At 36.1% G+C, this 109,474-nt stretch overlaps 6 protein-coding genes and 2 pseudogenes across 12 annotated transcripts; 2 read left to right on the forward strand and 6 right to left on the reverse strand.

The window, feature by feature from the left end:
• The first annotated feature begins 4,495 nt into the window (after positions 1–4,495).
• LOC121755598 lies at positions 4,496–15,686 on the forward strand. 3 transcript variants are annotated; one of them, XR_006040829.1, is made up of 17 exons: positions 4,496–4,637; positions 4,769–4,846; positions 5,288–5,371; positions 5,455–5,628; positions 6,530–6,598; positions 6,703–6,829; positions 7,661–7,733; positions 7,842–7,958; positions 8,448–8,567; positions 8,675–8,693; positions 10,449–10,530; positions 10,666–10,946; positions 11,931–12,046; positions 12,150–12,243; positions 13,098–13,278; positions 15,226–15,317; positions 15,408–15,686. XR_006040829.1 is itself a non-coding variant. In XM_042150919.1 (15 exons), exons 1-15 carry the CDS (start codon positions 4,548–4,550, stop codon positions 13,164–13,166), a joined length of 1,593 nt encoding a protein of 530 aa, XP_042006853.1. In that variant the 5' UTR covers positions 4,496–4,547; the 3' UTR covers positions 13,167–13,446. The 3 variants fall into 3 exon arrangements, 1 of the variants encoding a protein (XP_042006853.1); XR_006040820.1 differs by lacking the exon at positions 15,408–15,686 and having other exon boundaries at positions 15,226–15,389; XM_042150919.1 differs by lacking the exons at positions 15,226–15,317; positions 15,408–15,686 and having other exon boundaries at positions 13,098–13,446.
• A 1,446-nt stretch (positions 15,687–17,132) lies between these two features.
• Positions 17,133–20,514, reverse strand: LOC121802021 (protein indeterminate-domain 12-like). Its single transcript, XM_042201553.1, has 3 exons — positions 19,944–20,514; positions 19,241–19,637; positions 17,133–17,786 (listed from the first exon to the last, which is right to left on the reverse strand). The coding sequence occupies exons 1-3, from the start codon at positions 20,113–20,115 to the stop codon at positions 17,294–17,296; spliced, it is 1,062 nt and encodes a 353-aa protein (XP_042057487.1). The 5' UTR covers positions 20,116–20,514; the 3' UTR covers positions 17,133–17,293.
• An 8,079-nt stretch (positions 20,515–28,593) lies between these two features.
• Positions 28,594–31,076, reverse strand: LOC121792638 (annotated as a pseudogene).
• A 9,184-nt stretch (positions 31,077–40,260) lies between these two features.
• On the reverse strand, positions 40,261–42,061 carry LOC121802029 (heat stress transcription factor A-7a-like). The gene is made up of 2 exons (XM_042201566.1): positions 41,636–42,061; positions 40,261–41,275 (listed from the first exon to the last, which is right to left on the reverse strand). The coding sequence occupies exons 1-2, from the start codon at positions 41,891–41,893 to the stop codon at positions 40,589–40,591; spliced, it is 945 nt and encodes a 314-aa protein (XP_042057500.1). The 5' UTR covers positions 41,894–42,061; the 3' UTR covers positions 40,261–40,588.
• Positions 42,062–44,224: 2,163 nt separating this feature from the next.
• Positions 44,225–64,402, forward strand: LOC121792643 (annotated as a pseudogene).
• An 86-nt stretch (positions 64,403–64,488) lies between these two features.
• Positions 64,489–68,509, reverse strand: LOC121755611 (protein TIFY 4B-like). 2 transcript variants are annotated; one of them, XM_042150929.1, is made up of 9 exons: positions 68,206–68,509; positions 67,972–68,138; positions 67,681–67,829; positions 67,370–67,460; positions 67,107–67,266; positions 66,728–66,793; positions 65,723–65,783; positions 65,434–65,633; positions 64,489–64,716 (listed from the first exon to the last, which is right to left on the reverse strand). In XM_042150929.1, the coding sequence occupies exons 1-9, from the start codon at positions 68,339–68,341 to the stop codon at positions 64,709–64,711; spliced, it is 1,038 nt and encodes a 345-aa protein (XP_042006863.1). In that variant the 5' UTR covers positions 68,342–68,509; the 3' UTR covers positions 64,489–64,708. The 2 variants fall into 2 exon arrangements, with proteins under 2 accessions (XP_042006863.1, XP_042006870.1); XM_042150936.1 differs by lacking the exon at positions 64,489–64,716 and having other exon boundaries at positions 65,502–65,639.
• A 1,042-nt stretch (positions 68,510–69,551) lies between these two features.
• Positions 69,552–73,089, reverse strand: LOC121802037 (VAN3-binding protein-like). Its single transcript, XM_042201578.1, has 7 exons — positions 72,665–73,089; positions 72,464–72,583; positions 70,742–71,186; positions 70,421–70,660; positions 70,102–70,151; positions 69,959–70,016; positions 69,552–69,877 (listed from the first exon to the last, which is right to left on the reverse strand). The coding sequence occupies exons 1-7, from the start codon at positions 72,974–72,976 to the stop codon at positions 69,663–69,665; spliced, it is 1,440 nt and encodes a 479-aa protein (XP_042057512.1). The 5' UTR covers positions 72,977–73,089; the 3' UTR covers positions 69,552–69,662.
• Positions 73,090–79,064: 5,975 nt separating this feature from the next.
• Positions 79,065–83,864, reverse strand: LOC121755624 (serine/threonine-protein kinase Nek4-like). Of its 4 annotated transcripts, none has more exons than XM_042150968.1 (16): positions 83,513–83,864; positions 82,782–82,842; positions 82,372–82,514; positions 82,211–82,277; positions 82,026–82,091; positions 81,733–81,779; positions 81,594–81,639; positions 81,421–81,501; positions 81,291–81,333; positions 81,149–81,198; positions 80,987–81,068; positions 80,846–80,895; positions 80,610–80,683; positions 80,457–80,508; positions 79,919–80,374; positions 79,065–79,845 (listed from the first exon to the last, which is right to left on the reverse strand). In XM_042150968.1, exons 3-16 carry the CDS (start codon positions 82,455–82,457, stop codon positions 79,234–79,236), a joined length of 1,812 nt encoding a protein of 603 aa, XP_042006902.1. In that variant the 5' UTR covers positions 82,458–82,514; positions 82,782–82,842; positions 83,513–83,864; the 3' UTR covers positions 79,065–79,233. The 4 variants fall into 4 exon arrangements, with proteins under 4 accessions (XP_042006902.1, XP_042006881.1, XP_042006895.1 ...); XM_042150947.1 differs by lacking the exon at positions 83,513–83,864 and adding an exon at positions 83,241–83,485; XM_042150961.1 differs by lacking the exon at positions 82,782–82,842 and having other exon boundaries at positions 83,513–83,863.
• Positions 83,865–109,474: the final 25,610 nt, after the last annotated feature.

Below are 109,474 nucleotides of genomic sequence, written 5' to 3' on the forward strand. Positions count from 1 at the left end.
ACGGGACTCAGTTCACCGACAAGACGTTCAAGAATTGGTGCCAAGAGCTGAATATTCAACAGCGGTTCACTTCGGTCTCTCATCCACAAGCAAACGGACAAACGGAGGTAACAAATCGTATCCTGGTGAAAGGGTTAAAAGCTCGGTTAGAACAAGCCAAAGGACAATGGGTAGAAAATCTCCCTCAAGTCCTATGGTCCTACCGAACTACACCCACAACCTCCAACGGTGAAACTCCGTACAGTCTTGTGTACGGCACTGAAGCCGTGATTCTGGTGGAGATCGGCATACCCAGTCCCCGAACTCTAAATTTCTCAGCAGAAATGAATGACGACGGACTGAGAGCCGAGCTAGATCTTGCCGAAGAAAGAAGAGAATTGGCATGCATAAAAGCAGCCAAGTACAAGGAGCAAGTAGCCCGGTATTACAACCAAAGGGTGAAGAAGCTGCAATTTCAAGTGGGAGATCTCGTCTTGAGAAACAACGAAGTAAGCCGAGCAGAAAAGCTGGGCAAGCTCGAACCCACATGGGAAGGTCCGTATCGGGTGTCAGAAGTCCTCGGCAAAGGGTCTTACAAATTGGCTCACATGTCAGGAGAACAGGTACCCCGAACATGGCACATTTCCAACCTCAAGAAGTTCCATTTGTAAGAGACAGTCCGGTCAGTCAGTCTTGAGTCCTGTTCGGTCAATGTGCTTTATTTGGTTTGCTTGGTCTTTGTTTGTCTCTGTGCGTTTTGTCTGTGTGTTTTGTCTGTCTCTGTGCGTGTCGTCTCTTACAAATGTTACTGAGGTATCTTGTTCTTCGAAGGCTGATCCCCTTCTTAGAACATATACAAGCCAACGATTGTGAGTCAAAGCTTCTAAAGAGGATACAAGACCACAATTCAGCTTAAACAAGCAGTTCGTCTGAAACGAACTGCAATAAGCCAACGATTGTGAAGTCCAAGCTTCTAAAGAGGATACAAGACCACAATTCAGCTTAAGAATCAAGCACTTCGTCTGAAACGAACTGCAACAAAAGTCCGATTCACGCGATAAAACTTGCCTGAATTAGGACAAGGGAAAGTCCGATCCACGCGATAAAACTCGCCGAATTAGGACAAGGGAAAGTCCGATCCCCAAATTAGGACAACGGAAAGTCCGATCCGAGCGATAAAGCTCGCCAAATTAGGACACAAACCAAGTCCGGTCAAAGAAGAGTTTACTTCATAAGACCGAGGACAAACATCAACTTACCCCGTACCTTTATCCAGAATGCCGAAGTGATTCACTTCACTTTTCGGGGGGGGTAGTGATGGAGTACGTACTAAACAAGCCCAACAGCAGTAAAGCCCAAGAAAGAGTATCAGTTCGGCATGACTAAAGAGTATCAGTCCGGCATGACTAAAGAGTTCAGTTCGGCACAACCAAAGAGTTCGGCCCCAGCCTACAGCTCGGTAAAAGCCAACCAATCAAACTCTGCTCTCAGGTCGGCATCAAGCTCTACTCTCAGATCGGCAAAAGCTGCTCGGCAATAATTCAGCAGTTCGGTCTCAGTATTCGACCGAACTAGGAGATAGTGGACTCATGCAGGATTTCCACCTCCACTACACCCACGATCTATTTAGTGGTGTCAAGCAGTCATTAACTCATGCAGGATAGTGGACCCATGCAAGATCGCCACGATCTCCACGACATCCACTGCCTAGTAAATGGTGCTGCATGCCACGATCTTGGTTCAATGTATAAATAGAACTTAGATCAGATAGAAAAAGGTTAAGTTCAAAAGAAGCTCTCTAGAGATAAAAGATCATATAGCAAGTCTGTATTGTAAGCTGTAGAAAACAGATCAAGCAATACAACTCTGCCCTCTTTTCTTCCCGTGGACGTAGATTTACCTCAGTAAATCGAACCACGTAAATTCTTTGTGTCGTAGTCTTTATTCTCTACCGGCATTTACTAACATCAAAAATTCGCGGATTCATCAGTGCTTACATAGTAAAGTTTATTTTTGTGTATGAAGGTCATATTTAATTTAATGTTACAAATTTACAAGGTCGTAATCTTATAAGTTTATGGCTAAAACATCAAACTCCAGGGACATTCCCATTACATGCATAGAAGCATTTTTAAGCAAATCAAATTTTTACTCAACTTGCCATTAAAACACTGTTGAGGTTTCCAAACAATTTCAACTGACATAAATTTCAACACAAAGGTTTTTTTCCCGATATGTGCAATAGATGCACCAAAATGCTCAAACCCCCAGCGAGAGGTGAGCAGAGAGCAAAGGTTTCAACGTTAGAAAAAATGAAAATACACTGTCTATGTAGTTGTAAATATTAGTATTATTATTATATTTTAAATTTTAATAATAAGTGTAATTCGTAATTTTAAAATCACGCAAATGTTTTTAATAATTATTGATTTATAACATAGTAATTAAATAATATTAATGTTAATTTTCAGGTACTACAGTAGTATAAATAATTAAAATAATTAATATCCAAATATGTATAACTTACAAAATTGGAAAATTCTTTTCATATTATGACAAACTATGAAATAAAAAAAATGAAAATCAAATTACTTTGGGAGATAAAATCTTAGCAAACAAATAGTAGTAGTATGTCGTATGATTTATTTACCTTTGATAGAATATTATCTCCACTAAGCAATATCTACTAAATATCTTATTAAAAAAACAATAGGGTTTGTTTAAAAAGAAATAGCCTCAAAAGTCAATCGATGTCCATATATACAACGCACAACCAAGATTGATAACGTAATAAAATGAGCATGAATCCAAGGCTCCACTTAGGAAGAAGTTTCCTTTTAATAATGTTGGGAATAAACAAATCTAAAATATGGTGTGATCAAGTCAATTTAATACACTCATGAAGAAATAGTCTTATTCTAACCAAAACCTAGAACAATATAGTCAATTTGATTTGTGGCACACATTTTCGTTTTTGCAATTATTAAATCGAGCGTCACAACAAAATTTAGGCCTACCCAATTAAATTGACAAAATGTCATTCAATCAATAAATTAGAGGTTACTAAATAAATAAGAAATCGTTATTTATATTTTATTTATTTTAGAAAAAAAGGCCATAGGCCCATAGTTATTAAACTTAATTGTTCAATGCAAAAAAAACTTATCCCACATTTTTATAAACTCTCGTCAAACGAAGATTATAGATCGATGAGAGTACAAAGTCAGTGTGATCTATTTAATATATGTCATGTGATATTATTATTATTATTATTATAATAATAATAATAATTATTATTATTATTTAATTGGAGCTGGATTAGATCTTAGATCCAAAGATTCCAATCGATTACAATATTTGTGCAAACTTAGTATTAATACAGAATTAGTCGTAATTATTTTATGCGAAAATGCGTGCCACAATTATGTTGATTGTTGACTCTAACAACGTGTGATATGGTCATATAAGGAAATTCGCTGTTTAATGTTTCATTATCAAACAAATGATAATAATTCTTACCGAGTACTACAGTAGTATTTTCTTTTGGAATTAGTAACATGAACATTTCCAATTTGATAAATTATTACCCTTTTATAGTTCACTAATTCTACTGCTTTGATAAATGATTGTTTAACTAATTAGTCTATACAAATTTTAATACTCCCTCAATTTTCTAAAATTAAAAACTGTTTTACATTTTGGACCGTTTTCTTAAAAATTGAAATAGGAAAGAAACTTCATTCTCTTTAAGAGGTGAGACACATTTTTCATTAATCACAATTTTCTATACCTCATATGGAGTATTTTATTAATTTTATATTAAACTTGTACCATTTAAAGTTTCTATCTATAGGAAATGGAGAAAGTAGACTCTATGCATCAATAGAAAATGAAAGTCAACAAGATCGATCCCAACGAGTATTACATGAGAGTACCAAACGTGCACCCCTTCCAGGAGGTGACCTCGGGGAATAGAGCGCCTGATCATAATATTACCTGCGAATTGGCAAGGTTGAGCCACATATTTGGCACGAGAGTTCCCACCTAATATGCCATCACCCACTACTACCATGATACATATGGCCAGGATCCTCGTGCACCATACGTCGGACATGGAGATATGGCTCCGGTTGGGATGCCTCCGACAACAATGTGCCACTTCAATCATCCTAGTTTGCCGCAACATCGATACAAAATGGAAAAATGAAGATAGATAAAAAAATGGAGCATAATACTGACTAGAAACATTCTCTTAACTCAATTTTAACGTAGGATTAAATTTTATGCCATGTTCAAACTTAATTTCACTCAATTTTAATGCAGGATTAAATTTTATGCCATGTTCAAACTTAATTTCCACCATCTTGATAGTTATAATATGTGGAATACTAGTATTTAATTATGAAATAGTAAATAGTTTTATGGAGTAATTAATTTAATCTCAATTACTACTACTACTTTTGTTAATTTAATATTAGTATTTTTAAAAAAATTAAAGTTGTTTTGGGGAAAAAGCAGAAAATAAAAGCTTTGTCATCACTCTCTGCTTCAGCTACAGGCCAGCATAAATGGAGGAGTCTCTGCAAATTCGCCGAATTAACGAAATTCCCTCGCCGGAGGAATTCGCCTCTCAGATTGAACAGAAGAATGTCCCTGCAGTAATTACTTAATTCTTCTCGCACTGAGTTCATGCGCGCGCACACGCAACTACAAATTGATACCTCCTATTTCTAGGGATCTTTATTCTTTCCTAGTTTGCGTTTTTGACGATAGTGTTTTGAATTGGAAGGTCTTCAGTGGATGCGCCAAGGAGTGGAAAGCATTTTCGAAATGGAATGTGTCGAATGGCGGCCTCGACTACTTGCAGGTAAGCGTATGGATGAGCTTGAAGCGCAACGTGAGTTGAAATGCACGAACAACGTGACTGTGATAAGAATTACTTGAATTTGAATAATGGAGCACTGTTCCGATTATATGATGATATCGAGACTGATAGGAATGGAATCGGATTTTACTAAAAATGTTTGCTAATAATAATGATAGTAAATTGGAAGAAGGTAATGTTAGTGAAACTCTCACTGATTACTTGAATGACACTTTTTCTGTTGTTTGTGAGCTCAGAGTGTGTCCTCTGTGTGGAGTGTTTTCACAAACGTGTTAGGATATGAATGACCGTGATAACATGAGAGTTTTCTAGATTTTAGTTTCAGAACTCTAACTCTACACTGCTGATTGCTGAATGCTTTGTGCTCTCGACATTATTTTCTTCTAATGTTTAATCTCAGACAACTCTTGACACTGAAAATAGGAATTGGTGGGATCGTCCATTGTGGAAGCTATGCTATCCAGATCTGCACCTGTATTTTATGGAGATATCCGAGCCCATGAAAGGGTAAAAACCCGATCTACTAATTAAAGGTCTATGTGAAACTAGGTGATACGGTTGAGTTGATGGAAGAGTTCTGTTCTCAATAGGTTCCTTTGCCGTTTTCTACCTTTATTGGTTACTGCAAAGATCTTCTACAATGTGAGGATGATGGCGAAGACCCCATTTCTCAATTAAGAAAGCATGAACCAACGGAAGTTGCTACCCACCAAGGTGATTTTGCAACGGGAGAAGAATCTCCAAAGCAAATCTATTTAGCACAGGTTTGCATAATAGTTCAATATGTTATGCCAATGATTGTTAATTAACTGGGTTGAAACTTGATTGCCAAGGAACTTGGCTGAAATAAACTTGAGAATATGCAAGATAGATGTCATAGATTAAGAGAATGATATCAAAATCACCCATAAATGTGGCAGCTGACTTATACAATGTATATATTTTAGTCCTAATATGTATTGGCACTTGTTAGGGAATTGAAGGTATGGAATAAGGACATATTAATTAATATTGGCTCAAAATGTTTGGTGGGATTAATTTCATTAACTGGATTGAAAAAAAGCTTGTGTGAAGAAACCTCAGGTCTTGGCGACTTTTCTCTAGCCTTCTATGATTCTATCAGTAATGTAGGGACATAATTAGACAAGCTCGGCCCTTTTGATACCCCTGCTAAAGATGTGATTCAGGTTCTTCCTCTGTGGTTAGTTTTGATTCTCAAACATGACATGGAAAATTTAATGACTAGTGGACTAACAAAGGAACATCTCAATTTATTAAATTTTGTTGAGTAGAAAACATAATCGTGAAATGATAACTTGGATTGGGCTTTTAGCATACAACCTATATGATTATGTTTCATGATTACTATTATATGGTTTTAGTGAACTGATAGGTGTTTCTGATGGAACTTTGTATATCTTGTCTGTAAAATTCAAATTTCCAACACACTCTATACTAATACCTTTCATGCACAAACTGCCGTTAGATACGGTAAGTAAGTAGTATATCCTGAAGCCTTTGTAACAAGAACATTTTTCCTTATAAGTTTGGTGTTTGTGCATTCTTAGTGCTCCAGCTTGGATAAGCGTCCCTTTGTTTTGTTATATTTTCAACCCTAAAGATTTAAATATTGGGAGTCATAATATCACTCTTCTCATGATTCAGGTTTCCATCGTAAATACTGAAAATGAGGAAAAGAGTCAGCTGGAATGCCTTAGAGATGACATTGAAACGGTATGCATGTCGCGTCTCCGAATTTCTGTGCTCAGTATGAATCTCATGTTCGTGTATAACTTTTCAAGGATTGGATGTTAACTGTAAATGCCCTATCTCAACAGCCTGCATTTCTGGAAAACAAAATTCTGGCTTCTATCAATTTGTGGATGAACAATGCCAAGAGTAGATCTAGTACTCACTATGATCCGCACCATAATCTTCTATGCATAATTTCAGGATGTAAACAAGGTATGGAAGTCTAGAAGCAAATTTATCAGTGTCATTAAACATGCCTGCTACTTTATGAAAAATGACTGCTGGTGGTATTGACCTTTTAAGGCTAAAAGCTATCATTCATCATGGAGTGAACATTGTAGCAATATTGAGCTTCTATTGATTGTACTACTGACTATCACTGAGGCTGTTAGTACTTTTCTTCCCATCTTTTATTTTTGTCCTTATATGGGATCGATGGGCTGTATATTAATGATTTTTTTGGTGACCATCTTTGTGTTCTTAATTTATGTTTGATGTATTTCCATTGTTTTTCTGCCATCTAGGGTTGTAAAATATCAGATAGCCAATTGCAAACATGAGGTGATATCTTTTAGAGGTCCATGATATCAAATTGTTTCTAATGGTCCTTGTTTCTACTGGTAAAGAAAAGATTAACATTGACCTAAGGAATTGCATAATACAAGGCAACTAGTGAGTTGGCTTAAGGTACAATTTAGTCCTTAACTGTCTTGTGCCTCTTGTGTGTTAATATATCATTTTGGTTTTTCTGTTGTTTGGGGAATGTGGGCATTGGGAGGGTACTAGGAAAAATTGGCCATGGTTGTTTGGTGGAGACTTTATATCCAGCGTCAGTGCTTTGTATTGTAATCACACACTTGTACATACTTTTGTACCCTGCAGTTGAGTATAAAAATGAACTACTGTATATTTTCTGCCACTTATTCATTGAAAATTTGTCGTAACTGTTTGTTCGGTATTCATTAGCATGTTTTTTCTTGAGAGATTATGTATTTTGAGCTCTCTTTTGTGAAGAAGGTGACCTGTTCACAATATGTTTATCAGTTGTTTTATGGCCCCCTTCCGCATGCCCCTTCTTATATCCGTTGCCTGTGTATGGAGAATCATCAAACCACAGGTATTAAATTTCATTTAAGAGATTATTTTCTGTCAAATTATTGATAAGCTATCTCCTTATAATGTTTCCCTGTAAATTAGTTTCAGCTAACAATTTTAAATTTGCCAGTGCCATTCCATTGGAAAACACCAATTTTAGCCTCTATCCAAGGGCAAAGTCAATTGTTGAGTACTCTCGGAAGGTTACCCTTCATGCAGGGGATGCATTGTTCATTCCTGAAGGATGGTATATTTTACTCTGTAGCTAAGTTTTCTCTGAAATTTGGATTTAGAGACCGCCATCTTATAATTTTTGTCTCCTGAAAAAAAGTGTTTCTCTTGAAACTTGAGCTTGCTGACATGGAGTGAGTCCATCTTGGGTGCATACCAAGGTCTTAATAAGACTTAATTGTAGGTTGAGGAAGTACTTAGTATGTTGGTTGACATATTCCCAATTGGGTTGAATTAATGAATCGTAAAAAGGTTAACAATAGTGTATAAAATTCAAAATAGCAAGTTAAATGGAGCATTTGTGGTTGATTTCTGTGGGGAAATATCGATTTGTAAGCAAATTAGTTGTACAATAAGTTATTGAACTGGATTTTCTTATCTTCACATGTCGTACGTGTCTCAGTTACGTATAACCAGGTAAGTAGTGCTTGGAATCATGTGCCAACATATGGATGAATAATTACTTTACTGGAAATTCAAAGGTGCTTTTTAATTCACATTCTAGGTTCCACCAAGTGGACAGTGAAGATTTAACTATAGCTGTCAATTTCTGGTGGCAGTCTGACATGATGTCTAGCATGCCAGAACACATGGATGCTTACTATCTACGTAGAATATTAAAAAGGTATGATGTCTTGTCCACATATGTTTTGGTTGCGCTTCCATTTATCAGAAACAAGCTTACTTTTCTCTCCTTTCCATGCTTGGCTGCTATTGAATCTTAATTCCAAGATTAACTGACAAAGAAATGGTAAGCAGCACTTCATCCTGATCTGTTGCTCGTGAAGTATATATTGATATTCGTATATATTTTCTACTATACCGCATAAGAGATTGTTTTGTGTTAGAATGCAATCTCTCTGTGTGCTGGCTGTTTAAGGTTCTTACATCTGTGAAAATATCCGGCTCTCTTTTTTGGGTTAGTATATATTCATATAGAAATTAGAAAATAATTTCAAACATCACCAAACTTCTAATGAGTTTGTATCAAACATCAAATGCATAATTTCTGAGGCACATTACTTGATGGGAGTATTTGTTATAACAAGACTCTTTGTAAGTGAAATGCTACTAAAACAGAAGAACTACCAACTCCTGTATATAGATAGCATAGGCTGAATAAATGTCACATGGGGAGAGGAGAGTCTGGTGAACATATCTTAAAGTTTTAGAAATATTGCAAGTTAGGTTGAGATATCACCATATAGCGTTTCTAAAACACTCAATTCAAGGCCATTTGTACAACATTTGAGAAATGTATGGGCATTGTCATGGGAATTCACTTGTCCTAGGCAGTGTCTTTTTTTCTGCTGGTAAACATGGCTGGAGCAGAATAAAATATTTTAGCAACAAAAGGAATTCTCGGAGAATGTTTAGGGAACACTGGAAAGTGCAGTTTTTTTATGATGAGAATTTATGAAAATTTTGTTAATGGCATCTTTTGAGGTTCAAATCTTATCTTATAGATGAACTTAATTCTTGCAAAGAGAATTGATCCTCTACGTACCTGTTTGGTAGCCGGTAGCCCAGATAAGAAGAATTGAACTTTCTTCTATTTTTTTTCCCATTTTGGTAGCCAAGAGTTGCATACATTCATCCCATATCAAACTCATAGCCTACCACTAAATACCTGTTCCTATGGGAAATGGAATCTGGCCTAAGAGGTATTATCTAATTTCCAGAGTTCGATTGTAATAAAATTTAAAAACTTTCATGGAACATCGCCCTTCTTGTTTTTGACATAGTTCTGATGCAGTTACAAACCCCCACTTTGGACGTCTTAGTTACTTCAAAGACAAAACATAAATTATTAATCTTTAAAACATCAAGTTCCAATAATGTAGCCCACTAGAAAAATCCTCAATTTGTTATCTTGGAACGGAAAACGGATAAATTCTAAAACATTAATCTCCATTGTCTACTTTGAGCTTCAATCCATACATTATGCTGTGATTCTTCAACTACTTCAAACATTCTCATATATTCCACCAAAAGGACCAACAAAATGTGTGAAGAATGACCATCCACGTTATCTGCACATTTTGCTAATGCCTTTACTTAATCTAGAGAATATACATTTCCTTGTGAACTTGGAATATCACAGGAAAGGTCTAGAGATATGTAAAGAATCATGTAGAGAATCTAGAGATATGTCTAGCATAACTGATAGCAATTGTTGGTCTTTCTCCGCTTTGGATCTTGTAAGATGAATTTTACCTAGAGATCACATGTTATCACAAGTATATTTATTATCTCATGTAACTAAGTTAAGTCTGATTTTCCAAAATCATATCTAGCCATATGATGATCACTACTTGGAATTTAGATGCCGAACTCGAATCTCAATTCACTTCCTTGATTACTGCCATTCTATTAGGGGGAAAGAAATGCCACATTAAATATCTTCTTTACCAATTCCCCCGAGTTCAGTTGTGCTTCCTACGCAATTGAAGGATTTGGCATGAAGTAGTACCCTAATTTGTATTTTCAATTTTGATAAGGACAGGATCGAATGCTCTCTATGCCTTCAACTTCCAAGGTGAACCATGTGATTGGTGCAAGTGGCCAGTCTAGTAATGAAAATGCAGGTTAGAATTGTAGTTCTTCTTACTCCTTACAGTTTGTGATCTCATTTTTATTTCTGTTATTTTAACTTGAAGAGCAAATTTAGATACATACGGGTTACTTATTTTGGGAACAAATTGTGAAAATCCGCGATGCAGATTTGAATTTGAACCATCAAGAAGTAGGTGGAGAAGAAAAGCTGGAGCCAGGGTTTTCATTGCGGGAACTGGAACCACATGAACTTCGATCTCTTCATGAGCTCATTTCCTTAGTCCATGAACAAATCAACTGCCAGCCAGCAGACCAGTCTGCCTGTAGAGAGGATGTGGTGAAGAAATTGGATAAAGCAAATTTACATAACTTAGAAGATGATCCAATTGCTAATACCGTTTGGAACCTAGAACCACATGTCTTTCAAATTGTCTTTCTCACCATGGCAGTAAGTTTCTATTCCAATTCAAATTGTACATTCCTCCTTCTAGAGGTATAACAAACTAAAGGAAATGAGTACTCATTGCCCCGATAAGATTTTCTTTACTATATCTGCTTTCCCACTTCTTTATTTCCAATGAGATTGGAGATGCATTTGAATTTTACTCATGCCTCAACATCAAATGCTTAACAGTGGAAACTTAATTGAAATAAATAAATAAATAATGTGGGTTTTGCATTGAAACCAACCAATTGTGTCCACGGATAATTTTTTGGAGTTGTTTAAATCATTGTCATCATAAGTTAAATGACAGCGATAGCTTGGGATATGTTCTCTAAGATGATGATATCCCAGGTAATGATACTGGATGACTCATGTGTCTGGTGGTGATGTGAGGATTGTGGCTTTCAGAAACAGCAGTCAATATCAAATTTTCATTAGCTGGAACCTTTTCTTTGGCAATATATGCCATTGAGTAAAAATCTACCTCCACTCTTGAGGCAATTAAGTGCTTCATTTCAGGATTGTTAGGCAAAACTGGATGTGTTGGCTCTTTTGTTTTCTTCTGTTCTGTATTTATTATTCTCACTTTTTGGCCCAGAACCATTTTGTTTGCTTGTCAAGAGTTGCTGTTTTATTGAGCATTTATATGTAAGCTGTTGTATGGGTTGCTCTCTGTCGTTTTTTACGCAGAATTTGTCACCAATCACCATATTATATTCATTCTTTTTGCTGTATTGATGCTGTATTTGTCAATTTTAGTTTTGTCCCAGAACCATTTTGTTTGTTTGTTTGTTTGTTCACTCTTGCTGTATTTACTGGACATTTACTTTTGTTGGTATAATGTTTGCGTTGCTCACGCTCTTTCCACTTCAGAAATGTTCTGCTTCCTAACCAGCTATAGTCATTCTTTTGCCGATCAATACCTTATTCTCTTTCTTTTTCCCCCTTCATCTTTCTTGTTCTGAACTACCAACTTTGCATTTTCAGCACAATTTTCCAAGGACATTGGAGGCTTTTGTATTGCATGCGCTCTCCCCTGTAGGAGTTGAAGTCCTTACCAGGAAATTCGAGCAGATGGATCAAAGGATTGTTCCGGATGAGCGGTGCATATTGATCTCTTTTCTTAATTCTTATGGTGGCTCTTGTGCTCCATGAAAACTAGGATATCTAATCGAGTCTTAATTATTTAAATTTTTATAATTTCAGGAGTCAGTTTTACCAAAAGTTCTATAGCGTGTTTGATAACCAGTTCTCTGCCATGGATGCTCTCTTGAATGGGAAAGAGTCTTTTGCATGCCAGGTACCTTATTAATCTTTAAGTTTGTGTAATAGTTACTCTGTTACCATCTTTGATGGGGTTGAACCATTGAAGAAGTTTAAGTTCATTTTTCATTATATATATGTATATCCCATCACTCTTCGTCCTTCTAAAGCTTTCCTAAGTCATGTAAAGATTGAACTAGCAGTTTCCTAAGTTCAACCTCTTCCGAAAAAGAACTCAGATAACAATTATTTTTTGCCTCGAAGGAAGCTATTCTACTTCTGTCACTACATGATGTCTTGCTTCATGCATAATAACAATTTATGTTGCTCTCATGTATCAAGGCGAGATCACTTATTGGATGAATTGACTACTCTGTAAGATCATGTTTTATTTTGTCTCAAAATGCTGATCACTGATTTAATGAAGAAAATTTATATTGGATGCTTGCAAATTTGTTATGCCAAATGCAATGAAGGAGTTTCTGGCAGTGGTCCCTATAATGTTTATGATGATAGAATCTTAAAATGCCACCATTGAGGATAAGCTTTCATATTCTAATTTGTCTTATATATGATATCATGGTCCATGTGACCTAAGGCCTTAAAATTTTAATCCTTGCTTTGATTTATAATTTTGGGCACACATATTTCACTCAGATCAAATGTCTCATTCAGGCACCTTATCTTGCATACCTTTTCCCCCCTACCGCCTTTCACTTTTTTGCTTACATTGATGCATAAGCACGCCGATATAGCAAAAATACTTGCATGTTCACATATTTAGCTGCAAATGTTAATTATTTATTCTTTAAAGGACATTTAGTCCGAGTAAAGTATTTCTGTAAGTGGTTGCATCAGACACTGCCCTTATTGGGTTCTTTCTTCTAACAGGCATTCAATAATGTGCTGGTCCAATATCTGGGAGTTAACCTTGATGGGCCAAAACCATCGCTGCAGTAGGAATGACTGACCGATAATGTTCAGACACTGTTGATTATTTATAGTCTTGGGCTTGCGAAACATGCCAAATTGGAAAGACGAAAGAGTGCCATCTTGGTTTCAGATTATACATGTGAGTCAATTTACACCATGTTATACCTATTAGTATATTCAGCTGAGCCTATGTAATGATAGCTAATATAATATTCGGTGCAATGAGTTATTTGTAGAACAAATTAGCATGTCCTGTCTAAGAAAATTCACATGTATGTACTGTGGTTCTAACTTATATTTTCTTGCACTCACCAAGTGACACCTCAATTTCTTTGACCAAGTAATGAGATTATCTGTGAAGACAAAAAAAAGTCAAGTGGACTCCATAATTAAAAGCTATCAATAACGATCAATGACATACTATAAAGACTAAAGCATGAAGTGGGAGTAAAACGCTAAAGAGGGTTTAAAGATTAACTCATAATTAGGTCAATAATGTCTTCACTGTAGTAAAAATAGACAACTGCACTTATTTCTGAAAGTTGTGATGATTGCAGTTGTGTTTGCATTTGAATGTTATTACCCACCGCCGTTAACTATGCCTATTACCTCAGACCGACCTCTTAAGGCCGATTCACATCTTATTGACATGTCCATTTAGTATTCATGTGCTAAGTATTTTATACACTAGGTTCGATAGGTGCTAGCTACTTTTAGTTCTCTTGGGAATTTGCTAGCTAGGTGATCACTTCATTATCTGCACATTATTTTCAGCCTATTAGCTCAAGAATCGTTCGCTTTACACTTTATCGACTTATGTGAATCCTGAAAGCTATGAGAATATGAATATCTTGAAACCGTTATGTGTGGAGCCAAAAACTGATAGTAACATAATTTTGAAGTTGGGCTGAGATATATATTTGTCTTACTCTTTATTCATTGCCGCGGTGACACTCAAATGTTGTGTGGAGGACTACTATTATTCTGCATGGGGATTTGCAGTAGATGGGAAAAGATAATAAAACCAAATAAAAGAAGGTTTAGTAATTATTTGCTTTGGAAGAAAGAAGAAAAGGAATAAAAGGTAGGCCTGTTGAGATGAGATTCCCTTATGAAACATGACATATGCAACTTTTAGAAAGAGAATAGAATAGAAGCTTTAGTTTTTGTCCTGTTCTGCTGCATAACATAGCATAGCATAGCATAGCATAGCAAAATAGTAAGAGGATGTGTCCTTTCTCTACTGAGGCAAATGATATGTATTGGTACCTTAACCTGCAACTTATTTCACCCTACTCTCTAAAAGCTTTGGATATACCAAAGTAGCTTAGTATATCTTTGATACACACACACACACACATATATATATATTCTTTGGGTCCATTCCATATGCTTATTGCTCATCTTTTCTTAATCACTTTGTATATTCCTCTTAAAGCTGAAGGAATTATTGTTACTGTGCACTTTTACTTAAATTCCTCATCTTTTTCTCAACACTTGGGTTTTGAATATACCTCTCTAAAGCTCATGTCCTTATCCTTGCCCAAAACATGACACCTTGAGCTTTCTTTGTGAGAAAAGTTTATTCTTATGGTATGCCCTCAAATTACCCTAATAAACGATGCATGTTTATTCTATTTTATCATTTACTTTATTTCTGATTACTCTAGCTTCTCAAAATAGTGATGAAAGATAGAGTGAACTTCAAAATTAGTCTCTGGAAAATGAAAATATCGCCACAAGTATTGGAAAATGAAAAATACTATCAAAATAAGTCCTTATTTTCCAATTTTGCACCTGAGCCCCTAGAAAGGGCAAAAGCGACCAAGTCTTTCTCTCCTATGTGCACATGCACTTTGGCTCATGACCTTTCAAATTACTTTCATATCTGTGTACCAAAATACGGAAGCAATTTGAAATGTCCCGTGTCAGAGTGCGTGTGAGATGTGCACATGAGGGAGAAAGAAATACTAAAATAAGTGAAATGATGTCAAAAAACTGTCTTGTTAGTTTGACATTAAAACTGTCTATTGAATTGCATTGTAATTTTATGCTATTATCTTTTCTTTTATATCATTTTCAACAGGAGAGGGAAAAGAAGATGCATAAGCACAGAAACAGAGGGAAAAGAGATAATCCAAAGTTTAAAAATTGATGAATGAATGATGTATCTTTTTGGTAAGCGTTGACATTGGTGAATGAATGATGTTATCTTTTTTAATTTATGTGGCTTTTGGGATCACTACCTAATTGCCGGACCACCACTAGAGCCCAGCACAGAAACACATACACCACCACCAGCATCAACATAGTTGCTTTTTTGCCTTCACGCTTACACCAGGTTTTACTACTGCCTCTTCTTTAAAAATACTTTTCCTGCTTTTTTTTTACTTCATGCTCTCTAACACTTTTCTACATCTTTAAATTCTTATTTAAATTTTAATTTGTTTTTTTCAATCAATTTTAATTTTGTTCTATGGTGTATTTTTGTTCATGGATGTTAATGGTGAGTGATTTCAAAATAATGTTATCTCCGTCCACAACTAATAGCTCTGTTATTTTTATTCATTTTAGTCTATCCATAAAAGCCAGTCTCTTTCTATTTTTGGTAAGTTTATGTTCTCTTTTAATAATACTCCAACCATTTTATTCTCTATTTCTTCCAACTTTACAAATTGTGATGGAGGGGATATCAAGTTAAGAGGTGAATATGGGAATAAAGGAGGCTAATTAAGTGATTTTAAATAATATGTTTTCCATCCATGATTAATAATTATATTTTTTCATTCTGGCATATCCATACAAACTAATTTTATTTTTCCTAAGTTTGTATTCTCTATTATCAATGCTCTTAACTATTTGTTTCTAACATTACTAATTAAAATCCATATGATAGAGAGTATCATGCAAGAGATAATCTTAGAATAAAAGGTGGTTAATGATAAGTGATTTGAAACAATTTATTCCTTCCGTTTACAAAGTTTTATTTTTTTTTCTTTTCATTTTAGTCTATCCAAAATAAGTAATCTCATTTTATCTTTTTGTAAGTTCCTATTTCTCTTTAATATTCTTTAATTAATTTCTTTCTTACTCTACTAATCAAAACCCGTGCGATTAAGGGAGTATCACGTCAAGACGTGGATATTCGTATCCATAGGAACTGTTTTCCACAATATTTGGATATTACTCATCAAAGTCATATACCAATAGTACATTGAAATTGAAGCTTACTATATTACTCACACAAGAGGAAGCTACTCATAGTAAATTAGTGATCCCCTTGTACTAAGTTAGTTGAGATAATTCTTTTGGATATGAAAAATTAAGAAATTGAGGTATTAAAGATTAAAGAAGAGAGGGTAAAGTAATAGAGAATAAAGAACTCCCTCCGTCCCAAGATAAGTGAATCATTTTTTTTTGGCACATGATTTAAGGATTGATATTTAAAGAGTTAAAGTAGAGAGAAAAAATAGGAGAGATGAAGAGAGAATAAAGTAGATGGAGAATAAAGTAAGAAAGATTATTTTTTTACTAAAAAGAGAAATGACCCACTTATAGTGGGACATCCTAAAAAGAATACGACTTGCTTATCTTGGGACGGAGAGATTAAAAGAAAAGAAGAGAAAGTAAAATATGCGAAAAAATAGATTTATCAACAACGGTAGTTCGGTTTATCAACAACGGTAAAATTCAAATTACAAAAAATGTTTTACTAATGAAACATCTCAAAAGTGGGATACAAAATCTCAAGTGCAGTTACGTGCAACATACGTGTCCTTAATTAATTAGTGAATTCTAAAGTCCCACTAACATCTATAGGAGTACTATTACATGTCTTAACTTAAACCAAAATTAAAATTGTTAATACCTCTATGTGTAAGTAAACCACACAAAAATAAATAAAATAGCAGTACTCCTACTACTCTAGTGTGTGTTTTCACATCAAACAATCTCAACTTTCAAAATAGGAGTAAGAAAGGAATCAACTTATTAAACCCGCATATAATTCATTATTCTCACTAATAGATCACCCAAAAACGTCGTCCAAGCAAAAAACAAAAACGAAATAAAACATAAATAAAAAACCATTAGTTTCTTTTGCCTCGCTCTTTATTGTGTTGGGAATACTAAATAAAGCAATTTCCCCTCTCACTCTAGCAATTTCCCCACCCACCGAACCCAAAGCCATGCTGCCTCATCACATAGCTGTGATCCCTCTCAAACGCCGACAGCTTCACCAGCGGCAGCAGCTCCTCCCTACCTCCGCCGCCCGTGAGGCCGAGGAAGTCCCTGGTCAGCACGTCGCTGCCGCCGCCGCCCCTCTGCCACACCATGCTGGAGGAGGGCCCCACCGCGGCCGCCGCCACACTCCTCATGCCTTGGTAGAGTTGGGGTGCTAGGTGTTGCTCAGCATGGGAGAGATTCATGGGGTTGGGGTTTTGGTGGGGCTGAGGCCCCCACGGCTGCCCGAAATGGCGGTGGTGGCCCGGGGTGAAGAGGTATGGCTGGGTGGCGGCAGGGCCGGGGGCCGGGGGCGGGGGGAAATCAGGGTTTGGAGCCAAGATTGAGTTTGTGACAGCAGAGAGCCTTGCACTTTCTTCAGCCAATGCATCACAAAATGCCCTGTGGGTGATGAAGCTATCCTTCCTATACCAAAGTAAAATATATATATATATATATATATTAGGGGAGATGATCAAAATAAGTATGTGTTTAAATCCAGAAATGCAGACCAAATCTTGGCCCTAGGATTAGATGATCTAATGGTCAATAATTAACCAAAAACACGGAAGGTCATAATTAAACAATTTTAGGTCATATTATAATATTTGGGTTTAATGTCATGCTAAGATCGTTTTAGGTCATGCTTTGTTAGCATGACCTAAAAATTATCTAATTATGACCTAAAAGTGCCCTAATTATGATATTGTTCTGCGTTTCTGTATTTAAATCTAGTTTTGCATAGATCAAAACCCTATATATTAGTATATAATTTTAGTAAAAAAAGAAATAGTATGGCATGATCATTAATTTGTTTCATATACATCCAATTACTTGCACAAACAAGAAAGTAATGAAATAATTGATTAAACACAAAACAAGGCCAAAATATCATATACTATAAAATGAAATTAAACATGTGAAATATGGGGGTGAGTGTAGAAAGGCACAAACCTCTTTAATAATGACTATGTGGGGCCAATTGGTCTTGTGGGACATTACAAACTTTCAAAACAAAAGCATACAAGAAAATGAAGATGGTTTTTTCTGAGCTTGAGCCCCAAAGTGAGTGTGTGAGAGAGATGGATTTTGCATGCACTAAAGGTTCTTCAAAATAGAGCTTGTTCATGCACAAACACACACATACACACTAGCCAGTGCATTTCATGTGCAACTCATAAAATTTCGAAAACAAAACAACACAAGGTATTTTATGAAATTATTTCAGCATTTGTCAGTAAATAGTGAGAAATCTTGCAGGGATTGTATCAACAAAAGTATTCAATCTCCCTGAGACACTCATCATTGTTTTTTAGACTCCTTTTTATAGTACACACAATTAACAAAAGTTGAGAAAGAAGAGACAGACATTTGCATGCAAATGCAGGTTTGCCACTGTCCCACATTTCAAAACTCCCCAAAACAATTTTTTTGCAAATTAACATCGATTTATTTAGAACACAATCATACACATTGGCCATCATTTGCTTATAGTATAACTAAAACAACTAAAACCCACTTTAAAAATTGAATCTTTCAAAGAAATGAAACATAGGATTAATAATCATTTTGGGGAAAAAAATTTATCGGAAAAACCATTAAATATGATTAAATTCTGGTCTATCACAATTTTAAAAATCAATAAAAAAATCATGAAGTTTAGATCTATCCGTCTAGATCCGATGATGATTTTCACCAAATGAAACAGTTTTTTTTATAAATAGTCAACCTCATTTAATTCAGTGACAGTAACGCTACTATGATTTTAAATTCTACCAATTTTTTTTTTGCATGAGGAAATAAAAACGGCACAGATTTGCACAAATAACAAGAATTTAATCAAACTTCATGATTTTTCCAGCAGAGACGAATGAATTTACCTGGAGAAAAGGGTTCCACAGTCGCATCGATACTCTCGGGTCCCGCAGGTCTTGGAGTGAGCTTTCCAATCCGACTGCACGGCGTAGATCTTCGAGCACTTCTCGCATTTCCATTTCTTCTCGCCGTGCTTCCGGCAGTAGTGCTTCTTGATCCCCGTGAGGTCCCCCAGCGCACGGGACGGGTGGTGGTGGAGGCACGAAGGCTCCGGGCAGACATACGCCCTCTTGCGAGCCTCCTTCGTGCTCCGCTGCTTCAGCTTCCACGGCAGATTGTGGCCCCTCCTGTGCAGCTGAAGGTTCTGATCCCTCTGGAAACCCTTGTTGCAGATCTCGCACACGAACCTGTTCGCCGTCATTAGGGTTTTGGGCGACAGCGCGATCACCTCCGCGTCCGGATCTACACTCAAGGGCGTTCAGTTCATTAGATAAGATCGGAGGCGGACGCAAAAAATAATATTGGTAGGTTTAGTTAAAAGTATATTTTTAAATAATTTAGATTATTAATAGGGGCGTTACATAGTAATTTATGTTAAATTCGCACGAATATAAAAAATTTATAAAAGAAAAACACTAAAAAGAAATAGTTTTAGAAAATAATTTATGCGATAAGCTAAAATAGTAAACATGACAATTGAACGGCCGATTATTCAAAAATTGGAAAAACACACATATACACATGTGTGTGTGCGTGCGAGTTACTTACCGGGGTTTCCGGGTAGGTTTCTCTTCTTCTTGGGCTTGACCTGAGGGGGGGTGGGGGCGGGAGCGGCGATGGTGGTGGAATTCGGCAGCATTGAATTTAAGGTGCCGATATCGTGATTAACCCTAGTACGACTGCCGTTTTCGATTGAATTCGGAATCGCCATCGGAAACATTGTTATTTCTAATTTTGGGGGCGGAGGGAGACGAATAATTTAGTTGAATTGTGACAAAAAAAAAGCAAAATATTGAGATTTAAAGAATTTTTTTTTTGTATTTTGTGAGTGAAGAGAAGCTCCTCTAACAAACCCTCATTAAAGCCCTACACATGAAATAGCTAAATCCTACCTGGAAATTTAATGCAGCTGAGGAGTCATATAATATCGATGAATTCACATAAATAATTTGTTAAATATGGAAATAAGACAAAAACAAAATTGAAAACAAAAACTAATACTAGTAGAATCTAACTCTCTAAATCACTGTCTTAAACTATCTAATTTTGTTTCCTTCTTCTCCTAGTATTTTTCTGCTGCACAATTCAAATATCTGTCTATCTCTCTCTTGAAACTGAATCAATTGATCTCTCCTCTCTTTGGAAGGTATCGAAGAATATATATATATAAGTGATAAAGTAAGCTTGTATAATAGTAGTACTAGTATTTTGTAAAGTTGTCAGTAGGTAGAAAGTGTATACAAGAATGTGTGTTTTATTATTACAGTGGCAGATTTGGACAATAGAAAAACGGCCAACTAAAAAATAAATTTATAACACAAATCCCAGATAATTAATGGCACAAAAAACCAGAAAAGGCAAGAATTCTGCAAAGTAAAGTATGTGTGTGTATTTGAGAGAGTGACAGTGGTGAATATGAATATTATTGAATCAACAAATTAATATTCTTTTTAATTAATTGTTTTACATAAAATTAGAGGACTGACATGGGTACTTTTTTGTCACTCTTCCCTGTTATAAAACACCCAAACTCCTAAAAGTTTTATTGAAATGAAATTCAATGTATTAAAAGGAAGGATTATTTATAAGAAAGAAAATTGAGAAGCTTATAAAGATAAGTATTATGGAAAATGGTGGCAAAGCGAAAAGGCTAAAGCTTAAAGGCTAAAGGGAAAGTGTAATAGTTGATATATATATGCCCACTTTTTTGTAGCATATGGCTATGCTTTCATTATTAAGTTATCATAAGCTCATTTTTTTTATGATTTACACACACTCACATTTATGTATCATGGAGTAGTTTATAAGTGTATGTCAATGGGAGGCAGAAAGCTCTTGTAATATATCAAAGGATATAACATTGATGTGTAATTATTAATTCTTACTCTTAAAGTTGTAATTGTGATATGTTTTCCAATTTCCATTATTAGTCTTGTTGGGATAAAAGCTAGAATGATTTGGTCATAATTGTGTGGACTTTAATTGTGTGATTATATTATTAACTAGACTTTTCCTAGTAATAATTTCAATTAGTCTTCTATGTAGGAAAGTTGATTCATTATTGTACATAAAGAAATATATGTAAATTGTATGGAGCCCAATTCACCATATTCATATATACTCCCTTAGTCCCACTAGAAATGAAATATTTGCTTTTAAGTATTGGATTTTATGTAGTCTTGATGGGTTGTTTTGTCACATTAGATTATATAATCTAATGTGACAAAGAATAAAATAGAATAATATAGACTATTAAACAACCAACCATAATACTATATAATTAACTAAAATTTGAAAATAACAACATAAAAAGTTAATGTTCATCCTATTATAAATCCTTATAATTGGTATATAGATAATTCTAGTAATTTAAATCTCAAACTTTTGACTTTATTGAAAATTAGACTTGATATAAGCGTTTCAATAATTAATGTCTCAAATTAGAAAATTTTAAAAGTTTTGACATTATTGAAACACTTAATTAGAAAAAGTGAATCTAATTGCGACAAGTTCCAATTTTTGGGATTTAACGTGTAATTGATCTCATTTATAAATGTAAAATAAAACTATTTGAAGAAAAAAAATTGAAAAATACTCCAAATAACAGTGGTTAAATGCTGAGTTTCTGCACATAGACCTAAATTTATGTTGAATATCTGATTTAATATGTTTTGCCATTTCTGTTTTCCATGAAAATTGAATTTATTGTGGTGATATCTTTAATCTTCTTATCTCAATTAATTAATTATATGCTTATCTCTATTTCTTTTTTTCTTCTTATCCCATCCCTGGAGTGCACTATTTAATTTCTCAAATTCAAAACCCCACCAAAAGGAATTTAGAAGTCTCTTTATTTTCCTCCCAAATGTCTTTTGCAACTTTTTCATATTCCAAACCTGTATCCAAAGCCATAGTATGTTGGAGTATTAATTTGCCAAACTCGTCAATAATAAAAGTTATTAAATTCTTGATATTAATCATTTCACAAGTTTCAAAAATATTATCATTATAGTCGCAGAAAAGCATGCAAATTAGACAACTTGTCACCAAAACCATCTCACAATAATTCATGAATATTTTCTTTAATAAATATACTACTATATGACTTCTAAAATTATCATATACACACAATTTTACCCTTTAAAATTTAAATTTTAAAAATAAATAAAAATTGCAACAAGCAACATGGGAGTGTTAATTGAGCTTTGCAATGTACTAATAATAGGACCCATGATGTGTGCTTATATCAAGATTCTTGAAATTGATTAAACACTGGTGAGAATCCTATGTTTTCTAGGATCATGCATGTGTTTATCTTTGATTAGAGATTCATTTCTTCTTCTTTTTTGCTTCTTCCCTTTTCATGAGATAAGATTAGGATTTTGTACTTCACTTCACATACATATCCAACTTTTGAAACCCTAATGAAAATATTGTTGTTGTACGCCATTGACATCTAAACTAATACTCCACTAATTTATCATGTAACTTTAGTCAATTACTACTATTAATTTTCCCATTTTTAATTTTTATTCATGTTTCCAAGAATCCAATGTTTTTTTTGTAGATGGCAAATAAGAACTTAAAATCTAGTGAAAATGGGCAGTTTGGATATATACATGTGATTAAACTAAATTTTGGTAATTAGTTATACGTAGTAAATTTTGGGTGGAATTAATTGATTTATTTATTTAGAAAATGTAGCAATAATGTTTGGATGTGAATGGTGATGAGTAGAGAGAAGGGAATATTTGATAATTAGTGGGAAAGAATAAGCAAAAGAAGAGTCGTGCAATGAATGATGCTTCTTCTACTCTAAGATTCTTTCATGCAATTCAGACTAAGTACTCTACATTTGTTTATTTTTAAAAGTTATTTTAAATGACTATTATTGTGAATAAATTACAATTGTTATTATTATGAAGAAAAGTGAAAGTTTTACACAATAAAAATTAAAATGTAGTATCATAATAGAAGATGACCGTTTTTCATGATTAAAAATGATTATTGCTCTTAATAAATATTACTAGCATTTTAATGAGTACAAATTATAAATACTTAAAGATTTGAATAATATTGAATTGGGTCGAATTCGGATTGAGTCAAGTTTGTCCCGCATGGGAGTGAGGCTCTAAAGTTAATCATAAATAAATAAGAAAGATGCAAATTAAATTCCAATTCTCTATGCTATTGGGCCAAGGCTAACTGGCTAAGTATATACTACAAGTAATTTTTATAGAAAAGCTAGTTAAGAGATACTTAAAATTTAAACTCTATTTCTTTATGTGATAGTTGAGTATTGGCCTACATGGATTGATGAGGGATCAATAATATGGGCTCAACAGAAGAAGGCCCATTCTGAAATATCCATGATTCAAAATTCTAACAATTAATTATTTTAAAACCTGACCATAGTTGGGTTGTGCCAAAAAATAAAATAAAGCCATTCTCAGTTTTACTAGCAAGACATTCCGGGCCCATAGGTGAACGGTGAAATTCGATCCCTAATTTTTTTTGTTCACTCGCATATTGTTTGACATCTCAAAAATTAGTGCAATTTTTTTGGCACTTTTATAAGAATTCATGCTCATAAGAGAATCATCTCATCATATACTAAAAATTGGGAATTCGAACCTAACATGGTTGGCATGGTGATTCAACACTTTATCCTATGACTATGTGAATGGAGCAAACCATTTGGTCAATCTCTATCGTTCAGTGTGCTAGCTGATCGTTGGAACCAGAGGCGGAGCCAGTCCTTTAGCAGGTGGGGATTTGCCCCTCCTCACCTCTTCCCCTCCATTCTATATTTATGTACAAATTTTCATATATATATATATATATATATAGGGTAGTGATCAATATATAACTAATCTTAAGTGTATAACTAGAGAACAAATCTCAGCCACACATCTCAATGCTCCAAATTAATCTCATGGCTTAGCTATTTTTACATGTTTTAAATAAAAAGTAATTAACAAGGGTATTTTGGGAAATCATATTCAACTCCAACCATCTCCTTCAATTTTCCAACTCCAATTCACACTCCATTATTTCCGGCGGAGTACGGGGAGCTGGCAGACACGGCGGTGCATGGGGTGGTGGTGATTGGGAGGAGTGTGTTCTCCTACTGGGGCTTTTTTGGGTGCTGAAGCTGCTCTCGGGGCTGGGGATTAGCCGGGAGAGTAGAGCGGCGCTGGAGCGGCTGATTGGGAGATGCTCGATCAGGCGAAGCTGGACCTTCTGGTGTCCGGCGGAGGAGTAGGGGTGTATGATGTGAATTTGGTGGTGAGGCTGATTAGATTGTGTGTGTATCACTCAATTTTCCAGCTCCAATTCAATTTGGAAACTATATTTGGAGTTTCCGAAAGATTAGGATAATTTCTATATACATCTATTTAATTTTTTTAATTACCTAATTTATTTTTTGTTTTTTTACAATTAATTGTGTTGATTATTCATATGAAATTAATTGTGGTAATAATTATTCAACAAATCTAAGTACAAATGCATTCGAAGTCCACCCAACACAAACAGTGGGAATAATTATGTTAACTCCAATAAACCCATCTTAACCCATCTATAAAAAAAGTACTCTTAATGAAATCAATTACATATTCATGTGACTGCTGGGGTAGTTTAATGAAATGGGCGGACAAGAGGAATGATTCATTAATTAATTAGTTGATGTAATTAGTTGGTTTATAGGTGAAATGTAATTGTTTACAAAACACATCACTCATGATTTTACCTCACTCTTGTTCACAAAACACGTCACTCTTATTATGATTTTACCTCACTCTTGTTCACAAAACACGTCACTCTTATTGTGATTTTACTTCACTCTTGTTTACAAAACATCACTCTTGTTCTGATTTTACTTCACTCTTGTTCACAAAACACATCACTCTTGTTCTGATTTCACTTCACTCTTGTTCACAAAACACATCACTCTTGTTCTGATTTCACTTCACTCTTGTTCACTAAACACATCACTCTTGTTCTGATTTCACTTCACTCTTGTTCTGATTTTACTTCACTCTTGTTCACAAAACACTTCACTCTTGTTCTGATTTTACTTCACTCTTGTTCACAAAACACATCACTCTTGTTATGATTTCACTTCACTCTTGTTCACAAAACACATCACTCTTGTTCTGATTTCACTTCACTCTTGTTCACAAAACACATCACTCTTGTTCTGATTTCACTTCACTCTTGTTCACAAAACACATCACTCTTGTTCTGATTTCACTTCACTCTTGTTCTGATTTTGGGGATGAGTTGTGGGGATGATTTAACTTATTGTATTGTGGGGATGAATTGCACATGGTGCACTAATTTATAAATGGAGCTATATCCTTTTACGTTATGACCTCAATAAGTAGTCTTTCATAATCTATTTAATAATTTTTTAAAAATCAAAATCAAAATTTAATTTAATTTACAAACATCGAATAAATCTTCAAAAATAATAAGTGTATTATAATTTCTTGATGGTAATTTTATAGTAGTAAGAATGAAGAATAACAAAGATTTAAATATGAGTTATTCATATTAAAACAACGACAAGAAACAAATTCACAAGTCACGAATTTAACTAATTAAAAAATAGTACTCCCAAATTTAATTTTATGCTCTGTTTAAAATGTGTTTTGCATCAATTTGATCCCATTTGAGGTTTTGCTGGTGTTATGACATTCAATTATTATGTATAAAAGTGTTTATAAGTTTCTTTCTTGTTTGTATGTTCCCGTTAAACTTTTTGATTGGGCAATGTTTGTTCACTGATTATTTTTTTGTAGCATAGCTTAACCATTTGATTTATTAATTTAATGTGAAATTATGCCTTTTTGTTGTCACTGAAAAATGTATGTGATCCTTTCCATTTTATTTTCTGCATATTTATCCAGTAGCTTTGATGCACCATTTTGTGATATTGGTCTAAATAATCATAGTAATGAAAATGTGCAATATTCCTAAACCGGGACAAAACGCATCACTCTTGTTCACAAAACACATCACTCTTGTTCTGATTTCACTTCACTCTTGTTCACAAAACACATCACTCTTGTTCTGATTTCACTTCACTCTTGTTCACAAAACACATCACTCTTGTTCTGATTTCACTTCACTCTTGTTCTGATTTTACTTCACTCTTGTTCACAAAACACATCACTCTTGTTCTGATTTTACTTCACTCTTGTTCACAAAACACATCACTCTTAGCATGATTTTACTTCACTCTTGTTTACAAAACACATCACTCTTAGCATGATTTTACTTCACTCTTCACTCTTAGCATGATTATTTTTGGGACAATTCAACATTGATATTATAATTAGATCAGAGCAAGAAGAAACAGAAAGGGGCTACATCTGAAATGCATAGCTAAAATCTCACAAAATTCAAATACTACACTACATCCCATCATAAAAATTGCAACGATAGCTTATCACCTAATGTTAATTCCCTAAGTAAAGGAAATCAAAACTAAGAAAAACAGAAGATAAATTGGGAAATGCAGGCTAAATCATATCATAGATCTGTGTGTTCCCGCTCGGGGTCAGATGCCACGATCATGTGCGACAAGATGTCGTGGAGCGGCCCGCCCTTGGCCATCGCCTCCTTCTTCTCCTTGATCACCGCAATGAGCTCCTTCCGGAGCGCCGCCGCCGCCTTGTTGATGGTGGCGGTGTTGTTGGCCGCTGGAAGAGTGGCGGAGGGGCAGTCGTTGGATTGCGCCTCTAAGCTGGTGCCCTGCGGGGCCTACTTGAACTCGACGAAACCCTCAGCGGAGTGCTGCGACGCCATGAGAACTGTGATAACTTGATTTTGGTATCAAGCTTTTACAAAATTACCATAATACCCCCGTCTGGTTATTATGGAGTAAATTTATGATTGAGGGAACTAATTTCTCCTTAAATTAGAAAATTACATGTATTAATACTAGCCCTTGATTTTCTTGATCTTGTGGCTATGATTTGTTCTCTAGTTATAGGTTTAAGAGGTGTTTGCCATAGATCATGACCCTATATATATATATATATATATATATATATATATAATTATACCAAATGCCCCTTCTCAAAAATAAAAATTTCACTATCTATATGTAATTTTGCTCCTCCGTTATTGAATTTCTAGATACGCCCTTAGTTGGGATGAGGGTTATTCCTCTAGCTGTCGACAACCATTTGGCTAGTCTTCTACCGCTTAGCGCACTAACCATTGGGACGTTTCTTTAGCGGTAGCCAAGAAGAATACAAGGAAATAAAAAAAATTGGGAATTGGAGGAAAAAAAATTGATATAGATGTTTCTCAATTTTCAGTTTTATTGTGAATACGGTATTACTCCATATCAATTGATTTCATATTTTATTACGTAAGTTGTTAGATCCCAAATATTTAGTACTGATGATGGAGTAATTTGGTGCTCTAGCCTCCATGTAATGCAAAAAGTGAAAATTAACAATGTCATGTAACTTCCAACAAATTTCAACCGACTCTCTCTCTCTCTCTCTATCTTTGTCTCCATTTGTAACATTTTTTACTCTTCGTTCCCTTCCCAGTTCTTTCCCATCTCTCTAAAAAACAATTTATACAGTCTCTTCAATTTTTCCGCCCCCAGCTCACAGCCCTGATACAGCGTCCGGCAGCGGCAAGCCCCCGTCGCTGCCGAGACTGATTCTGCGTGAAATTATCTCAAGAGTACCCAAACCCGGCCGAACAACATTCACAAGACACACTGATACGATGAGACTCGTATCGGCCCAAGGGGGGAGATTTTCTCCGTCGAGCAGCCTCCGACCTCTAGGTTTTTTTAGTAGAAAAAGAGATTGCTTGCGGGAAAATTAAACGAAACGATAAAAGTAGGGAATATTCTGTGTTATTGATGGATGTTTCAATGAACAGAAGCCCTATTTATATTATCTAAGATTCTGACTTGATCATTTCGGGAAACAATCAATAAGAAAACCCAACGTCCAAAAAAGTCTTTAAAATAAAATATTCAATCGAAATAAATAATTAAAACAACTCAAAAGAACAACTGATATTATTTGGAGACATAATCCTCCAAACCACGCAGGCTTCTTCTGCCGCCTCTTCGATCTTCTCGGCTCCTCGTGATCTTCTCCTTCGCCGGCTTCGTCGTCGCTGCTGCTATCTGGTGAATCTCTCGGGACCAACGGCCAACCTATGAGCCAAAGCATTCACATCTTCCTCCTCCGCCGTGATCCCTCTCGAACGCCGACAGCTTCACCAGCGGCAGCAGCTCCTCCCTACCTCCGCCGCCCGTGAGGCCGAGGAAGTCCCTGGTCAACACGTCGCTGCCGCAGCCCCTCTGCCACGCCATGCTGGAGGAGGGCCCCACCGCGGCTGCCACACTCCCCATGCCTTGGTAGAGTTGGGGTGCTAGGGTGTGCTCGGGGTTGGGGTTTTGGGGGGGCTGAGGCCCCCACGGCTGCCCGAAATGGCGGTGGTGGCCCGGGGAGAAGGAGAGGATGTTTGGCGGGGTGAAGAGGTAGGGCTGGGTGGCGGCAGGGGCGGTGGCCGGGGGGGTAGTCAGGTTTTGGACCCAAGATTGAGTTTGTGACAGCAGAGAGCCTTGCACTTTCTTCAGCTAATGCATCACAAAATGCCCTGTGGGTGATGAAGCTATCCTTCCTTTACCAAAGTAAAAATATATATATTAGAATATAATTTTAGTAAAAAAAGAAATAGTATGGCATGATCATTAATTTGTTTCATATACATCCAATTACTTGCACAAACAAGAAAGTAATGAAATAATTGATTAAACACAAAACAAGGCCAAACTATGATATACAATAAAATGAAATTAAACATGTGAAATATGGGGGTGAGTGTAGAAAGGCACAAACCTCTTTAATAATGACTATGTGGAGCCAATTGGTCTTGTGGGACATTACAAACTTTCAAAATAAAAGCATACAAGAAAATGAAGATGGTTTTTTCTGAGCTTGAGCCCCAAAGTGAGTGTGTGAGAGAGATGGATTTTGCATGCACTAAAGGTTCTTCAAAATAGAGCTTGTTCATGCACAAACACACACATACACACTAGCCAGTGCATTTCATGTGCAACTCATAAAATTTCGAAAACAACACAACACAAGGTATTTTATGAAATTATTTCAGCATTTGTCAGTAAATAGTGAGAAATCTTGCAGGGATTGTATCAACAAAAGTATTCAATCTCCCTGAGACACTCATCATTGTTTTTTAGACTCCTTTTTATAGTACACACAATTAACAAAAGTTGAGAAAGAAGAGACAGACATTTGCATGCAAATGCAGGTTTGCCACTATCCCACATTTCAAAACTCCCCAAAACAATTTTTTTTGCAAATTAACATCGATTTATTTAGAGCACAATCATACACATTGGCCATCATATGCTTATAGTATAACTAAAACAACTAAAGCCCACTTTAAAAAATTGAATCTTTCAAAGAAATGAAACATAGGATTAATAATCATTTTGGGGAAAAAATTTATCTGAAAAAACCATTAAATATGATTAAATCTGGTCTATCCGCAATTTTAAAAATCAATAAAAAAAATAATGAAGTTTAGATTTGTCCGTCTAGATCTGATGATGATTTTTACCAAATGAAACAGTTTTTTTATAAATAGTCAACATCATTTAATTCACTGACAATAACGCTACTACGATTTTAAATTCCACCAAAAGTTTTTTTTTTGCATGAGGAAATAAACGGCACAGATTTGCACAAATAACAAGAATTTAATCAAACTTCATGATTTTTCCAGCAGAGACGAATGAATTTACCTGGAGAAAAGGGTTCCACAGTCGCATCGATACTCTCGGGTCCCGCAGGTCTTGGAGTGAGCTTTCCAATCAGACTGCACGGCGTAGATCTTCGAGCACTTCTCGCATTTCCATTTCTTCTCGCCGTGCTTCCGGCAGTAGTGCTTCTTGATCCCCGTGAGGTCCCCCAGCGCACGGGACGGGTGGTGGTGGAGGCACGAAGGCTCCGGGCAGACATACGCCCTCTTGCGAGCCTCCTTCGTGCTCCGCTGCTTCAGCTTCCACGGCAGATTGTGGCCCCTCCTGTGCAGCTGAAGGTTCTGATCCCTCTGGAAACCCTTGTTGCAGATCTCGCACACGAACCTGTTCGCCGTCATTAGGGTTTTGGGCGACAGCGCGATCACCTCCGCGTCCGGATCTGCACGCACGGGCGTTCCGTTCGTTAGATAAGATCGGAGGCGGACGCAAAAAATAATATTGGTAGGTTTAGTTAAAAGTATATTTTTAAATAATTTAGATTATTAATAGGGGCGTTACATAGTAATTTATGTTAAATTCGCACGAATATAAAAAATTTATAAAAGAAAAACACTAAAAAGAAATAGTTTTAGAAAATAATTTATGCGATAAGCTAAAATAGTAAACATGACAATTGAACGGCCGATTATTCAAAAATTGGAAAAACACACAGATACACATGTGTGTGTGCGTGCGAGTTACTTACGGGGGTTTCCGGGTAGGTTTCTCTTCTTCCTGGGCTTGACCTGAGGGGGGGCGGGGGCGGTGGCAGTGATGGTGGTGGAATTCGGCGGCATTGAATTTAAGGTGCCGATATCGCGATTAACCCTAGCACGGCTGCCGTTTTCGATTGAATTCGGAATCGCCATCGGAAACATTGTTATTTCTAATTTTGGGGGCGGAGGGAGATGAATAATTTAGTTGAATTGTGACAAAAAAAGAAGCAAATGATTGAGATTTAAAGAATTTTTTTTGGTATTTTGTGAGTGACTAACAAACCCTCATTAAAGCCCTTAGTCATGAAACAACTAAATCCCACCTGGATATTTAATGCAGCTGAGGAGTCATATAATATCGACATAAATATTTTGTTAAATATGGAAATAAGACAAAAACAAAATTGAAAACAAAAATTAATAGTACAATCTAACTCTATAAATCACTGTCTTAAACTATCTAATTTTGGTTGCTTCTTCTAGTATTTTTCTGCTGCAAAATTCAAATATCACCTTTTTCTCTCTCTCTTGAAATTGAATATATATATAGGGGTGCATTATAATGATAACCCCAATTTCTGTAATAACCCTATAACTAAATCTGGACCACACATTTTTAAAATCACGTGGTCTAGATTCAAACTTAGCTTTCCTTCATAAAAAAAGCGCAGAGGGTAAATATGTCATTTCACTTATTTAATTTCTGAATTTCGCTCATGATAAAATTTACGTATCCAAATTTCGCATTTAAATACGTAAAATCTTATTTCCCATGTTATACATATGTATGAGGTTCAGTTACACGTTTGTATGAGGTTCAGTTATACGTAAAATCTTATTTCCCATGATATACAAATTTCGCTCATTTAAATACGTAAAATCTTATTTAATTATCATTTTATCATTTTATCAGTCAAAAGTATCATTTTATCAACTCGGAGTATCATTCTATCCGGCAAAACTATCATTCTATGCAATAAACCTAACATATATCATTTTATCAGTCAGTCAAAAGTATCATTTTATCAACTCAGAGTATCATTCTATCCGGCAAAACTATCATTCTATGCAATAAACCTAACATATATCATTTTATCATTTTACCAGTCAGTCAAAAGTATCATTTTATCAACTCAGAGTATCATTCTATCCGGCAAAACTATCATTCTATGCAATAAACCTAACATATATCATTTTATCATTTTATCAGTCAAAAGTATCATTTTATCAACTCAGAATATCATTCTATCCGGCAAAACTATCATTCTATGCAATAAACCTAACATATATCATTTTATCAGTCAGTCAAAAGTATCATTTTATCAACTCATAGTATCATTCTATCCGACAAAACTATCATTCTATGCAATAAACCTAACATATATCATTTTATCAGTCAAAAGTATCATTTTATCAACTCGGAGTATCATTCTATCCGACAAAACTATCATTCTATACAATAAACCTAACATATATCATTTTATCATTTTATCAGTCAGTCAAAAGTATCATTTTATCAACTCAGAGTATCATTCTATCCTGCAAAACTATCATTCTATGCAATAAACCTAACATATATCATTTTATCAGTCAGTCAAAAGTATCATTTTATCAACTCAGAGTATCATTCTATCCGGCAAAACTATCATTCTATGTAATAAACCTAACATATATCATTTTATCATTTTATCAGTCAGTCAAAAGTATCATTTTATCAACTCAGAGTATCATTCTATCCGGCAAAACTATCATTCTATGCAATAAACCTAACATATATCATTTTATCATTTTATCAGTCAGTCAAAAGTATCATTTTATCAACTCAGAGTATCATTCTATCCGGCAAGTTGATTAGTCTTCAATTAGTCTTCCTTGTGATTATATTAATAACTAGACTTTTCCTTGTAATAATTTCAATTAGTCTTCTATGTAGGAAAGTTGATTCATTATTGTACACAGAAATATATGTAAATATTGTATGGAGCCCAATTGACCTTATTCATATATACTCCCTCCGTCCCACTAGAAATGAAACAATTTATTTTCGGCACAAGAGTATAATCTAACGGGACAAAGAATAAAATAGAATAATATAAATTATTAAACAACCAACCATAATACTATATAATTAAATAAAATTTGAAAATAACAACATAAAAAGTTAATGTTCATCCTATTATAATTCCTACTAATCGGTAAATAGATCATTCTAGCAATTTAAATCTCAAACTTTTGACTTTATTGAAAATTAGACTTAATATAAGTGTTTCAATAATTAATGTCTCAAATTAGAAAAGTTTAAAAGTTGTGACATTATTGAAACACTTAATTAGGAATTGAATCTAATTGCGACAAGTTCCAAATTTTTAGATTTAAATTGTAATTGATCTCATTTATAAATGTAAAATAAAACTATTTGAAGAAAAAGAATAATACTCTAAATAACAGTGGTTAAATGCTGAGTTTCTGCACATAGAACTAATCTTATGTAGAATATCTGATTTAATATGTTTTGCCATTTCGTTTTTCCATGAAAATTGAATTTAATGTGGTGATATCTTCTTATCTCAATTAATTAATTACATGCTTATCTATTTCTTTTTTTCTTCTTATCCCATCCCTGGAGTGCACTATTTAATTTCTCAAATTCAAAACCCCACCAAAAGCTAGAAGTCTCTTTATTTTCCTCCCAAATATCCTTTGCAATTCAGACTTACTCTACATTTGTTTATTTTTAAGTTATTTTAAATGACTATTATTGTGAATAAATTACAATTGTTATTATGAATAAAATTGAAAGTTTTACTAAATAAAATTAAAATCTTAGAAGAAGACCCGTGAATAAAAGCATCATTCATTGCACGACTCTTCTTTTGCTTATTCCCTTCTCTCTACTCATCACCATTCACATCCAAACATTATTGCTACATTTTCTAAATAAATAAATCAATTAATTCCACCCAAAATTTACTACGTATAACTAATTACCAAAATTTAGTTTAATCACATGTATATATCCAAACTGCCCATTTTCACTAGATTTTGAGTTCTTATTTGCCATCTACAAAAAAAACATTGGATTCTTGGAAACATGAATAAAAATGAAAAATGGGAAAAGTAATAGTAGTAGTAATTGACTAAAGTCATGATAAATTAGTGGAGTATTAGTTTAGATGTCAATGGCGTACAACAACAACATTTTCATTAGGGTTTCAAAAGATGGATATGTATGTGAAGTGAAGTACAAAATCCTAATCTTATCTCATGAAAAGGGAAGAAGCAAAAAAGAAGAAGAAATGAATCTCTAATCAAAGATAAACACATGCATGATCCTAGAAAACATAGGATTCTCACCAGTGTTTAATCAATTTCGAGAATCTTGATATAAGCACACATTATGGGTCCTATTATTAGTACATTGCAAAGCTCAATTAACACTCCCATGTTGCTTGTTGCAATTTTTATTTATTTTTAAAATTTAAATTTTAAAGGGTAGAATTGTGTATATATGATAATTTTAGAAGCCATATAGTAGTATATTTATTAAAGAAAACATTCATGAATTATTGTGAGATGGTTTTGGTGACAAAGTTGTCTAATTTGCATGCTTTTCTGCGACTATATTAATATCAAGAATTTAATAATTTTTAATGGATAAAAGGTTGACGAGTTTGGCAAATTAATACTCCTACATACTATGGCTTTGGATACAGGTTTGGAATATGAAAAAAGTTGCAAAAGATATTTGGGAGGAAAATAAAGAGACTTCTAAATACCTTTTTGGGGGGGTTTTGAATTTGAGAAATTAAATAGTGCACTCCAGGGATGGGATAAGAAGAAAAAAAGAAATAGAGATAAGCATATAATTAATTAATTGAGATAAGAAGATTAAAGATATCACCACAATAAATTCAATTTTCATGGAAAACAGAAATGGCAAAACATATTAAATCAGATATTCAACATAAATTTAGGTCTATGTGCAGAAACTCAGCATTTAACCACTGTTATTTGGAGTATTATTCAATTTTTTTTCTTCAAATAGTTTTATTTTACATTTATAAATGAGATCAATTACATGTTAAATCCCAAAATTTGGAACTTGTCGCAATTAGATTCAATTTTTCTAATTAAGTGTTTCAATAATGTCAAAACTTTTAAATTTTTCTAATTTGAGACATTAATTATTGAAACGCTTATATTAAGTCTAATTTTCAATAAAGTCAAAAGTTTGAGATTTAAATTGCTAGAATTATCTATTTACCAATTAGTAGGATTTATAATAGGATGAACATTAACTTTTTATGTTGTTATTTTCAAATTTTAGTTAATTATATAGTATTACGGTTGGTTGTTTAATAATCTATATTATTCTATTTTATTCTTTGTCACATTAGATTATATAATCTAATGGGACAAAACAACACAACATGACTACATAAAATCTCGTACTGAAAAACAAATATTTCATTTACTAAGGGAGTATATATGAATATGGTGAATTGGGCTCCATACAATATTTACATATATTTCTTTGTGTACAATAATGAATCAACTTTCCTGCATAGAACACTAATTGAAATTATTACAAGGAAAAGTCTAGTTATTAATATAATCACACAATTAAAGTCCACACAATTGCAATTTTCCCTGATTATATTTAAGTTCAGTAACTTTTTCTTTTTTTTATATTCTACTAATCAAAGTCTTTCAGTTTACCATTCAGACATTAAACTAAATAACTGAGTCAATCTTGGCTTATTTTACTCATTCATGGAAACAAATGTTTCATTAATGTTGCATACAAAGAAATATTTCTAAATAGTGCAGTACTGTATATGATTTCTATAGAAATGTCATGTCATATAGTGCAGTATATTCAAATTTAAACTCCATTTATTGTTACTTACAAACTAAAGTCTGCATTGTTTAAACCTGCAGAATAGTTGGGTATGGGCCTACATGGATTGATGAGGGATCAATATATGGGCCCAACTGAAGAAGGCCCATTCTGAAATATCCATTAATCAAAATTCTAACAATTAATAATTTTAAAACCTGACTATAGTTGGGTTGGGCCAAAAAATAAAATAAAGCCATTCTCAGTTTTACTAGCAAGACATTCCGGGCCCATAGGTGAATGGTGAAATTCGACCCTTAAATTTTTTTGTTCAGTAACAATGTTCGCATATTGTTTGACACCTCAAAAGTTAAAAATTCGTAATTAAATGACGACGTGAATGCAAATTTAGGCGAAATTAAAATTTATGTTTATTTAATTTTTTGGCACTTTATAAGAATTCATGCTCATAATAGCAATCTCATGATTCTCATCGTATACTAAAAATTGGGAATTCGAATCAACACGATTGGCATGGTGGTTCAGCACTTCTTACTATGACCATGCGAATGAAGCAAACAATTTGGTCAGTCCCTGCCGCTTAGTGCTCTAGCTGATTATTGGGACCAGGGTTGTTCCTCTAGCAGTCCGCAACCATTTGGCTAATCTCCTACCGCTTAATACGCTGACTGTTGGGACGAAGATTGGTCATTTAGCTGTTGACAAGAAGAATACAAGACAAAAAAAATTTGGGAATTGGAGGAAAAATACAAGTAGCTCTTAGCTAATTCGCCACATGCGCGATATATGTGCTCCCATTTTTCAAACAAAACTTCTTTGGTTACTTCTCTTCCTGTATTTGGGCAACGCGTGTAATCTAGTAAAGTGTACTATGTTAAACTATTTAATAGCATCTGCAACGGTGAGCACAAGCTCACCGTCCGTCCTTGCCACTGGCAAGGACATGCTTGTCCGTCGCTGCGCTCTTGCCGCTGGCACGAACGTGCTCTTAGCTAAGAGCACGTCTGTGCCAGCGAGCAGGGCGACGTGACGTGTTTCTATTGGCCGTTGGCATTTTCTTTTTTCTTTTTTTTTTTAAAAAAAATTGAAAATAATACCAAAAATTTTAAAAAAGATATTTTCGGATTCCCAAAAATATAGCCGTTTTATTACCATTTTTTTGAAATTTTTTTGAAATTTTTTTAAAAAATTTAATCCCAAAACCATCTATAAATACACACATTCATCATCCATTTGGACGAAATTCGGTCACTTATGAATTTAATTATGTAATTTTTAATTTTTAGGATTTTAATTATGTAATTTTTATTTTTTAGGATTTTAATTATGTAATTTTTATTTTATTTGTAATTTGTAATATTATTTTGGTTTTTTTAATGAATTTTAATATTATGGAAATGTTTTTATTTAAATTGAATAATAGAATGGTGGGACCCTTGTACTCGTCCTTGCGGAAGAGCACGGCTGTGGGTGTTGTGCTATTGCCTAAGAGCAGGCAGAAAAAGTGGGGATGAGCTCACAACCGTACTAGTTGGCAAGAGCACGGTTGTGGATGCTCTAACGTTATCTTGATTCTTGTCGCAGTCTGCATCACTCCACGTGTCAGCCCAAAATTAGAATTCATACAAATAAAATCATGCCTTACTTCCTTTTTCGATACTACTATTTCAAGGTTACACGTGTTATTCTTAAAACTTAATTCAATTTTTAATAAAATATACGGTAAGAGATTTTATCCTTGATTTTGAGCATGTTTGATTCTTTTTTTAAGACTAGTTATTCGATTTCTGTAGCTACTCTTCTTAGAAATTTTACTTTCAATAATGGGGAAGTCTCAAATTTTGAGTAAGCTATTTTATAATTTTTATTGTTCGAGGTGTTTAGATTGTCACTTTATATCGTGGTTTCGATCCTTTAGTGAGGGGGTCAAGTCTCAAATTTTGAGTTGGCAATTCTATGATTTCTATTATTCTAAGTGTTTAAATAATCACTTGATATTGTGGTTTCGATTCTTTAGCGAGAGAAATCAATTATTAGATATTGTAATTTCGACCATTGACTTAATGTATGAAACATCGAAACTATTAGGTGTTTAGATAATCACTTAATATCGTAATTTTAATATTTTAGTGAGGGGGTTAGTCACTAGATATTATGATTTCGATCATTGATTTTACGTACGAAGTATCCATATTCTTGAACCTAACTAGATATTATGATTTTGATCATTGATTTTACGTACTAAGGCTATCCACAACGCTGTCTCTTATCCGTCTCTTAACCGTCTCATCTCTTAATTATTCATGAGCCCCACTATACTTTTCATTCCATCTTTTAACTAAGAGACAACACCTGCAATCCTCCATTTCTTATCCGTCTCTTAACCATCTCATCCCTTAACTATTCATTCAATTTCATTTTTTATTTTTATTTCCAACAAATTCAATTAATAAAAACACACTTCATTAAATAAAATAAAATTACAACTTAAAATCCTAAAAAAATACATAATTAAATTCGAGGCAAAATAAATAAAAAAAGACATAATTTAAAATACAAATTTATAGAAATTATAAAAACTACTCCGCCGGCGGATCATCCTCCGAAGGCGGTGGCGGTGCACCGAATGGAGGCGGAATACCAAGTTGTCCCGCCAGATACACAATGCCGGCATGATGGGCTTGATATTGGGCGGGCGTCATCCGGGAAGTGTCCGCCATCGTGGCGGTGAAGTACATGGACATTAGGGAGAAGGGCGACCCTTGGGAACCCGCCTGGCTTGATTCGTCTCGGCCCCTCCTCCCTCTAGCCGCCTTCGCCGCCTTGGTCCCTTGCGGCCGACGGCGCCCACGGGAGGACCCCCCTGCATCGTCTGTCGTGCCCTCAACCTCCTGCGAGGCAACCTCTTGTGCGGCGCTACCTGAACCGCCCCCACTAGACGAGTATTGGCCACCCGCCGTGTGCTTCGTGCGTTTCGAGGTCGAGCCTGTGCTGGACTGGACACCGCCGGCCCACCTTTCGACGTATTTGACGGCCTCCCAAACATCGACATGTTTGAATTCTTTGCTGTTGTCATCGAAATAGACTCGCAAAACCGATCTCAGAATGTCGGCTCCATCGACTTCGGAGCATCTTCAATGTGCGGCGGAGGGACCCCTTCGGCTTAATCTCGTTGTAGGCCTCGGTGACCTTTTCCCAAAAGCACTTCCGGGATTGTTGATTCCCAACGATGGGATTGTACGAGACGTTGATCCAGGCGTTGTACAGAGCCATTGTGTCCTTGCGGCTGTACGGATGACGACCTACATCCTCCTCCTCCTCCTCCTCCTCGGCCGCCTCCTCCTCTTCCTCCACGGCGTCGAATGCCCTGGAGCTTCTACCGCCTCGTCCTCCTTCCGGATTGGGTTCATCCGGATAATCCTCCCTAATTTGGGATAATCCCTGCGAATACCTCGGGGCGAAGGGACGAATGTATGCATCCACATTAAAATGGGGTGGTTGGTACCCCGCCGGCGTCGACGAGCCTTGGGTGCCCGGCGTCGACGAACCGGAACCGGAACCACCCAAGACATTGTACATGCCCCCCAGTCGCCAAACGCGTTGATGTCAAACCCACCGGAGCCGCCAGAGTTTCCGTCACCGGACATTTTGTGATGAAAATTGGAGAGGTTAGATGAAAACTGGAGAGGAAATGGAGATGATTTGGGAATAGTAAATGTGTGTTTGTGTGTATAATGAAGATGCAATATGAGTATTTATAGAGTAAAAAAAGAAAGAAAAAAAAACGGTCGAAAACAGTAACATTACCGTTTGATTTTTTTTTATTAAATTCGATTTTTTTTTAAAAATGATTTATTGCGTCAGCGTGACGAAGCCCACTCGCGGGCCGGCGAGTGGGCGTTACGCCCAGCGCCAGCGCGCGCCAGCCGTCTCGGCGGGACGGACGTCTCGGCGAGACCGGGACGAGACGGGACGCTGCAACGCGTCTCGCTGCCATCTCGTCTCGAAGGGACGAGATACGAGACACCCACGCGACGCGTTGCGGGTGCTCTAAGTATCGAGATTCTTGAACCTAACTAAGAAGGTGTCTAGGCACAATGGACAATGGCATTATGCTACCTTTTTGCAGACAGAATTGCATTGGTTAGTCAACTTCTTATGTTTGACTAGTTAGACTAGAACGTAAAAATAAAATGTTTAAACTAGAATTCAAAACAACTACTATGTTTGATAGTTAAGGTTGTCGCATTTTGCAGCACTACACGTGTCAAACCCAAGATACTACCTACCTACTCTTGAAAATGCAAAATTGATCCAAATCGAAGTATCATATGATGATTGATGGATACAATTTATTTGACACGTAAAATTGTGGAATCTTATCCAAAATTGGATTACTCGTAATTAGTAGTTAACCAATGATAATATGACATGACACTTTTAGAAATCATATGGTACTATGCAGAAAAAGCTATATAATCAGGCAAAATTGCATTGAACTTAATGTATAGAAAATGTGAATGAAATTGTAAACATGACAAACATAATTTAACAAACGATATGAAATTTTACAATAAAAAAAAAGAAACGACAATTTTAAGACCTAAACCTGTCGCATCTGATTTTGTGTGGATATTCGATTGCTGAAGATTAAAACATTGCTCGAAACTAAACCGATCAGAAATTACCCGAGATCACTATCGTAAGTTAGGTAAGAAGGTCCAAGACTGATTCCGCGTGACATTATCCCAAGAGTACCGAAACCCGGCCGAACAACATTGTGAGCAAACGAAAGCGACGTACACTATCTCCAAGGAGGTGAAGCCAAGAAGCCCAACCTATGAGCCAAAGCATTAACATCCTCCCATCCACACACCCCATCTTCACAACCATCACCCAAACCTACTTCCTCATCAAACCCCTCACTAAGTAGCTCCTCCCAAAACCCGTCGTCGAGCTTGTTATCCTCGACCTCGTCCGCCTCCACCTCTTCCCCCTTCCCCTTCCCCAACCCCTGTATCTCCATCGCCAGCACCTCCAGCTCAGAGGGGGCCAAGCCCCCCCAATACTCCACCGGCTCCGCCTTCACCGCTCCCCACCAGGACGACCCCTCGACCGCCCTCCTCCGCTTCTTCCCAGCGTCCTCCTCCACCTCCAGCCTCCTCCTCTCCCTGCAATTAGCCAACTGATGGATGAACTCGGGATTCTGCATCGCCCTGGCCAAGAAGCTCATCATCTGCTGCTGCCTCTTCTCGGTGCTCTGCAGCCTCAGCTCCATCTGCTGGAGGTGAGCCCGCATCGCCTGCTGCTTCTGACGGAGCTTCACGAGCTCCATCACCAGCAGCACGTGGTCGCAGCGCAGCTGGGCCGGGAGGGGGGGCTGTTGGGGGCTCGTCTTCCTTCGTGTTATGTGCTTCAACAGAGGCTTTTGGCCTCTGAGAAATGCGTCGTTGCCGAATTCCCACTTGTCTGTGTCGATCTTTCTAAATCCCTGCATCAATCAATCACATTTTCCTTAGTTTTTTCCTTGAGTTTGGAGAAATTGTTAGTACCTTTTTCTTGAATTGCCTTTTGAAGCTTCTCATCATCTTCTATCAACACCTTTACCAAGAACAACAACAACAACAACAACAAACTTTATTTAAAAGCATATACTTTTCCTATTCCGATTGACTAGACATCAGCTAATCACAATTGCAGAACATGACATTTATTTCGAATTGCAATTGCAGAAAAAGATGGATTTATGCAATTCTGATTGACTAGACACGCAAGCTCGCATTTGATTATCCCATTCTTCTCATGAAAATAATATCGAAAATAGAAAGAAAAAAAAGGGGGATTTGCTTACATAAGTATTGAGCTGTCTGACGAAGCTGGAGAAGTTAGAGTGCTTGAAATAACGAGGCAGCAGAGTGGAGGAGAAGGCGTGCGGGTCCCACACGACGAAGCTGTGGCCTCCTCTGCTCCACGAGACGACGCCGTCCGTGGCCGGATCGTCCACCACGTCGAACGTCTTCGTCAGGAACGGCGGCGGCCCCATCTCGTGCAGCCCTTCCATCGGCCTCGGCGCGGCATCGCTCCACGAGGACTCCTTCACCGGAAACATCTATTTCAGTTATGCGATTTAACCGAAAAGCAGAGGAAAACATGAATTTCCGATTAAGGAAAGACAATCAGACAGCTGTGAGATTTGATTTTTTGCTGTTGTGTTCTGTTTTGGAAAGAAAACGGTTAAGGAAGTTGGGAGTGAGTGTGAACAGAAAGAAGATGCTTCCTTCTTTATGTAGGAAGGGAGGGGAGATATTTATCTTGGAAAGTTCTAGAAATGGAGGTTTTGGATTGAACCTTCCATTGCAACTTGCAATATTTTAGTGTTTTTTTTAATTAGAAGGTTCTTTGGATTGGTGGAGTGGAAACTTCTGGAGGGAATTGGGTGGTGGGGTGGGGGTTGATAGGGACATGATATTATATTTTATTCCGGAAGGGAGCTGATATTCTCTCCGTATATTTATTTAGTTTATTTATGTTTTAGTATTTTTTAGTTGTTATGATTTTATTTACTTTTCATAGTGGTTAAGATTTAATTTGCTTTTTATTTGCTTTCCTAGTTTATAGGAGATCTTTTTGTACAACACATATTATAAATATGTGTGGAGTCTTTTATTATTATCAAGTAGAATGAAGAATTAAATTATTAATTTCGTTCTCTCCTTCGGTTCTCCCTCTTGGAGAAACGCGCTATTTTCCTCCCTTTGTACTCTCTTTTCATATAATATACTCAATAGGAATTAATCTCATATTAATTCCTATCAAATTGTGCTTTGATAAGGCCTATTTCATGCATCGGTTTATGGGTAAAAAGTACGCTACTTGATCGGTTTATCGCAAAAGCAAGTATTAATTGTGCAGGAATGCCGCTTGACCAAGGCAACAAGACCAAACTAATCAAGCAAGTACAACAGGCGAAAAAGGCAAAAAATCGGAGGAGTTGATCAAGGGGAGTAATCAAGCAGTTAAGGAGGGGACCACTGGCTTCCAGAAGAAGGACACGTGAGGATAATGAGCTGGATGGTGCGCATCATTCTGTTATCAAGGACGACGTTCTAGAAGGGGACACATGCTGATACATGAGACGCAAGGACGGAGTTGAGTCATCAATCTGTTACTGAAAAGCGTCGTCATTCTAGAAGGAAAGCACGTAGCAATCGATGAGTCGCTCGCTCACAGCGTGAGCGAATATCCTCTGCCAAGATCGTTATCCAGCCGGAGGTCGTTGCCGAGCCTATAAATAGAGGATGTGCCACCACAATGAGGAGACCCTTTTTTTAGTTTAGCTTTTACCATCTTCTTCCGTCTTCAGTTTTATCTTAGTTTAGTTTAGTCTAGCTCAGTTCCAGAGATAGTTTAGATAGAGAAGTGTTTAGTTAGAAAGGGCGACCGAAGGAAGCGCTATCTCAAGTTTCCCGCCGAGGACCTCTCGGTTTTACTTGCTTTCGTATTCTCCGAAGTGTTAGCTTAGTTAAATTCCGCCTGTTCGCTGTACTGTTCTGAGTTCTTAGTATAAAATTGAGTTGTTTTGTCTTCGTTCTCACGTTTACTGTTTTCAAGTTCAGTTTAGCTTTTTACTCTTTGACCAAGTGTTTAATCATGTTGAGTGGCAAGATGCTTCATGTTTTCCGTAGCATGCTTAGTTAGTTGAGTTCTTATTTTCAGTATGTCGTTTACTTGATCCAGTAGTAATCAGTGACTTGATCCAGTAGATAGTTTACTTTGTGCCTAGTGTAAACCCAGTAGTTAAAACTCCCAAAATTAAAGCGTGGCAGCAGCCGAACCCTATTCACTATGCACACACTCGATACACTCGCTTCTCTGTGGGATCGACCCCGAACTTGCCGCTTTACTGTTAAAGTAGTGCAAAATTGGGAGTTATATAAATTACATTGGTTGGCTAGTGAGAGCGTGAACGACTTGATCAAGTGGCAACGACACTTGCTAACTGGTCCATCCAGATCAGTTATCTTCCATATAGCTTGATCCACCCACTCGAATCCCTCGCTCAAGTCCTTCCATGCTTTCATTAGGTTCTCATCCTCCTATTGATTTACTTTCTACCACCATGTCCGTCTTGCTGTCAAACTCTCCTCCTCGGTTTTCTATTGTTAATCATGTGAGGTGGATTTTGGATATTCAGGAATATTTTGACTATCACTTGTTCTCTGATGCTGATCGTCTGTTTTTTGTGAGGTTGTTTTTTGACCATACAGCATCTGTATGGCTCCACGAGTATCGACGCTCGAATCCTAATTGCTCATGACAAGAATTTCTGGATGATGTTTATCATAACTTTGATGAGGATGCCATTTACTTCGCCGAGACGAATAAACTTCTCAACAAAATTATGGAAGCAGTGACATATTTAGCAAAAAAAAAAGAGGCCATGGCTAAAAAGGAGGCCACATCTGATTCTATCATCGAGCCCGTTGCAAAAAATGACGATGAGCCAACAACAAATGTCGAGTCTGATCCCTTCATTGAAGAAACGGTAATAAATGATGACGAATTGCCACAAGCGTTAGATGATGCAATGAATTTGGTGGAAACCAAATTTCCTCTAAATTCTCATAGCCCAAAAATTAATGTTGTCATCATTGGTTATGTCAGTGAAGTTGCTAAAGAGATCTCATGCCCAAAGATGATTGCTAAAGATATCTCATGCCCAAATATTATTTCTCCGTCACTCGTTGCGGTCCCAAACGATACAATTTTGTTTGCAGACGAAGATCCAAACAAATACTGCGACAATGAGATGGAAGATTATTTTGCTGACTTTCACCTTGAGGGTAAGGTGGTTTTCAACGGTGGGAGAGATAATAGGGACATGATATTCTATTTTATTCCGGAAGGGAGCTGATATTCTCTCCGTATATTTATTTAGTTTATTTATGCTTTATTATTATTTAGTTGTTATGATTTTATTTACTTTCCATAGTGGTTTGGATTTGATTTGCTTTTGATTTGCTTTCCTAGTTTATAGGAGATCTTTTTATACAACATATATTATAAATATGTATGGAGTCTTTTATTATTATCAAACAGAATGAAGAATCAGTTCTCCCTCTTGGAGAAACCGCTATTTTCCTCTCTTTGTGCTCTCTTTTCATATAATATATTCAATAGGAATTAATCTCATATTAATTCCTATAAGGGGTTAGGGAGATGAGGTGGCATGGATTTAGAGTAATGGATTGGGGGTCTGTGATTGGTGGATTGGGTGGGGAGTGTTGGCAATTGAAACATAACAATGAATATAATAATATCTCACATCGGTGTACACAAAGAGCTTAATCCACTATATAAGTCTCATGGGCCTCTCCTCTTATCACCAATTGGTTTTAAGATGGACCACATGGATTTCTATCATGGTATCAGAGCGGGTCGCCGACTGTGAGTCATATTTAACTGACCCAACAGTATATTTGGGCGGAAACCGAAAAAAAAATGACTGCACCTCACTTTCTATATATAAATATATGTCGATTTCGAATATAGAAATGGGTGTTGGGAGTTATGTGTTTAAATATGTGGAAGGTGCTTTAATGATAATGTATAATAGTACTAATATAATTGATGGATTATTACTTTAAGGCCGTGTTAGTCTTTCGAGATTATCTTTTCGCAACATCGAAGGGTGATAATTTGGAATTATGGGTGTGTCATTGGTTCCATAAGAGTGTCCACTATAAGGCGGACACGCCCAATAGCCCCGCCCCAGTTTTTGTCAATAGCCCCAATTTTGTTGTCCATAGCCCCAAAATTTTGTGTCCGCCACTATGGTGGACACCTCCAATAGCCCCAAAATTTTATAATCAACTTTTATTTTATAATATTTCAAGTAATTATGAACAACTTTATCGGGCTATACGTAATTAGAAGAAGCCGACTATACGAATTAAAAATAAAAATAAAAATAAAAATAAAAATAAAAATAAAAATAAAATACAAATTAAAATTAAAATTAGGATTACACACTAAATTATATTTAAAATTAAAATCACACACTACATTGAATCTAGTACAAATCACTATCAAGTTTACACAACGCCACCACCTCCCCTACGTGCCCACACTTCTTCAATCAAATCGGCCTGCATTGTGTTATGTGATGTGGTCCTGCGCATATCAGCGAAGCGTTGGATCAAATATTCATTGCTCCGTGGTACGCCCATCTGGATCGGCGCGGAGGCGACACCGTGACTTGTACTTGCACCCTCTTCCGGCGCCCATCGCTCTGCCGCAAATCCTTCATCTTCTATTATCATATTATGCAATATGATGCATGCTAACATAATATTCGCGACATCATCTTCGTGCCAAACTCGTGCCGGACACCGTATAATAGCCCACCGCGATTGGAGGACACCAAAAGCCCGCTCAACGTCCTTCCTAGCACTCTCTTGTTTGCGCGCAAAATATTGTTTCTTCGGTCCTACCGGTTGGCGGACAGTCTTCACGAATACGGGCCACCGCGGATAGACATGCCCACCGGTTCCGGTTCCGGCGGTTAACCGCCGAACCAGAACCGGCGGTTCCGGAACTGGAACCGGAACCGGCGCAATATTCCCGAACCGGAACCGGCGCAATTCGGTTCGCGGTCCGGTTCAGGTTCAAGATATTTCGAACCGGAACCGTCACCGAACCGGCGGTTCGGGACGGTTCGGAACCGGCGGTTAACCGTGGAACCGCCGGTTCCGGCGCTTAAATCGAGGCAGGGGGATGGGGGCCGGTGGTGATCTTCAAAAACGGTCGAAACCGCCGGTTTTTCGGCGGTTAACCGGCGGTTAACCGGAAAAACCGGCGGTTAACCGCCGGTTTAGTGGCTTTCGAGGCGGCGCGGAGCACGAGGCGACAATGGAGCAGCTTTTGCAGACGGTTCGTTGACCGAACCGGCGGTTTTATTTCGGAAACCGGCGGTTTTGGCCCGGAAACCGGCGGTTCCGCCGGTTCCGGCGGTTTTCCGCCAAAACCGCCGGTTTTGTGAAAATTCAAATTTTTTTTTTTTTTTTTAAATTTCAAATTCGAATTCTTCCATTTTCCCCCTCATTTTTTTCTATAAATACCCCCCTCTATCCTCATTTACATTCACCCCACTCTTGTGTTAATAGGGGCAATTTGATCTTCCAAAGCAATCAATGCATCTCGAACACACATAGTCAGAACATTATTCAAGCATCTAGCATGGAAAAAATCAGAACAAACTATCTATTAGTACTAATTTTTTCCATGCTAGATGCTTGAATAATATTCTGACTATGTGTGTTCGAGATGCATTGATTGCTTTGGAAGATCAAATTGCCCCTATTAGAAATGCAGCAATGTGTATATAGCGTGTTGATATGTGTTTGCTTAGAAAATGGGCAACATTTTGCAAGAAAAAAGGGTTGATCCCAAGGTAAGAGAACTACGTGGGCTTTGATTCCTCAATAAAATTGTGGATACGTAGGCAACTCAACTTAAATTTGAAAAGTTTAACTTTGAAAGTTTAAGTTGATCTCAAGCCCTTTTCAATTTTTCCTTTTTCCCCCCCATTTCATTTTTTTTTAAATTTACCTTCCGAGTCCGACGAGGCGACGAGCCGACGCCCGACGACACTTGTAAATTATATTACATTGTTGTATGTTGTTGTATTGTATACTTATGTATTGTAAATTGTAATGTATCGTTGTCCGTTACAACTCAAAATCAATAAAATTCATTTCATTTTCTCCTTATTCGTCTTATTTGTGCTTGAATTATGCATTGTCTTGTTCCGATTTGTTGTATAAAGCCAAATTTCAAATTTAAAAAAAAAAAAAAATAATTGAACCGGCGAAACCGCCGGTTCAAAAACCGGAACCGCCAAAACCGCCGGAAAACCGGCGGTTCCGAACCGGAACCGGAACCGCCCGGTTTTCGAACCGGAACCGGAACCGTGAAATAGCCTCACGGTCCGGTTCCGGTTCCGCTTCCGCCAAAACCGGAACCGGCGGTTCCGAACCGGAACCGCCGGTTTTCGAACCGTGGGCATCTCTGACCGCGGATATATTCCATCTGCCAAATAGTAGCCCCTACTGTACTGCGTACCGTTGGCTACGAAGCTGATTTCTGGCCCCTCCCCCCGGCACTCCTCGTTGAAGAGAGGCGACGACTGAAGAACATTGATGTCGTTGTTCGAACCTGCCACGCCGAAATACGCATGCCAGATCTTCAGTCGGTAGTCCGCAACGGCTTCCAGTATCATCGTTGGATGTTTGCTTTTGAATCCAGTAGTGAACTGGCCTTTCCATGCCACGGGGCAGTTCCTCCACTCCCAATGCATGCAATCGATGCTTCCTAACATTCCTGGGAAGCCGTGCACCGACCCGTGCATATCAAGTAAGCGCTGACACTCATCCAGGTTGGGCTTCCGTAGAAACTCCCCACCGAAAATTTCCCGGATCCCCTTACAGAACTGCCTAAGCACCGTGAGGCCAGTAGTCTCACCCATCTGTAGGTATTCATCGAACATGTCCGCTGGTCCGGCGTAGGCAAGCTGTCGGATTGCAGCGGTGTACTTCTGTTGTGTGGACAGCCCGATCCGGCCAGCCGCATCACGCCGGAGGGTGAAGCACCGGTAACGCTCCGCCAAATTCGTCGCTATATAATTGAACAGCCGCTGCGACATCCTGAATCTCCGGCGGAATATCTCGGGTGGATAACGGGGGTTATCCACGAAGTAATCATCCATTAAACGTTGGTGAGCACCGACGTGGTCTCGTGGGATTGTCCGCCGATGAGTAATGGTGCGAGGGATCGGATCCTCCGCATCCTCCGCCTCCTCCGCCAAACGGGCCGCTACCTCCTGGGCGGCCTGGTGTTGCACCTGTTGAATCAGAGCATTCCAGTTGTCTCTCCACAAATTATTCATTTCCGACCCCAAATTGTAGTGAGAGAAATTTGTATAGATGTTGTGTTTGAATGGTGTGAAAATAATGAATGGAGTGGGGTGTATTTATAGATGAATTGAAGTGAAAAAAAAATCGCATGCAACCGCCGCGGCTAATGTCTCCACTATAGGCGCCGCGCCTATAGGCGCGGCTATAGCACCCCCGCCGCGTCCTCGCCGCGCACACGACTATCGCGCGTCCGCCGCATCTCGCCCCACTCGCCGCGTCCACCCCCGCGGCGGACACCCTTCCCATTATAACCCGCCCCGCTTCCGCCCCGCTTTTTCCCCAAACGCGGCTATAGCCGCGCCTCATTATAGTGGACACTCTAACCATCGGTATCGATTTTAAAGAAATCAGAAATATAACTAGTTTTAATTTTTGGTGGTTTTTATTAATAACTTTTTAATGTTTTCTGATTTTTTGTTGAAATCAGTGGTTGATCGCTTGATCATCAGTTATTAATGTTGAATTAAAATCTACTCTCTCTGTTCGCAAATAGTAGTTTCGGTTCACTTTTGCCATAAATAGTAATAGGGTCATTCCATTAACATTTCATTTAAAATTAATATGTACAAGTGAGACCCTTATTCCACTAACTTTTTTCTTCTCACTTTTTTAAATATTTCTTAAAACCCGTGCCGCCCATAAATGAGACTCCTAATGGCGGACAGAGGAGTAACTGATAAAAATGGTACGCACGCTAGACATTTTCTACTACATGAAACCTTTCCTCCCACTTTTGATAAAAAAATTGGCTTAAATTATTTATTTTTATATAGTTAATTATAGTTTATAGTACTCTGAATTTACCGAAATAGCTGCAAATCACATGCATAATGCAAAATTATTAGCAAATCAGGAAAAATGACAAATATATTTGTTGACTAATTAAGCAAAATCAAAACAGTTGTTAGTACATGTTTGTCATGGAAGTTTTTAAGAATTAAGGTCAACTTCCAAAAGACTTTTTTCTTTTTTTAATGGTAATTACCAAGGGTATCCACCGGCGGACATAGTGACTATTATCTGCACCGATTTGTAGACGCCTCAATAGGTGAGACAGTTTCCATCACTCTATTTATACTACTTGCATGTTTCTGTAAAGGTATATAATGCTAATAAAAATGAAAAACATCTTCATGGATTAAGACTTTGAATAGTTGAAATTCTATTACTTGTAAAATTATTAATATTATAATATTTTCCTTTCTAATAATGTTTGTTAAAGCTATCCAAATAAAATTGCTAATTCTCATGAACAACTGAGCTTACTGTCGAGTTGTCCCCTTAATTTCCTCAAATCATACAAAAATTTCAAATTCGTTTTTATGGCCATTCACAAAGTCAACGGCCTGTAACTATAAAAACTCACTTTGGATAGTGATATGATAAATGATTAATGCTTGTGATAAAAAAAATCACACTTGGAATAAATACAAATGTAAAACACATTTTCTCGTACAACTTTATTTTCGGCGGCCACAATCATTAATATTATATTTAAAATTTCAAACAATCAATTCAATCATGCAATTAATTCCATTGGATGTAATCCAAATACACAATATGGTAACACATATTATGTGTACATAATTTATAGTTTTAATATAGGAGTAGTATTTTTATTACAAAAACATTACATCAGGTTAAAGTGAGTGAGTGTTTAGAGAGAGAGAGAAATATAGGCAAGTGAAATAATGTTCGATAGAAGAGAAGACAGAGCTAATGGTTGAATTTTAAAGGGTATTTAATTTTTTAATTCTTTGATAAATTAAAGAATACTAATACTTCCTCCGTCCCAGAAAAGTATGAACAATTTCTTTTAATTTTTAGTTCGTTCCTGAAAAGTATAAACATTCTAATTTTAGAAAATCTTTTATCTTTAAAGAGGTGAGACTCATTATCTACTAACAATACTTTAATTACTTTTTCTCTCTATCTCTCTCTTATTTTATCAATTATGCATTAAAACATGTGTCGAATCAAATGTTCATATTTTTCAAGAACGAATGGAGTAATATTTTATGAAATCTATATATTAAGGGTTGAAATGTCATTTTAACGTAAAAGGGGAAATTTGGATTTTTTTTTTTCTCTTACTTTTTTTTTCAAGCCATAGAAATATATTAGTGTTTGAGATTGGGCATGTGTGATCAATGTACTCTATCTAACAACATTCATTAAGTTAAAGTATTTAGTTAAAAAAACAAAAAACACGAAACGATTTAATGTTGGCGTATATAATTTTGCAACTAGTATAGGACAATGTTCATGATTTTGACACTGTTATTTTCACTTTTGTTTTTATATGTGATTTTTATCCTTGTCTAGCTAAGGCTAAATGATATATTCATTATGAGATGCACAATAAATAAAAGTTAAGTGTATAAGAGCATCTCCAATGGCGGCACTGGGGAGGAGTGCCGGAAGGGGTGGGACCGAATCAGGGCTGGAGTCTCCTAATTTTCGGGCTTGTACTCCAACGCCCTCCGCATGCAGAGCAGTGGCCAAACGGAGGATGACTGCAGAAGGATAGCGAAGAAAGCCTTCCCCCAGCCCGGGTTGTATAAGGAGTTCACCTACTGGAACTGCTACGAGGTGCTGAACGACTCCGAGAAGTTCCGGGCAGGTGTCGACACTGGCTGGCCGAAGAAGCAACGACTGAACTATACCGGTGATTACAGCGGCAGCAGCGGCGGTTCCCACGACCCCCCCGAGGATGGGGAGGAGCTCCCGTCTCCGCCATCGTTCCCTCGCCGAACTCGCCCGGTTGGTCAAATGCGGGCGCAACGGGAGGCGAGGGGGGCGCCGGAGGGTCCCAGGAGGTACAGTCGGCATCCCCCTTGGCCAGTCGACAGAGAATCTCAAATTCTTCGCGCGTCAACAAGCGCGCGCTCAGATGGCCAAGACGTTAGCCGAATGGCGGACGGCGACGGGCCCCGAGGAGAAGAGTTTTCTTCACGCAATGCTTGTGAGCATGCGTGACGATTTGAAGACCGGGGCATTTGCTACCTCTCAAACTCAATAGTATAACCCAAATTATGTAGGACCTTGTTTCACACACACGCGAAGATGCAAAACTTAATGATGGGGCATTTAATTATTGGATTTCAATGTTCACCACTAAAAAGAAGAGAATTCCATACAAAACTTACAAAATTTAAAAATTATATTAATTAAAAACCTAAAATTATAGTCGAAAATGACAGTCGAAAAACAGATCATTAAAACCCTAATACTACACATCATTAAAAGTTAAAAAAACACATCATGATACTCCACAAACTCAGTTAAACTCGATGGAAAATTTTAAAATTAATATCCTAATTAAATTTAGGAACCAATAAAATTTAAATATAACACTCCAACAATGTACAAAAGATTTAAAAGATGTGGCGCTGGCGTGAGGAGACAGGTGTCATTAGCAAAATTAAGCTATTTTGGGACATAAAAATAAAATAAGAACATGCGATAATAGGCATAACGCAATCCAAAGATCATATGTAATATAGCTAAATTTATGACAAGAAATATGTAATATAGCTAAATTTATGACAAGAAATATGTAATATAGCTAAATTTATGCATCTTGTCAGTGGCCCATACTTGTTCTCGAACTTTCGGTATAAAAAATTTTGTTCTCGAACTTTCCCTATATACTTGTTCTCGAACTTTCGGTATAAAAAATTTTGTTCTCGAACTTGCTAGTAATTCATTTGTAGAATCTCTAGGAGCATAGATTTTAATAATTTAGGCCTCGGAAAGAGAAAATAATATTATAAAAAACAGAATTGCTAATTTTATATTGAAAGAAATGAAAGCATGTAATAAAAGTCCAGCAATGGGTGTGGGGTATAAACCGCAACTAATTTTGTCGCCCACCGAATGTCGACTCTATCCTCTACTAATATTTTAAAATTCTAGTATCTAAATATTTAGAAGGATTTGTATAATATGTATTCATGTAAATATGTATTCATTTTTATTGTGAGTACTAGGAATGGTTTTTAGTACTTACTTCTATTGCGAAACACTAGGGATGGACGAAGATTTTATATGTTCCTAATATTTTTTTTTGTGTTTTTCTGAAAAAGTTGTGCATCCCTACTATTTTTAATTAACCCTACCCTATCCTATCCTATCCTATCCTATCCTATACCCTCTTAATCTCTATATATAGATTCAAATGGGAATATTTCCTAATGTGGAAATTATTTTCTGTTGGTTTCTGGATTACAAGAGATAAAAGTCGGGCGTAATACAACCCAAAGAAGGAATACAAAAGAAGTAACTGAACTAGAATGAAATTACAATTGGAAAAACGAAACAATAACCGTAAAAGTGTTTAGCCGAGTCGAGGAGTCCTCTTCCCGCAAGACGAGATACGCCCCGGTAGTGCTCTCGGTTTGGCGTGTCGTCCCCAAAGGTAAAACGGCTACGTCTCTGGTGAAACAGCACCGCAATCAACAGAGCTCCAGCGAACTGGATGGAGGAGAGGGCAGAGCTTTCGACAGAAAAACAATGCAGAGAGAGAGAGCTTATGCTTGTGAATGGTGTAATGTGTGTCTAATGTAGTGGAATGGCTAGCCTATTTATAGGCCAAGCCACCATGCAGGGTCAACCAAGCCATGAAGGCTCATCATAGCAGATTCGCAACCGTCGGCGGTTACAAGAGTGTGGCAGGAGTGTGCCATTCGCGTGTGGAGCGTGTGCTTTTCTCACGTGGCAGCTTTGACTATGCCACGCTTAACGACGTGTCAAGTCACTTGGATTGCTGACTCAGCGGTGGTCTAAAAAGATTATTACGGGTCCAGACCCGAGCCCAAAGACCAAGATCCAAGACCCAAGATCGAGATCGGGCCCGGGCCCGCGACCACGACCACGACCACGTGCACGGGCTCGGGCGGGCGGGCGGCGGCGGCGCGCGCGTGTGGGCTCTTTCACCCATCTTGGTCCACTATAATTATTAAGTAACATAAAGTCACTTAATTTAAACACATTAAAAGATGTGTCACTTCTCCAATGTGGGATAATTAACACTCGTTAATTATTCCCTAAGCTCAAGCTCCAAGCTTTAATTAAAAGCTAATTACGCCCAACTTTAATCAATTATTTCTCACTCACCGGAAATCGGATTTGAGAAAGTGAATATACTACATTTATCTACGTAAAATGTAGATCGACGCTATATCATTTAATTTCACAAAATTAAATGTCTTGTCATATTTATTATTTGGTCAAAATTCATTGACCGGGCATATTTAATCCATGTTTTTTACAATCCCCCACATGAGTGGAAATAGCCGAATGCATATGCATGCAGACACAAGCTCAACCATCGAGAGGTATATAAGCATAAGGATAGGTAGTTGTTGGCTTTGAACCCTCCATAGTCGACACCATCGGATACACATGCGGCTTAGTAGCGCGATGCTTTGAACTAATCCCCCGCAACGTGCACCGAGACAATGGTGTTAACGCTTAAACACCTCAACCTCTTCCGTTCTCACGTTTTGTGTCCATTACGGTCTTGGACATCACTTTGGATTCATAAGTGCGTATTATGAAGCGACCACACTTCGCACTTACATAGGTGATTCTTAGTTAAGTACCTTGCCATACTTGGTCTCTTTGAGAACTCCATCTCTTTGAGATCCTTAAGAACCATTAAAAGTCATAGACTTAGCCTTTACCACTAGGCAAGTTCTCCAACACTCGATTGCTCTCTAGGGAATAGATATAGTTGAGTGTTTCTCATGAACTCTCATAGCTTAGTTGTCCCTTTGAACCAAGTTCTTGGGATCTCCAGTCATCATGGTTGGGTTACCACTATGATAATTCTTTAGTTTGTGGATTTCAAACTCATTCCCTCTAGCAACTTATTCATTTGATCACGGTTTAACCCTTTGGCCAGCGGATCCGCTAGATTATCTATTGACTTCACGTAGTCAATTGTAATCACCCATGTTGTGATCAAATGTCTCCCGGTGTTGTGTCGTCGACGTATATGTCGAGACTTACCATTATAGAAGCCATTGTTTGCCCTTCCAATAGCTGCTTGGCTATCGCAGTGGATCAGCACTGGTGGCACTGGCTTAGACCAACATGGAATATTTTCAAGGAAGTTCTTAAGCCACTCGGCTTCCTCACCAGCCTTATCTAAGGCAATGAACTCCGATTCTATTGTTGATCGGGCTATACATGTCTGTTTTGTGGATTTCCACGATACAGCACCACCCCCAATAGTAAAGACGTATCCACTTGTTGAAAGTGAGTCTCTATTGTCGGATATTCAATTTGCATCACAGTACCCTTCAAGTACCGTGGGGTATCTCGAGAAATGTAGCCCAAGATTTTGAGTATGTTTTAAATATCTCAAAACCCTCACAAGAGCTCTCCAATGCTCTTTGCTTGGATTACTCGTGTAACGACTCAACTTGTTCACGGCACAAGCAATGTCAGGTCGAGTGCAATTAGTTAAGTACATAATGCATCCGATGACCCGTGCATACTCTTCTTGTACAACGGGCTCGCCCTTGTTCTTGCTCAAGTGAACGTCGAGTTCAATTGGAGTCTTAACTAGCGCGCCATCATAGGCTTTGAATTTATTCAATATCTTCTCAACAGTCAACATAATGTGATTGAGTTAAGATGATTCCATCAGACGTTCTTAGAATCTTCATTTCAAGAATTACATCGGCTAGACCCATGTTTCTCTTTAACATGGCCTTTGTGTCGTTAATTACTTGAGTGTTGCTACCCAAGATTAATATATCATCAATGTATAGACACACTATAACATGGCCGTTATTAGTGCTCTTGATGTAGACACATTTGTCGCACTCGTTGATCTTGAATCCATTTGATAATAGGGATGTCAATCGGGCCAACCCGTTCGGGTTCGGGACAACCCGTTCGGGTTGTCGGGCCATTCGGGTAAGGGCTATTCGGGTTATGATTTTTCGAGTTATAAAAGTTCGACCCTAACCCTAACCCTTCGGGTTTCGGGCTAACCCACCGGGTTATTCGGGCCAATGCATATTTTTAATTCTTTTAATATTTCAAAAAATAATACATATTTAAAATTTTCTTTAATTATATACATATTTTTAATTAATCATTCAACAATGAAATACATATTTTTAATTTTCTTTAATATTTTTAAAAAAGATTAAGTTATTTAAATTTTAATAACTTATTCATTACATAATTATTTACAAAATATCTATCAATAGTATGTTTATGTTTATGTTTATGTATTTAAAACATAAATCAACACTTTGTTTCAAAATTCAAACACAAATCAATTCGTAGAAAATTAAATAAAATTTTTATAACGTGAGAGGTGCATCGTAGATGTAACAAAAATATTTTGAATTGTTAAAGAGTGAATTATCAAGATGCTAGCTAATTGGAGTAACTCTAAGTTTTCTTGATTTATGATTGGTCAAATTTAATTTATTCCAGCTGTAAATAAGTCAAATAATAATTTATCTTTTTTTTTAAGAATCATCAAAGTACGCATAATTCAATGACGAAGCGGCGTCAAAACACTTTGCACTATTATATTGGAAATATACTAAAAGAAAGCTTCTATATACGAGTATTTATAAATCCATGAACCACATGGTGATTTTTTTCGTGATCTTATATAGTCGGTTGACGTATTTGGATTTTGCATGGTTTTAGAGGGTTGTCTTGGATGATTTTGATTATATTTCTATATTTTGGTATGTTTATTGAGAAATGATAGAAAATTGATTAGAAAATGTTTGTTGAGAAATGATAGAAAATTGATTAGAAAATGTACACAAAATATGTGGATGTGCAGCAGCCTTGTTTGAGTCAATGTTTCTCGCGATTTTGAAGTCTGATAAACCTCTAATACATATCATTCTCTTCGTCTTCAAAAGAGCTTCACGTGGATATATTGCACGCCTCAATCGGAGCTTTGTAGAGAAAGTTATGACCGTTACAAAAACTGCTCGCTGTGCAGAAGCCTTCAACCCGACGGGCAGACCCGTAACCGGAACGGGTCAGCCCGCCTAACCCGACAACCCGAACGGGTCAGCCGGAATGGCCCGATTTTAAATTCGGGCTGCGAAATTATAACCCTAACCCTGTATTTTTATCGGGTTATTCGGGCCGGCCCGCGGGTTCGGGTTACATTGACATCCCTATTTGATAACATCACATTATCAAACTTCAAGTGCCATTGCAATGGCGCTTGTTTCAATCCATATAGAGACTTTACGAGCTTGCATACTTTTTTCTCTTGTCCAGGTACTACAAACCCTTCGGGTTGTTCCATGTAGATTTCATCTTCTAGTTCACCATTTAGAAACGCGGTCTTTACATCCATTTGATGAATCTCAAGATTGTGCAATGCAGCAATAGCGAGAAGCACTCGGATATATGCAATCCTTGTTATAGGTAAATAGGTATCGAAGAAGTCATGTCCTTGTTTTTGTTTAAAACCCTTTACTACTAATCGGGCTTTATATTTATCCACTATTCCACCGGCCTTAAATTTCCTTTTAAGTACCCATTTGCAACCTAGAGGTTTCGCACCTTCAGGTAGATCTACCAACACCCAAGTGTGGTTTAGCAAAATTGAATCAATTTCGCTTTGAACAGCTTTTCTCCAATGTAACCCGTCTGGGCCATCGAAGGCTACTTTTATAGATGTTGGTTCTTCATCTAACATAAAAGCAATGTAGTCAGGACCAAATGTTTTTGGTGTTCTGACTCTATTACCACGTCTTAGTACTGTATCCTTTGGATCGGGCCTTGCACGCTTGCGCGATTCAGGTTCCTCATCCACTGATTTAGAACTAGTGGCTTCAATCTCCACTGGTTTAGAACTGGTGGCTTCTTCTTCAATTCTTGTCCCAGAATTGGTTACGACTTTTTCTTTGTCTTTGCAAGGAAATGTATTTTCGAGAAACACGGCATTCCTCGACTCAATTGTTGTTCCTACAGTAATAGTCGATATTTCAGACTTGTGAACAACAAATCGATATGCACTACTATTAAGTGCATATCCAATGAAGATGCAATCAATCATTTTAGGTCCGATTGTAACTTCTTTGGGTGGAGGAACCATCACCTTAGCCAAACACCCCCACACTTTGAGGTATTTATAGGATGACTTTCTTCCCTTCCACAACTCATAAGGAGTAACATCTTTTCCTTTGAGAGAGATTTTATTCAAGATATAGTTGGCTGTCAATACAACTTCCCCCCACATGTTATGTGGTAATCCTGAAGTCAGAAGCAGTGCATTCATCATCTCTTTTAGAGTTCGATTTTTGCGTTCTGCAACACCATTAGATTGTGGTGAATATGGTGCAGTCGTTTGATGGATTATACCACTTGCGTTGCATAACTCCTCAAACATGGCTACATATTCGCCTCCTCTATCGCTTCGAATCGTTTTGATTTTACAACCAAGTTGATTCTCAACTTCGTTCTTATAATTTTTGAACGCTTCTATTGCTTCATCTTTACTTCTTAAAAGATAAATGTAGCAATACCTTGTGCAATCATCTATGAAAGTGATAAAGTACTTTTTACCACCTCTAGTTTGCACCATCTTTAAATCACATACATCCGTGTGAATTAATTAAAGGGGTTTTGTGCTTCGTTCCACCGAGTGAAACGGCAACTTAGTCATTTTTGCTTCAAGATAAATTTCACATTTATCTTGAGTATCCACTTCATTAGCCTTTAGTAAATCTAAATTTACTAATCTTTTGATGGCTTTTGAATTTACATGTCCCAATCTACAATGCCATAAATTTGAACACTCAGTCAAATAAGAGGAAGTAGATGCTTTATTATTATTAGCCAACGGCTTTGCAACACTGCGAGTTGCTACACTGAGCTTGAAAAGTCCATCGGTTACATAACCTTTTCCGAGTGACTTTCCAAACTTGTACAATGCAAACCTATCAGACTCAAATACAAGTTTAAACCCCTTATTAACTAGTATTGATCCTGACACTAGGTTCTTGCGGATGTCCGGGACATGCAGCACATCCTTCAAAGTGATTGTGACGCCAGACGTCATCATGAGAATCACGTTGCCAACGCCGAGGATTTCGAACGATGCTTGATTCCCCATGTTGATCTTCCTCCCTTCAACAGCATTGTAGGAGGCAAACTTGCTCCTATTTGAGCACACTTGAGCAGTAGCGTCGGTGTCGATGTACCAGCCACCCTTGTTATCAACAAGGTTAACCTCTTCAGTGACCACAACATTGAGGTCGTTTTTATCCCAGTCCTTGAACTCCTTCTCAACGACGTGGGCAGCCGGCTTCTTCTTCTTGCTGCTGCAGTCCTTTGCAAAGTGGCCCGGTTTGCCACATTTGTAGCAATCGCCTTCAAACTTCTTTGTAGGCTGCTTTCCCTTCCCTTTGTCATTTGGACGATTTGGGCGAGGGCGTTTGTTGGAGGGACCGCCCCGCTCCAACAGATTGGCTTTGGCTTCAAGTGGGGTGAAGCCCTTAGCCTTTTGGTCGTTTTTGCGCACATCAGCCTCAATGCGCAATTTCACGATCAAGTCTTCAAGGGTCATCTGCTTTCGCTTGTGCTTGAGATAGCTCTTGAAGTCCTTCCAACTGGGAGCAAGCTTGTCAATGATCGTGCACCTTAGGAATTTGTCGGGCAAGGTCATCCCTTTAGCCACTAATGCGTGGATGATCATTTGGAGCTCTTGGACTTGCTCCATGATAGGTCGAGAGTCGACCATCTTGTAGTCCATAAACTTGGATGCTACAACTTGTTCAGTACCTGCAACATTATCTATGCTATACTTCTTTTCTAGGCTTTCCCACATTTGTTTAGATGTAGTTACATTGGAGTATACATTGTAGAGGCTATCATCTAATGCACTTAAAATAAAAATTTTATATAGATAATCCCCTTTTCTCCAAGCTTCATAGTCCGCCATGACTTCGAGCCTAGTCTCTTGGTGGCTTGGCGCGGGCGGCTCGTTTTCCGTGAGGAAGTTGGCGACGCCCAATGTTGTCAAGTAGAACAACATCTTTTGGTACCACCGCTTGAAGTCAGATCCTCCAAACTTTGGTGGCTTCTCGGCAGGTGGCATCATTCTTGGTGCCAAAGGTGCCGCACTTGGTCCATGGAAGGAACCAATTCCGTTGCCCCCGAAGGAGCCAACAACATGGTTGGGCATAGAGCCCCCACCATTCATGTTGGGCATAGAGCCCGCCATGATCGTACTATCCCCGAAGGGACTAGCACCCGCATGAGACCCGAAGGCCCCAGCACTCGATCCATTAAAGGATCCGAAGGAACCACTAAAAGTGGAACCAACCGATCCACTCGAGGTGGATACACCAGTGTGCCCAAGGGGGTTAACGAACTCCCAAGGGATTGTTGAAGAAGATGGGTAACGCCCTGGAGTGGGCATCATCGTCGGAATCGACAAAGTGTTGACCGGTCCAGTGGTCGCCATGGTGGAGAATGGCGGCGGTGGAGGTGGCAGCAGCGGTGTTGGATTCAGTCGACATCTCCAGCAAAAGGTGTTTTAAGTTTTGAAAGTTTTAGTTCAGTTTATAGGTCCAAATTCCTTCAAAGGCAAGCTATCTCGCCTTGCGATTGTTGGTTTCTGGATTACAAGAGATAAAAGCCGAGCGTAATACAACCCAAAGAAGGAATACAACAGAAGTAACTAAACTAGAATGAAATTACAATTGGAAAAATAAAATAGTAACCGTAACAGTGTTTAGCCGAGTCGGGGAGTCATCTTCCTGCAAGACGAGATACGCCCCGGTAGTGCAGCCTACATGAGATTTTGCCCGGAGGGGAGGCCGCGAACCGGGGAGGAGTGCCGGAAGGGGTGGGACCGAATTAGGGCTGGGGTCTCCCGATTTTCGGGCTTGTACCCCAACGCCCTCCGCATGCAGAGCAGTGGCCTAACGGAGGATGACTGCAGGAGGATAGCGGAGAAAGCCTTCCCCCAGCCCGGGTTGTATAAGGAGTTCACCTACTGGAACTGCTACGAGGTGTTGAACGACTCCGAGAAGTTCCGGGCAGGTGTCGACGCTGGCTGGCTGAAGAAGCAACGACTGAACTATACCGGTGATTACAGCGGCAGCAGCGGCGGTTCCCACGACCTCCCCGAGGATGCGGAGAAGCTCCCATCCCCGCCATCGTTCGCTCGCCGAACTCGCCCGGTTGGTCAAAGGCGGGCACAACGGGAGGCGAGGGGGGCGCCGGGGGGTCCCAGGCGGTACAGTCGGCATCCCCCCTTGGCCAGTCGACAGAGGATCTCAAATTCTTTGCGCGTCAACAAACACGCGCTCAGATGGCCAAGACGTTAGCCGAATGGCGGACGGTGACGGACCCCGAGGAGAAGAGTTTTCTTCATGCAATGCTCGTGATCATGCTTGACGATTTGAAGACCGGGGCATTTGCTACCTCTCAAACTCAATAGTATAACCCAAATTAGGTAGGACCTTGTTTCACACCCACACGCGCGCGAATATGCAAAACTTAATGATGGGGCATTTAATTATTAGATTTCAATGTTCACCACTAAAAAGAAGAGAATTCCATACAAAACTTACTAAAATTTAAAAATTATATTAATTAAAAACCTAAAATTATAGTCGAAAATGACAGTCGAAAAACACATCATTAAAACCCTAATACTACACATCATTAAAAGTTAAAAAAACACATCATGATACTCCACAAACTCAGTTAAACTCGATGGAAATTTTTAAAATTAATATCCTAATTAAATTTAGGAACCAATAAAATATAAATATAACACTCCAACAATGTGCAAAAGATTTAAAAGATGTGGCGCTGGCGTGAGGAGACAGGTGTCATTAGCAAAATTAAGCTATTTTGGGACATAAAAGTAAAATAAGAACATGCGACAATAGGCATAACGCAATCCAAAGATCATATGTAATATAGCTAAATTTATGCATCTTGTCAGTCGCCCATACTTGTTCTCGAACTCTCCCTAAATACACTTGTTCTCGAACTTTCCCTATATACTTGTTCTCGAACTTTCCCTATAAAAAATTTTGTTCTCGAACTTGCTAGTAATTCATTTGTAGAATCTCTAGGAGCATAGATTTTAATAATTTAGGCCTCGGAAAGAGAAAATAATATTATAAAAATCAGAATTGCTAATTTTATATTGAAAGAAATGAAAGCATGTAATAAAAGTCCAGCAATGGGTGTGGGGTATAAACCGCAACTAATTTTGTCGCCCACCGAATGTCGACTCTATCCTCTACTAATATTTTAAAATTCTAGTATCTAAATATTTAGAAGGATTTGTATAATATGTATTCATGTAAATATATATTCATTTTTATTGTGAGTACTAGGAATAGTTTTTAGTACTTACTTCTATTGCGAAAAACTAGGGATGGACGAAGATTTTATATGTTCCTAATATTTTTTTTTGTGTTTTTCTGAAAAAGTTGTGCATCCCTACTATTTTTAATTAACCCTACCCTATCCTATCCTATACCCTCTCTAATCTCTATATATAGATAGATTCAAATGAGAATATTTCCTAGTGTGGAAATTATTTTCATTCTTTCAACTACTACTATAACACATATGGCCCATTGCTGAATATATATACATCATGTGAGAAGCAACAACATTTTCATATTTTGTGATTCCAACAAAATAATGCCGAATAGAATATAGTAACCTAGCTAGTAATTCACAAAATATTCAAAATATGTTTCAATATTGGCAACTTAGTGCCAGCCTCAAAGATTAGACAAAATTAAACAGATTGTGTTAAGAAAACAAAATTTTGTATTGACCGAGATTTAGCATAGTTTGAAGAGAATAACATGTGTGTGTGACTGTGTGTTTGGTGTGAATAATTCTTCGTGTTTGATGTGATGGAATATTGAACTAGATTTAACATTGTTTGTAGAGAATCCCTTATCAAGGTTCCCGAACCTTCTTCAATTCTTCCGTGCTATAAGCCTGTTGAATACGTTAAAGTGCTAGCTGAAATTCATGAAGAACTTGAGTCGTGTCACCCTACAGAAAGGTCGAGTCTTTACTTGGTGCAGTATCAGGTCTTTAAATTCTCCTGTACTAGCTGCCTCTTGTTTGCAAGTGTTTCTACACGAGCTTCCTGTCTCACTGAATGATGATCAGGTAGTTGAATTGTTGTGCAGTTTGGATAGGCTACAACGGTCAATAATGGCTGGACCTGCCTCGTTTCTATCTCGCTCTCGAGGATTACCGATCAGCTTTGTGCGATGTGCAAGCGATTCTCACATTGTCTCCAGATTATAGGATGTTTGGTGGGCGAGTTGGGGCTTCCCAACTCCGCATTCTTGTGCCGGAACATGTTGAGAGCTGGACAACTGCGGATTGCTGGCTACAGCTCTATGATACATGGTCCTTAGTCGATGATATCGGATCACTGTCTGTAATCTATCAGATGCGCCGAAGGGCGTTCTATACTTTAGACAGTCTCTACTTCTCCTCTGGTAACTAATGGCTCAAATCATTCATCTTTAAACTTGTTTTTTTTTTTATAATTCTGATGAATAATACTATATGTGATCAGATTAAACTGTCCAGAAGCAGCGATGCAGCTAGCTCGTGAGCATGCATCAAGTGAACCCGAAAGATTCGTATACGAGGGGGGGATCTTATACGATACAGGTCATTGCGAAGAAGGGCTACAGAAAGCTGAGGAGTCCATTAAGCTCCAGAGATCTTTTGAAGCTTTTTTCTTGAAAGCTTATGCTTTAGCCGACTCCTGTCAAGATCCGTCTCGCTCGTCCACTGTTGTATTGCTTCTCGAAGAAGCTCTGAAGTGTCCGTCAGATAGACTTCGCAAGGGTCAGGTACGATGCCTTCCTCCCCCCCTTTGGAATTTCGAATCAAGTTTGATTTGTTTAGCCACGAAGGTTGCTTCATCTTGAGAAACAGTCCTTGCATCCGTATATTAGTTGGGGAATTTTTTGAGTTCGTTTGATCATCTTATCCTTCAAATACTATCGTATTAAGTGTTCGACTAATTTTCTATCCTGATCCCAGGCGCTGAACAACCTCGGAAGTGTGTATGTTGACTGTGGGAAGCACGATGCTGCAGCTGACTGCTACATCAATGCCCTCAAGATCCGGCATACTCGGCCTCGCCCGTGTCCATTACCTTAGGAACGACAAGAATGCCGCATATGCCGAGATGACCAAGCTGATCGAGAAGGCAATGAACAACGCGTCCGCGTATGAAAAACGGTCAGAGTACTGCAAGCGCGACCTCGAGATGGTCACCCGCCTCGACCCTCTTCGGGTCTACCCGTACCGTTACAGAGCTGCAGGTTAGAAAAAAAAATGAACTTGTTTGATTTTTCTAAAATCTCACTATCTCTCAAAGTAAACACCCTTTTCGACTTGCAGTTCTGATGGACAGCCATAAGGGTAAGGAAGCCATCGCTGAACTATCGAGGGCAATAGCGTTCAAGGCGGATCTTCATCTTCTTCACCTCCGGGCTGCATTCCACGAGCACGTTGGCGATGTTATGGGCGCGCTGCGTGACTGTCGAGCTGCGCTTTCCGTCGACCCAAATCATCAAGAGATGCTTGAGCTTCATAGCCGTGTGAACAGTCAAGAACCTTGAGGTTTTTGGGTCAATTGGATTATCCCTCCTAACTTACCTTAATTTTGTATACTTATATTCAGATAGGGAATGGATTGACTAGAAACTGAGGTAATCAACAGCTCCATTTTGAAAGATTGTCAACATCCGATGAATTTGACAAGTACTACTGTTTAGTTGTCAATTAAACTAAGGGATGGTTGAACCTAATTGACACAAGATGGCAAAGAGCATACATGGGAGGGATGAGATAGTCAACCAACGAAGAACAAACTCGGCCCTACAGACTCGCGTGGTACAAAATTTCAACAAGGCGCGTGCATCCACCTATACACCTGCAACGTAGTAGTTCGTTAGAACTCCATCCTTACAGTTTCATTTTCTTAGTTCTTTCCAGTTCCCAAGAAAAGAACACAACAAAGAAGGTGAAGAAAATCTATATGCAAAATTTAACATCTAAATGGAACAGCTATGTGATAGCAAAGTCAGTGCAACCTTTGGTTATCACTTTGAATAAATTCAGACATATCTCACAAATGGGGAAGAGATTTAAGGTCCATAGTAATGTGACAAAGATTATCTGTACGAATATATTGATTATATATTTAAATCGATTAATTTTCCGGGGCTTGCACAAGCACTCGTGCAACCTTTGGTTAACATTATGAATAATGTAATGAGATGAGCATGAACTATCAGTTTTTCCAACAAATTGTCCAATGAGGATGTTGCTAACAAAAGAGTAATCCAATGGGATGATCATTCTGGATTCTTTACACAGAATTTGCTATGATACATTTCCTTAACAATCAGCATATTTATCATTTAATTAGGTGACAAAAATCTGGATTGAATATTTATTGTAAGGGTTTCAAGGTCTTTCATTCTTTACCTATTCATATTAAGTGTAGGTGGATATATTAAGGAAATCAAATCTTGGCCACTATACATAATCATTAGGTCAATTATTGTGGCCAGCAAGAAAATAGGTATGTTTCGAGACAAGTCCAAGTAAGATCTAGTTAAAAGAGCTTTAAAAGGAATAATCTCACCTTTGTAACTCAGACCAGTAGAAAGGCAAACTTTCTTCACTGAATCATTTTCCATCGAACTGCACCGTGTAGGGTTAGAAGGATTTCTGATTCGGGTTATGGAAGTGTCAATTCTTGGCAGTTGATTACCCATTTGATGGTTAATATAAACATCCAATCTCGCACACGGGGTCATTCCAGCCTTTCCCTTGCTCTTAAACCTTCACCTAACAGAGATATGAGGAAACAGCAAACAAGAACCAGAAACACTTGCTAGGTTTTTTTATTCTTGTCAAATTATTCGGGGTACCTGTCTTTTCTCTTCTCAAGGTATCTTTGTACAGATGCTTTTCTGGTTGACGGTCCTTCCACTGATTTGAAGACGAGAATTTACATTAGAATGAAATTTTCTGAAATATGCCATTAAGTTCTTTCACAGCTCATAGCTTTAGTTTCTCTAGATAGTTTGCAGACATACATTTTAATATTGCATCAGAGCAAGCACAAATGCAGATTGTATGAAAATCAAGGCATTATACACACTAGACCACATTTATTACACAAGTGGCGTAAAATAAAGCCATTTTGTGCAGAAGAAGTTTCAGAGCGATGAGGCTAATTTATATCAACAATGCCATACGAAGCACAGTGGAGAGGTGTTTAGATATGGATACATAGATTAACAGTTGCAATGGCGCACCAAAATGAAAGCATTTGATCTTACAAAATCTCAATAAATTTTCTTTCCCAAAAAGAAATAAATACTATACTATTTCACTCAATACATGATAAGATCATTTTGCTCAAAGGAAAACATAGTTGAACTCAAACCAAAAATGACAAGGGACCAATACAACTAGTAAAGACAAAACATTTACAGCTAAGTTTGCTCTAACTCTTTGGTTTTATCTTATTGGCATTCGACATGATATCGTGCTCACCCTATCTATCTAATTCGCATCAACCATTTTATCAGGATAACTGGAAACTAGACATTCATCCATCCAAAGAGCATTATCTGAAGCAGTTACAAGAAGGCCATATCTGTAACACTGGGAAGGAGATCGAAGATTCAATGCCCATCAGCATCATTTCGCCTAGGATAGGTAACTTCACTAATTATTGAGTAGTTGATCATCGTTGGCCGTTTGGGTTGAGAGTAATCTCTTTATGTATCTTGCCACAAATAAATAAAGCAAACTGATGTATTCCCAATGCAATTATACAATAAATATAAATTGAAATACCAGAATGGCTATTATATAACTGGTAATCCAATACCAAAAGAACTTCAGACAAGTGTCAAAATGCTTACCAGGGGTTTCTTCCCGTAGCTTTTTTGTTTCTTCTCCAGGCAGTGAGGTGCTTTCATTCATTTTCTCTGCAAAACCAATTCAAAAATCCAACAAAGTTAATTGTTAGAGGAGAGTAATTTAAATATATTTATATATAAAAAGAAAGAGAACACCAAACTCTTCCAGGAATTCCTGGAACCAATCACAATCAATATAGACGGCTTAAAGGGGTAAGAATAGTCAGCATCAGAACTAGCATTCTTCAGGTTCTCTTACACAGGTGTTAAATATCACAAGCATGCGATCACACAAATTTCTGATCAATGCAGAAAATGAAGGAAGCCTTGTGAAAATGAATTAAACTGTTAACCGATAGTCCCAAGACAAAGGCATCCATACCTGCTGGGAGAGTTGGCAATATAAGAACAGCTGAATCCTGACGAGCAGAGCTAACAGTTTTTGGGATGCACGGTAAAGGTTGCAGTCCTACAGAACCATCAACTGGCTGTTCATCCGGAACCTGTAGAGGACTTGCAGCAATATGCATTAATGTCCGTACCTGAGAAATACAACAGTTTGTTATGGTAAAGATCCACGGACATCAAGTCAAGCGACAAAAGAGGAACAATAACCTCTAAGTAGGGCAACAAAAGCCTCAATACCTTATCTGCAGGGACATCATCATACACATTCACTTTGCCACAATAGAATATTGTCATTTGGCCGAGAGGCATAGTTCTCGAACCTGGGGTTCTGGAAGAAATAAAATGCTCTCTTCATAAAAAAGGCAGAGTAATGTACTGAATTTAAAGAACAACATAAAAACAAAGAGTACATAACTCATAACTCAGCTAATTCACTGATTTATTGAACATGTCGCTCAGCTCTAGTACTTATCTAGGAAGTAAAATACTTAATTCCAAAAACAACAATTTCACGGTGTAGAATTGAGCAAAATTAGTACAGTAATAACCTAAGCTGAGTAGATTCATCATTTGCGGCGGCAAAACGGCTAGACAGAGCACCCGAAGAATCAGGTTTGTCGAGATCTTTCACAGAATGCGGCGTCGTTTCCTCAGCGGATAAAGAATTCTCCGCCTCAGCAGTTGTTCCTCTGGGAACCTACATTTATCAATTAATAAATAAAACAGATTTTGTTGCAATAACTCAATTCTAGGCAGAACATGCGCATATTCTATTATTCATCCATCAATCCCCAAATTCCATCAAGCAATTAAATAATGAACCAACAAGAACTACGCACACTCTCCAGAGCAACATTGCTGCTGCTATCGGTATTGTTAGGGCGCGAAATGCGGAGGCGCTTGCGCGCACCAGCAGCGTCCGAATCCGGCGTCGATTCGAGGAGCGTCTTGAGCATTATCACTTGCTGAATCGCCTGAGACTTGTTCCACGAAGGCCTCCTCATTCCTGCGCCAAACCAAACTTAACGCCAAAAAACAATAATAGCGCCTGATTGTTCGGTACAGCTCGGTACCTTTCTCCTTGAGGTAACGGCGGCAGTCTTCGCGAGTGACCTGAGCAATGTCATCCTCCGTGAGCAGGTGGAGCGGCTTGTCGAGCGGCGACTTAGCGGCGGTCTCCTCCGGCGGCGCGGGGCTAGATTCCGGCATCTATTCCGATTAGCTCTCCGGCGAAAGCGAGGCGGCAGATCGAGGGCTAAAGAGGGGAATTCGAGCGGAATTTGAGGCTATTTTGGTAAATTCGAGGGTGTGGAGCGAGTGAGCGTGGTGGAATGGTTGTTGCGGGAAAAATGGCCGCGGCGTCGCAGCTTTGTCATAGTGCGCTATTTCTTTTTTAACTTTTTTTAATTTTTCCTTTTTCTTTATGGGTTTGGTGGTGGGGCCCAGGTTCCATGTAGATGCATCCCTAGAGTGCCACGTAAGTGAAATTTATTTATTTATTTTATTATAAAATATCAATAATGGTGTATTTATTATTTATGTTCGACGTAACTCGAACCTAATACTTGTTAATTGGATATAAACGTAAAGTTGCACTTCATTCTCAAATAAAAGTGTGTTTATTGGAGACGACGGTTGTGTCCTTTAGTGTTTTCTGTCACTAAGGGTGTGATTTTGTTACATTTCCTTTATTGTCTGCAAAAATAAAAGTGGTATATATATTTTGTGGAATAATTTGTGATTTAAATTTGATGGACAATTAAATATAGTGATGAAATAAACTGCAATGAAACATCTATATATACTAATATCTTCGTTCATAAAAAATAGTTATGGTAATGATTTACACATATTTTAGCTCAAAATCAGTAAATTAAAAAGATGGATAAAGAAAAAAGTGATCTGAAATATTATTAGTAGTGTAGTACTCCCTCCGTCCCATAGTAGATGTCACACTTGGGAATTGACACGGGATTTTAGGAGGTGTTGTTTTGTGTGTTAAGTGGAAAGAGAAAATAATAAATTTATATTAATGTGAGAGGTAATTTTTGCAAAAAAAGAAATGTTACATCTTTTATGCGACAAACTAAAAAGGAAAGTGTGACATCTACTATGGGATGGAGGGAGTATTAATTTTGATGTACGAATCAATTGAAAAATATGACTATTCTTTATTAATAGGATTAGTAAAATTCTTGATATTTTTTTGGTCCCCAATTAAATCGTGGACATATTTTTATTAATATTATTATGAAATAAGTATGGGCTTGCTTTCGTTTGAAGTCCATTGGGCTTTTCGCAGAGCAGTCTTTCATGTTCTCATAAAATTAAAATTGCATAATTGTAGTTTAGCATTAACATTTGGGTTGTTACACTATTGGGAGAGTTGAATATCAAGAATATTTCGACAAATTTGACATTAGAAAAACAACATAGAACTATTTATAATAATTTAACTAATAGGTCGAAGTTTCAAGTTACATAATTACGAAAATAAATATGAATGCATTACTAATCGTCTATCGAAAAACTATTTATAATGGTTCCTTTTCCTATGGGCAACCATGGAGAGGAGTCTTGACACGCCCTGCGTCCACATCTCGTACTCTCGGGCATTCCTGCACTCGAACTCCACCACTCCTCGCCCTTCCGTCTTCAGCCCGAAGTACCGCCTCTGCTCCCCGTCCTCGAACAAGTGCCTCCCCGGCCACGCCGCCATGTCTTTCAGAACATCCACCACCACATCTGCACCAAATCATCTTCAATTAATTAACCAACTCTAATCTAATCCAAATCACATAAAATTATAGGCTAATGTATCTTTACTCTTTTTCTTCTTGGTGAAGGTATTTCCCACGTGCCTGCTCTTCATCTTCAGCATCACCTGCACCAATACACTCGCATCATCACACGTGCAAAATAACCATTTCTGTGTGTGCAGTCGACAATCCGAACAAAGCCAAACTTACATTCCCACTCCTATGAATGTATACAGATACAACTTTCCAGTGAAGATCGCCTGCAACCATATCATCGAGGCATCAATTTAGTGCAAATTATCGGGAAAAAACATGAAGTTTGGTCAAATTTTGATATTATTAGAAAATTCATGAAATTTGGATATAAATCGGGGTCACATAATTTGTTATTAATGTTTTCAACCATACACACGAATAGAAGATATCGCTTAACTCGCAAATCCAAATTTATGATTTTGTCCAATTGATTTTTAAAATTGCAACAAAACTATAATTTGACCAAATTTTGTAATTTTTCGGGATAACGAACCTTTACGAGTTCGTTTGAGGAGCTCGGTGCCGCGAGCAAGCATCTCTTGATTGCAAGAAGCAAGGAAATTCTCCTCCGGCAAGAGCTCCTCGCAGTAGCTACCGGAGTTGTTGCTGCTGGAGCTGTTATTCCCGTTGCCGGAACTCACCCCTCTCTCCACCGGCCCCACCGGCACCGCCGCCGCCACGTTCCACACTTCTTTCAGAGCCCTCGCCTTCAAAGTCGCCACCCCTCGCAGAGCTAATAAAACACGATTGCTCATATAAATTAGTTAATTAATTCATTCAAAATTAAATTGATCAAATTAAGTTAAGAACTCACCGGTGGCGGCGGCGGCGGTGAGGGTCGATATGTCGCCGTGGGACCGGACGTTGACGGCCGAGCTCACAGCGGAGATGAGGTGGTCGCGGTCGGCGCCCATCGCCTCCGCGGCTTCCACGCACTGGGCCGCGACTAAGGTCGCGGCCGAGGCGACGGCCATGTCCGTCTTCGCCATCTCCCCGTCCTTGCCGTTCGAGGACGAGGCGGCGGTTGCGGCCGCTATGGCCGCGATGGCGGCTGCCACGCCGGCGACGGAGACGGCGGCGTGGAGCTGCGCGTTGTGTGTGCGTGTCTCCTCTTTCTTCTTCTCCCTCCGCTCCTTCAGCCACCTCCCCACCCTCTTTCCGCCCGGCGTGTTCGCGCCGCCTATGGCCGCGGCCGCCGTGAAGCCGGCCCGCGGCGTGCCGGTGAAGAGCGGTTGCAGCGTGTTGTTTGCTCGTAAATACTGCAATTTTCGTGCAACTAATCAGAATTTGATCAAAGTTGATGATTTTATAAGCAATTAATTGTATTAATTTAAATGATAAAAGTATTATTAATTACTATCAATCACTTTATTAAGGAAGTAGGATTCTTTACATGACTAGCATGAAAAGATTAAAGATTAATTTGTTAGAAATAAAATGTCCATTTGAATTTGTACTACTTTTCAAATGATTTTTGAATAATATTTTGATGAAATTATTTTGCTACATATTGCAAGTACTGTCAATAATTACCCCTTGATGAATTGCAGAGATATACAACGCATTCCGAGGTTGGGAAAAGTGAAAATATTGGATGAAAATAGGAAAAGGTTAAAAAAATTGATTTAAATGAGGAGACTTGTATCTTATGTATATATGGAAGTATGGTGTGATGTGAAGTAAATGTTAGCCAAAAAAAATCAGTTTGCATAAAAATGGTAGAGCAATCCTGGCAAATCAGTGGCAGTAGTTTCAAATCTTATTTAGAAAGTGTAGTATACTTCGTTTATTTTTCTAGGAAATCTGCACCAATAATAATAAATCAGTATGACCATTTATGCACTCAACCAGTTGTATTTTTCTATAATTTGTTTGCAATTTTGTGTTTAAATTTCCACCATAGGATTCTTAAAATTGTGATATTTTTCCACTATATATAAATATATTGTAATATCTAGAATTTGAAAAAAAGGGCATGAATTTCGAAGTTAATTGATGGTTGTACCTCTCTTTCTTTCCTTCCTTTAAAGGCAAAAATTTAAGATTCCTTGATTAAAATACTACCATAACTGAACTTTATCTGATTTAAGATTTTGTTTAATTAATTCCATTTAGCAGTAGTATTATTTCAAAGTAATTCTTTTGCTTGTGTGTATGGAAAGTCAAAAGGGCAAGTTTGAGACGGCTAAAGCATTCTTACAAAGAAACAAAAGTAAATATCGAAAGTGACAAAAGCAATCTATGTTTCTCCACTTTTTGCAGTAATACGTTGTGAAAGCTGAAAATATGGCGGCCTTAACACCAAATCATTGACTAATCATCAACATGTATATCACAAATGTATGAAATGACTCAATTACATCATGTGTAAAAAATTAGTGATCAATTATGAATTCCTAGTATAGGAAATCAAATTAGGTGCGGACGCAAAAAAAAAATAAAAAGACAGCTAAGAATTTTGCAGGATAATTTAAATAAAATTTTGACAATTTGAAGACTTTATTGAGAAAATAGGCTCGATAGTGTTGTCCCGTACCTTAACGACGTCCTCGTATTCGTCGGAGGGCGAAATCGGAGGCGACTCGGTTTCCTCGGTGAGGCAATTAAGAGGGCCGCTACTATGCGAGAGCCTTCCCGATGTGAGTGGTGAAATCTCCTACATTTTCATTTCAAAATTTAATTAATTTTATCACATAAACAAAATTAATAATTCTAAACATATTAAGAAAATACTTACAGATTGAGACATAATGCGCTCGAGAATGAGCTGAGAAGTGGCGGTGGAAGCGAAGGAAAAGGTGTTGCCGGAAAGCTTAGAATTGTCCTCTTCTTCGGCGGCGTGGTTTTCCGGTATGGCGGCGGAGGTGGTTTTGACGAGCATTGCGGTGGGATTGGAGGGAGTGAGGGCTTTGGAGAGTTGGAGGGCGGAGGCGCTCCATGACCGGGAGAGAAACTCGATGGGCCCTCTCGGGCTTTCCGGCAATGGGAGCTCGCCGTTCGGGCCCTTCTCGGCCCACAACATGTCCATTTTACCGCTAGTGTTGTACATGGTGTGAGAGTATGGTGGCTTAGGCTATGGTTTTTGCTTTTGGGGGAATGGTTGCATGAATATTGTGTTGGTGTGAGTTTATATAGACTTACTATTTTATTAATGGGTTATTTATTTTGATTTTGTAATCGATTAAGATTTTGGTACTGGTATGGATCACGAATCAGAATGATGTTATATTGTAACCAGTAAAACGATATCGTACTAAATTATGTAATTTTATGTGTCGTACTTCAATCTATCTAGTTGTTTATTTTACATATCTCGATTCCTCCCTTCCATTTCCTTATTTTCTTAATATAAATAATAATTCGGCAAATAAAATTTTTTAGTATAGTATGATGTGATACAGTGATGTCTTTTTGGTTGATATGCAATAACGCAACATTAGTCTAGAAGCTATGTCATATCTCCGAAATCTCGATTGATTGCAAAAATTAAACAAAACAATAGTTTTATTATAACCTCGGAATAAATTGACAAAAAATTTAGAAAAATTCATAAACAAATTATCCTATTCCTTATTGCTACTACTATTTATTTTAATTTAATTTAATATAATATAGAGTAGGGGGAATATGAGAGTGCCTAGGATGGTGACTAGTCGGGCCCACAGCCCGGTCCCACTCAGTCAACAAAATTCAGGTCAATGGGGACTTTGTCTGCAGTGGGGTATCTTGCGGTTCGTCCGTTTCCACCTTCATATGGTGTTGTACGTTGAAGAGGTACAACGGCGTGCACTGTAGACATTGAAAAGAACGGAAGGTGGGAAATAAAAGAGATAAGTGCGTTGCTCTTTTTTTCTTTTTCTTTTTCTTTATTTTTCGAAAGTGAGTAATTTTCTTTTATTGGCATTGGTTATTCAAGGCAAAAGGGTGTGACAACAATTATTTGTGAAAACATGATTCATTTACTCTACTACTACAAACTTTTTCTTTTTCCTCATTGGGATTGCTGCTTGTTTAGTTTTATCATCACTTGGCATCTTCTTTTTCTGATTGAGGCACTATTTTCTACACATGCTCGTCATCAACAATTTGTTTTTCCATTGTTATTATTTGTATAGAACTAGTACATCTGTGATCATTGTATTTTGTTATTAATGAGGAATCCAACATCATTCATATTTATCCAACATATTTTTCATTATTTTCTCTTTCTCTTATTTTATTTTTTCTATTTAATTCGTTAAACAACACTATATAAAAATTCGTGCTAAAAATAATGTTTCATTTAGAGTGGGACGAGATATTTCCAGATTATGCAAATTTGGCTCCTGACATCAAGATTTCTAGAGACTTGGAAAATTATTAATTCATCAACAAAATAATAGTACTAGTATCTTAGTTTTGTAACTAAGTACTATATTCATATGGAGGCAAAGGCAATGGGTAAAAAGTGAAACAAATAATGGAGTAGCATTTATATTTGCACCCACATAAAGAAAAATAATGGAGAATTTGTTGACTTATACTCCCTCCATCTCACAAGAATATGACATTTTAAGTTGGGCACGAATTTTAATACATAATTAAAAAAGCAAGAAAGAGATAGAAAGAAAAAATAATTAATGTATTGTTAGTGAAGAATGAGACTGCCTCAATATCGAGAAAATAGTTACCAAAACTAGAAATCGCATATTCTTGTGGGACGGACTAAAAAGGAAAGAGTACATATTCTCGTGGGACGAGAGAGTATAATTAGTCTGACTAAAGAAGTGCATAAAACATTTAAGTACATAATTTTAAATCACAATTTCCTAGGCAGAGTTAATCCCTCTATTTCTCCATGATTTCATATACTAATCTCACTCTCACCTCTTTTGATGCCATGGAAAGGATTACACTATTTCGACCTCCTTGCCTATATTGTGTTAGAAATTCTTGTCTTCATTTAATAATTAATAGTGTGCAATGGAAATTTGAGGTCAAAAATCAAATCTAAATTCATAACATATATTGCATGTTGGACATTTGAATGGGACAACTAGATAACATATTTGTTACAAAATTTATTTCCATGATTGATCAAATCTTACAGTTGAACTCACCATTATCGGTATCCGCTTGTTTTTCGAACAATTCCAAGTACAATAATTGTACAGAAGAAATTCTTGAAAATTTTAGGTTGTGTCAAGTGGGCCATAGGCCAATGAGCTTATTTTCCTTATCTGGGTTGATTAATTCATAGTCTAACTATAATTAATTAGATCATTATCCTAATCCATTCCATAAATATGTTTGTAGCTATTATAAGTTATGAAACGCAAAATACAAACTTATTAACAAAATTTGAGGCGATGATTGAATTTGAATCCAAGTATTGGAATGAAGAAAGAATGATAATAGTATAGAAAATGAGAGAGGGAAATGTTTGTAAATGTGTTGGCAACATCAAGAGCAGACCAACATTGATTGGATGATCCAAACTCCAAACTGCCAAATTGTGCAAGGAAAAAGGAGTGCCTTCTCAACAATAGGTATAGATGAAATGATCAATTGCTTTTGAAAACACATACCAAAATATTTGAAGCTTTTCAGCAATTCATAGAGATTGGGACCATGGCAGCAGCAACTGCTTCCTACTATACACACACTGCTTTATTCCCTTTGCCTCAAATCAATTTCATAATCAACATATTAAACATACCAACTTAATTAATAGTACATAATACTAATATGTGGCAATCTACCTAAATTGAGTTGTCCGGTGGTCGGATTCAACTATCCGATGAGGCCGTGAGTTTTGTCATTGTGCTGTTAGATATGAAGAACTTGAACGTTTGAGTGAGATCTTGCCAATTATTCTCCTTGAACCATTGTCGAAATTGTGTAGTTTGGTGACTTCGTTTATTTTCAGGTTTGTTTATAGTGAAAGAGTTGTCTCTTCAAGGCACCCACAGTGGGGCTGACGATAGGTCGCCCGATGCCTCGGGCGCGCCATCGTCCGCCACTGTGGGTGCGCGGACGATGGACGATGCGTCATCCTCGTCCGACAGATAGTCCGCGGAGGAAGTGAGGACGATAGGGCATCTCTGCCCACTGTGGGCGACGCGGACGATGCAACGCGTTTTTGTTTTGTTTTTTTTAAAAAAATCGAAAAATTCATTTATATAAATACCCCCTACCCCACCTTCATTTGTAACATTTTCATTCGCATTTTCACTCTCAATTTACACTAGAAAATGGATTCCGGTGATCACTCAAGTCCCAATAGTCCGATGTTTGCAGGTGGTGCACGTTGGCCGGGTGCTCAACCTGACGAATATCGGTCGTTCGACCCCGACACGCAGTACGATCCTGAATTCATTACGAATTCGTACGGTCTTTCTGACATGGAGACGTCTCCAACTCGCCCCGCCGCCGCCTCGGCCCCCGCCCTCGCCAGAAAGAAGCGAATCAAGTATCGGGCGTACAAGTTGCCACCTCCGGCAACGAATGAAGAGTACGCCCCCGGGAGGACGAACTACCAACCGGATGAAACCCTCGTCTTGGCGAGGTATTGGGTGGATATCTCGGAGGACCCGATTTTCGCGAACAACCAAAAGCAGCTTGCGTACTGGGAGCGCATCGTCGAGCGCTACAATGAGGCGAAGCCGCCGAGCGCGTACAAGCACCATAGGGAGCAACTCCGCAAGCACTGGGATCAGGTTAAGAAGCAAGTCAACCTGTTCGCGGCGGAGTACGAGAAGTGCTCGAGGGAACATGGAAGCGACGAGAGCTTGAGCGATGTGAGCGATAGAGCGTTGTTGTCGTACCAGTCCATGTACGACGACTTCAAGCATTTCAATGTCTGGGCGCTCATGAAGGACAAGCAGAAGTTCCAAGGCGGGATTCTGCACACCGGTGCGACAAAGAGGACGAAGACCACCGACACTGGTGGTTACACGAGCAGCGAAAGCGGCGCATATCCGGTGGACCTCAACCGGACGTACACGCGGGATGAGAGTTCCGGCACACCGATGTCTTCCCGGCGTCCCGTAGGCGTCAAGGCTGCGAAGAACAAGGGGAAGGCGACATCCTCCTCGCAAGCCGCTCACCCATCGCCTATCCCGACCCCGGCGGCACTTGCCTACGCGGAGTTGGCAACGGCCTCGATGGCGCGGACGTTGTTGGGCACGCATAACGCCCTCATGAAGTGTATGGACCCGGCCAGAGCCGAATACCTCCAGGGGTTAATCGATGAGCTGCGCCGGAAGTTGAGACTTTTGTAGAGTAATCAACTTTTTTTTTTATTTCTAACTCGTGTAACTTTTTTTTAATCGATGCAGTATTTGTCGTTTTTTAGTTAATTGTTGTGTTTTTTAATTAGTTTGCATTTATATATTTGAAAACATTTAAGCTAATTAACAAAACTATTTATATATTTGAAAACATTTAAGCTAATTAACAAAACAATAGAAAAACCTATAGGGCTCCCTTTAGGACGCCCCTTAGGGCGCCCCACTGCAGGTGGAAGGGTAGGAGGATAAAATGCTGACGTGGCGGTGCATAGGGCCGGCTTTAGGGCGCCCCACTGTTAATGCCCTCACTTGAACACCGACGGCCTTCGATAAAAGAGAGTAGTACTTCAGATATATGTGGTTGTACTATAACCGAGCCTTTATAACATTTTATCTTCTATGGAGTATTTGTTATGTAATCTTTTAGATCTGATTGTGCTTCGTGACTATTTATTTATTCGTTGAAATATATTTCCTATAACAATATGATCTCCTCACATAAAGCAAGGGAGATATATGTATATGTATTTTAATTTTAAAATCTGAAAAAATTAAATCAAAATTGAAATTAAAATTGTTGAAGTAGTGCTACAAAAAATACTCATTTTTTCAGGGTGGACATTTTTTGCCTATATTATCAGCGAATTACTCAGATTACTGGCGAAATGTTAGCTAAATAATTTACCAGCAAATTACCGACAGATTTTTGGTGAAAATCGACGGTTCAATTATGCAGCTAGAGTTGTGATATGACACAGAAACTGAAGAGAATAATGATATGAGAGATTAGAAATATGACTAGAGATACTCATTGTGGAATGCATGTAAACCATATGAGAAACCTGAATCTAAATGAGATTTGTGCAGTTAAAGATAAAAATATTTGGTAAATAAGCAATTGAAATTCAACCTGTTTTATACTCGATCAAGTATCAGTTGTCACAACTTGCTCACATTGTAATAATCTGTTTAACTTTTTACTGGGCAAAAGTGAACCGAAACAGAGTTAAATATGCAGAGCAATGCAATGTCCCTCGAGTTTCACAAATAAACCGCATGCAAAATTATTCAGAGCTTTTAAGCAGATTGTTGTCTTTCTTTTTACTGAATTATGTCTGCTGTCATAATTTACCAGAGCTTCAAATTTCTTGGAAAGATTCCTTTTACTTAATTCATTTCAGAGATCTCTTGCATTTGGTGTTCTTTTGAGCATCCGCGGGGGCGTGCTTGACGCCGTGTGCACGCATGCTCAATATCGAAGCACTGCGACGCTAATAGGTCTATTCGTGCTTGAGCACTGAATGGAAAACATGGTAAACTAATAAAAATAATACTCCCTCGGTTGAAGACATTTCTTTTCGGCACGCAATTTAAGGAAAAATGTGTTAAGTGAGTTAATTAATACTCCTTCCGTCCTACAAGAATATACACTCTTTCCTTTTTAGTCCGTGCCACAAGAATATGCACTTTCCAATTTTAGAAACTCTTTTCAGTCTAATGAGATTAGACTCATTCTCCACTAACAATACTTTAATTACTTTTTCTTTCTACGTCTCTCTTACTTTCCTAATTTTGTATTAAAACTCATACCGAACCCAAAGTGCATATTCTTTGAGGACGGAGGGAGTAGAAGAATAAAGTAATAAATGAAAAAGGTAGAGAGATGAAAAGAGAATAAAGAAGAAATGTGTTGACTTTTGCTAGAAAATGAATGACTCAACTATTATGGAACGTACCAAAATAGCAAAATGACTCCACTATTATGGAATGGAGGGAGTATCATATACTACTAAAATGGAACAATATCAAAATTATGGTCCATACTAAAATAGTGAGCATATGATATGATGGAAAAAGAAACACAAGTGAGACAAGAACAAATTGTAACATCATCATATATCATAGTAGTATTAGTATTAGCTATTTATGATAATGCCATATCCAAAAGCAAAAGACCTACATTTTTATGCCATAACCACCACGTGCTAAATTCCTTACTACCTGCGGTTAGCTGCTGTTAGTCTGAGAGATGTGATCACGCCGAGTTCTCCTTGAAGCTCTTCGTCAGCCATATCGCAGTCTCGCGAGGCGACACCTTCTCCGGCCCGAACGGCTTCAGCAGCACCTGCAGCTCGTCGAACCGCTCCTGCTGCAGTAGCGTCGCGCTGAACTCCAGCAGCCCCTCCAGAGCCTCCGCGCGCTGCTGGTACGACGTCGTGTCGAACCTCCGCTGCCGGGAATCCGACGACGAGCGGCTCGAACCCCCTCCTCCGCCGCCGCCGATGACGACTGGGTTGTGCTCCGAGCACTCGCTCCCGTTGTACTGCGCACCTTGAGCGGAGATCGGCCTGTCGAGAATCTGGACCGTGCACTTGTCTTTCGTGATGGAACTGTCGACGCTGTACGGCGGGGTGTACGAGCACTGAGCTGAGGAGAATGAGCTCCGGCGGCTTCGTGGAGGCTCGTCTGCGGACGCCAACGGAAAGTCGACCATCTTGTCGATATGCGGCGCGTTGACGGAGACGTCGGAGGAATCGACACTACCGAGTGGACCGACGATGCTAGGTTTAGCTCGTGTGGACAGCGGAAGAGACGCTCTGCGTGCTGCTTGGGATGGTTTTCTCACCGGAGTGTGCGACACGGGAAGCTGGCATATATGCAAAACAATGAATCAATAGCTGAACTATCGAGAATTAGTTCGAATTAAACTTCGAACGCACCAATTCGCGAGTCGAGCCAGGGTTTGATATTCTTGACGGGGTCGTGGACTGCCTTCTATTATTCGAAGAAGCCTTTGCAGAAGCCGTTCTCGAAGCTTTGACAGCGCTGAACTTGGTGGCATTCGCCAACTTCTGCACTCCAATATCATCGCCCACGCTACCAACCGATAAGTCGGACAGTTTATCATTCAAATGGCTGAACGTTTTTTGTGCTCTTCCAGAAGAGAACGGACTGTCGAGTTCGTTTCCAGATATGCTAGGATTCAACGCCCTGTTGTTGCCGGCTGACAGCCTTTTTTCTTGTTTGACAGTATCAGCTTCAACGAATCCCGTTTTCTTGGCAAATTTGGCATCAGAGTGCCGAGCTGGGAAAGTATGCCTCCTGGGGTTGTTCGACATGAGATGCATATCGAGGATATAGGGCCGGAGATGTGGATGTCGGAGCAACTCTGCAGCCTGCACTAGGAAATCGGACCATATCATTGATGAAATATTCATGCACCTGATGAGGAAGGAAAAGCATAGAAACGGAACATACGCTTGGTCTGAGCTCTGGATTTTTCCGAAGCATACTCTTGATTAGCCCACGGCTAGCAAAAAAGGGAGACGGTCAAAGATGCGAGTTTAGCAAGAAGATAAACTGTGGCTGCAGAAAACCCGGTGTATAAATTATTCTAGTTAACGGACTTACAATGGAGCGGTATACATGGTTGGAAGTGGGGAGACGATCGATTTATTTATCTTGTGGATGAGACCTTGTATATCCTGTTCATGAACTATATCAGAAGAAATATGAAGCAAAAACAATATTAAGAAAGCAAGACGACGAGTTGTTTAGTGAACGAATGCATTACAATGTCATCAATCAAAACCTAGATGAGTCACTTCGATGATAACATGTTTAGAGAAATCAGAATTAAGACTTACAAAGGCTTTAAATGCAGGCCTGTAAGCAGCCATTTCATAAAGACAGCACCCTGATTACGACGTTAAAATTCATAAATGGTAAACAAAACGAACCAAAACAGTGTAGCACATTCAAGAATTACGAGATCGCAAGAATGTTACCCAAGGACCAGATATCTGACTTGGAACCATAAGGTATATCCGCAAGAAGCTCAGGGCACATGTAACTAGGCGTACCCACCACCTGCAATTTGATAGCGTATTTAAACATATGAACTAATGAGATCATGAAGAAATCTGAATCTGGTTCATCGTTATACTCACAGAGGAAGCTAGATCGTCAGAAACCAATACTTTCGCAAGGCCAAAATCCCCTGAAACATTACAACAGAAGGTCAAAAAATGGATGCCGTTTCTTGTTAAAAAATGCATGAAGGCGTAAAAAATAGTAGCTGCAGTTAGGTACCTAAACGTATGTCTTGATCTTTCGTCAGAAATATATTCGAGCACTGAGGAGAAATTGGTGAAGAGTCTTTAATATGTGCTGTTTTGTTTATCGTAGTATACAAATATGTTAAATGATGGGTAACTAATACCTTGACGTCACGATGAAGGATGTGGTTGGAGTGCAAGTAATCCAGTGCCATCAACAGTTGAACCAACCATTTGCAAAGCTTCTGCTCGTAATTCAACAAATGAATGTGATTATTAACAACTAAGTTTCGTGAAAAAACTAAAAGAACGGAAAAAAATTGAGTTTTTGTACAACCTCCTCAGGGAAATGAATTCCATTTCTTTTTTTAATGGCTTCGGCCCTAATACATAATAGACGGCAACGTAATCAGAGTTGAGCAAAATAAGGTACGACTAAAAATCTGCGAATACAATTCTAGAAACTAGCAACTTACACGTCTCCTCCCTCACAGTAACCAATCACGATGCACACATAACACCCCTGAAAATAACAAAAGTTTAACTTGCTATAATGATGCGATACAAATATTAAGCAAGAAAAAGAGTGAAATTGTAGCAAGCTGTGATTATTTTTGGTACTTGTGACCTAGCCTAATTCCATATCCCCAACCACAAGCAACAAGTAAACCGTTAAACAAGTTCCATCGTTATACATTTCTTATGTAAATGAATAAACACGAAAATATTTCATCTCCTTTCATTTGTAAGTTTGATACGACTCACATACCCTTTCCACCCAGGAATCTTTGTACTCCACAATAAATGGATTCTTCACTCTGGAAATGAGCTCCATCTGCACAATGGAAAAATAAGATCTAAATCATAAGTATATAAAATCGGGCAAGTGCCAAGAAAAACACATATCGCATGGATACTCTTTTACTATTTCAGACAATTTAAACAAAGTATCACCTCCTGGTGGGCAGATCTGCGGGTCCGATCAGTCTGCCGAGCAAGACGGATTTTTTTCATAACATACCTTCAAAAGAAACAGAAACAGAAACAGAAGTCAGCTAAATGAGAAGCATAAACTCCAACAAAAACGACAGATTCTAGTAACAATGTTCCCTTACTTCTTCTTCTCTTGTCTATGCTTAACAAGCAGCGCGGAGCCAAACGACCCTTTACCAATCTGCTCCAGTATATCATAGTTCTCCATTTAAACAGTTTCAGCGACAACTTATATCTCCCAAAATAACATCACAAGACGCAACACCTTTCAGTATCACAAAGAAAATTATCTGTAATCAGGATACCAAATAAGCTGCCAAATGCATAAAATTCGACACACCAAGTTCTTGATAGAGTGAATCGTCGTTAGATGCCAGAAATAGGACATAACTGTATGGCACATACCTTACAGATCTAGTTAAGAGTTAAGACCAAACCAAAACATTTGCAAACCCGAACCAGAACTTACAAGGCCACAAAAACAATGAACCACAACCGACAATGAAATTTGGTTCAAGCATTGGAAATTTACCACAACACAGAAGCCTCAGCAAAAACTCTCTTCCAATAACTGAAAAATGTAACCCCTTTTTCTAATAAACAAAGAAACAACAGAAAAGCAAGTAAGAAACATCCCCATTTGAGATATAGCAACAATTTCTTAAACACTTTCAAGAAACAAAAAGGCCAAAAAAGGAAATTAAATGCAATTTAAACAAGTACCATATCACATGATTAAACCCACACTTTGATTTAAGAACAACCAGTTAACATAATTATTTCCCTTGGTATTTTCGACGAAACAAATTATTTAGTACACGGTCGAAAAATCACAAACTACCTAATTTGTTTACTTCAAAAGGACTTACATTTGTACTGCATTTCATAATCAACCCAAAATCAATAGACCCCAAAAAGGGTTTTGCAAACAAGGGCAACTTCAAACTAGCTCAGAACAAACTACAGAAGATATTCAATTAAACAATTTTACCTCATACCAAAGGCGGCCAGATAAAATGCAGATCTTTAAACTCAAGCACAATGAGTGAATTCAGGAAACAATAAACATAATGAGAAGTTGAATATTTTAAAATTTATGATTTGGGCGTATATAAAAAGTAGAAAATCGAGCAGCGGCAAAAGAGGACAAAACCCAATGTCAATCGATAAACCCCACACACAAAAAAAGAAAGGGATTTTCAAACTCGAAAATGCGATTCCCTAACCACAATCCAGAAAGAGGGAAAAGGAAATGCTACCCACTTCTTCTTTACGCTGAAAGGTAACGCTTAATCGCATCAATTCGAGCTTAATAAATCTATCCAACAATTAATGCCGATAAATGCCGCATTGAATCGCGGTTTATGGATGAGCACTCACTCAATCACTCACTCACACCGCGTGATCGATCGTGAGTGATTTAAAGAGTCAAAGAAATAGCAGAAAATGGTAAAATATGGAAAAGGACAGTAGACCAATGCTAGTATTTTAAAGAGGGGAGAGGGAAGAATGGTGGTGGGGCACTCGGATTTCAAGAATCGCCCTCCCTTTCTTTGGGCGATTCTCTCGAATTATTGTTCGATTTCGATTTCAGAAAGGTGTGACTGAGACACAATGTAGGTGGTGAGGGTTTTTCGAGCCGTAAATACACCTAAAATGTTTCATCAATGTTTCAAATTTATACAAAAAGTTTTAAGATAGCATATATCATACAAAATGTTTTATTGATATTTAAAATTAGTACATTCTGTCACATAACACTAACACCATTAACTTTTTCTTATTTTTCATCTTTCACTCCACTGCAAATTATTTCTTAGTACTATTTTTCATCATATTTGCATGATACTCCTTGAAATAAAAATCGTGATGAACACCTAAAATGAATAATACTTGCATTAGTGAAATAAAAATCGTGATAAACACCTAAAATGAATAATACTTGCATTAGTGAAATAAAAAACGTGATAAACACCTAGAATGAAATTCCATTTTCATTAGAATAATGATTAAAATGAATAATACTTGAAGAATGATGGCACACCATTGGTGCTAGTCTAAGTTGAACAACAATGAATCAGCAATGGTCTAAGTTGAACAGCAATGAAGATGGATTTTTTTGCCAGCTCCTGCCTCGTTGTTGCTGCGTGCATTTCTTCCTTTTTGTCTTGTTGCTTTGATTTGACTTGTTGTAGAGTATGACTGTCGAATTTTTTCATTGTTTCAAATATTTAGTATTGAACTGAAGCAGATGCAGCGTAACATTACACTCCTCTATTCATAATGAATTGTTGACCCCATTGCTTTCTACTCTATAAAAATCCCAATATTTTTTTCTTTGCTTGTTTCTTGTTTCTCATACTGATGTTTCCACTGCTTCTCATCTTTCTTTGAACATAAGTTTTCATTGGATTTGATAAATATAAAACTAAGAATTTATGGGATATTAAGCCTAAGAAAAGTGGTCTGATTAATACTTATTGACTAAATTATTATCTATTCTTTTAAGAAGGTCGTATGTGATACTAAGAAATACTAATTTGGAGCGGAGTGAATGATGAAAAATAAGAAAAAAATTAACGGTGTTAGTGTTATTTGACAGAATGTACTAATTTGAAACATTAATCAAACTTCTTGTATGATATATGCTAACTTAAAACCTTTTGTACTAATTTGTAAGAAACATTTTGTATGCATGGTGTAATTACCCATTTTCGATCTTTAATTAGTCTTAATTGCATTTTTAATTATTCTTCATTGCATCATTTAATTATTCCTCAATTTCTTTTTGTAATAAACGTAACTTTTACTTGTTAATCGGTCGATTCGATTAATATTTAACTGATTAATCGGTTAATTGACTAAGGAATCAATTAGCCTGAACTGCAACAATTTATTGATCGGATTGATCGATTTTATTTGTTGATTGAAAAATAACCGTAAGAAAATTTAAAATTAACTTTAATCGCTCATGTGCATCGGAGTGAGCAAAATATCTGTAATCAGAAAATCTGACCCGAACTAAACCAATGTATAAAATTTTGTTCATATTTTTTGGATTGGATATTCTAAAATTCGAAATAATTGTTTGAACTATTTTTAATGGGATTTGGAATCAGATTTTGGGATTATGGTATTGAAATTTTGGATTGTTTGGACCGGTTCAAATTTCATAGTTTGAATTCGGATTTTTGAACAATTTGGACTGGATTTATTTTTCATAAAATTTTGGATTTCTAACATATTTACTTATTTAGGATTTATCGTAACCAAGCAAGTATATTACTATAATGTAATTTGTATCCTATCATACTTTCCACTTTTCATATTAACCAACAAAATCAAATGATGAATGTTTGTTAACCACTTAAAGGCCACACTTATGATTGCTTAATTAGTGTAATGTGTATGATTATCATTTTATATCTCTTTTTTTTTCTTTTATTTGCTCGAAGTGGACAAATGTACTAGATCACGTACATGAACCTGCGTGGGCCTAGATTATAAGATAGTAGTGTGGGTTATAAAAAAAGTTGTCGAAGATACATACTCATAGTATTTAATTTAATAGATAAAATAATAAATGTGCCAACCATAGTATACCAATACCAACCACCTATCATAAAAAGATTTTGCAATTTGGTTCCCTACGCATCAAATCCGTGCACACTCCCGTACATAATCGCGAGCCTCATAATTAAACACTTATTACTAGCATTGGTATCGAGAGACGGGGATGGGTGTCGGACCGCTCGGAGGGGTATGATCTCCGGTACCCTATGTTGCAGGGGGAGAGAGGTCGTGGGGTGTGAGAGAGGTGGGGCATCGGGTTTGGGTGCCCGCAACGAACTGCATGCCATTTAACAAAATATATAATTCAAAATTATAATACAAATGATACTATAATTTTTGGAGTATATACTTTTTAGAAATTTAATTATGTAATTTTTTGTATTTAATTTGTGATTTTAAATTCTAAAAAACTCTTAACTTTATAATATTTATGATTTATAATGGAATAATTTTGTTATTTATAGTGTCATTTAGTTTTATATAGTGGATGCTGATTAAAAATTGAAAAATTAAATTAAAATTGTTGAATTAGAATGCAATGCTTATTTATTTATTATGTAGTTTTCGTCAGTTAAATTTTTTTACTATTATTCTAGTTTCAAAATTAATTTTGTGCCTATTTTACTCTTAAAGTAATCCTAGTTGGCAACAAGAGACAATTGTGTGTGTGGCTACCGATTAAACTTAACATAGTATGTTCATATTCACCTTTAGCCTAAAAGGAAAATCCCGGAAAAAAATTGGTTAATTTTGTAATTTTAAAATGAGATAACTGGTCATTTTCTAAAGCTAATTAAGCTGGATTTATTAAAAATTGACCAAATTTGATGATTTTTCCGAGAATTCACCTAATATATAATCTATATGAGAACTGGAATTATTGACCCTAAAAATCATTCATATACTCAATTTATCAAACTGAAAATAATGCATTAACCTCGAAATTGTCACAAAACAATTGTATCATATCATAATATTTTTGGTTAAGGGTAATCATAAAAATCTAAATCAATGATTCAGTATTACCTTTACAATCTTCATCTAATTGACTGATCACCTAACTAATGAGAAACGAGAGGTTCACAAAAAATGTGTTTGAAATTATTTAGATGAAATTTTGTTTTTCCAACCTGTTAAATAATGAGGTGGTATATCATTTGATATAAACATATCTCGAGGTTTTGACAGTTGACAAGAAATAAATAATTATGGTGATTTGTAATTTTGTCTCCGAATATTTTATGGGTCCTGTCTACTTTAAAATATCTATATACCATAAATGAATTTTTTTTTGAAAATGGGAAAGACTTTAGTCGGTGCACACGGTTGGCAATGATTTTGTAATCACAATTTAAATTATTGTACTGAAATTTAGTACTTACTACATTTACTTAATGTATACTTTTATCTGATGAATTTAATTAATGCATAAACGAAATTTAGTGTTTGACATAACTTTTGTGGTACTATCAAATATCAAACCAAACAACATCATATTACAAGCAACGAAATAATACTGTATTATACTACTAGTATGTTAAACATTTTCATTTATTGTACTCATTTTCATCTTGTTACCCAATTCATTTTCTCTGGTTTACTTTATTCCAATGCATTATAGTTTAATATAAATTATCCGAGGTGCCTGTCAATACATTAGAGGACTAGCCAATAATATCGTTGGTGGATTCATTGGTCCTGAACAAAAATAATACTAATAAAAAACTTTTTATCTTTTTTTCCATTCGCTCATTTAGGTTGCAAACTATTTTTAGCTAAAAAATCCTGACATCGGAATAAAATGGTGCACCATTTATGTTCTACATCTGCTAGACTGCTACAAATAGCGGAGCGGATCACCTACTCCAACAATGGTGCACCATTTCTACCTCACACTCACAACAAAATAAAATGGACCCACCATCACTTATTAAAATTGCTCATGTTTATAAGATTATTTTATTTTGTTATGAGTGTGGAGTAGGAATGGTGCATCATTGTAGGAGTAGGTGATCCGCTCCGACATAATAGGCCTTCAACCACACCAACAATTACATTACAAGTATTTCAACATGTATAGTGATGTGAATCTAGATATTCAACATCATAAATCACCAAGACATCGTGCGTCATGGGTTGATTAGGGTCCGAGAATAAGGTGGAGACATGGCAAGGAGTCAAGCCGGATTCAGAGGTCTGATTCAAACTGGAATTTCACTGCGAATCTAAAATCCAAATCCACTCCTCAGACCATCATTGTCTTCATCGTCGAAAGAGCTTCGCGGGGGTATCTTGCATTCCTCAATCGGAACTCGGATGAGGAAGTTATGATCGTTTTAAGAAAGCCGCGCAATGTTGAACGAAACGCACGCGGGCGATTTTGCAAGGGGAAAACGCCTGACCGGGCGTTTAGACAGTTTTTTGTCGCGAATTCCATAGAGATCGCCCGACCGAGCGTTTTGCATGAGGAAAAACGCCCGACCGGGCTTTTTGCGCGACTTGCGGTTTTGGACTCTTTTTGTGTCTTTTATTTAGCATTTTTTTCTCTTGTATAAATACCCATGTCTAGGGTTTTTGTGGGCAGACTTTGAACATTATTGAAGAACAAAGACTCCATTGTGAGCACCCATCTTCATCATTGAAGATTTATCCAAAATCCCTTGTAGTTGCATTTAATCTATTGTCGGACTTAGATTATTTGTTAAGGTATGCTTGCTAGTTCTTGTGTTGCTAGTTGGTGGAGCAATTAGGTTTTTGTTTGTGAAAATAGCCATTGTGTTTTCTTTCTTGAGCTTGAATCTAAATCATAACACTTATCATTTTCTTCTTCATTCCATCTTTTTATTGTCATATTTCTTGTTTGGGTTATTGGATATTATTGCAAGAACAAATCCGGGCAACATATGTTTCTTGAATCCTTAAGATTCACATTATGTATATTATGGGCCCCCAATATTTTTAGAGCCCATGTTTTAGGCCCAAAACTGACGTTATATTATTCCATATCAACAAGCACATGATATTGCATAATATTATATGCACATCGTAATGCAATATCGAAATAAAAAGATAATTAAGTTGGGCTTCAAAATTTATTTCTGCTAAAATATAGACGGGAGGCCCAACACATACTTGATCGTGGAATATCTTATTGTCACTTAAAAAAGATTAAAATAACTTTATTGGTTTTCTATATTAGTTTTTTCGGACCAACCCTTTTTGACTAAACTAAGTCAACGAAAAATATTCATTTTTTAATTTTTAAATCATCAACAAAAATTAATCTCTATTTATTTATAATACATCCGGTTCCTTAAAAATAGAAATAATTTCCATTTTGGTCCGTCCCTTCAAAATGAAAACTTTCTAAAATTTTTGATTTTAGGAAGTGGACTCCACAATCCACTAATAATTTTTTTTTCTATCTCTCACTTTACTCATTTTTCTTGGCATCTCTTTTACTTTATCAATTCTTTTCTCGCACTTTACCAATTGTGTATTAAAACCCGTTTCGTTTCAAAAGTTTATGTTTTTCAAAGACGGAGGTAGTAATAAATTTCAAGTCTCTCTATATTTTTTTACGGACAAAGGTAGTAGCGTGCTTTCATAGAAAAATACTATGCTACGTGTTTTTTCTCGAGTGAAAATAATTAAAAGGGTTAATTTGATATACACATATATTGGTGTTTACACAAATATTTTTGGATGGGGAAGAAATAATAAAGAAAAAGCAAGATGTTGAATACCATAGAGTATTTGAGACATATAGACTTGCTAGAAATAAATGGGTGCAATAACAGAGAGCACAAAATACAAAATTGACATGTTGGATGGAGTCTACCACATAATAAGGCTTGAAATGATGATTAATTTAATGTGAAGAGAAAACTTTTGAAGAAATTATATGACGAAATGGCAATGACTAGACAACTAAAAGCAACTAGAATATATACATGCATCTATTGGCATTTTCTATATGGATTTTTGATTGAAGGAATAATATAATTGACAAGCATGAAACAAGTCGATGGATATGCATAGACTACCTATATTTCACTTTGAAATTCAAGACAAGAAACCTACCTAGATGTATGTCAAAACCGTGACATATATTTGTTTGAAAATGATTTGATTCTATATGAAATCTTGAACCTTGTAATTTCACTTAACTAGTGTTGAGATTACTGGAGAATAATCAATTATTTTCAATTATTTTATTGAGTGATAGAATGGTTTTCATCGAGGATAAAAATTATTGGATTTGTATTCTTTTTTAATAACAAAATACTCAAACCATGAACTAACGATCGAACTAACTATACCAGTACGTAGGACATTATATACCTTATAAACTGGTTTTTTAGACCAAAAAAAAAAATCAAAACCAACAAGAAACAAACAATCTCAACTAACACCAACAATAGAGACACCAAACCCGAACAGTACCAAAACCAAACAACGAAGGACCGGGGCGCTCATTTGGTGATTGATGATGGAAGCTAACAGTGGTTAATATATGGTGTAACAGTTGATGATGGAGGGCCATGGAATATCACATGTCATGTTATGAATCAAATCATTTATTACCACAAAAATGGATATCATGAAATAGTGTTAACAACAATACAATTGCATAAACAGTTTTTCCGAGTACAATAATGTTGTATAATTAGTGCAGTAATGGGGAACTTACTCATTGTGCCCTCCAATTACAAATTACAAATTACAAAATGAGATTTCATACACAAATTCAAGAAGTCAACTGGTATATAATATATATGGTTCAATTTTTTGTTGATTTATGTATTAAGGGTTCAAATTGCTAATTTTTGGATCAATAGGTGCAATGATAGATCCGAAATTTTGATGAACGGTGATTAAGATTTTTTTTAAAATAAATGAAATAATTATACTACTATAATCACATAACATTTAATGGTTGCTTTCTCATACGATTGTGTAGAAAATTCTTGACTAACTTCACTATTGAAAAAAATCATTTTATTAAGGTAGTAACAACCAATAAGATCAGTTCGATGCATACAGCCTACAAATGAAAACGATTAAAGTACTAATTAAATACTCAAACTCTCAAGCACTAATATACCATTCACCCTAATATTATTTGGTTCTTTTTAGTTATTTACTACTTCGTATATTACAAAATAATACTTCCTTTCGTCATTATTACTTTATTCCATCTCTTACTTTACTTTCTCCGTTTAATATATATGGATAATTTGCTTAATATACAAGAAGTCAACAACTAACAAAAATTCCCCAATTATTTAACCATTTAATTATCACATTATTCTTCCTTGTTCATGATCACTAAGAAGGGCCAAATGAGACCATAACATTATTATAAAGTAATGGGCCACATAAAATTATTAATATGTTAGATCTACACTTAATATTAAAACTCTAACTAAATCACCCTTTTATTATTATTAATGATAAAATCATCATCATCATCATATTTTTAATTAATTAATTAATTCACAGAATCATATAGGAAAGCCTCATATCTGGACTTACTATATGAATTTATAGGATGATACAATTTTTTTTATTAATACAAAAGGCTCGAGCCGGTAATAGTCGAGCAAAGTTCGAGACAAGCGGTCAAAAACAATGATATACATATAAAAAAAATATATGAAAACATTTTTTTTGAAGGGACATAAAAGAGTCAATATCATCAATAGATATATAGTGGAAATGTAGTCTTTATACAGGGCTGCATTGACTTAGACTCAATAATTTTGAAATTTTTTTTTGTGACGCATTGCGCATAAAGAAAGATGATGAGAATGACAAAACACGTTCCAATTCTAATTTCTCATAATAATATGGCTTAATTTAATGTTGTAATATCAACATGTGTTCAAGTATTAAGAAGGTCAAGATTGACTCAATTCATTTATAGTGGAGTCAAGCTTGATATTTATTTGTTTTTGAGATTCACATTTTTGTTCGAGCCTCAATAGTTCAAGTATTATTACTGCAATAATCGAATAAGGAGTGTTATACAAATTATAGAGTCATGGTATAATTTTAAGATATTAGTCATTTTTTAAATAAATTGATAACTTTATTCTAAAGACTATATACAATACAATTCATTAATTTTCTTAACTTTGAGGTAATTGAATACAAACTTAAAATATTAATTTCTAATAAGGAGTACCAACTTAAGTATACTTAGTTATAATAAGTTTAAAATTTTAAAACAACTCGTTTTGCAATATATATCACACTTAGCATTAATGTGTATAATCAAATCAAGTGGCTATCTTTAACGCATGTTTTAGTGATGTTTCCAACACTTGGAAAGAGTCATTATCTTTGTGGGATTTATTCTGTTATGTATAATTACGTTTCCATTTGAGTTGGTTAATAAATTATAGATTATGTTTCTCAATGGCAAGTCAATTTATTCAACTTGGTAAATCATTATTTCTCAACTTGAAGTCGATCTTAAAAAAAAAAAAAAAACTTGAAGTCGATCTTTTTAAAATATTTTATTTAATTGAATGTCCAATAATTATAAAATTAATTATTATCATTTTTGTATATCGTTTTCTCCCAACAAAATAAATTATGTCCTATTTTTGATAGACTAAGTATTTTCTATTAAATAAGTAGCTAAAACAAAAAAATATGCAGTTAAGGAAATATAAACAATTAACTTGGATAAGACAAAACTAGTTGAAAGCATACAAGTGAATCACGTCGACATGGAAGAGATCTTCTATCTTGATTGATCTCAATTTATTTTTTAATTGATTATACAATTTTCACCTTTATTGTAATTAAGATATCTAGTGTGCTTTGAGGCTGTGATAGAAAACGCACAATTAGATCTAAATCGAGAAAAAATAATTGTTATATTCGTGGCGGCTTAATTATGAGATCAAAGTTTAATTGTTACATTATTGAATATAAAACTCAATGCTTGAGAAAAGGGAGCAAATAGGCTCAATTAACAATAATATTATAGACCATTTAGTGGATTTACATTTGTAAGCACATGGAAATAAGATTGCCTTTTTATTATCAAAGGTCTGAATAGCAATCTGCACTTTCTTTTATTAATCAAAATGATCGAGCCAACAGAAGCGAACTATGGAAGCGAGCTATGGAGTACAAGAAAAAATAAATTATTAATAGATGTAATTAGATATCGTCCAAATTAAATCCAAAATGACATGGAGAATGTCCAAAACATTGTCGTCTTAATCTGAGGCGGCATGCCGAAATGTTTAACTAGATCAAAACGATATCATTTTGACAAAAAATACATTAAAACTTCAAATTACATAAGAAAATTAACTTAATTAATCATCAAAACGACATTATTTTTATATGTTAACTTACAATTATAAGACTAATTTTGTCATGTAATTTCTATGTTAATTTAAAATATCATTACACACGCCACATAAGATTAAACTTTGTCATACTTGATTGTGAACAAATGACTACACTTTAAAAATTGATGTATTTTTCACTAATTCCAGAATAAGTGTTAAAAACTTGAATTAAGAGCATCCACAATGGTGTGGACATCCCAACAGACTAGCACTAGAACATTCCAAAAACTTCTCATGCCACGTCACTAGGACATCCCACTGCACTGCCACATCACTAGGACATCCCACTGCACAATAGTGGACAAGCACTAGGACTAGCCGACGCCCTAGCCAAATAAAATAAATTGAAAAATACGATTGATTCATTTTAATTGTTGGTGTTTATCAAATATTCAAAAAAATGCAATGAGTTGTAAATATTGAGTATAAAAAAATGGGACGTCCTACCTCTTATCCGCGCAATAGCGGACAAGAGGTAAGATGTCGGGTAGGACGAGCCGCTAGTCCATCGCGAAGTCCGTTGCGACATCCGCAATAGCCTTTTCTTTTTTGGACAAAATCCCCTTGTGATGGTGGATTCGTGTCTCATGTTGAACGGTAATACAGTTAATATGGGTCCATTATTTTCATAACGAATTTATTAATCATCACAATGATTTCTCTATGTTATAATAATTTTTACAATATGCTGTTGAGAAAAATATGTATATAATTTTGGTCTGTTTCTTAATTTATTACTTTAATAAAAATATGATAAATAGCAAGAAAGAGATAGAAAAAAGTGATAAAAAAATGAAACACGTCACACTCTTAAAAATTCATTTTTATAGACTATCTAAAATGGAAAAAACTGCTATTAATTGTGCATCAGCGAATAAATTACTCAACTCTATAGTAATCATGCGGCGCTGAAAATAATGATGAAACTGTTGATTTTATACGCAATTATTCATCTAAAAAATACCCTATAATTGACGCATGATAAGAATATTTAAAGATAAATTAGTTAATGATACTCAATAACTAGGTATTAACTAGGAACTTTTCAACTTGGGTAGGTTTTATCCAGACAGCAAAGTTATATTACCGACACGTGTATGGTAATAATTACTACTGCCAATTAAACAAGTCCATAACCATAAATTGTTTAACTAAATTCAACCTTAAAATACACATTTAATCTGAGCTAAACTCATAGAGTATATTTTAAAAAATACATATAATCAATTTCATTATTTTTAAAATTTTAAGGGCTTGAGTTTTAAATCTTATCACAAAGGAATCTTGTTTAAATATAGACAGTCATTTTGTTTGTTGCCTTTAATTAAGAAGAAAAAATTGGAATTGGCTTGATTAGATTTTCGATAAGTGATTTCATTTTCAACTCCAATTTTAGTTAATTACTTGACCAGATAGAGAAGACTAATATATTTAGAAATTTTTATATAAATGCTATTATCGACACCATTAAAATGTGTGTGTATTTATTTAGGAAAAGTATATATACAAATAGGCAAAAATTTAACTCATCAGGTGTAATTTTTTTTATGATACTAAATGCTTAAGCCAAAAAAATAATGACATAGCAAGTGGTACATGATATCAAAAATAATAATAAAATAAAAGATTTATTTAAAATCGGTATGTAAATAAGAAAAAATAGGCAAATAAACAGTTCAGGTGATGCAAGATCCGTTGCATGAGGTCAGAAAGTAGTTAATCTCCACTTCGATTAATTTGCTAAATTCCACTAAAAAGTCAAAATTTAATTATTATTGATAATTAAGTATGAATTATTCCACTAATTTTTCTTCTTTTTTTCCACTTTCGGCAGCGTTTCGTTCTTCGCCCGTGATTGCTCACAAGAAGAAAACATGTTTTTGTTCCATTCTTGTTCATCATATGTAATAAAATCAAGATAGGAAAATACTAGAATAATAGTGTATAAAAGGGCATGAACAAGCCATACTCACTCAAAACAAATTCATTTATACTATTCATAGGTATGTTTGTCTGTCTTTGTTACTTCCTCCGTCCCTTATAATTTATCATTATTTGATCCGACACAAGTTTTAAGCAATATAATAGAAATTGAGTTTAAAAAGTTAATCACATGCGAGTCTTACTTTTATATATTAGTTTTATAATAAAATGTGAGTGAATTGAAAAAGTTAGTGGCATGTGGGTCCACTATAAAAAATGGTAAAAGTAAAACGTATAAATTTTTAGAGATTGATGAAAATAAAAATAAGTGATAAATTTTCAGGGATAGAGAGAGTATTAGATTGGTAAGTGTGTTTGGGATGACTTCATTATTCTATTTTTTGGTATTCTTTGTGCATGGTGTTTCTCATTGTTTCGGGTTGGCGGTGGTTTATATATACTCCCTCCGTTTGTTAAATTTTATCACAGTTTGACTGGACACGAGTTTTAAGAAATGTAATAGAAAGTGAGTTGAAAAAGTTAATGAAATGTAGGTCCTACTTTTAAATATTAGTTTTATAATAAAATGTGAGGGAGAATTAGTTAGTGGAGTATAAGGTCCACTATAAAAATAAGTAAAAAGTGAAATGTGATAAATTTTGTATTAGGATGGATGAAAATAAAAATTTGTGATAAATTTTCAGGAACAACAGACGGAGTAATTGTTTTGGTCCTCCTTGTCTATTTGCCTAGTGTGCTTGTGCTGCTTTTTGCCTATTTTTGTTGACCTTTTAGTTGTCAATTTATGGATTTGAGCATTTTTATTTATTAAAGAATGTACAAATAGGGTAGTGATCTATGGCAAACACCTCTTAACCAAATAACTAGAGAACAAATAATAGCCACAAGATCAAGAAAATCAAGGGCTAGTATTAATACATGTAATTTTCGAATTTAAGGAGAAATTAGTTCCATCAATCACAAATTTACTCCACAATTACAAGACGGGGGTATAATTGTCATCTTTATCAATATGTCCAAAAACAGAGATAAGTTGAGAGATGGTTACCTCTATCACAGCTTTAATGGTGTAATCCTCCACCTTCACCTCACTCTCCCTCTGAAACTGCAGCAACACATCAACGAAATCCTCAGCACTCCCATCCCCACCCCCTTCCCCCTTCTCCCTATGCTCCTCAATCACTCTCTGAAGAAATTCATCAAACATCTTCGCTACATTCGCAACCCTCGCATCCAATCCGTTAATCCGATTAATCCAGCCCAGCCACGGCACGTAATCTCCGACGCTGAACGTCCCCAGCAATTCAATCAGCGCGTCGATGATTTCCCCAAATTACGTCATTGAAGAAGAAGAAGAAATTTTTAAGAGCTATGAAGCAGTGAAGTAAAAGAAATTACGGCAGTGAAGAAGAAGAAATTTTTAAGAACTTCATATTTATGTGTTGTTCTTTGTGTTTTGTAAACAAGAGTGAAGTAAAATAAGAATAAGAGTGATGTAATTTGTAAACAAGAGTGAAGTAAAATCAGAATAAGAGTGATGTGTTTTGTAAACAAGAGTGAAGTAAAATCAGAATAAGAGTGATGTGTTTTGTAAACAAGAGTGAAGTAAAATCACAATAAGAGTGACGTGTTTTGTAAACAAGAGTGAAGTAAATTAACAATAAGAGTGATGTGTTTTGTAAACAAGAGTGAAGTAAAAGAGTGATTTGTTTTGTAAACAAGAGTGAAGTAAAATCGGAATAAGAGTGATGTGTTTTGTAAACAAGAGTGAAGTAAAATCAGAATAAGAGTGATGTGTTTTGTAAACAAGAGTGAAGTGTTTTCTGAACAAGAGTGAAGTGTTTTGTGAACAAGAGTGAAGTAAAATCAGAATAAGAGTGATGTGTTTTGTGAACAAGAGTGAAGTAAAATCAGAATAAGAGTGATGTGTTTTGTGAACAAGAGTGAAGTAAAATCAGAATAAGAGTGATGTGTTTTGTGAACAAGAGTGAAGTGTTTTGTGAACAAGAGTGAAGTAAAATCAGAATAAGAGTGATGTGTTTTGTGAACAAGAGTGAAGTAAAATCAGAATAAGAGTGATGTGTTTTGTGAACAAGAGTGAAGTGTTTTCTGAACAAGAGTGAAGTGTTCTGTGAACAAGAGTGAAGTAAAATCAGAATAAGAGTGATGTGTTTTGTGAACAAGAGTGAAGTAAAATCATGCTAAGAGTGACGTGTTTTGTAAACAAGAGTGGAGTAAAATCATGCTAAGAGTGGTGTGTTTTGTAAACAAGAGTGAAGTAAAATCAGAATAAGAGTGATGTGTTTTGAAAATCACAATGTATGATTTATGATGCAAACATTAGCATATACAGTAAAACCCAACTGTAATATATCCCTCATTTACTCGATCGTGTTATGAAAATTTATTAATTATCAAGGATCATTACAATATATTTCTTGTATTTAAGTTCCCCACCTCAGATACAAATATAAACTGCAAGGGGACTTGCTCCACAGTCAAACCCAAATTTTACAGAAAAAATTGAAGAATAAAGAGTACAGGAACTGCCAAGCATTCAACTATTAAATTCACCCTATCCTCTGCAACCAAACACACCTAATTTCATCACAGATCATGGAATCGCGATTTGGATGAAGTGATCAGATTTGGAAGGAAATTTGGAAGGAGATTTGATCGCAGATTTGGAATGAGAAAGAAGAAAACTGCGTAATTGATCGCAGGTTTAAATCTCAAATGTAATTTCCAAAAATACCCTTCTCCTATTTTATATTATTAAACTAAATAATATTTGTTCCATTAAGATGTGTGGCTGAGATTTGTTCTCTAATTATACACTTAAGATTAGTTATATCTTGATCACTACCCTGTACAAATATCCATAAATCACATTTCAACCTCAACGCATGAAACATTTTACTCACACTATCCATAGATTTCACACTCTTCGAAGTAAATATCGAAATAAGGTCTTTAGTTTGATAAACATGAAATACTTAACAATTGATTCAATAATATGATACTACTCCTACAAGATACGATAACTTTTGCTAGAATATCACGATAATTGAATTGTAAGATGATAAGATGAAGAAATTTACAGATAATAATTAGACAAAAGCTTATCCACTTTCCACAGTAAAAGGAAATAAATCGCCCCTATAAAATCTCAAAGAGCCATAGGCTCTTGGTAACTTGAATCGTCTAAATTTAACACCACTATCTTTAAAAGTTGCAACTATTTACTGTTTACAAAATCCGTGAAATCCGACCTGTAATAACATTAATTCTCTTCAATATTTTCTTCTATTATACTATAAATTTATTTTCCTATTTTTTCTGTAGCAGTTGACATTAGTGGAACAAAAAGTGAATTATTGTTGTGGCCATCTTTGTCATATGACGTCATAGTCTATCAAATTTGAACTCCCCACAAAAATGTGCAACATGAGTGAGTTACCAAACCCCCACCCCTCGTTCATCTATTTTTCATACTATTTATGGATAAATAAAATTTACAATTCCAATATTTGTTATCGACAACAAAAATATCATAGTATCGTTCGAATATTTGTTAACAACAAAAAATATTTGAATATTGTTACAGTTTTATTGAATGTCCCAGAAGCGACAATATCAAAGTGTAAATATAATCGCAAATAAATACCAAACGTTTCTCAGTATTCTCGTGTCCCAACAATAATACTCTAGATAGGGATGTCAATGTAACCCGAACCCGTGGGCCGGCCCGAATAACCCGATAAAAATACAGGGTTAGGGTTGTAATTTTGCAGCCCAAATTTAAAATCGGGCCATTCGGGCTGACCCGTTCGGGTTGTCGGGTTAGGCGGGCTGACCCGTTCGGGTTACGGGTCGGCCCGTCGGGTTGAAGGTTTCTGCACAGCGAGCAGTTTTTGTAACGGTCATAACTTTCTCTACAAAGCTCCGATTGAGGCGTGCAATATATCCACGCGAAGCTCTTTCAAAGACGAAGAGAATGATATGTATTAGAGGTTTATCAGACTTCAAAATCGCGAAAATATTGACTCAAACAAGGTTGTTGCACATCCACATATTTTGTGTACATTTTCTAATCAATTTTCTATCATTTCTCAACAAACATGTAAACATACCAAAATATAGAAATATAATCAAAATATCCAAGACAACCCTCTAAAACCATGCAAAATCCAAATACGTCAACCGATTATATAAGATCACAAAAAAAAATCACCATGTGGTTCATGGATTCATAAATACGCGTATATAAAAGCTTTCTTTTAGTATATTTCCAATATAATAGTGCAAAGTGTTTTGACGCCGTTTCGTCATTGAATTATGCGTACTTTGATGATTCTTAAACAAAGATAAATTATTATTTGACTTATTTACATTTGGAATAAATTAAATTTGACCAATTATAATTCAAGAAAACTTAGAGTTACTCCAATTAGCTAGCATCTTGATAATTCACTCTTTAACAATTCAAAATATTTTTGTTACATCTACGATGCACCTCTCATGTTATGAAAATTTTATTTAATTTTCTACGAATTGATTTATGTTTGAATTTTAAAACAAAGTGTTGATTTATGTTTTAAATACATAAACATAAACATACTATTGATAGATATTTTGTAAATAATTATGTAATGAATAAGTTATTTAAATTTAAATAACTTAATCTTTTTTTAAAATATTAAAGAAAATTAAAAATATGTATTTCATTATTGAATGATTAATTAAAAATATGTATATAATTAAAGAAAATTTAAAATACGTATTATTTTTTGAAAATATTAAAAGAATTAAAAATACACATTGGCCCGAATAACCCGGTGGGTTAGCCCGAAACCCGAAGGGTTAGGGTTAGGGTCGAACTTTTATAACCCGAAAAAATCATAACCCGAATAGCCCGTACCCGAATGGCCCGACAACCCGAACGGGTTGGCCCGATTGACATCCCTAACTCTAGAGCAAGGGGGACGTAACTAAACTTTGGTAGGGACTATATTTTCTAATTTTCTAAATAAATACTTCGTTCGTTCCTTGTTAATTGAGACATTTTTTTTCTAACACGAAAATTAAGAATATTGTGTTAAGTATATAGATGGTTAATAAAATTAAAAATCAGTAAACAAATAAATAACGAAGTTTTCAATTATTACTAATATTATAAAAAAAATTAAAATTTATTGAATGTATATATATAAAAAGATATTGTAAGATCTTTGTTATAAGTAATAAAATAATGAAGCACAAAGATAAAATAATTAGCAGGGTTTAGGCAGATTAAGGCCTTGTTTAATTAAACGTCGTCGTGTCATTTTGTGGGAAACAAACTTGCGCCTGTGACATTTTGCAGGTGTATGCCTGCAAAATTTTTATACTCCTTTTAGTAATTACTATAGATATTAGTACTAAATTATTTTAAAGTTGTTTTACTACATTGAGATTATTAATTTATGGGTCATAGAAATCGAAAGTCGAGTAAAAACATTATAGTCAAGATATGAGATTAATTTCAAATGTGTTACTTCATATATAGTATATCAATCTTTTAGGATAAGTTTTAATTTTTAATCCATCGTAATGATGCTTTTATTTAGAGATCTGACAACTTGAAGTAATAGCCCGTGGAGTGGTGGTCCAAGAAATGTGTCAATAGTGAGCAATGAGAATATTGACATTTGACATGGTCGATCTCTAAAGTAAGGAAATATATTGACTTGTAAAATTATTCTAAATTGATTAAATCTATCTAAATTATCATTGAGTTGGAAAAGACAGTTTAACCTCGTTACAAACACACATTCGCTCCTAAATTATCCAGTTACTCGCCAGTCTCAAATTAATTGTTTTGTATTTCTATTCGGAACCTGCTAAGTTAATTGACTCATTTTTTTTCTGATAAAAAAATTTTACTCTCCTCTCTCTCCAATTTTATTGTAGTTTCTACTATATTCTCTTTATTTTCTTTTAATTTATATTATAATATATATATATATATATATATATATATATATATATATATATATATGGTTGTATTATATACCAAACTAGTTTTAAATACTAAACGCCAAACACATTATTATATAATAATGCGGAGTTCATTACAACTTTATTTGTAGTTCATTATAGGGATTCTAAGATTTAAAAACAATGACATCATCATGCATAATTTAGAAATCTGAAGTTCATTATATGCTTGTTATTAGTTCATTATAATGAACTCCATGTTATCATGTAATGATGTTGTTCGGCGTTTAAGGTTTAAGAGTGGTTCGGTATTGATCACAATCCTATATATATATATATAGGGTTGCGTTAAAGATAGAACCATTCTTAAGTGTAGAACCTAGAACTCTACATATTTTATTTATTGGATGAGGAAAAAATGACGGTCAAGATTAAAAATCATACATATTAGACTATGTTTTCACGACATTCCGGACTCAACATGTGAAAAAACTCACATGTTGATGGAAGAATGAATGAAACGAAGAAGAGTCCATGCATGCTTTATTTTTTCACTTATCTGCATTCACCCATTAATAATAGTTTTGGTTGTAATGGGAAGTTGTTGTGCAAATCAACACCATTGGATTAAAAGATCTAACGACCTCCGTTTGGCATTTGTTCTACGTTTAAGAATGGTTCTACGTTTAAGAATGGTTCTATCTTGATCACAATCATATATATATATATATATATATATATATATATATATATATATATAAGGGAGCGTTATTCTCCTATTCATCCCTTAAATCCTTTATTCTTCTTAATATGGGCCGTTAGATCTCATTCATCAACGGTCCAGATGATCTGCATTATTACACTATAATGGTGCATTATTAGTCGGTGTACATTATTCAACTGAAAATCTGCATTATTAAATGACACGTGGCACCAATCTAACTGTCGGATGACAAAATCGTGGGGCTGAGATTAAAAAGAACAAAGAACAAAAGATACAAAAAGGAAATGGATACATCCCTATATATATATGGTCATGATAATATACAAACCCTCTATAATACAAACTATACAAACTTTAGTTGACATTGTTGACATTCCCCCAGTGACAAAATTTGTATTAGCCGTTGTCGCGTTGACATTGACATTCCCTCCAGTGACAGAATTTGTATTAGGCGTTGACATTCCCCCCAGTGACAGAATTTATATTAGGCGTTGACATTGACATATGAATCCCATTGCTAACCGTTGATTACTTACAAGGAGTGTGTAGGATTAAAGTTTATAGTTTGTATTATAGATAGGGGTTTGTATTTGATCACACCTCTCTCTCTCTCTATATATATATATATAGGGGTGCATTATAATGATAACCTCAATTTTCGTAATAACCCTATAACTAAATCTGGACCACACATTTTTAAAATCACGTGGTCTGGATTCAAACTTAGATTTACTTCATAAAAAAAAGCGCGGGGGTAAATATGTCATTTCGCTCATGATAAAATTTACGTATCCAAATTTCGCTCATTTAATTTCTGAATTTCGCTCATTTTATCAGTCAGTCAAAAGTATCATTTTATCAACTCAGAGTATCATTCTATCCGGCAAAACTATCATTCTATGCAATAAACCTAACATATATCATTTTATCATTCAGTCAAAAGTATCATTTTATCAACTCAGAGTATCATTTTATCAGGCAAAACTATCATTCTATGCAATAAACCTATAATTTTATCAGTCAGTCAAAAGTATCATTTTATCAACTCAGAGTATCATTCTATCCGGCAAAACTATCATTCTATGCAATAAACCTAACATATATAATTTTATCATTTTATCAGTCAGTCAAAAGTATCATTTTATCAACTCAGAGTATCATTCTATCCGGCAAAACTATCATTCTATGCAATAAACCTAATATAATCGGCACAATACATAATATACAAACCTACAAAGCAGTAAACGTATCATTTTATCAACTCAGAGTATCATTTTTATAAGGTTACTGTCATTTTATCTGCTTAGATTATCATTTTATCATGTAAAAGTATCATTTTATTAAACAAAAATGTCATTTTATACACCAAAAATACCTATCATTCTATCGGCTGAAAGTATCATTCTACCCGGCAAAACTATCATTCTATCGGCTGAAAGTATCATTCTATCAGGCAAAACTATCATTTTATGCAGTAAACCTAACATTTATAAGCTAAAAGTATCATTTTATCAACTCAGAGTATCATTCTATTCGGAAAAACTATCATTTTTATAAGGTTTATGTAATTTTATCCGCTTAGATTATCATTTTATCAGGTAAAAGTATCATTTTATTAAACAAAAATGTCATTTTATACACCAAAAATACCTATCATGCTATCGGCTGAAAGTATCATTCTACCCGGCAAAGCTATCATTCTATCGGCTGAAAGTATCATTCTATCCGGCAAAACTATCATTTTATGCAGTAAACCTAACATTTATAAGCTAAAAGTATTATTTTATCAACTCAGAGTATCATTCTATCCGGCAAACTATCATTCTATGCAATAAACCTATCGTTTTATCATTTTATCATTTTATCAGTGAGTCAAAAGTATCATTTTATCAACTTAGAGTATCATTCTATCCGGCAAAACTATCATTCTATGCAATAAACCTATCATTTTATCAGTCAGTCAAAAGTATCATTTTATCAACTCAGAGTATCATTCTATCCGGCAAAACTATCATTCTATGCAATAAACCTATCATTTTATCATTTTACGTGATATTTGGCGAAATTCAGAAATTAAATGAGGGAAACGACAGTTTTACCCCGCGCTTTTTTTATGAAGTAAATCTAAGTGTGAATCTCAAAACTATCATTCTATGCAATAAACCTATCATTTTATCATTTTACGTGATATTTGGCAAAATTCAGAAATTAAATGAGAGAAATGACAGTTTTACCCCCGCTTTTTTTTATGAAGTAAATCTAAGTTTGAATCTCAACCGCATGATTAGAAATATGTGTGGTCCAGATTTGGTTATAGGGTTATTACGATATTTAGGGGTTATTATATGATCACGACTCTATATATATATATATATATATATATATATATATATATATATATATATATATATTTACTTCTTGTACCAATAGAAACCACTCAATTAATTCAGAAAGGAGGGAGTATTATTTTAGAACGATTATAGACCTAGTAGACATTGCTAAGAAGTGATATTAAATCGATCATGGGAAGATTGTCGAGTGATTTCAAATTATGTGGCCCTTAGTTAATCGTTCTAAATCAGAGTGACGAAATTGGAGTTTTCTTCAATGATTAATTATTTTTCCAATTAATAATGCAAAGGTCCCACGCATAAAAATGCTTGATCATTTATTGTTAATAGTATTATTATTAATTGTTGTTAAAAAAAATAAGATGACATGGAACGCATATGTGAACTCGGGTCAGGTGTGGATCCAACCCTGACCCACTATAATAGATCCGAGAGGGATAGGTTACCTGAATAATGATATACTACTGCAATAAAATCATAAATGTACAAATAACATGTGGAAATTGCCACTCAAGATAACTAGTACTCCCTCCGTCTCATAATAGATGACACATTTGGGGATTGACACGAGATTTTAGGTGATGTTGTTTTGTGTGTTAGGTGGAGAGAGAAAATAATATATTTATATTAATGTGTGAGAGAGTTTTTTCTAAAAAAGGAAATGTGACATCTTTTGTGGAACAAACTAAAAAGGAAAGTGTAACATCTATTATGGGACGGAGGGAGTACATAAGTACTTATAGTCGTTTTCAAGCTAAAAAATCGAAGTATATATTGAAAGCATTCTTTGAACTAAAAAAATAACCCATCAAATTGCGATCATATGTTTTTTTATTAAGTTAACTGTGATGCATATGTTGATGCCCGATTTTCATTGGGTCTATGGTTCGGTCCAGAAATGAAATCATCAATGATGTCCGGTTTTAATTGAATAGAAGGTTCGATCCAGACTGGAATCGTCTGGTCCGGTTCGTGCTCTCGATACCATCAGACTGGTTACGGTTTGCCGAAAATTGGAATTAAGTATTCGATTTGGCGGTTATAACCGTATAAAAGGGCAGAGGTGGTAGACGTGGGAATGAGATGCAACCTAGGTTAGGGGTGGCACGGTACGGTATACCGCACCGAGAATGTCATACCGCATACCGTACCGCAAATTGTTGTATGAGAAAATGTCATACCTATACCTTACCGAATTTTTCGGTATACCGAAAATTCGGTATGATTATTTCTGATACCGTTACCATACCTTCTATGCGGTATACCGCAATACGGTATGGCATACCGAGTACGGTATACCAAAATAAGGTATGTCATACCGTTATATCTGTGTTTCATGCCAAAAAAAATTCTATTATAGCCAAATATTTAAAATAATATTTCACCTATTTAAATAATGTCCAAAAGATTAAAACTACACCACAATCAAATCTTTACATTGGACTTGATTTGCATCTCTGCGTGAGTGTGTTTGGAGTTGGGGGCGGCTGAACTAAAATATGAAAGTAGGGTTAGAGATTTTAACATATTAACTATTTTTAATATAATATATATCCAGTTTTTTGGCAAATATCGTAAATGTGGTATACCGCAGTATAGGAAAATTTATACCTTTACGGTACCGAAATCTATCGGTAAGGTATCATACCGTACCGCAACTTGCAGTATACCGCAAATTCGGTATTTTCGGTATTTTTTCGGTGCGATAAGTGCGGTATTTCGGTATATTTTGCCAGCCCTAGCCTAGGTCTACAAATTTATAATATTATCTTTATTTAAATTTATTTGTCTTTAGATTTTGATATCTCTCACGAAATTTTAATAGGTACAGTACAACTGTACAACAATCTCATAAAATTTACCTCCAAAACTTCAACATAACTAAATAACAAAAAAAATCATATAAACATATGACATCGATGTAGGCATGCACGAATTATATTTGAACATTTAAAAGGTGAAACACATGCATTTCCATCTAAGTAGCACTATGTGTATAAATAATTGACCAGATAAAAGTCTTACATACTATAATTACAGATATGCATGCGACACAATTAGTAGTGGTGGTAATCAAACGTAATAACTATTTAAAACTCAATTAACAAACATGTAGAAAAAATGTGTAGCACGTTATGTTGTTTGTTAATTGAATTTGTAACTTGTATTTAAAATTCAATTTACATAACATGTACGTATATGAATAATGTACACTTTAAATTTCGATAAAATAGACTTTTATGATTTTTTTGTAGTTCATTTACACATCATGTAGATATTAAAACTATCTAGAAAAGTTTAAAATTGTCAAACATAGTGAGGAAGAGTTCGAAAAACAACAAATAAAAACAAATTTTGTGATTAAATAAATTGTTGAGACTTGGAAGCATGAGGTCCACACTACGTAATAAAGATTTGAACATTTAGGTTGAATCTTCTTTAATTTCTAATTTTTCCTCATTCTTCTTCTTTTATAAGTCAATTTAGTGTTTAGTTATGATCTTCTTCATATTTTTCTACTCCTTTTCATCTCTTATATTTAGTTCTCAATCTTCTTCTTCTTTTTTCCTACTTCTTTTTTCTTACATTTAATTCGCCTACACAAAATTGCAGATTTTAAAAAGAATGTGGGAAGAAAAAATATTTTTTAAAAAATGGTAAAAAACTATTAAGAAAATATGAATTGATTTGACGTTTATTAATGCATGCGGCAGTATGTGGGAAAGAGATGTACAAAAATGCCCCTTATGAATTTGATGCATTTTTATCCGATAACTAATTACAAAAGTGCAAAAGCATCTCAAACGTGCAAAGTGTAAGTAGAAAGAATTTCCACAAACAATTTTTTCTAGGTACCTCAAAGATTCAAATTTAAAAACTCAGATCCCTATTGTTCACTCTTTTATAATGATAGCATCTTTGATAACTAATTCTATAGATATATGCATACCCTATTGTGGACAAAATTGAAAATTTGTGAGATAAATTGTATACTACTCCGTACATCACCTTACGTGCCTATTTTTTGTTCTTCCTAACAAAGAATTGGACAAGAATAAATACATATATCAAGTAATGTATATACAATTTCATTTATAATTTTGACATCGTAATTTCCTAATAATTAGGATCAGTTAAAAAAAAAGCACACATTGTAGCATTACTCACTACAAAAAACTTATCTTTTAGGGTTACAAAAATTGAGATGCAATCATTTGTGTTGGAAAGTTTTAAAAAGTAACAATAATTTAGGATGAAAAAGAAAGTGTCCCTAAATTAAGGATAAATTAACTTAATCTTTTATTTTTTTAGTACACTTCCATTTGCGTTCTCTAATTTTAGTTGGGACACTAATAATAAGGAAGTTTTTTGAAGCATCGGTGATATATTTAGAAACACAAGTTAACGTCTTTAATTGTATTTAAAAATGTCCATAACCTTTTTTTTTAGTTATAGTGACTTTTTGTCAATTAGTAAATCAGCCGGGGGGGATAAAAATCGCATTTTAGATATCGATTGTAATTATAATGAAAAAATGCACTAACAATAGAGCAAAAATTAGGGATAGGCAAACACTTTTAAAAAGCTAGGCACAAATTCAAAATTGAATCAAACTCTTGTATGTTGTTACTGAATTGCAGGTATATATCAGTTTCTTTATTAAATCATAAGTTTGAATGATACAATATTGCAACAATTAGAAATGTATGATGGTTGTGGACTTCAAATTTGATTTAAATTTTTGTATATGCTATGAATTAAATATCTGCATCGAATCCAACTGTTAGGTAGTACTACATATTTTAACCCCCTAAATTAGCATGATTTTCATTACCACCAAAATTTATAAATTTTGATTAATCATTTCTAATTTTCTATTCGACCAGCATGCCATTTTATCATACATGTACCTGCCCTCAAAGTTCTGCTCCATCCGTCCCACGCTACTCGCACGTTTCATTTTAGGCCGTAAATTTGGGATTGATTTTTCAGTATAATTAAATTATAATTTTAAGTGTAATGAGATATCACTTAATAAATGAGTTCTTAACTTAATCTAATATATTAATTAAATGCATTAATTCTAACTTAAATTATAAATAGTGTAAGGAGTTTACGACCAGTAAAAAAGTAACAGTGCAAGTAACATGAGACGGAGAGAGTATTAATTAATCGATATTAAATATATTGACAAAAATTTGACAAGTGTTGCACGCTTATTGGCTGGTGCGGATTTGGTCCAATAAGAATCGACCACGTCGGTAGGCAGCCATTGTAGAAGATACTACATATCTTCCACTTCTTGGAAGATACTAAAGAAGTTGTATTTTTAAAGGTGAAATAATTATAGTAATATCCTCTGTATTAATTTTTAGATAATGGTGTCGAATTTACAGGATTTTATGAAGTGGGAAATTCCACTTTTGGATGAAATTTGAAAAATATTGGTTTCGTCATAATTATTCAAATTTGACATGTGTATATACTCCATGGAATATCTACGTATGTGTGACTGTGTGAGTTTTGGATAATGCAAATAAAAAGTGTTGAAACTTTTATTATTGCATGTGCATGTGTAGGATAATTAATTTATGGATGTACACTCTCAAGAAATAGAAGAAAGATTTGTTGGGACTTGAGTTGACCTAATTACTACTGTTGTTTTAATTAGTTTAGAAAGCTTATCCAATTATAATTTTATGTATTGCTGACTTTTATTATGTAAATGTGATAATCATGGATATAAGTGTAACAATACATAAAGCAATGGCGTACATGAATTGTTGCAACTTAATTCACTCATGGTACACTTATTTGGCCTTTTTGTTTCAATTTAAATAATACTAGTACTAATTATTTATCATGATTTAATTTTTTATTTCCAATTAAAAAGTAACCTTATGTATGTATTAATTAATAAATAAAAGCACTATATTATATGAGTCCAACTCATTGCTACGTCAGTATATTTTTTTGTAAATACAATAAATATACGTATTTATGTGTTGATATCCTTATGTAAAGTATATAATTAATGCACGGCGATATACAAAGCAACAATATCCAAATTAAATAAATAAATAAACACAGGATAGTAGAATCCAAAAACAAGACGTCTTATCAAAGTGATTGGGTCAAATTTTGTCAACATTCCCTTTTCGCGTTTTGAAAATATGGGATTAATTAGTAAAAATGAGTAAAAGCAATATCCTTATAATTAGTGATTGGATATCGATAAGAACTTTCCTTCCATATATGATAAACTCCATAAAACAAA

This window comes from Salvia splendens, chromosome 1 (assembly GCF_004379255.2).
Source record: "Salvia splendens isolate huo1 chromosome 1, SspV2, whole genome shotgun sequence".
NCBI lineage: Eukaryota > Viridiplantae > Streptophyta > Magnoliopsida > Lamiales > Lamiaceae > Salvia > Salvia splendens.

Excerpts from the sequence above, each read along its gene's own strand:
- LOC121755598 (XM_042150919.1), top strand. The coding sequence starts at position 4,548 with ATGGAGGAGTCTCTGCAAATTCGCCGAATTAACGAAATTCCCTCGCCG. Across the intron at positions 10,947-11,930 it reads TTGTCTTTCTCACCATGGCA|CACAATTTTCCAAGGACATT; the intron begins GTAAGTTTCTAT and ends TTGCATTTTCAG. Across the intron at positions 12,244-13,097 it reads AAGAGTCTTTTGCATGCCAG|GCATTCAATAATGTGCTGGT; the intron begins GTACCTTATTAA and ends TTCTTCTAACAG.
- LOC121802021 (XM_042201553.1), bottom strand. The coding sequence starts at position 20,115 with ATGTTTCCGATGGCGATTCCGAATTCAATCGAAAACGGCAGTCGTACT. Across the intron at positions 19,638-19,943 it reads AAACCTACCCGGAAACCCCG|ATCCGGACGCGGAGGTGATC; the intron begins GTAAGTAACTCG and ends CCTTGAGTGTAG. Across the intron at positions 17,787-19,240 it reads TGTGGAACCCTTTTCTCCAG|GAAGGATAGCTTCATCACCC; the intron begins GTAAATTCATTC and ends ACTTTGGTATAG.
- LOC121802029 (XM_042201566.1), bottom strand. The coding sequence starts at position 41,893 with ATGTTTCCGGTGAAGGAGTCCTCGTGGAGCGATGCCGCGCCGAGGCCG. Across the intron at positions 41,276-41,635 it reads TCAGACAGCTCAATACTTAT|GGATTTAGAAAGATCGACAC; the intron begins GTAAGCAAATCC and ends TGATTGATGCAG.
- LOC121755611 (XM_042150929.1), bottom strand. The coding sequence starts at position 68,341 with ATGCCGGAATCTAGCCCCGCGCCGCCGGAGGAGACCGCCGCTAAGTCG. Across the intron at positions 67,830-67,971 it reads GCAATGTTGCTCTGGAGAGT|GTTCCCAGAGGAACAACTGC; the intron begins GTGCGTAGTTCT and ends TGATAAATGTAG. Across the intron at positions 66,794-67,106 it reads ATTGCCAACTCTCCCAGCAG|AGAAAATGAATGAAAGCACC; the intron begins GTATGGATGCCT and ends TTGGTTTTGCAG.
- LOC121802037 (XM_042201578.1), bottom strand. The coding sequence starts at position 72,976 with ATGTACAACACTAGCGGTAAAATGGACATGTTGTGGGCCGAGAAGGGC. Across the intron at positions 72,584-72,664 it reads AGCGCATTATGTCTCAATCT|GAGATTTCACCACTCACATC; the intron begins GTAAGTATTTTC and ends ATGAAAATGTAG. Across the intron at positions 70,661-70,741 it reads CACCGCCGCCGCCGCCACCG|CTCTGCGAGGGGTGGCGACT; the intron begins GTGAGTTCTTAA and ends GTGTTTTATTAG.
- LOC121755624 (XM_042150968.1), bottom strand. The coding sequence starts at position 82,457 with ATGGAGAACTATGATATACTGGAGCAGATTGGTAAAGGGTCGTTTGGC. Across the intron at positions 81,502-81,593 it reads GAATTCATTTCCCTGAGGAG|AAGCTTTGCAAATGGTTGGT; the intron begins GTTGTACAAAAA and ends AATTACGAGCAG. Across the intron at positions 80,896-80,986 it reads GTCAGATATCTGGTCCTTGG|GGTGCTGTCTTTATGAAATG; the intron begins GTAACATTCTTG and ends CGTCGTAATCAG.